The sequence below is a fragment of the Zeus faber genome (assembly GCF_960531495.2).
Source record: "Zeus faber genome assembly, chromosome: 1".
NCBI lineage: Eukaryota > Metazoa > Chordata > Actinopteri > Zeiformes > Zeidae > Zeus > Zeus faber.
Genome location: NC_137193.1, coordinates 18780824 through 18925002, shown reverse-complemented (window position 1 = coordinate 18925002; position 144179 = coordinate 18780824). Strand labels below are relative to the sequence as shown.

The 144179-nt window shown below is 42.9% G+C and overlaps 9 protein-coding genes across 11 annotated transcripts in view; 2 read left to right on the top strand and 7 right to left on the bottom strand.

The window, feature by feature from the left end:
• Nucleotides 1-9419: 9419 nt before the first annotated feature.
• On the bottom strand, nt 9420-15283 carry LOC307237253 (uncharacterized protein). The gene is made up of 2 exons (XM_080009953.1): nt 15160-15283; nt 9420-12426 (listed from the first exon to the last, which is right to left on the bottom strand). Exon 2 carries the CDS (start codon nt 12374-12376, stop codon nt 10979-10981), a length of 1398 nt encoding a protein of 465 aa, XP_079866079.1. The 5' UTR covers nt 12377-12426; nt 15160-15283; the 3' UTR covers nt 9420-10978.
• Nucleotides 15284-56253: 40970 nt separating this feature from the next.
• On the bottom strand, nt 56254-58179 carry LOC307228436 (trypsin-like; the record flags this gene model as incomplete). Its single annotated transcript, XM_079998089.1, has 5 exons — nt 56254-56403; nt 56963-57099; nt 57559-57812; nt 57892-58048; nt 58140-58179. 5 exons carry the CDS (start codon nt 58177-58179, stop codon nt 56254-56256), a joined length of 738 nt encoding a protein of 245 aa, XP_079854215.1.
• An 873-nt stretch (nt 58180-59052) lies between these two features.
• On the bottom strand, nt 59053-104376 carry LOC307239472 (histone-lysine N-methyltransferase 2B-like; the record flags this gene model as incomplete). The annotated part of the gene is made up of 34 exons (XM_080012856.1): nt 59053-60857; nt 61821-61950; nt 62088-62171; nt 62491-62601; nt 62718-62970; nt 63315-63440; nt 63748-63860; nt 67015-67137; nt 68142-70437; nt 70718-70879; nt 71593-71753; nt 73064-73142; nt 73317-73434; nt 73842-74000; nt 74137-74271; nt 75264-75331; nt 75741-75891; nt 77278-77385; nt 77930-78114; nt 78680-78790; nt 80026-80143; nt 80423-80515; nt 80848-80994; nt 81239-81352; nt 81661-81762; nt 84065-84174; nt 85927-86130; nt 86420-86481; nt 93093-93357; nt 93734-93890; nt 96481-96567; nt 96979-97148; nt 97468-98857; nt 104068-104376. The coding sequence occupies 34 exons, from the start codon at nt 104374-104376 to the stop codon at nt 60582-60584; spliced, it is 8277 nt and encodes a 2758-aa protein (XP_079868982.1). The 3' UTR covers nt 59053-60581.
• A 2137-nt stretch (nt 104377-106513) lies between these two features.
• On the bottom strand, nt 106514-109502 carry LOC307237944 (zinc finger protein 131-like). Of its 2 annotated transcripts, XM_080010753.1 has the most exons (5): nt 109444-109502; nt 108841-108967; nt 108198-108313; nt 107862-108005; nt 106514-107472 (listed from the first exon to the last, which is right to left on the bottom strand). In XM_080010753.1, exons 2-5 carry the CDS (start codon nt 108950-108952, stop codon nt 107014-107016), a joined length of 831 nt encoding a protein of 276 aa, XP_079866879.1. In that variant the 5' UTR covers nt 108953-108967; nt 109444-109502; the 3' UTR covers nt 106514-107013. The 2 variants fall into 2 exon arrangements, with proteins under 2 accessions (XP_079866879.1, XP_079866880.1); XM_080010754.1 differs by lacking the exon at nt 109444-109502 and having other exon boundaries at nt 108841-109130.
• Nucleotides 109503-110582: 1080 nt separating this feature from the next.
• LOC307237222 (NADH dehydrogenase [ubiquinone] flavoprotein 1, mitochondrial-like) lies at nt 110583-116312 on the bottom strand. The gene is made up of 11 exons (XM_080009909.1): nt 116180-116312; nt 115197-115306; nt 115029-115111; nt 114242-114412; nt 113572-113755; nt 113197-113386; nt 112252-112464; nt 111747-111913; nt 111556-111637; nt 111140-111285; nt 110583-110829 (listed from the first exon to the last, which is right to left on the bottom strand). The coding sequence occupies exons 1-11, from the start codon at nt 116265-116267 to the stop codon at nt 110752-110754; spliced, it is 1512 nt and encodes a 503-aa protein (XP_079866035.1). The 5' UTR covers nt 116268-116312; the 3' UTR covers nt 110583-110751.
• A 1119-nt stretch (nt 116313-117431) lies between these two features.
• naxe (NAD(P)HX epimerase) lies at nt 117432-121789 on the top strand. 2 transcript variants are annotated; one of them, XM_080009920.1, is made up of 7 exons: nt 117432-117519; nt 117842-118028; nt 118514-118622; nt 119032-119142; nt 119819-119929; nt 120044-120191; nt 120781-121789. In XM_080009920.1, exons 2-7 carry the CDS (start codon nt 117859-117861, stop codon nt 120978-120980), a joined length of 849 nt encoding a protein of 282 aa, XP_079866046.1. In that variant the 5' UTR covers nt 117432-117519; nt 117842-117858; the 3' UTR covers nt 120981-121789. The 2 variants fall into 2 exon arrangements, with proteins under 2 accessions (XP_079866046.1, XP_079866047.1); XM_080009921.1 differs by having other exon boundaries at nt 119819-119989; nt 120100-120191; nt 120781-120974.
• A 682-nt stretch (nt 121790-122471) lies between these two features.
• Nucleotides 122472-125979, bottom strand: scn1bb (sodium channel, voltage-gated, type I, beta b; the record flags this gene model as incomplete). The annotated part of the gene is made up of 5 exons (XM_080012465.1): nt 122472-122541; nt 123646-123787; nt 123992-124229; nt 125288-125454; nt 125931-125979. The coding sequence occupies 5 exons, from the start codon at nt 125977-125979 to the stop codon at nt 122472-122474; spliced, it is 666 nt and encodes a 221-aa protein (XP_079868591.1).
• Nucleotides 125980-128325: 2346 nt separating this feature from the next.
• zbtb22a (zinc finger and BTB domain containing 22a) lies at nt 128326-132867 on the top strand (the record flags this gene model as incomplete). The annotated part of the gene is made up of 3 exons (XM_080012344.1): nt 128326-128523; nt 128871-129639; nt 130039-132867. The coding sequence occupies 3 exons, from the start codon at nt 128326-128328 to the stop codon at nt 131151-131153; spliced, it is 2082 nt and encodes a 693-aa protein (XP_079868470.1). The 3' UTR covers nt 131154-132867.
• A 4916-nt stretch (nt 132868-137783) lies between these two features.
• mbpa (myelin basic protein a) overlaps nt 137784-144179 on the bottom strand; it is a 6829-nt gene continuing 433 nt past the window's right edge. Inside the window, exons 2-6 of the mRNA XM_080013425.1 lie at nt 142292-142387; nt 141815-141841; nt 141501-141521; nt 138759-138842; nt 137784-137965 (exon numbers count right to left, since the gene is read on the bottom strand). Of these exons, the coding sequence (XP_079869551.1) occupies nt 137915-137965; nt 138759-138842; nt 141501-141521; nt 141815-141841; nt 142292-142387 (279 nt within the window). The 3' untranslated portion in view covers nt 137784-137914. The remainder of the gene's footprint in view (nt 137966-138758; nt 138843-141500; nt 141522-141814; nt 141842-142291; nt 142388-144179) is intronic.

Below are 144179 nucleotides of genomic sequence, written 5' to 3'. Positions count from 1 at the left end.
GGAACAGCATAGCCTAGAGAAAAAGCTAACGTTGTACTGTTACAAAGGGTACAAAAATAAAATGGCCAGAAACCTATATCCTGACCCGGAGTATGAGGATGAACTGTCATGGACTGAAGTGAGACAAGACCCAGGTGAGAGAACCTAAGGACAACCTAGGGGCTCATCATTAGTCCAGCAGTTGCAGGAAAAGATAAAAAGCTTTGAAAAAAGAAAAAGCACTTTAATTGCAGGATATTTCACGTGATCTATAGCCCAATCCCAATGTCCAATATTAATAAAAGGAAAAACAGGCCAATTTATCCCATGGAGAATGCAAGACTTAGGTGGTGTGAAGGAAATCCTTCCGCAATGATCGGTGAGGTTAATCTGCCCGCTACAAGAAAACAACAACCGAGAATATTCAAGATATTTATTCTGCAGAATAAAGAGAGAGATTCAGTACTGCTACAAAGCAGCGCTCGGATCAATCTGATATCACAAAGAAAGACAGGAGGCTTTATACAGAAGAAACAGGGTGTGGTTTGGGTTAGAGGTCTCCGACGAGTCTGCCCCCCCCCCCCCCCAACTGTCTTCCTGGGTGCCCCCCCTTCCTAGAATGTAATTAACAGGTACTTGCAACCTTGACCTGGCAGAATGGGGGTTGCATGACAATGCAGTTCCCCAGGAGTGTCCCTCATTTCTATAGAAGGTAGACAGGCCAAGTGTGATCAGATTCTTTCATTTTGGAATTGACATTATAGGAGCAAAACATTTATTTTTACATAACTAAAAGGGGGGTTCCTGGGGGGACAGACACAAATGTTTTAAAACCCCCTTTTGGAGGTAGAGGTCTTTGCCCTCCTTCAAAATAGTTGATCGTAATCATTTTCCCCACACAGGGGCCTGATATTGACCTTACCCAACGTAAATGAGAGAGCAAGTAAGTGGATTGAAATATTTGAATAGCAGACAATGGAAAAGATAATCGCAGTGGAGACCGGAAAGCGCTGTTGGCCAGAGTACTGGGGGAGACCAGCATGAGTAGAGTATTAAGAAAAGGAGGTCTAGCAGAAGCTACGCAATAAGTGCTTTGGGATGGCACTTGCTATTGATGGATACAGACAACAACTGTGGGGAGCACTGAGGGAGGAGTATCTGACCCGAGTACATCCAAAAGCATTAAGTGACAGCCGCTGGGAGAGGCAGAGAACCCTGCCATTTATATCCAAAGGTCAAGAGATGGTGGATGGAGAGAGAAAATGACCCTGAAACGAATCGGATAATATCTGTACTCTTCAGGAACTCCATGCAAGAGACTTTGTGGGACTGACTTCATCTAGAAGCCACAAGGAATATTGGGATCATGTTATTCATGCTGTGGACAAGCACCGTCAGAGTGAGCAGAGACTGGAGGAAACAAGGCAAGGAGATACAGAGAAAACTGACACAGCTCCAACTGCAGGAGCTAACAAGGAAAGACAAGGACAAAAAGACAGTATAAGGCGTGGCAGCTGCAGTCGAGATGAACCCAATGACCCAATTGCCCTACTGCTGTTCGAGGCTGCCAAAGCAGCCTCGAACAGCAGTAGGACAATCCAGGCAATATTGACTATGTCTATGTCTATGTCTGAGGCTGTGGAAGAAGAAGAAGGTGTCTGCATGCAGGACAAGGCTAGTGTTTGAGAAAAACAAACGTGGATAAAGAGGGGTGCTGTGCACACCCCCACAGGGTTATGGAGAGCCGATGATTGGATGTTTTTGGCACCAACGGCGTTGTTAGGATTGCTCGTTGTTAGGATTGCTTATCACTAATGTGCATGGTTTTGACCATTGCGCAAGGGGGAAAGCAGTGAGAAAAAATAAGAAAAAAAGGTTTTGGGTCACCATACTTGCAAATGGTTGATAATCAACTTAATGAATGTGATATATGTGCAATAAACAACGTAAGAAAAACAGTCACTACCCCATTAGGCACATTCCCACACCTGAGGGACCATTCAGACAGCCGGTCTTCGACTACGTAGACATGATTAAGAAGGTAAATGGGAAAAGGTGCATGTTAGTAGTCATTGATAGATTCAGCAGATGGGTAGAAGCAGTTCCATCACAAGATCAGAGTGTGTCTACTGTGATCAAATTTTTGACGAGAGAAGTCATGCCGAGGTTTGAAATTCCGGCAGAGATTAGCTCAATGGCTCAGCGTTTATCCAGAAAACAGTAAAACAAGTGATACAGCAGCTGCATGTCAAACAAAGATTAGGTTGTGTGTACCATCTTCAGTCACAGAAAATATTGGAAGGGTGAATGGGATACCAAAGGCAAAAATAAACAACATTTGTGCAAGCACTAAATAGAATTGGGTAGATGCACTACCACTGGCATTAATGAGTTATCACATGCAAGCTAACAGAATGACAGATCACAACTCCGCATGAGATGCTAACGGTTTGGCCCATGCCTGTACCTGTGCTCCGAGGACCCTACAAAGGTCTACCGCTGGAACACTTGGAAATGGAACTAAAAGAATATATGAGGCAACTAAGTGCTATACATAGTGATATTCCAAAAGGAGAAACGTAGGGTTCCAGACCACGAGGAAGAGCCAGTAAGGGGGGGTGGAACCTGGTTTACCTGAGAGTCTTCAGGAGACGGTGGAACGAGCTAAGGAGGAAGGATCCCTACAAGGCGGTCAGGGCGACTCCAAGAGCCATTCAGGTAGAATGACGCAGCACCAGGGGCCTGATGGGGGGGGGCGAGGACCTGATGCGGGCGCGGAGCTGCCCGGCATGGTGGAGGCGCATGGTGGACCGCTGTGTGCCCGTGGCTGATTTCTGTATGTTGGCACCAGGTATGGGAGGTGAGGTGCTAGGGCATGGTCGGGTCCGGGGGGAGGGGATCCACGTGGTTTCTCCCTGGCCTGCTGCGCCCCTGCATTGATCTGGTGGCAATTCACCTATCTCTCCCAGTGCCAAAGCTCATACTCAGCACATACACCAATAGACCTAGGGCTTGCGGGAATCGCTGGGTTGCAAGCTATGTGGGTCGGGATGCGGCAGGCAGCTGCCATCTTGCCTGTCATGCCCCTGCCCCAGTGTGCTTCTCGTCCGTCCCAAAATTTTAATCCCACGCACTCAAACACTCAGGACGTTGAGGAAGGACACCTATATGATAAAGCACAAGGCAACGAGTGGTATGCGTGGCTGTCATATACAGCCCAGCAACATATTTCGGACTTGTGCTGAGCATGCATTCAAGGGGGACAAAACTCATTAAGGGTAGTTCCAGTCAAAGATACTTAGTGCCAGTGCCAGAGAAAAAAATAAAGCATGAGTCCAGGACGTGGTTCAGGTTCCGACTATACCTTATCCTCATAGTTGTGCTGTGAGGTAAATGATATACCTTAGCTCCACTGTATACTGGCGAGCTGCACACTCCAGTACTGCCCTCTCACCAGGAGCTCAGAAGCTTGTGCACAAAATGCTCACAAGGGAATGTGAGTACCTTGATGTAAGAATATCTAAGGATATTGCGGATAGGACGGTTCCACTGGAAAGATATTTAAAGGTTCTTGAAATACATGAGTGCTACTATCAGAGAGGTAACGTTAGCATGGGATAATTCATCAAATGTAATACAATAATGAATGTAGCTGACGGAGTCTCACATCCCAAGGGGAATCAGGATAAGAATGCTACTGTCAACACGCTGTTATACCCTGACCAACCATTGGCAGACATATTTTGGATGTGTGGTAGCGGATAATTGCACAGCACCTTACTAGCATTCTGTGCTGGGGTTTGTGCATGAGTACAGATACGCCAGTCCGTTACTCTGTTAGCGGATGATTGGGAGGTAGTAACGGCGCGCAGGAGAAAAACGGCGTATACTCCTGACCCTGATGTGAACATAGATAGTACAGGCCAGCCTAGGAGGATACGGAACAAATACAAGGAAAAGTGAGATTCGGCAGGAGCTGAAGGACTTTGAGGAATCCTTTCGTTTGTCCCTGGGTTGGGTACTTTTGCAAGTATTACACCGATTAAGAACACGGAATCGATCAATAATGTATACTACAACCAACAGAGGTTCATTTACCACACCAATGATGCCCTCTCCTCATTAGGGGAGCAGTTGCAGGCGACGACTTCAATGACATGGCAGAATAGGATAGCACTAGGACTATTTACTGGCAGAAAAGTTTATCCCGTTTATCCCTAATAACACTTCGCCTGATGTTTTTTTTTAATTTTAGCTATGGAAAAGCTGAAAAAGTTACACCTAGAGGTAATGGCTGCCGCAGGATTTGACGCTCACCGATAGGATTGGTTAGAGAGTAGGTTTGGCCAATAGGGAATTTAGCTGACCAAGATAGCAGTGATGGCAGGAATAGGATTTGTAATAGTTTGCATAATTTTCTGCTGTCTCATCCCATTATTAAGATCCATTGAGAAGACCAAGTGTAAAGTGAGTGCGAGGAACAACATCACCCGCAAGCTCACTGGAACAACCTGGGGTGTTAATCCACAGACTCTGAAAGCAACTGCACTGGCTCTCTGCTACTCAGCTGCCGAGTATGCCTGCCCAGTATGGGAGCGAGCTGCACATGCCAAGAAGTTGGACCCCGCCCTCAATGCTAGCTGCCGCCTTATCACTGGCTGCCTGAAACCAACACCTACAGACCGGCTATACATCCTGGCAGGCATAGCCCCACAGAGATACGACGAGAGCAGCAAGCAAGAAAGAGCGGCAACAACAGTCCAATGATCAAAGACATCCTCTCTTCGGCCATGTGCCAGCCAAAAGCCGCCTTAACTCCAGGAAAAGTTTCCCGAAGAGCGTAACACCTCTCAGAACACCGAGCGCAAGCAGTGAAAGAGTCACTCGGTGGGAGAAAGACTTGTTTCTCCCACCAGAAACAACAATGGAGCTAAAGGCAAGCGAGGCACTGCCCCCTGGAGCAGACACCAACTACGCAGTGTGGAAATGCCTTAACAGACTAAGATCTGGTGTGGGATGTGCAAAAGCCACTCTTGCCAAATGGGTTTACCTGAATGACGGGGACGCTGTGTGTGACTGTGGCACTGGACCACAGACCACGGAGCACCTCCTGATATGTCCCCTGCTGGAACAGCCCTGCACAGCATCGGACTTAGCAGAGTTTAATAAGAAGGGACAGCAATGTGTTCAGCTGTGGCTGAACCACATCTAGCCAAGCCTTGTAACTGACTGTTTTGTGGACACGACAAGAAGAATTAAGATCCTGTATGACCAAAATTATAGTTGACCAAGTTAGCATCCAGGCGGCTGTAGAGCAGACGATCATTATGCTCATCCAGTGGCTGGCCAACCTGGACATTATGTCACGCCGGAAGGAATGCCATGCAACAGCCACAGGGGACCACTCAACTACCCCTACAAGAACCCTGACTGCGTGTGGCCGTTTGGACCCGATGCGGAGGCCTCGTGCATAACAAATGCACAGATGGTCCACATGAAGAGTACTCTCCCTGCCTGATGAGGAATGTTTTCCTTACCCCTGACACCTTCTGCACCCCACAGCTCAAACTGATTTTGTGTTATGGACAGGTATGACCCTTGCACGCACTTCCACACTTACGTGGGCATGGCCCCACAAGTACACTACACTATGGATGGATTGCGACTATGGACTTACAGCAAAGGCTTCGGTATTGTTCTGTGGCCTGGTTCAACATGGACTCCTCTACATAAAGTTAACATTACCAAAATGATGTATCCTTATGTAGCCTTATGTTAATCTATGCATGATTGTATTAATATATTACCTTGCTATTATATTATTGATGTGTCACTATTGTCTGAACTTGAGAGGACCTGCTATATTAAGGTATTGTATTTGGTAATCCACACTATATACCACACTTTTTATACCACACTATAGGTGGTTTTTGCATAATTTTCAATCGTGAACTATATATAAGTGTTATGGGTATTCAGTTTTTTCTGATAACCAAATATGAACATTTTTTTTGATACATATAGTCATATGCACCCATGTAGTGAAACGCTGTAGGGTAAGTGGCCCCTGGGAACTTGCCTGAGGTGATGTTTACTCGCATGCTTGGCAATTGTTTTTTGTGGTGCTCTGTTAAGCACTTAAGGGGGGGATATATGGTAGGGAGACCTGCCTATATGGTGTAAGTTTAGATCTGCATGCCTATTATTTATGTTCAAACTGTCATGAAGGGAAACTTAATTGTGGCGCAAAGACAGCTGAGGAGACAGCTGCTGAGGCCCCTGGTAACATACGGTCAGCCACCAAAAACATGAGGTCAGCCACCATAAAAATAGACAAATGACCAAAAGAAGGAAGAATGGGAGCTTGGTTGAAAATAGTGATGGTGGGAAATACAGAAACAGGATCCCTCAGAGGCGGATCCTGAAAGGGGAGCCCCAAAAAAAGGCATGTGCATTGTACATTTTTGAAGAAATCATTTTTTCTGCAGAACTGCTCGGCCCTCATAGTACTTGCTTAAAGGTCTTTTTTAAGTTAGTTCCTTGGTTTCCTAATCTTTTTCTTAATTTGTTTGTTGTTTTTGCCATGACAATCCAGGTCCCTTCTCTTCCCCATCCATGTATTCTCCTCCTCCACATCTTTCCGTTCCTCCTGATCACCACTCATGTTGTCCTCACCTTGTCCTGGCATTCCAGGTCCAGCTGTGGGGTCGTTGGTTATAGCACTGGAAGAAACAGCTTCTTCCTTCAATTCTATGATCAAGGGACTTTTTTCAGACATTGTTACAATGTAAATTGTTAATTATTCTTGTCATTATAATTATTATTATTAAAAGCAATTGTAGCCAACGGATGGATCAAAACGACTCGGCACAATTCATATTGAATGTGCCTTTATTACACTTTCGCATTCCAGCTAAATAAAACAATTGTATCAAAATCCATAATTTCTTTGATCCACATTTTGTATTTCTCTGCTAAAAATAACTATTTTTGAGAGAATTGGGCTTAACGGTGTTTGGAATCCATGCTTTGCTGTCTTCTGCCAAAATGATGAACTTTTGACAGAATTAAATGATTGTCGTGAGAATTCAGAGCCAACGGCCTCCTCTGACTCTGGTTCCTTATTAACAGGAAGTCCTTCACAAAGCCAACTTTTTACGGAGAGGCTCGAGAAGAATAGGATCCGAACAAATGGTGGAACCTTTCATCCTGAGCGTCCAGGTGCATCACTCTGTTGCCACGTGACCGGGCTGCTGTGGGCAGAGCGTCACCGGAGAGTCCACGCGAGCAGATTGTGTGCCAATGCGGAAGTGTTTTAAACTGCAGTTCTAAGAGACTCCGCTCTGCAAAGTCCACCGAGTGTAACTGAACGGAAAAGGGAGCGTGGTTATAAAAACCATTGTTCTATTTCGTATAAGCTCCACCCTTTAAGGCAGCCTGCTCCCTGGTGGGGTTTTAAGAACCACCGCCCGGCTTGCACCTGGGCCAATCCGCCCCAGGAGGCGCTGAGGAAGCAAAGACGACGCCTTGAGAGCTGAAACTCAGTCTGTCGACTCAGCCACAGCTGTTATACATTCATCCCCCACACTGTGTGAGCCAGCGGCCATTGACCCTTCGGTTAATAGGTAGCGCCGATTCACAACACCAAAGCGGCAGTTTTCCCCCAGCCTGCCGGCCAAATCTCCCACACACGTCTCACTACAAGGAGATGTGTAGTTGGTGAACCCACGAGTGCCGTTATGCCTCGTGTGGACAGCGCACACAAGGCACTCCTGCATGCGCTCAGCATCTCCTCTTCTCACCCTTTGCTGTGTCAGAGCATGAGCGCCCCCCCAGCGTCACGTTGACGAGCACTCCCCCCTCCTAAACGGAAACTTGATGGTGTCGGTGTCCCCGCCGATCATGCGACCCCTCCCCGGCAGAGTTCAACTGACGATCCATGCATAACACACACTTGCGTTATGCAAGACCTCTGCTCAGCCCTTTCGGTTCGAGTTCCCCATGGGTCGCCCCGGAGAATATTCCAACACGGGCGGCAGCAGCTTGACTTGGCTCCAGGACAACCGCAGTGCATGAAATAAATACATGCCTGCTCTCAGAGCATTACTCTGAGTGGCAGCGTGTATGTATACTGGACAACTGGATGGACAGGCTGATCAGCAGAGGTTACACATTGCAGTTCGCCTACCCCCCTTCCCGGTTCCAAGAGATTTGGGAAACAGTCCTGTCATCCTAGGAACAGCGTCTCGCTCTCCAAATAGTTATGGGAACTCCTGTTGAAAAATGCAATTTCCAGAGTTCCCCAAGGAGAGGGAAATCAATGGTTTTATTCCCGCTATTTCATGGTTCCCAAAAAGGCAGGAAATGGAATGACGCCTACCGTTCGGTTATTCCCTGGCTCCACGCACCTTTTCCAGATGTGTAAAAACGGCTCTGCAGCCATTACACAGGATGGGGATAAGAGATATTTTTTCATTTGGATGACCTGCTCTTGCTGGCTCGCTCCCGGGCGGAAGTGGCGCTACGGACGAGGACACTGGCGACGCACATCTCGTGTCTGGGTTTCGCCATAAACTAGGAAAATAGCTCCCCTCTTCCCTCACACCTCGTTGTTTACCTGGGAATGGAAAATAAACTCGGCCAATGAGAGCGCGGCTCTCACAAAAGAGCGTTGAGGGACTGACAGCCCTTCTCCACCGTGTCATGCCCCACAGGGTGGTGATAGCTTTCTGTCAAGTGGCTGCTGGGCATGATGTCAGCGGGTCACGTGGTGACCCCCTGGGTCTGCTCCACATGAGACAGCCACACAGGTGGTTTATCGTCCTGCGCTTGGTCTAGTGCGCTAGCGGAGACGCGTGATCAGTTTCACAGTTGATCAATGTTAGTGAGTCGTCACTGGAGTAGGTATGGTTGTGCTTAAGGTACCAAACGGACCCAGTGAGGCATAGACTACGTCCTGCTCCACCTTTAACCTACTAGCGATAGCCTTGAAGGGCGGAGCTTATACTCATAGAATCTGGAGCTACAATAGGCAACTAACGTTCCATGAAGACGCGGGGTTTCGGCGACCAATGTGAAATGACCCAATGATGATCAAAGGACGTTCATGTGTGTTAACTTGGTTACATACAATAATGCAGAGCATCTGGTATGGAATCCCTTGTTGTGATAAGAAGCGGCCACTCCTTAAATACCTCAATCACTTCAGGTGCGATAGTAAAAGCCAAAGGTGAGACATGCTGCCGCAACGTTGCATAAACACCTGTAATAAACCAAAACCGAATTGAACAAATAAGATGGAACTAGTCTTGTACAGGGACCTGAAGGAACTGAATGCCTCCAACAAAATGTTGTGTCAAAGGCATTTGCAAAAACACACAACATGGAAATCTCTCCTCTCCCTCCTGCGATTAAAAATGGCACAACAACCCAAGTTGACTTATTAAAATGTTTAAAAAAGCAACACCATACCATGAAAAATAAAACAGCAAGACTAACATTTTATTTCAAGAGCATAATACTCACAAACGCTTGGCTCCCTGGTTCAGAACACACAAGACCAAAGTAATTCCACCCGATATGGAAGGCTAGATAGCTTAAATATTAGCTTAATCTTAAATTTCATTTGAATTCCAAAGCTGCAATTTCATCTCCAACTCTTGCAAGCACAATATGAAACTTGAAATGAGTATTGTTTAAATTGTCATATTGTATCTTAAAGTGTTGGAAATCAAAATGTAAGTGTAGAATCTTTTTAATTACTATTTAAACAAAGTAACACGTATGCTTCCATAACCTGAAGTGGTTTGACTTCACAAAGCCAAATTGGATTTCAACGGTAAAATGATGGCCTCATATCCAGGCAAACAACAGCAGGTTGGTAAAATGCTAAACATTGCTTCCATCAAATGAGCAAAACGGTGGTATATTATGGTGCCTCTCTTTTGGAACTGATCAAAAAACAGCAGTTCAACAGATTAATTGTTAGTTTTCAGAATGTATGTGTAGAACTCAATCATCTATTTTTTTTACGCAGGGAATTCAAAAGAAAGTAAATTTGTTTTGTGAGATCAAACCAATCAAAATTAAAAGTCATGACCGTCCAAGTTATAAAAAATGAATCTTCACAGCTACACAGAAACAAGTGAAACTGAAATGAGTACTTCAGATTTAAAAGACGACAAATCTAAAAAGTACATTGAGGCGGCCTCGAGGCCCATGTGTGACTGTGGGTCAACAGAGTGAAGCAGACTCACGTTGGCACTTGGTTCTGCCAAGGAATGCAATAAGGTGAGAAATCGATCTGCATGTATGGTACGTCATCAACCAGAGGAATGGTTTTCAAAAGTACATTCAAAGCTTTGGCAATTAAGGCAAAATAAAGACGACAATGAATGACATTGATCATATTATGTTACACCCCCCCCCCCCCCACACACACACCCAACAATAACGTCTCAACATGTACAACCACTTTTTAATGTCTTTTATTTTTTACCTATCTATGTATTCGATTTGACCCACTCCAAAAACCCTGACCCGAAGACAGCTGACATGACTCAACACTAAACTGCATTACAGTTGAAATAACTGAATTGAAACTGAAGGAATTAGCAATAATGTAAGCATGCTTGTTCGGTATCCCTAGTATCTATTACTATTATTTTACATTGGCATTGTTAGGATGACAGTAAGTACAGATGATTCCAAAATAAATGCAATGCCAGTTTCAGTGATGGAATTTAACACATAAAAAGCACATTTAAACAATATTATCGAGTTAGTCAGGAAAAAACAACTAAGAACTGCAGCATATCTACCCTCAGCAAGTGACAAAACGTTAAAAATATGCCTCTTTCATTAACTCTATTGTTTTCTATGTGTTTTTTTTACAGCAACCAACCTGATGTATTTCATGTTACTGCAACTTCTATGGTTGAACCTGACTCCATGCCATGCCTTGTGGGCCTACTGACCAACCATTATTACTGAAACAACTTTAATTTATTCCCCCAGAAATGTCATCAAGCGGCACAAAGGCTCCATCCTGATAATTGACCATTTCTTCAGAATCCACACCTTCCCCTTCGTGAATGTCCTCATCTTGCGTCTCTGCGTCTTCTCCTTCCAGGTGATGCTTTGTTGGGAGAGTGACCTCCATCTGAGTCTGAGAACCTTTTGGGCGTCCCCTTTTTCGTGGGGCCGCCTCTCCACCTTCGGCAGCACCCGGGGGACGCCCAGCCTTTCTAGGGGGTCTGCTCTGTGACACTGGTACACCCTTCAGCAAGTGAGCCCCTTTCTTTGACTCAGACTTTCGGGGGCGGCCTCTGCTTCTGTGGGGGGTTGGAGGAGCCCCCTCTGGGGGTTCAACTCGCGGGTATTTCCGCGGCCTTCCCAGCGGCTTCCATACTCTGGGTTTCTTCAAGGCCTCGGGTCTAGGTAAAGGGTGCTTCCTCGGTCGACCCCTTTTGGCTGGATCTTCTCCTGGTCGACCACGCTTCTTTCCTTTTCTGGCTGGAGCAATCCCTTCCGCGGAGGAACCCTTGAGCAAAGTGGTTTTATTGGGGGAGCCCTTTGGTCTACCCCTTCCCCTCTTAAAAGGCTGGGAACCATCTGAGCCTCCCTGCTTAGATGAACCACTCGCCTGCGTAGCACTTTGTCTAGGTCGTCCCCTCCCTCTGCGGAGGGGTTTGGTGCTTCCATCGGATGCATCTTCCTCCTGGCTGCTCCCTGCCCCCTCCCCGGACTCCCCCTCACTGCTTGCTTCTCTCTCTGTATACCTGACTTTCTTGTTGAGGGAGCCCTTGGGTCTTCCCCTTCTCCTTGGTGGTCTAGAGCTCTGATCATCCTCCTCTCCACTCACAGAACTTTCTGCCGTGCGCTTTAGAGAGGCGGTTCCTTTTGGCCTGCCCCTTCCGATTTTTGGTGTGTTGGGATCACCATTTGATAAATTCTCTTCCCATCTTTGTCTCTCAGCATTCTTTTTAAGGGTTTTCTTGTTGGGAGAACCTTTGGGCCTACCTCTCTTCCTGGGAGTTTGGTTGGCTCCAGAACCCTCTTCACTGCTGCTCTGCTTCTTGGAGCCCGATGATTTGGGCCTACCTCTGCCCCTTTGAGGTTGCACAGAGGCATCTGTGTTTTTATGCACAGTGTGCTTCTCGCCAGAGCCTTCCGATCTCCCTCTGCTCTTCCGTGGCTGTCCTTCAGAAAAGTCCGAACCAAACTCTGCCAGGCCAACATGAGTGACCCACACCTGCAGTTTCTTGGATCCCTTCGGCCTCCCCTGCGCTCTCTTGGCCGGCCCAGGGCTGCTGTTAGACATGTCTACTCCTGATTCCCCCCCACTGCTTCCAGCGTCTACCTGTCCTTCCTCTGCCACTGTCATTACCTTTTCCATACCTTTGCCTTCACCGTGGTTTTTTCTTTTGAAACTAAATGGGGTTGCGCCTGTAAACCACACATTAAAAGAGATGGTTAGAAAAATGTTCATACGTCAAAAGGAAAAAAGGTTTAAATCTCTCTTTCTCACACACACACACACACACACACATTGGTACCCTTCCAGCTCATTGAAACAATGCTTCATTCCTCCTGAAAAGTGACTGAAATTTCTCATGTATACCTGCATGCCTTTGGTATGTCAGAGCAAAGCAAAGGAACTATGAAGAGATAAATTATTGCTAAAGAGAGCAATTATATTTTTAAATGGCCAGGACAAATTTGTTGGTACCCTTAACCTAATATTTTGTTGCACAACCTTTGGAGGCAATCACTGTAATCAAGCGATTTCTGTAGCTCTCAATGAGACTTCTGTACCTGTCAACAGGTAGTTTTGCCCACTCTTCCTGAGCAAACTGAAGGGTGCCTTCTCCAGGCTGCAGGTTTCAGCTCTTTCCATAGATGTTCGATGGGATTCAAATCAGGGCTCATAGGAGGCCACTTCCGAATCGTCCACTGTTTTGTTCTTACCCATTCTTGGCCACTTTTAGTGGTGTCATTATCTTGTTGGGAAGACCCATGACCTGCGACTGAGACAGAGCTTTCTGACACTGGGCAGTTAGTTCCGCTCCAAAATGCCTTGATAGTCTTGAGATTTAATTCTGCCCTCCACAGATTCAAGGCACCTCATGACAGACGCAGCCCCAGAACATAACCGAGCCTCCTCGGTGTTTCACAAAAGGTATGGTGTTATTTTCTATGAAAGCTTCATTTTTTTCATCAGTGAACATTAAGCTGATGTGACTTGCCAAAAAGCTCCAGTTTTGACTCATCTTTCCAAAGGACATTCTCCCAGAAGCATTGTGGCTTGTCAAAATGAATTTTAGCAAATTCTAGTCGGGCTTCTTTATGTTTTTCTTTCAAAAGTGGAGTCGTCCCGGAGTCTTCCCACTGTCACTCAAAAAGCAACTGATGGTGCGATCAGACCCTGATGTACCTTGACCTTGGAGTTCAGCTTCTATCTCTTTGGAAGTCGTCCATGGTTCCTTTTTCTGCCATTCGCACTATCCTTCTGTTCAATCTGGGGTCGGTTTTCCTCTTGTGGCCGCATCCAGGGAGGTTGGCTACAGCCCCGTGGACCTTAAACTGCTTAATAATATTTGCAACTGTAGTCCCAGGAACATCCAGCGGCTTGGAGATGGTCTTATGGCCTTGACCTTCAACATGCTTGTCTATAATTTTCTTTCTGATCTCCGCAGACAGCTCTCTGCTTTGCTTTCTCTGGTCAATGTTCAATGTGCTGCGCGTGATGATGCCAAACAGAATGACTACTTTTCTCCATTTAAATAGGCTGAATGACTCATAGGATTGAAGACGTGTGATACCAATTTAAGAAAACAGTTTGAAATATCGCTATTATCCAAATGTTTGTTATTTTTTCCCGAAGGGGTACCAACAAATCTGTCCAGGCCATACAAGAATAGAATTGATCCCTTTAACAATAATTTCTCTCTTTTCATAGTTTCTTTGCTTTACTCTATGACATACCAAAAGCATGCAGGTATGCACGGAAAAAAATTGCTTTTAATTTCATCGCTTTTCAGGAGGAAGGAAGCATTGTTTCAATGAGCTGTAAGGGTACCAGATAAATGTGTCCATGTCTGCACACACACACACCTCTCACTTAACGACCGAGTTCCGTTCCTAGGACCAGGTTTTTAAGCGAATTGGTCGATAAGCGAGGGCCGCGTTGTTTCACGGTAAGGGGGCGTCGCCACTGCAAACTGAGAACAGTGATGAGATTAAATCTATACAGTGTATTAAGTATATATAGTGTATATAGTATATAAAGGGTGATGCACGATGACATGCCAAGATGGATGGATGCCGCTGTATTGTACGCAGGCGTACAAATACAGACTGGTCAGAGAGCTGGTCGTAATTCCGAACGGTCGTTAAACAGGTAGGTCTTTAAGTGAGGAGGACCTGTGGGTGTGTGTGTGAATACACACACACACACACACACACACACACACACACACACACACACATATATATATATATTTTTTTTTTTTTATTATATGTAAAATATAGTTGTGTAAGAAAAATGTCAATATATACAAAAAAATATTGACTGGAATTATAGAGATTAGTCAGAAAAATATTAATAAATCAACGAAAAAAGCTTTACTCAGATTATGTAAAAAAATGGCCATACACCAAGGAAAAAACATGAACACATGTGCATGCACGTAAATAAAGACTTATATTGATGGTTAAACAACAAAAAATGTAGAATAAATGATAAAAAATATTTAATAAATATATTTAATATAGTAAAATACACCTCTTTTCCACATGGGAATGCTGGTTATATGCTGAAAGTGAGCCGGTCTATTTCCTGGAACAGAACACTGTAATGGCGGGAGAGTGAGCGTTAACTCGCCGGATTGTTAGCTTTGCTAGCAAACCTTAAACATGTGCACAATTTCATAACCGCTGCGTGAATTTCCGTCTCCTCGATGGTACAATTTGAAGCCAACAGCGTTTAATGGAAATGTTTTATCTTACAGGTGCAACGCTCATTCAATATTAAAATAAACCCCATGACAAAACATCTGCTCAGTTTTCGGTTGAAATTGTGCTCCAGACAATAACCTACGCCAACATCTACGCCCGCGAAAAGAAAAAGTTAGCGGCCTGTAAATAACAAACATACTTTTAAGGGATCCTATATCTCACCTTAGAAATTTTCCCTGCCCGATTTTGTGTTATTTTTTCATTTATTTGATGTAATTTGCGCTGAAAATGCAATTTGTATCGTTGTTGTTGTTGTGATGGACGTTTAAACCGCGACCGCTCTGAGGCGTCCGCGGTGTTCTTCTTCGCCCAGATGATTACTTCCGGCAGACTGGAGGCTTGTCGGCGTGTTTCTGCCTCCGAGCGGCCAGTTGGGGAACGACACCCGAGCGACCACCAACCACGACCGAAGAAGATAAGAAACCTCTGTCGATCCACCCACAAATACGGAGGGAACAGTTACTACAAATTAAATCAATCAATCAATAATGAACTAAGCATGAAATTGTATACAATTAAATATTCAGTGAAAATACATTGAGTTAAATGTGCCATTTTGGTTTTGAATGTTCTGCGGAAGCGTTCTATAAGAAATGTTCACAATAATAATGCATTTCATTCTAATCTGAATCTGATACTCCCCCACATACACAACCCTCCTCTTCCACTCGTGGCAACCATCAGTCTAGGCCTGAATACATCACCCCCACGTCCGTCAGTCAGCACTTTGTTTCTCTGCTGAAAACTGTACAATATAATCATGTTGAGCGTTTGAAATACCGTGGGCCGAACTACTACTACTTCTAGACTGTGTGTATACGGGAACTCCTCAATAGCTATTCTGTTTCCTTCCCTCATCTTTTTTTTTAACTTTTTATGTCACCTTCATTTAACCAGATGAGTATAATTGAGATTTAAATCTCCTTTGCAAGACAGACACGGCCAAGAAGGCAGCATCAGAGAAGATACGTCAAGGTTACAAAGCAAGGACAATATGGAAAGAACGGTCAACGCTCAGATACAAAGGAACCTCTGGTAAAAGCATAAAAAAAAAAAAAAAAACGGAAGGAAAGAAACAGACACGCAAATGATTTAAATAAACCAAAAGCTCATGTCGCCATCTGGGTAAGTTAAAGTTATATGTACACAGAACGGATTTGTGTTCCTTTTGTAAATCGCCAATCACCGAATGAGTGACGGTCCGCAACATGTAAACGTTCTATATATTTGGGTATTTCTGTTCTGTAATTTTGGCAAGTTTTTTTTTAAGTTTCATAATTCCAATAAACGTGGCACAACAGGGAACCCCTGTTTTAGGCTGAGCAGTTCTTTAAATTGTGATGTGTGGCCCCTACGCTCCGTCATGAACCTGTCTCTCGGTTCAAACACGCGCCTGGTTGGTTTGTCCTCTTTTTTTTTTACTACCTGTGCAACCGAATAATAGGTCCGTGTTGCTTCGGAAGTTCTGGCGGTTAAACCGGAAAGCGTTTGTCCGTCTGAAATGCTTGGAAAAATTGTTCGGGTTTTTTTTTTTATTTTTTTTTTTAATCAATGGATATAAATTCAATCAGACAAAAACAAAAACAAACATAAATTTGTCAGTTTCAGGGAATTAGCATTTTTAAGTAATTAATGAATTGTAATTTTTCAGCCGTGTTCCACACCGCCCCCTGCTGACCCCTTTGCATATTACCGTTGCAATTGGTCCCAGATCTTTTTCCTAAACAGGGACCAGACCAAGCAGGGATTTCACTTCAGTGTACAGGGTTATATGTTCATGTTTTGGATCTTTACCACACACAATCTGTGGTTGTTTTACTAAGTTTGACATTGGTGCACATATTATATAATTCTCGAGCAACTCATAATCCCGAGTCAAGGAGAAGTCGTGCCAAAATCACAATTCATTTTTTCTCCCCCCATTATTTGACATTTAATTCCCCTCTCCACAGGAAGGCACTATTCCCCGCTGCAGAGGAAGAGTGGGGCAGGGGGTGGGGGTGGGGGTGGGGGACACATTAGAAAGGAACAGATTATGCAGTGGAGAGAGGATGGAGGGAGAGGTGCCGATCGACTGATGAGGTCAGCCTCATTTGGTCATACAATAATGCGAGGGATAGAATAAAAAAATATGCATATTTCCTCTGCATATCAACAGCGCATACGCGCTATATGTTTAAGAGGAGGGAGACAGGAAGGAACAGCGAGGGCCAGGGGTTGTCAGTGATTTTCAAAGAGCGAGGGGGAGCTGAAGGAGAATGGCAGACGTGGCCGGAGGAAAGGAGCGGAGCGGAGAGACAAACCCCTGAGACCGAGATGAACCCGCTGCCCGGGATCAGCGCGGCCCACCCTCCCCTCCCCTCCCCTCCCCTCCTCCACCCCCGCCCCAGTGTGCTTCGCCATGGTTACCAGACAGGGCTCCTGATGCAGCCGCTTAATGTGTTTTTCAGCGACAGGGGCGAGCTGGGTACTAATGTGTCTCCGTCTGCTTCCTTCACAATCAATGTCGACCGTCCTGGGATGAACGCGCGCGCGCGCGCGCACACACACACACACACACACACACACACACGCACGCACGCACGCACGCACACACACGCACACACACACACACACACACACACACAGAATGTCAGGTCAGGCTGCTGAGAAAAAGGGCCAGACTGTTTCGCTCCTTTCAAGGAATTTATAAAACGCATGGCACTTTGAATATCAAGTTAAAGACAAAAGAGTGTGTATGTTTTTCTCCTGGTTTCAAACGTGTTTCTGTACATTTCCATTGGAAATACAAATACCGATCTAGTCCTTTGTTCTTGTAGTTCTTTGAAAGATCGCTTCAATTAACAGCAGGTCATGTGACACAAGACAACTGATTGGATTTCATTTTATTTAATGGAAACAGTTTTGACGTTTAGTGTTTCATCAATTTCCACGGCATTTAGAGGCAAATCAACACCAGATAAAACTCCTGTTTCCCTGTTTCTTGAATAATTCAGGCCTCAGTGCTACAGACGAGCTTCGACCAAGAATAACACACCTTAGCTTTGAATAAAAAATAAATGGAGGAAAACATCTTATTTATTCCAACGACACACTTTAAATGTATACAACTGCAATATTCTTTCTCGTGGGTTTTCCACATCATCTTCGCACCTTCGGTGCCCTTTTCACCGAAGGACCATCAAAGCTTTCTCCTTTTCTCGGTTTATTTCTGATTTTCAGATCCCAGGTGCCATATTCATCGGGGTCACAACCTTTAACTGGCTTTTCGCTGAGCCCAGCTCGGGCCACAAAGCCAGTCACAAGGTGTTGCCCCCTCCATCTGACATCCAAAATATTCTCACAATCCCCTCTGGATAAATAGATGGAATGAATAAGCAAACTTCCAAGTATTTGCTTGAGAAGAAATTTGCCCTGAAGCTCGAAAAATCGAGCCTGACAGTTGGGTTTCTACGTATGACAATCTGAGAACGTGGAAAAGAGACATTTATCTGTGAATCTAGCATTTTTTATTTTGTCTTGGTATTTAACTCCGTCTCTGCTGTTTCCAGGTGAATCTGTATGTAACCTTGTTCCCAAGGGCCTCACCTGTGACCTTACATATCATCACAGGTTAAGGGTCTCAGGGACAACGATGCACACCAACGATGTGTTGCAGATCACCGGTCCATCCACCCTCCAATCGGAACGTCACAGAAGCAGAATCAGCAAAAACACATCAAACTTCTGCCATTACGGAGGAAACGGAGGAAAACATTTTCTTGAAGACGGTTCGTGCGCTATTCTACCATGACAAACTACCGCAGTTCCGGCTGTTGTTGACGCCAATGCGGTTCTGGAAGCTTCTTCTCGACGGGTCTCCTCCTCAGAAGCGCCGCACGAACCAGAGCGGATCACAACCTGCAGAGAAGGAACACGTAAGACTCAATCTTTCAAGAGGTACGCAGCATGTCGACCCTGCGATGTGTCCCTATCGACGGTCACTTCTACATCGGCGCTGTGAGGAATTTCCCCGCCCTCGTGCTCTCGCCAGCGCCTCTATCCCTCCATGTGTGGCGAGGCGCTGGAACAAGGTGCCCCCTGCTGGCAGACACCCAGACATAGCACTCACAAGACTCACTGGCTCATCGTAAAATTCAAAGTAAAAACTAACAACGGGGCGATCCACAAGCGACAAAGGCACATGGATCAGAGCGGCAAAAGGAGTGCGAGCGCTCGGCGACGCGTCTGCTCGCACCATCGGTGCAGATGCATGAAGCTCAGGCAGATGTTCCTTCAGACGCAGACGACACCGTCTTCTTCTGTTTCCTTCAGGCCTCGTGATCTCATTAGATTATGCAACCGCACCGTGACAAAGACACACAGCCTAACAGGAGCAATATTGATTCACTCCCCCGAAAAGAGGGAGAAAAAAAAAACAACAACCCCTGTCCCGCAAACCAGATGGAGACGACGGGCAAGCAGCTCAAACTACCGGTTTAGAGCCGAAGAGCTTGATTTGCATCTCATGTGAGAACAAAGTTTAAAAGCCGACGCAGGTGAACGCAACACAGAGACAAACACCGAAGCTAACAAAGGAACGGGGAGCGAGGAGCCTCCTGTGTTAGAAATGAGACTCCATCTCTGTCTGAGTCTTCTTTGTCCCCTCGCTTTGGAATATTTTCCTGTGTCCCAGTTTTGTGCGCCTCCGCCGCTCTCAACAGCAAGAGAGACAAAGAAGCGAGGAGGGAGGAAAAAAACGAAAAATACACACACTCTCTCACACACACACACACACACACACACACACACACACACACACACACACACACACACACACACAGAGGTTAGAGGGAAAAGGAAGATGGAAAGTGATGCAAAAAACCCAAAAGGCAGGATGGACACGATGTGGACATAAATTAGGGAAGATGGCGGTGATGGCAGGCGGTCAGTGATTTGTTTGCTGGACGGCTCAAGTCGCTCACAACTCACCATTCCCCGTTTGGCTGCTGTGGAACAGAACCTCACACACACACAGTCGTGCATGCAGACACATTCATCTCGGACCATGTGCATGCAAACATCGCATCACGAGTACACACACACACGCGCACGCACACACACGCACGCACACGCACGCACGCACACGCACGCACGCACGCACACGCACGCACGGACACACGCTCCGCAACGCGCTCGTCTGATGACTTATTGATCCTTTTTCCACCTGAAAAAAAGAGACTAACGAATCCGCCGTCAGAGACAATCCTGTGTTTTCAGAGCTCGGCCACCGCGCACCGCAGCAACCAGGAGGAAGAAAAACACGCCGCCAGTCCCTCCCTTCCTACTACCCCTGCATGTCTCGCTCCTCTCCAGCTCTCTCTCTCTCTCTCTCTCTCTCCCTCTCTCTCCTTCTTCCTCCTCGCCCCCTTCCAGCCCTCTCTCCGGCGCCGTCCTTGGCTCTGCTCGGCGGCTCGCTCTCTCTCTGCCAAGTCACATCACTAATTCTCCGGGCGATTAGCGTCCTAGCAGCCGGTGTCTGCGAGGCAGGTATGCCACACACACACACACACGCGCACGCACGGACGCGCGCACACACACACACACACGCGCGCGGAAAAAACACACAAACACCAGGACACACACACACACACACACACACACAGACAATTGCATTGATTCCATTATCTGGTGCTGTACCGACAACCCCCTACCACCACCCCCACCCACCCTAAACACCACCACCACCACCCCACCACGCACCCGGCAGCAGCAGCTCCATCTCTGACCCTCTCCCCTCATAAATCTGTGTCACCTACATACATCATACACACGTACGACACTTATGCAAGAGCGCGGTGGCTCTCGCTATCTCTCCCCCTTTCACACTCTCTCTTTCTGTGCCCCCTCCCCCCGAGTGTCTCTCTCTCTCTCCCCCACCACCCTCTCGTGCGCTCTCCCACTCTCTCTAACCCGTAAAATTTCTCCAGGCATGACGTTCCGTCTCGCCCATCATGCAGTCTATGCTCACGCCAGCACGTCTCTCTCTCTGTCTCTCTCTCTGTCTCTCTCTCTCCGTCAGCGGCTACATGTGCGGGTCTCCGTTACCGTGCGCGTCTTCGTACGCCGCTGTGCTCAGGCACCTGGCAGAGGAGATTGACTGTGTGTGTGTGTGTGTGTGTGTGTGTGTGTGTGTGTGTGTGTGTGTGTGTGTGTGTGTGTGTGTGTGTGTGTGTGTGTGTGTGTGTGTGTGTGTGTGTGTGCGTGCGTGCGTGCGTGCGTGGGTGCGTGCGTGTGTGTGTGTGTGCGTGTAGAGGCACAGAGGGAGGGTGCAGAGGAGGCGTAGTGGCAGCAGACAGCAACTCTGGATTTCACGCAGCACGAGGATCAAAGCCACAGCCCAAAAGGTGAATAACATCCTAGCCTGTCTGACCACAGAATTACTACTATTACTACCACTATTACTGCTACCACTACTACTACTACTACTACTCTATTTTTTATTAAAAGAAAAAGGAGAAAAGATAGCTGTGTCCTCCTCAGCATCGCTCTGAATTCAGTGTCCCATGGGGAGAGATAATTAAGTCACCTTGAAAGAACAGAAACCAAACTGACCATCTTGGAAAAGATCCTCGTTGTGACATTCACTTTTATATTTATATGCCTTATTGTCAAATGGAATTTGATTTAAAAAAAAAAAATCGGATTCATAAACTCAAGTATATGCTGTATATATCCACAGTTCTAAACAGCGACCTGTGCAAACAAACTGGGAAACGCCTGCGATCGAAGAATAAAAGATTTTTTTTTGACGACAATGCATAATAAAACCCCAACAAATATAAAACATGTAGAACAGTCGCAGGAACAGACTACGATTTTGAGAAATTAGGGCTTTTTCAATTGTGAGGGTTGTGTTTCTTGTTGAGCTGGGGGGGGGGGGGGGTGGGGGGGGGGGCGGTGCTCCTTTGTGTGTGTGAAGAAAAGAGCAGCGGCGAGCGCAGATTGCTGATATCTGCTCTTTTTCCCTCCTCATTGGAGCTCTGCAACGCAATGCGGATACTGGCTGTCTGAGCCACTCGCCAGACACACTGGGGGACTGGGGGAAGGGGGGGGGACAGGGGGCGATGCTGCTGGGCTGGAGGTTGGGGGTGGGGGATACGTGATGCCGGGAGATGGAGGCGGAGGAGGAGAGGAAGTTCACATACTGCCTGCACTTCTAGACATATTGATGCAGATTGTCCATACTGTATTGTCATCATGGTACATCATTGGATCTGTGTGTGTGTGTGTGTGTGTGTGTGTGTGCGTGCGTGCGTCGGTGAGAGGCACGAATGGTAAAGGTAATGACAAAAATATTTCCATATTTTTAAGGTGTGACAAAAATTGTGGCCCTATATACTCCTAACATCATGATGATTACATTTCCGATATTTTAATTGTGAAATGAAAGTGAACTGAACTGAACCAGCCGCGGGTTACCAGACGGAACAAAAGCACCTGTTTTCACCTAGACATCGGGGACAACGACCATGCTGTCTGCGGCGAAAAAATAATCAATTATGGATGCATCATGGAAGTCGTTTCAAGTAGGGACACGGTGACGTTGAACTTTTTTCCGGGACACAAAATCCTTAGTTGGAGCTCTCTCTCCTCCTGCCTCGCTGCTTGTTCCCTTGTCGCACTCTTCCGTGTGGCGTTCTCCAAACACATACATACATGTCCCGTGCACCAAATTCCAGACAAACACTGCACTGATGTCCGGATTATCTGGGCGGCACAACCAGATTCATATAATAATACGTTTATTAAGAGAATTGGCTGGCGTGGGGAGACGCAATGCATTTAGACAGTGACATCACTCCTTGATAGTGCAGTTGTCCTTAAGTGTAACTGGAGACGTCCTAGAGCTGGGAGACATATCGATATCATATAAATATTGTGGAATGAGACGAGCACGAGTCTGGTATTTTGGTTATGGTTATATCGTGACGTAGTCAAATCTTGTCTTAAAGGCTGTGTTGCAGTAAAGTAATTAAACCTCCTGAACTTCAGCGACCGTTCTAGATTGAAAGTGAGGAGCTACTCTTTATATTTATTTATACACAGCCATGTTTCCCCCCTCAAGTCTACAAATTGTAATTCAGTCTAATTGTTGAGTTCGGATCGCAATTGTCTCCTCCTTCCCTTTGTCTACGTCTCTCCTTAATAATCAGATATTTCATTTGTTGGGTGAACTCAGAGATCACGAGTTGAAATCAGGATTCACAGGATGAGTCTCCTCCTGTGTGCGGTGAGTCAGCTTTAGAACCCATGAACTGCCTCTTTCCTTCCCTCCGTTCATCTTCATACTCACCCCCCACCCCGAGTGGCAGCGGACCTCGGCGTTGGGACTGCAGTTTGGGCGACGCCGCAGGGAAAGCTAGAAGGTTGTACAGTTATCTCCATGCTGTTTATTATGCGAAACCATACAACCAACTACCTCACACTGCAGAGCACCGGAGCGGGGTCCCGTCCTCTTCTGGTCTTTCTCCCTCATTCTGTCCCTCTACACCACTGTCTCTGTACTTCATGAATGGGACCATTTATTCTTCTTTTTTTCTATCTGATTAAAGCATGAACAGTTTAGTGGTATTTTCTCTGAACTCTCTTAAAACTGTGTTTTCAGCAAAAAAACAAAAACAAAACAAAAAAACAATCCAGTATTGCAATTATTACAGTTACAGAGATGTAATGTAATGTCACTGACTAGCAATGTGGCAGTCAGTGAACCATGCGGTTTGTGTTTCTGTAAAGCTGTCTCCCTCTAGTGGGAGGAGGCTGAACGCCGACCCACCCCGCAGCCCGTCTCACCTCCCACCCCCACAAAGACGAGGCAGAACCTTTGCAGTGTCTGCACACAAAGGAAAGCACTTAACCTGCGGTTCCTCACTGTAGGCGTCTGTGTGACCCACTTGAGCAGCACAAGTGGAGATGCACACACTCCAGCTCTATTTAAGATGCTGCTTTAACGCACTGCCATTCTAAATAGGATACTCTTCAGTATAATCCTAGAAGCACATTTTGTTGCTATTCATTGTTGACTATAAAACAATTTATCGATCCTTTACATTTAATTACAATCCACACCTGTGAAACCTATGTGACTGGAAAATGCCTGTTTAAACTCATATTCAATGTGATACATCCACTGAAAATAAAGTCTCTTACGTTATACTGAAGGGTAATTCACACCTCAAATATTTGAACTGCATTATGCATATTTTGATACTATCATTGTTGACCTTGAAGTTTATTATTGTTTAATATGGACACCAAGGGCAGAATTTCTGTGGAAGTTTTAACAACCCTTAAGATAAAGACTGAATAAAGTCTGCATCCAACTGACAAGATGAGCCATAAGAGCAGTGTGAAAGGTAATTGCAAATTTCAAGGCTGAAACCACATGATAGTGCATAAAAAAAAAATCCTTTTTAAACTTTCACTTCACAAAAAGGTATATTCATGGTAATTTAGAAAATTTATTTTACGCTTCAGATATCCTTCAAATAAAGGATCTAATGGGTGAATAATTGGGTGCCAATTTAGAGAAACAGCACTTTCGAGTCATTCTCTGTCATTATACTCAATAAATAACGAGAGCGCATCCAGAAATGTGAAAAAGCTAACCAAGGTACAGTTCTCTCTACAATTTGCAGCAAATTGGCTGTTGTTAGCAGTCAATGGTGGTGTTTTGACACTGCTCCTGTGAGGCTCAAGGACTCATTGATTACTCCATTGCTGCTGCACAGATGAGTTGCTAGGCTCCCCACACTGCCTGGTCAGTGCACCAAAGACACAACCTTCAAGTCTGTGCAGGGCCGGGTGATAATTCAGTATCATCTTTCTGTGGCATGAAAGCTGCAATGAAATCAAGACCTTGACACGTTGTGCTACAAAATTGCACGCACTAAATGAATGATGATAACGTACATTTGAATACGTTATGAGGTCTAAAAAATTGGGAGTAATGTCGTGGTGTGATACATGGGATTCAAAATAAATTATGATATTTATGTGATATAGCGCTATATTAATGCTGTATGACTTTCTTCATGATTGTCCTGACGATAATAGATCCAGATAACTGAGTACTAACTATTAGAACTATTGTATTTTACACAGGTGATATATCTATTGGGTCATTGAATACATTTGAGGGATATTTCTCAACTTTTTATTTTCTTAATTATCAATAAAACATTAATGAAATACACCGAATGCAAAGTAGGAGACAAACCGTGTGAGCCTAAATAGAGACATAGCCAATCCTTTATACTTATTTTGGACAACTTCCAAATAGAAACCCATTCACCTCTGTTGTTTGTCCTTCTCCCCCCTGCCCCCTCTCTCTGTAACTCTCTTTCTCTCTCTCTGCCTCGCTTTTATTTGGCTTCTTTGGCCGTCGTCCCGCTGCTCTCGGTGCCTCTTATTTGTCCTTCATCGCCAGCCCTCAATATACTTCATAACTTTTTCTTCTTTTCTTTTCCCCCCTCCACCCCTTAATTCTTTCACCCCTTCAGCCCCTTGATTCCACTCCTCCCATTTTAAATCTCTCTAAGCGTCTCATTCGCAGTCGGATCACGCGTGAATGCGGCATGGTTGTGCCAATGCCAGCTCTTTGCCAGTCGGCCGGGGTGGGTGGGTGTGTGTATGTGTGTGTTGGTGTGCCAGTGGGGGTGTTTGGTCGTGTCTGGTCGATTGGAAGCCCCCAAAGTTTTTTGACGCAGGAGCAAAGTACGAGCGCCGCTTGGTTCAGGATCAGGCAAAAGATTTCGGAGGATTACTCTCACCCTCTGGAGTGGAGGAAAACAAATTAGTGCAGTTGAAATCTATCATATCTTGAGTGAATTCACAGAAAAGCACATATATTTCATGCCGAAGGAACAGCGGATCTTTAGCAACAGCTTTAGCTGTTCGTAGTTTAATGTCCGATTTATTCATAACTCATAACTGTGAAGAAATGTTTATGATCATAATATGTCAACAAAAAACTTCACAGCTGGCAAGTTAGTATTAATCCAACTGCGATCGATAAACAGCCTTGCATTGTTTTCATCAGTTTTGACATTGTTACCTTGTTTCCATGGCAACCATTAGGTAATTAGCAAGCACATAGTAATAAAATATAAATAGAAACGACCACCCACCATTTAAATATCTATTACTGGGAAGGGTTTTGGCAGAATCTCAACATTATCACACATTGTATTAAGAACCTTTTATTTTGTCTAACACAGCATCAGTTATTGTTGCAAGTACAGAGGGGATTACACTGATATCTCTTCAGCAAGTGTAGAAAAAATTCGGGGCTCAGGGTAAATGGAAATTAAATGGATTTAAATTCAGATTAGAAGGACAACCCAGTTGCTATGAATCAGGCCGTACGCAACATCTGCACATAATTCTGCCGTCAGACATATTGGCTTGAGAGCATTAAAATTTAACTCCAAATTACCATTGTGCGAATGCATTCTAGGGGGAAAAGTAGAGCATTTATTCAAATTGTAAAAATAATTTAATAAAAGGTGCTGCATTCAAACTAAGCTCTATTTAAAATACTGCCCTGATTTCACTGCTATCCTGAGGCAAATTCCTAGTTTAATCAAAGGAGCATGTTTTTAATTTGACAGTTTCAATTCATTGTTGTTTGAGATTCTGCACTGTCACACATTCTTTATATTTAAATATCAAAATTCATATACTGGTCAACCTCGTCAACAAAAGTTAAAGGGGACCTATTATACTCCTTTTCGAACAAGTTAATACACGTCTCTGAGGTCCCCAAAACATGTCTTTGAAGTTTTTTGCTGAAAATACCACTCAGGTTATGCATTCTAGCCATTCTAACATGCCTCAAAACCCCTAATGTTCCTGACGCACTGGTTCAGTATGTGTCACCTCCCTCCTGAGGCCCCTAGTTCTGTGAGCCAATGGGATTTGAGACTGGGTCGTGTTCCGCTGTATGAAGTACGTAAACATTCACTTATTTAACATTAGCAGTCCACCAAAATCCGTTTCTGAACAAAGTTGAGAAAAGAAATAAGCAATCCAGTTGCTGAATCTTCATTCATTCAATCTTCAATTTAAATGTTTGTTCCGACTTTCGTAAGGCAAGGGCACTAATGTACTGCCAGTTGCACTGCACGGGCTTTTTTTGTTTAATGCAATTAGGAAATGTCAGAAAATGAAATAAAATAAAATAAATAAAATACATGGTATTGTTTGGAAGAAACACAAAGCACAATTATTTTCTAAGTACTTACATTTCATTTGTCTGCAGTTTTGTCACATTGGTATGAATTCCTATTTATTTTAAAAGATTTGTGCTGATCTAATGAAGCCAACAGAGCAGTTACCATGCTTATGGAGTCCGGTGGCGGGTGGGTGGAGTTACGGAGATGCAGGGTGGTTCTAATTCTAATGAGGAAGTGGTCGCAAATCTGAACGGCTTTTTGAATCACATGTTTTATGAAATATGCAGCTCGCAAAAAACTGACTGGGCTGTCTTATTTCACAGTTTGTGTGTTAGTAGGCCCATCAGAGACCCAAATGTATGTGCACAAGCACTGAAAAAGTGACTTTTCCATAACAGATCCCCTTTAAGAAATGTATATAGTTCAACCTGAGTGCCAGGCTGAACAAAATGTCTACCACAATGACAACAGAGATAACAATGCTTTCATCCGATTTGCATATTATTGAACCAAAAAAATTAAGCTCCAAAAACTGGCCCAGATCTCTGTGACATGGGGCAACTTTTTAAAACAATCTCATTCTGCTTATGGAGTTTTTTTTGTTCCTCAAAATTAAATGACTAATTATGACCTTGGGTCTGTGAATGTTGATGTAAGATGGTTTTAATATTTAAACTAGGATGGCAACACATTTCTCATTGGTAGATGCTGTCATGGTCGAAATTAAGATAAAAAAACGGAAATATTTCAAGAATAATCTAAAGAATATAATTTTTGAAGCCAGTTACAAAAGTTGCTGTACTAACTTCTTTGTAATATGTAGGATTGACCAAGCAACACAATTTATAAATATATATTAATTTGAGTTTAGACTGTTATTATTTTATATAACATATATAATTATATATTGGGGGCCGTGTCTTAAGATCATCTGAAACACAACGCTGAGACACCGCTGTAATAAAATAAAAGGTTTGACTCAGATAGGCAAATATCATAACTATTACATCAACAAAACAGCAAAGGAGAATAGAGAGCTGCGTAATCTGCCCGGCAACAGGTTATGAATGTCATGAATGCCTTGAGCTCACAGCCCTCCCACAGAACGCCTCAACCAGAATGCAAGTTTAGGAGCAAGACATAATTCATCCAATGCCTCAAAAGTGTGGGTATTCCATTTCTAAGCAGTAAAGAGAACATTTCTGATCAACATAATACATTTTTTTTTAAAAAGAACTGTCGACTTGATATATTAATTCATTTGATTTGCTATTTTCATTGGCAAAATTACATTGGAAATGTTGTCCCTCTCTAAGCGCAGACATTTTTTACTTGATCAGAACCGATGCAGATTTGGGGCGTGAACCCTGGATGTGGTTTTAGATTCATTCGAGAGTCAAATTGAGTCTCCGGCCCCTTCCAAAACGGTGTCTGGCTGGCTGTTCTGAGAGCAGCGCTCCGGGCGAAGCCGCACTTCAGCCCAAAGACAAGTTGATTCAGGGACTGGATAAGTATCCGAGACTCACAGAGCATAAATTATTAGCTTTCTCAAGACGGAATGAGATGCCATGGCGCAGTCGCTCCCAAACGCCCCTTTTCTTTTTCCTTGTGCCTTATTTACAAAGGCAGAAAATGTTGCCATGGGAACACATTGCCAGGCAACTTCAATGGCTTGGCATGATGCCCAATGGTTGCTAGGGCACTGTAGTTAGTGGCTATTGGTTTGAGTGGACCGACTCCATAGAGTGAGAATGTGTGTGTGTGTGTGTGTGTGTGTGTGTGGTGTAGGTGTGTGTGCGTGTGTGTGTGTGTGTGTGTGTGTGTGTGGGTGTGTGAGTAGGACAGGTCGAGGACAGAGCAAGAAAACTATCAGAAAGTGTAATTTTGTGTGTAGCTTAACGGATGTGTGATAAATCCCATCCACACAAAAACATGAAGTACAAAGTTTCAAACATAAGATGCAAGGCGTCGCCATCTAATTCCATAACCAGAGGCTCAATATGTGATTATCCTAAACAGCATGCAACATTCCCTATGAAGTGGTTTATTTACGACCGGTCTGATTTGTGTTTTCAATTGAGAAGCATAAAATGTTTTAAATTAACAGATTGAATGTCTATATTTCTGTTTGTTTTATGTGTTACATGGACAGTACATGGGAAAACACACAATGCAGTGGGCGAGTTTCATAATCCAGAAAGGCAATTATTCTTAGGTCCAACATGCAAGAATGTTAAATAACAGACACAATGGTTTTCCTACGTGGTTTTAAATTTCAAAGTTGGACTATGTAAATGGGGAAAAAAAGAGTGGAAGTCATGTGTTTGTTGTAATAGCATTTTTTTTTGTCAGACTGTCTAGTTATTGCACTCTCTATCATTATTGAAAGAATGACTGTATAGAAAGAAATGTTGCCCAAATATTTACCTCATAACCGTTGTCCCGCGCTCTGGGGAGGTTCCAGAGTCGACCACAGCATTCCTGAAATATACAAAGCATTGTGCAGATTAACAACACAGTGAACTAAATGGAGCATTAATAAAGCAAAAAGGTCCAGTGAAAAAGAAAAAATGTATGTTCGTTCTTAACTTTTTTGCATTTAATTTACCTCTATTTAACACTAGGTTGGAGAAATTCAATAAAATATATCAGTTTCATTTTTTTGTGTTGAATTTTTAGGCCATACACTGAGAAAAGTATCCAATAATTGGTTGCAAGACTGAGAGCAGAGGAGTGATTTCTACACAAATAATGAAGCTGTTGGTCAAATCAAATTCCCACCCAACAGTTATGTTTAATTTGGAAATATGTAATATTGTGGAAGTTTGCGGTGCTCTAAATGTTGTTTTGTGGCAGCTTTAAATTTGTAACCAGATTACGTAAACCATCCAGACGTGGCTCAATCTGGGCTCCCATTCAGCAACAAAGCTGAATTAATTTATTTCCCCAAGAAAACAGCAAGTGGCCTTTGTATTGTGATTGGCACAATCACAACGTAAAGTAACAAGATAATTAAAGCATAATGGACCAGTCGCTAATCAAGGAATGAGCTTTCGCCTGCATCAAGGAAAAACTGCAAACACAATCACTTAAGACGTTGGAAAGCGTAAAACATCGTCTGCGGAGAATGAAGCGGATTAGCCGAGTGTGAATATTATTAGCATTGTGCCGTCAAAGAAATGAAGGTTTGGAACAAATAGACACGTGGAGGAGAGATGGTTAAAGACAACACTGATGAATAATACATAAGTAACGCTGGAGAATACAACCTGGCATCATAAATTAAACAGTAGCAACACAAACAAATGCAATAATTATGACACTGCAACCCAATGAGCCCACAGACTAGGGATGCGAGAGCGCATTTATTTGATTTGTTGTATTAATTTCACACCCGCTCATTAACCCACACGTAACATATGCATATATGGGTCTGTGTGTTTCGCCGGCGGTGCATCTTATCTAAACCCCCCCCACCCCACCCCAACCCCCACCCTGCTTTCCCACCACTCCGAAGCGATGCCGTCGCTGGAGACGTCGTCCTACTGCACACAGCGTCCTGAAAGGAGGCCAGAGGGCAGGACAAACAGTCTGGTGTCATGGCAACTCCATGCCACTGACCAAAGATTTGGGGTGGCTTTTGGGTGGGAGGGTGGATTTGTCCCCGTTTTTGCAATAAATCCATACATTCTAGATGAGATAAGATAAGACTATCAACTACTGGGGAGAATTAAGGGGAAAAAAAAATCTGTTTTCCACAAAGCACTATAAAGTTATCAACTGTGCATCTCCCTTTGTTCACACTAATGACGACAGGACAAAACCTCCTACGTCTCTACTATTACAGCGTTTCAGGGTTTGGACGCTGTGGCGAACCTGAGCCCTCATGTAAGCGTGTTTGCATGTGCGTTCAACTAAACACTGAATTCAGACGCAGTGTTTTTTAATGAGTTGCAGACTCTAAAGCACTATTAGCCCTTCTAGCGCGTAGAAAGGTGTCTGTGGCCATGGTTTGAATGCAGCCTGCGCACATCCTAAATGTGTGTGTGTGTGTGTATGTAGGTGTGTGTGTGTGTGTGTGTGTGTAGGTGTGTGTGCGTGTGCGTGTGTGTGATGTGTCTGTAGTTTGCGTGGGTCCTCGTGTTTGTTCAATGCGGCAGAGGGTGGAGTGGCAGATCAATAGGAAACAAATGAATTCAGATCAATATTAAGCCAGGGCTAGGGAGCGAAGGAGGAGAGAGGGAATGAGACAGAAAGCGAAGGAGTGGAGTGATGCATCAGAGAGGAGGAGGAGAGGAGGAAAAGGTGGGGTGGGTGTAGGGACAGAGGTCTGACATGTTACCAGTTGCACACAGGATAACTGTACAATGGGGAGAGACCAGTCATTTTTCCAGCTGAAACCTGGGGACTTTGAGGTCAGTGACAGCTAAAATGCATGGTTAAAGACAAACAACTGAAGAAAGAACGATAAAGAGGGAGAGAGAGAAGAGAGGAGAGAGAGAGATCAATAAATGATACCAGCAATGCACTGGAGAAATGTCTGGTATTCATGCATCACCTATAATATTCTGATTCAGCGGACAGAAGCAGTGAAATAAAAACACTTACTGTATCTCATGCAACTAGGCATATTGTCCTTAAATTTGTGTCATATTTAATATACTTTAATTTAATTTATTGGATTTATATCTTTAGATAGACAACCCTCCTTATTTTTCTGTCATCTATCTATCGCTACCATTTTAACTTTTGCACAGAACCCAGAGACAGCTAATTGAGTGATTATTAGAGAGAGCCACGTAATGGATGCAAGTTGCTCCTCCTTGACCTCTGACTTTGGAGCAGTGACATCTGGCGCTGTCTGGGAGAAATGGACACGCAGCAGCTGTGGGCAGTGTGACCTTTAACCCTTAAACTGCTACTCCCTGTCTGTCTACATAGTACATCAGCCCTCTCCAAAGGCGTCTCGGTGGACATGTTGGAAGCCCCCTTCAGGGGACTATGATGGGGGAACTCTGAGGACGACGCTTTAACTCCGCCTTTAGCCGCCATTCCTCTCTAGAAGTGAACTATAGACCTCTACACCCAAACCTGGAAGGACCTGGAAAGTAAGGATTCAGACAGCACCTTAAAGGGTGCTGTTGAAGTTTGGAAACATTAATGTCCTCTTGGGTTTTGTTGGATCTAAGGTTCTAAAAGTTTTAAATACTGATGTAAGGTTATTCATCTTTTATGCTCAAAATGCATTTATTTTATAGATGAAATAGGATTTTTTTTTTAGTTTTGGCCTAAAAAAAAACACGAAAAAAAAACGATCCACCTAACGGTCAGATTGGGTGTGGATGAAAATGTGTTACTCAAGATTTACTCCCTGTACTTGGATCACACATACACGGCGTTCCAAATTATTATGCAAATTGGACTTAAGTGTCATAAACATTTAATGTTTTGTTTTTCAATTTAACTCATGGATGGTATTGTGTCTCAGGGCTCTTTGGATCACTGAAATCAATCTACACCTGTGATAATTACTTTGCCATGTGAGCCCAATTAAAGGAAAACTACTTCAGAAGGTCGTTCCACATTATTAAGCAGGCCACAGGTTTCAAGCAATATGGGAAAGAAAAAGGATCTCTTTGCTGCCGAAAAGCCTCAAATAGTGCAATGCCTTGGACAAGGTATGAAAACATTAGATATTTCACAAAAACTTAAGCATGATCATCGTACTGTGAAGAGATTTGTGGCTGATTCAGAGCACAGACGGGTTCGTGCCGATAAAGGCATAATGAGGAAGGTTTCTGCCAGACAAATTCATGGGAATAAGAGAGCAGCTGCTAAAATGCCGTTACAAAGCAGCAAACAGGTATTTGAAGCTGCTGGTGCCTCTTGAGTCCCGCGAAGCTCAAGGTGTAGGATCCTCCAGAGACTTGCAGTTGTGCATAAACCTTCTATTCGGCCCCCCCCCCAACCAATGCTCACAAGCAGAAACGGTTGCAGTGGGCCCAGAAATACATGAAGACTAATTTTCAAACAGTCTTGTTTACTGATGAGTGCCGTGCAACCCTGGATGGTGTAGATGGATGGAGCAGTGGATGGTTGGTGGATGGCCACCATGTCCCAACAAGCTGCAACGTCAGCAAGGAGGTGGCGGAGTCATGTTTTGGGCTGGAATCATGGGGAGAGAGCTGGTAGGCCCCTTTAGGGTCCCTGAAGGTGTGAAAATGACCTCGGCAAAGTACATAGAGTTTGTGACTGAGCACTTTCTTCCATGGTACAAAAGAAGAACCGTGCCTTCCCTAGCAAAATCCTCTTCATGCCTGACAATGCACCATCTCATGCTGCAAAGAATACCTCTGTGTCCTTGGCTGCTATGGGCATAAAAGGAGAGAAACTCATGGTGTGGCCCCCATCCTCCCCTGACCTCAACCCTATTGAGAACCTTTGGAGCCTCAAGCAAAAGATCTATGAAGGTGGGAGGCAGTTTGCATCAAAACAGCAGCTCTGGGAGGCTGTTCTGACATCCTGCAAAGAAATTCAAGCAGAAACTCGCCAAAAACTCACAAGTTCAATGGATGCAAGAATTGTGAAGGTCATATCAAAGAAGGGGTCCTATGTTAACCTGTAACTTGGCCTGTTAAGATGTTTTTGATTGAAATAGCATTTGATCTCAGTAAATATGACCTCCTAATGCTGCAAATTCAACAAATGACCATTTTCAGTTCTTTACAACCTATAAAATGTTTTGAAACTCTGTTGTGCATAATAATTTTCATTTTGAATTTTTTATTTTTGAAAAAAATACTGTTATCATTGGGAGGTTTGTTCAATAACATTCGAATTATACCATAACGGTTGATGACTTAAAAATTATACTGACTGTCATTTGCATAGACTATTTAGGAAAATCTGAGAAAAATATAATTTGCATAATAATTTAGAATGCGGTGTAATAAGGTCCTCTCCTGACATATGACACAGCAATCAGCAAAGTCTAGACAGTCAGTATTCAGAGTATTACATTTCCTCCAGATCAGAATGTTATTCTAAGCCTCTCTAGGAGCATGTACACACTAGGTTTTGGCAGCAGTATCTTCTCCTTCTCAGGCATTTTATCGCCATCAGTATGTTGGAACTATCTGTGGTATTTCTACAAACAAAGCGTTTTTGCAAGAAATTACACATGACATTCTCTCCATTATCAACACAATGACTGTTAAGGGCTGGTGTACACCATTCCAAAGCTGTGATATGCGTCCGGGGTGTAAAACAATGTTTGACATTCCGGTGCCATACAAGTAGCTCCTAAAACCCATTTTGGGGCCAATGGAAGTTACTCAAAAACCTGAGAGAAACATGTGACTGTTGAGTGAGGGAATGAGCCAATGATCTTCACTTCCAGTTCAAGGCGCCTTAGTTGACTTGGGAGTGCTGTGTATAGTTGCCCAGTATTTTCTTAAATGTTCTTTGTGATATGTTTAAGCTGAAGTGGATAGTTTTGGCAACGGTTTTCCCCAGAATTAAAACAATTATACCTTGTGATATAGTTTGGATGGTGAGTGGGGAGACAGGAAACACCCATCAAAACATATATAAAATATATACAAAATACTTCAAAGTGCAATATCTGTAATATTATAGGATGATTTTGGTGTTTCTTTACAGGTGTATTGTTTATTTATTATACCAACAAAGCACTAATAATTTTAAGTCCATTTGAGTCATGAAGGTACTTTGCCTGACATCCTCAAGAAAAATGGTTTATGAAAATGTGTCAAGCTGTTTTTTTGAATGAAATTGGAATCAACAGGGCTTATTGTAACAATGTTACATAATAGTTATAAAATATTTGAAATAATTGATTGTGTATAACCTTATACTGTACTTTAATCTTACCCAATTAATAATTGTTAAATACTTGCTGTAGTGTTGGGTTGGTGTGGTTTGAGCAGCCACACCTTACCTGGATCTAGGTGACTTTGGTCAGAGTGGCTGCATACCTGTTGCTCGTTGGTTGGTCTAATGAGCAGCCGGTAAAATCGCCATCCCCACACACACTCGGGATAGTCATGACACATGTCTATCTGCTCATGGCTAATTCCAACTGGCCCACTCTCTACAATAAACTTGTGTTTACAACCCACGGCCTTCTGTGTCTCTGTGCCGGAGTGCCCTGAAAACGCCACTTGGGTGGCGTATGGTAGGAGAAGCTGCCACACTTGCATAGTAGCAAAGTCATACCCTAATGATAATGTAAAGGTTACAAGTCAACACAAATACAATAAAACGATGCAAAAAGGTAAAACCTTAAAACCCATAAGAAGGTGAAAATCGTGATTGCAAAAGCCCTCCAGCTTTTATTCTCTGTATTTGATCCAAACAGCCTGCCCTCGTAAAAATCACACATAAAATGTCTGTTACAGAGGCAGCAGTGCTGCTCGCTATGAATCATGACGCCTCACACTTTTCATGCAAGCCGATGGAGGATCGGGGGATTTGGTTTGGTCAATCCAACACATGTGTAAATAAAGTCCATGACAGACACCTGTGCAGTCGCTTCATTCGCGCTGTTATGGAGAACCCTGAACTCTCAATTTCACTTTCACCTTTACCAATTTTCCTCAGTGAGAACAGTTGTGAGGGTGGGTACAGATTAGGGAATGAGGGCTAGATGGAGGTATATTAGAAAGAGACAGCCAAATGTTATGTTTGTATTCGTGAGAAAGAGAGGAATAGATAAAGTGTAGGAAAAAGTGAAATGGTTAGATAAAGTAATAAGCTGCCACTCGTTTCATTTTTGCTTGTTGGTGTCAATTGCTGTTGCACTGTAAGAAGAGTTGATGCTTCGGCAACATACAGTACGTTCCCTTCCGATAACGCTAAATAAAAAAACATTGCCAAGGATAAGACTCAATTTACACACAAGCCAAGCACAACCTCCCACGTGTTAGGAAAAAAACTGGAGTGCTCAATACGGGTATGATACGTTAGATACATAATAGAGTTCTCCGGATTCTATGCAGTGTAGCACAAGTTACAATTGTTCCATTTATATGCCGACTCAGAGACGAGTTGTGGATTTATACAGCATTGGTTCATGATGTTGCAAAGTGAATGTGTTCTCAATGTAGCGCCAATTTTGAGTGAGTTTGTAAAGTTTGGACGACAACACGTATGAAACGTTCCCATTGTTGTTTTGGAAAAGAACTGGGAAACATTTTGCTTCAGTTGTTTCATCTGCCAATTATAGTACAGGGTTGTTCCCTTCTGCTGGTGCTACAGACAAAATGTCAAGTGCTGCTCTAATACTTGCTGTAGAATATCAACTGGTTGGAAACATATGTCCATAATCACTTAATATTTCATAAATTTTTTCATCTACCAAACTTAAATCTGCATTTTCAATATTATCAATGCACATAGATTAATTATTGTTGTTTGTGGTTTTTGGATCTTCTTCAATTTTGGAAAGAGGATTATTCCATTCATTGTTCAATTCTACATCCCTATACCACTTGTTATGTATTCTCAAAAGCTAAGCGAATGTCGACTTTTGACTATTTTTCAGCATTTGGAACAATGACAAAAACAAACTTTGTAATTATTTTACATAACAATATCAATAAATACATTTTATTTCATAAATATAACAAGTAAATGTTGGTTTTAATTGGTACTTCATTGTTTTGTTGCTGTTAATATCTACAATTGGAAAATTCAGTTTAATAGATAACTTTATATACTAACTGTCTATATTGAAATGCAGACAACATTTATGGAACTTTAACATTAATTTTTCATTAGAATTAGTACGAGAGAGCTTTCCATTTAAATCTGCAAAGTTTAGCTGTACGAAACTGTATATACATAATGTTTCTTTAAAACAACAGTTTATTTTTTACTTCAAACCAAACCTTGTCATTATTATAACTTACCTTGTTGTATGTAAGTACATATGCAGTCTCAGTGACAAAGTCCTGCCAACCTTGGGAAAATATTACCACAACAGTGGAACAGGGAGTCTCCGTGGCGTTTGAGTTAATGCAGCTAAATGACTCCATCAGTTATTCACAGCGTAGCCGTCTCCTAACGAGGCTCATCCCATCGTATACGAGCTTCTATGGCTAACTATATACTGTATACAAATTCATCTCATGAGGATATACCCCTCGAAATGCATCATCTTGTAAACATATGAACATGTTTACCAACTAGAGAGGCACCAAGTGCAATTTTCTTGGCCAATTTTTGAAAGTTGATTGAGATTCTGGCTGATTCCTACAATTGTATGTTCATAATAAAACATTGACTATTAAATATGTTTTACATTGTCGTCCGATCATTTTGAGCTTGCATCTGTGATCGGAGAAATCAAATTTTCTTATCATTTGGTCTCATTGGGTGTATCTGCTGTACGCCAGTGACAAATACATTGCGTGATCTCATCACGCTCACGTGATGGACAGCTGCAGATACTACCGCTGTGATTTTCAGTTACCACAATAGTGAGATTGCTGATTTTGAGTGTGTTCTTTATAGTTCATAATTCACGATGGAACAATAACAGAACATGGAACTGTCACTGAGTTACAATAAAATAAAACAGAACATAAACTGTCACCAAATTCCACTATAATGAAGCCTGTAATTTACCTCCTCACTTTTAGTAGGATACAACATATAACTTACATGGAAATGTCCGGTTCAAACATCAAATTAAACTCACAAATATAACTTCCTATTTATTATATTTATATGGTACTTGCCTTTCAAAATAAATTGCAATCATGACAAAAAAATTAAAAATTAAATAAATGGCCAACTCTTCTCACTCTCATTCATGGAAGTCCTCCTTCCCTCACAGTGTGCTAAACCAACTGAATCAAATCGAACAACTCATTTTACTGAGTGACTCGTAAGGAACAGAGTCTCAAAGAGTCAAACCTTTCGTCAAGAGCTGAGCTCGTGCACTAGGAACAACCAGAGCAGACACCCCGCCGGTACAGCGATAGATACGCAGTCTGCACAATGTTAGAATATTATCAGGCGATAGATACATAAATGATCGAATCTTCTTCGCTTACCTTGAAGTACCTCCAGCCAACATTTTCTTTCTTTCGCTCTCTGTTTTCAGCGTCAACTACGCAACTAGGTTACATTAGGTTGGTATCGGAGCATTTTTACGTGTACAAGGACATGAGCACACTATTGGGCGTGTAAAATTGACCGGCAGAGAAAGAGATATATCTGACATTCATCAGCCGCTGAAAACCGACCAATTCCGGACACCGGCCGATCGATGCATCTCATGTTTTATATGTTAACATTATGGTCACATTGTTGTGCGTTATTATTATCATTGTTCTCGTTGAAGATCTTATCGTGAAATTTATCACGGTGGTTTTATCGCCGAGCCCTACCATGAAATACGAAAAACGCTCTGATGTTTTGTGAGTTATTACCATTTCACGACTTTTATTTTTCCGACGCCTCACTGGATCCTGAACGCATCACTCAGTTACACATTTCGGTGGATTTGACTCGACATGGTCATGAGTTTTTGTGGATTACTTTTTTTTGTATTTTTCATAAATCTGGCAAAGTAATGGGGACCACGGAGATAATATATCAATTGAATAGATCTTCTGACATATACTGGGTAAGAAGGTGCATAAATACACACGTAAATCAATAGTAGGTAACTTCGAGCCACTCCAGAATGATGGTCTACACCGCACACGGTAGCAATGGACATTCTCAAGCTGAATCCGTACATTTATAGTAAATAATATGATGACGTCATGAAGCGTCTAACTGTTAATCTCATCTCGTTCATTTTATTTACGAATTGTAAAATAAATGTGTCAGTTAAGCAAGACCAGCTGAATATCTGCTCCGTATGTGAATAGATTTGGATGAAATTTCAACCATGATGTCCTTGTGACATACCAGTTCAAACGACACTTTTACCATGCTCATAGATTCTGTCATTGTTGTGCTCCAGATTCTTTTAGCCAGGTTGGACATATTTCGGCGTGAAATGCATTGGACAGCGTGTGGACTGTGATATCGATCACCGAATTTGGTCGGTTTTTCACTAAATTCTGCTCCGTATGTGGATCGATTTGGATAAAAGTTCTACCACAAGATGTTTGTGACATACCGGTTCAAACAGGACGTGAACCTTGTTTGTAGGTTCTGCCGATGTTGTGTTCCACATAGTTTTAGATTTCAAAATTCTGATAATTTTACCAGAACAATAACAGTAGGGTCTTACCGCCCTATGGGCTGGACCCCTAATAATAATAATAATAATAATAATAATAATAATAATAATAATAATAATACAATTATTATTATCAATTTCACATAATTTTTCATGTATTTATTTATTAAATAATTTCTTTAATTGTAATATACATGTCTTGTAATGCTTTGGCAATGTAAGAACTCTTGTCATGCCAATGAAACAAATTTGAATTTGAACTGAGACAGACGTACCTTAGGCAATGATGGAGAACTCCAACCAGACAGTCTGCTCGAGAGAGAAATGCAATGTCTCCAATTTTTTCCCCCTCTACTCTCCCTTTTTAAATCTCTCTCTCTCTCTCTCTCTCTCTCTCTCTCTCTCTCTCTCTCTCTCTCTCTCTCCCTACCCTCCCTCCTATCCTCCCCCCTACCCTCCCCCATCCCTCCCCCCCTCCCTGAGCAGTGTTCTATCCCTGCCTCTGCAGAGAGATCCCTGTCTCTAATACGCTTTGGCGTGTGTTACCCACGGGTCCCTGAGCGCCGATGCCACCACCCTAAAGCCGGGTCAGGGGGCGGGGGGCGGAGGCGGGGAGTGGCGCGCTGTCGTCTGTGACATCATCAGTCACTGCCATTACTCACGTCTCACCTCCCCTCACTGTCTGAAACTGCCAGGGCTTTGGGGGCTTAGTGGTAGGCGCAGGAAACACACACACACACACACACACACACACACACACACACACACACACACACACACACACACACACACACACACACACACACACACACACACACACACACACACACACACACACACGTTTAATTTAGACCTACATTAAAAATAGTATCAGAGAGTATTATTCCTTCACACTGTCATCGCAGTTTGGAGAATTTCACATCTGGAAATTGCTCAGCTGGTACAGTTAATGCAGTCTGTTGATGAGCGTTGAATATCACTAATTCAAATGGGACTGAGTATGAGTACTGAGCACAGGTTTTGAAGAACCCTTGTGTTTATTATCTTCAGTTGATTTTTTCCCTACTAAACAAAACTAGATGTAACATGAAACTTCCAAAAACAAAAGATGAAATGGGAACTCAATGCAACTATGTCACTATTCATTTTCTATCAGATTTAGATACCAGAGAATTTGTACAAGTAGCGTACCAGAGGAACAATATCAGATCACACCCGTACCAGTGTCATCCCATGTAGTCCTCATAATATTCCCTTTTATATTGCATACACATCTCAGAAGAACATGCAAACAAATCCATGAAAAAAAGTGTCTTGACCACTTCACTCCTGCATGAGGAAGAAACAGAGAACAGAGAGAGAAGTCTGCTTCCGTCCAGAGAAGCATGTCAGTGAGATTCAGACTGTGTCAAATTGCTGCGTACCTGCAGATCACCATCGGTTGTCAACCCCCCCGCAGCTGTTGGCCAATCGGGACGGGAGACTGTGATGATTTTATTCACTCAGGAAAACTCACAGCTTGCATGTGGAGAACACGGCTTATACTTTATACGTGATCCCCAGCACCAGGCACTGTGTGCATGGCACGGATACGAGGCACACAATGGCTGAATTCAGGCAGAGCGATATATACGTATAATATTGATATTGTGATATGATATCATAGATATGGTCTGGGATTTTGGTTAAGGTAATATTGCAACATTTTCTGAACTTTATAGACTATTTTAAGCTGCTTGGTCGAAATATCCGCATTACTAATCATTGTTTCTCTTGTGTGTAAATATATTATGAAAGCCCCATTAGCCATCGCCAAAATATGGTCAAATTATTGATATCGAGGTATCGGTCCAAAAATATTGTGATATTTCATTTTGTCAATATCGCCCAGCCCGAGTGTTCTTGTCTCTAAAATAACATGTCTGGCATGTTAGTTGAGGGGGATGATGTCATGTACCAAATAAATGTGAGGGAAAGACAGAGGGACAGCACAATAAAGAAAGAAAGATAAAGAGAGAGCGCGGGGGGTAGATAGGTGATAAGAAGGAAAGATAGAGAGGTGAAGGAAGGGAGAGGGCAGACATAACAATGACAAAAGAGTGCTGTTGCCACAATACAAGATGCCTAACATCGTGAATATTTGAAGTAAAACACGCAAAAAGATAAACCAGGAAGGACAAAGAAAGACGGAGCGAATAATCAGAGTGAAACTAACTAGGACAAGGGAGACTTCAGCAAGAGCGAAAGATAGATGGAGAAGGAGGGGGAGGCAAAAGAATGCTTCAGAGAGAGAGAGAGAGAGAGAGAGAGAGAGAGAGAGAGAAAGTGCCGAAAGAGGGAGCAGGAGGAGTGGAAAAGTGAGAATCAGAGAAAGAACGATAAAGAGAAACAGACAAGAGGGAGTGGGGGGGTGGGAGGGGGGGGGTTAGATGAAAAGTGGCAGACTGACAGAGGCCAAAGGAGAGGATACGGGCAAAGAGAGAAAGAGGCTGACATAGAGGGAAAGAGAGCCAATGAGGAGAGAGAGAGAGAGAAGGAGAGAGAGAGAGAAAAGGATACAGAGAGAGAGGGGCTAAAATAAGAGGCAGACTCTTGTCAGCGCTGTGACCTAGTCGCGCAGGACTGAGGAATTCTTCCCGTCTACCAGGACACATTCCTCCAGTCCTGTTAACCCGTGACATGCCGCCATGTTGGACTGAGCGGCTACGGACGAGCTGCTCAGTCCAACATGGCAGTGCGTGTCGGCAAAACTATTGTATTCAAACTATTACATTAAAGTATAATCTGCAACGTGTTTGAGATGCCAGCTAGATGCAGTTGTAATGGCGCATGTTCAGGGTGGTGAATTAAATGATGTGTAATCTAGGGCCACATTATATTATACTGTATATTGACAAAATCAAATATCAATTTTCTTTTTGCAAATACCACGATATTGATCATTTTATGATATTTTAGGATGGCTCTTGGTGCTTTCAAAATATATTTACACACAAGAAACATTTGAGAAACAGGCATTATTAATGTGGATATTATAACCATAAATTAGAACCGCTAGAACAGTCTAAGAGTTTAGTAAACTAAATGTATTCACTGTAATGCAGCCTTTCACTATATGACGATATTACGATAACCAACATCCCAGACGATATCTAGTCTCATATTGAGATATCGATGTTATAACGATATATCGCCCTCCTGTAGTCAGTACATTCTCCCAATATTTTAATTATCCTGAATGATCGGCTCAATTTGTGTGTTTGCTATCCTAAAAACCCTACAAACAGACCCCGACATATGCTATAATAACCGCACAACTGGCAATTGTTTGTGACTCAAAATGTGTGACTTTCATCTACGGAGGCTGTGTTTATTTAAAAAAATGTCAATGGATTGTTGGGCCGTAGTGTCTGTCAACGAAAAGCTTTGACTGGCAGGCGTTGGTGAATGGAGCCGGCACAGTCACTATCACACCTCCTCACGGTGACAGTGAAAATAGTCACACTAGTTTAACTGGAAGTGATAATGGTAATGAGGACAATAAGAGGAGCTTAGCAAAAAATACAAATAAACAAAAGGTGTTTATTAATATAGCCACATGTCCACTTTGATCTATTAGAGATGAAATATAGGAAACAAGTGGCTGGTAAATTGGAGGTGTGCACCAACCTGCTCAGTGAACAGATCTGCAAGATGGAACAGCGGTTCTCTAAGCTGCTCACAATAGTAATTGAACATGTTGAACACTTTGAAGCGTAATGAGCCTGAAACGTAAGGCACAGAAACAGACTCCATCCAGACAGCTTTATCGTGTGTGTGTGTGCGTGTGTACATATGTGTCTCGAAACACACACTGTGGATATCAGCACTAGAAGGAGTGTATTGTATGGCACAATGTAACTCCTATCCTGCTGCTGCTGAACTGGGGGCAGCGACATCAGCACAAAGACAAAAATGTAATGTGAAGCTTCTGCATCACAGGCTGCTCCTTATACACCCTGTCTGTCTGTCTGTCTGCCTCCCCCTCTCACCCCCTGACTATATGAGAGTCTGCCTTCTGTCTGTCTGTCTGCCTCTCCCTCTCTCACCCCCTGACTATATGACCGTCTTCTGTCTGTCTGTCTGTCTGCCTCCGCCTCTCTCACCCTGTCGGTCTGTTTGCCTCCCCCTCTCTCACCCCGACTATATGACCGTCTTCTGTCCGTCTGCCTCCCCCTCTCTCACCCCCTCTCTGTCTGCCTCTCCCTCTCTCACCCCCTCTCTGTCTGCCTCCCCCTCTCTCACCCACTGTCTGTCTGTCTTGTCTGCCTCCCCTTCACTCTCGTCCCCTGTCTGTCTGTCTGTCTGTCTGTCTGCCTCCCCCTCTCTCTCACGTGCATTCTGTCTGTCTATGACTGTCTTGTCTGCCTCTACCTCTCTCACCCCTTGTCTGTCTGTCTGACTGTCTGCTCTCCCTCTCTCTCACCCACTGTCTGTCTGACTGTATCTGTATCTCTCTAGCTGCCTCTACCTCTCTCCCTGTCTCTACCCCTGTCTGTCTGTCTATCTGTCTGTCTCCCCCTCTCTTCCTCTGTCTACCTTTCTTTCCCTCTGTTTGTCTCCTTCCCTCTGTTTGTCTGTCTCCCCATGTCCGTCTGGCTCTCTTTTCCTCTCCCTCTCTGTCTATCTCTTTCCCTCCCCCTGTCAGTCTGTCTGTCTTTCCCTCCCTACAATAGTATGTCTATCACCCCTCTCTTTTTCTGTCTGTCTCTCTTCCTGTCTCTCTTCCTCTCTCTCTCTCTGCCCTTTCTCTCTCTCTTTTAAACAATACCCGTGCTAATGATAGGGCCATGACCAGCAGATAACCCCTCCACTTGTTGCTTATTAAGTCACAGATGAGTGTGTGACTCCAAAATGACTCAACTGGGTGCAACGCTCACACAGTGAAAGGGAGTGAATACGACAGCATTCACTCCCTTCACTTTATGAGAGCCAAACGCCACCACAGACACATGTCTGCGAGGTGAATCACGGCGGAATGGGTCAGGGAGGGCTAATTCAATAATAACAGGGTGCGTCGATGTTTCAATCTGTCAAGAGGACTAAAATGGCAGATTGAGCTTTACTTTCAGAGAAAAAGGTGCAACCTTACCTTAATATGTTTCTGTCTTCAGTGTCAAAGTTCTGGTTTCACCTGAAAAATAAAAAAGAACAGCCTAAATTGTGTTTGATATATCAAAGCAAATATGAGGCTTGCATGATCCAGTATTGAACTGATATTAACTTATAAATTAATAGAGCCTAGATCCAACACTTTGTATTTTCACTCACATTCTCGTACCCACCGAGTATTTCTGTTAAAGTGATTCTAATATTTGTGTTGTATATTAGATTAGATTCGATTCAACTAGTTGTCGTTGCACAGAGTACAAGTACTGAGGCAACAAAATTAATTTCTCTGCTTTTTACCCATCCTAGTAACTGATGTATCTAGGAGCAGTGGGCTGTCATATAGCGGCGCCTGGGGAGGAGTTAGGGGGTTAAGTGTCTTGCTCAAGGACACATAAGCACGCTACTGGGAGGAGCCGGGGATCTAACTGATATATATATATGTATATATGTTTACTATAAATAGTTTTCTTCTTTATTTTTCCCCGTTTCAACATTAGTACTGTTTTACTACAATAGCAGGGATGCTGAAATACACAACGGTGGCATGCATGGGAATTCCTAAGCTAATGCATGCGTGGATGAACGTCATCAATTATAAATGAGAAACATCAGAGGTTCACAGTAAGGTGCTGGTGGAAAACCTCAAGAACGGTCCTAATCTGTAAACTGCTGTGTATTTCTGTCCATCATTGTATGATAGTAAAGAAGTATTTAGCTATTTTGTGCGTTTCTCTCAAAATGGTAACCAAAGTGAACGAGGGAAGTGATCATTAGCATCGAGTAGAAATCATACTACAGATTAGGAGAGAATACAATCCAATTAAATGATTATTATGCATGATATTAGCTGCACATCAGCATCTGATGAAATAGAAAATTTGCATAATTATCGATGCCCACACAAATTTTCAAGGTTCTAAGAAATTCAAAAGGAAATCTCTTAAGAGTCATTAAGCATTAAGCTCAGCTCCTATAGTGAGTGTTAGAATCCCACGGTGTGTGATCCCTTTCATTGCTAAATCTTATAGTGTGTGCACTGCTGGGATGGAAAAGGAAAAAGAGTCTTTAAATGTGTAATGCCGTACGGTGCTCGGATTCTAGACGCCTTTTGAAAGTCTTTTTTGTCTATGCTCTTCCTCATATTATTGTACCCATAGGCCAAGTGGCAGGCCATCAGGGCTGCTGGTATGCATGCTGTAGTGTCTCTTCCCCTTTAAGGCTCAGGTTTTAAGGCGTGTATTGACCCTGTCAGTGAGTTCATAGCATGAGCAGCAGACCCTTATAGTCTCTCCTCCCCTGCCTCTGATCACGAGCCCGCTGGGCTGCCGACACAGTTATGTAACATTACATAACGCCAGGTTCTGTCTGAGCAATATTTCATAACTTGGGGGTCCCAGCACACTGGCATTACTCTCCAGATCCCCCTTGGGAGCGTGGAATCAAAGGTGCCAACTCGGATCGATATTGTGGTAGTCAAAGCCGCTCGAAGGAGAATTCAAAAAACAAATCAGAGCAGTGGAGAGTGCAGTGAGCAGTGGGGGAGGGGGTATCTCTAGCCTTTCCTGTGTATATATCCCAACATCCCAGACGTTTAGCTCCAGCACATTTTTTCAGCATCAAAGACTTCTCCTTTGTTTCTTTGGGAAGCTGCAGTGGAGGTCACGGAAAGGTCGAGTCTGGGGCACCGCGAAACAAAAGCGATCTTTCCCTCCCCATAGGTTATTGCAGAATGCAGCAATGCTTTTCTACCCAATAAATGTCATATCAATGTGAATTAATCAAATCCCCCTGTGTGAAGACATTCTGCATACAGAACATTAGCAGCGAAGTAGGACAGTGATGCAACGGTCAGCGCTTTTTAATTACTTTGTTCAAATGCATGTGTTTATGCGCAGCGTAAGATTGAAACCATATGTACTGAGCATACAGTAAGCACTCGTGAGACTGCTACAGGACGCATCAGATACCATAATGCGCAAACAAAGATTATTTTCTGCATCTATATATACTATATAAAGTGAACATTTTTATTCTAAAAAATGATGTGTCTGTTTCCAGGTATTTTTTAACAATTATTGGTGTTCACTAGGATTTCAATACGTAGGCGTCATTCAGAGATTGGGAGTCAAACCATATAGACTTAAGAAAGGTGTAATAATACAGTGCACACTGTCCAAAGATACGCAAGTGTAAATCTTTTACATATAATACACAGAGACCACACAAAAAAACCCCAACGTATATCTCAGAGAAACACACGCCCGCACAGACGCCTGCATTACCCTCGCCATGATACCAGCGAACAATCGCAGATAAAGATAAAACTGATATGGATAAAAAAAGCGTAAATCTGATTACGGACAGAGATAACAGGAGGTTGTGTGAAAAGAAAACAGAGAGGTAGATTACACAGAAAGGAAAAATGAGAGGAAATAAATTCTATGGGATGTCATTGGCTGATAGCGTCCTCTCTTATTACCCATTTCCCATACTGGAAACAGCTCACAGCAGATGGACCGCAAATGGATAGTAAATCTGAGCCGTATCATATGGCCTTGTTTACTCTAACTCATAAGCGGCATTATGTTGACCGGACAGCTATTCAGTTATACAACATTGATGCTGTTACGCCTAGCTAGCGTGCCTTGACCTGGAACTTTACCGCATTAAACAAAGGCAAACTTGCCGAGAAACAGTAAACTTTGGTTTCGGAGCGACTCCACTTCCTCAGTCGACAAAAAACTTTGATGTAATAATCTTGATCTTTGATCTCCGACCGTGGGTTATGTTCTTATGGGCGGACAGACAGTGGAGGGATTCGGGTACCCGGATGCACGGATGGAAGATGGGCTGGAGAGGGCGAGAAGCGTGGGAGGAGGAGCGAATTATGGAAAAAGGGAGAGAAAGAGACGAGCGCTGAACTCTCACTGTTTTCGATTGGCCGTCCAACGGTACCTTAACGTCGCCCCAGCGTCGCAGCATCAAAACCATCAATATGAAACATGATCGTCCTGCTCCCACGCATGCGCACGCAGGCTGACCCACCACCACTGCCGGCTCGCTTAAGCCCATATCACATACTGTACGCACACACACACACACACACACACACACACACACACACACACACACACACACACACACACACCTCTTCCCTCCTATGTTAGCCTCCCATGTCTGGGCCCCTGAAACTGGATGTGCTGAATAGTCCCTTTCCAAAGCCCTCATCTAAATGTGACTGGAGGTAATCCTTCAAGGAGCAGCTCAGAGGACAACCCACAACCAAGAGGAGCCGAAGGGGGACAGACAGAACCAGTGAGACGGGAAGTGGGAGATAGGATAGACGGACAAATGGGGGGAGGGGGGGTAGACATTTGGAGTAAATATATATATATAAATATATAAAACAAAAAGAGTTGAAAGCTTAAATGACGGCAGGCGAGTGAGAGGAGGAGGAGGAAAGGCAGAAAGGGCGACTGCATGTACATATACTCACTGATGAAAGGGAGGGTGATCGAAGGAGTGATGAAAATTGCGGAAAAATTGGCAGAAAAAAAAGGCCAAAGGTAATGCAAAAGTCTGGGCCAGAGTTTGAAGAGGAGTCCAATTTCTTCCAGTTTGGCATTTTTCTTTTTTTTTTTCCTCTCTCTCTCTCTCTCTCTCTCTCTTCGCTCTTTCCCGCGATTTTGCCAATTCCAACCCGGCCGTCCCTCCTTCCCACTCTCTCCCCTACGGGTGCCTGTCTCCCTCCCATTTTCTCCCTGCTGGTGCCGGTACTCTGTCCTCTCCCTCTCTCTCTCTCTCTCTCTCTCTCTCTCTCTCTCTCTCTCTCTCTGAGCATGCTCTCCATTTTCCCCCTGATTCTTTTCCTCCTCTGCTGTCCCTTTCATCTCTACATTCAGTGGAAACTCGTTTTTGTTTTCTCCAACCACTGCTCCAGGTTGAGAGTAGAGATAAGCTCAAATAAAAATAAAAACTACTGGGAAAAAAAAAATGAAAAATCTGGAAACCGGCAACAATTCGAGTACTAAAAAAAAGGTTTGAGAGGAAGGGCTTGAATCGCACGCCGTTTATGGCATGCGAGTCCAATGCCGAGACTTTCCAGGACCGGGACCTGGGTTTTTTCGGGGGGCGACATGCAAAGAAGCGCCTGGGCCAAATGCCGCTTGCCGTGAGGGCTAAACCCCAAAAGAAAGCAGGGGAGCATGGAGGAAGGCAACAAAGAGCAAAGAGCCCCGAGCTGCTTGCGGTCTCTGGTGAAAGTATAGTAAGCGCGTGAGGGAAGCAGTCGGGTGTGTGCATGTCTGTGAAGAGGTGGGAGGGGACAGAAGGGAGAGCGAGCAAGGGGGAGAGAGAGAGAGAGAGAGAGATAGATCCAAGGGGGGGGGGGGGGGTAGAGGAGGAGTGTGTTGGTGGTGGAGAGGAACGGGGAGGGGGCTGGAATACATTTTTTCTTACACTCCCGGTATTCGATTTTTGTGCCTCCACACCCCCGCCCCCACCCACCCACCTTCACCCCAGCACCCTCATTCCAAGGCTAATACCTTCTCGGAGGGGGGGGGGGGGCTTTGTCCCCTGCCGTTCCTTTTCCTGGTTTCCTTTCTGCTCCGTCTCCCCTATCTTCAGCCTATTTTCTGCATGTGCACTTGAACTCTAAATCCTGTCTGCCCCCCTGCCCCCCCCCACCGCCCCCCACCACCCCTCTCTGTCTCTCTCTCTTGCTCCCCTTGACAGAGGCTTGAAATAGAGAGCGTGAGAGGGAAGGAAAAGGAGAACGAGGGGGACAAAAAAGGGGAGAGATGTTGAGAGGGGGGAGGGGAAGAAGCTTGGAAGGACTGATACAGAAAGCACAGGGTTGCTGTGTGTGTGTGTGTGTGTGTGTGTGTACCTTTGTACAGACTCATCTACATTTGTGCTCATGTTTTTTTGTACAGTACTGTTAAATCCAATTAATCCCCCAAAAATGGCTGCATTTCTTATTTTAAAGGTATACGAATTGTTGCTATTTAAAGCTTGAATGAAACATGGGGTTCAGAATAGTAGAGGAAAAAAGCTCTACGTTGATTTCCAGAACTGGGTTTTAAACATGCAATAACTTATTTTAATGCTCGTCACTCGACCAAACTATAATAGATGATTGAAAGTATTGATAGTGTTTTGTCTTGTCTACACAATGTTTAATGTATGTGCTGAGCTAAAGTAACTGTGGCCAGTTTGCCACAAACTGAATGATGTGCATTTTATGTGCACAGTACAAAGTGTTTAAAACGGTTTTACTCGCTCACAGAAACAAAGAGGAACCGGGAGAATTTATGTGTTTAAATCACTCCGGGGAGATTTAACTTGCAAATTGGCTGTATTTCTGACACTGAGGGTGTTCTAATTTTGATTTAGCACACGCGTCTCTGTTCTTCATTTAGTTTGTCTGTAAAAACACCGGTTCACTGATTAGTGCAGCATGTTTTTCAAGTTGTTTTTTTTACAGTGTGTTTAAACTACGGTGCCGACGGAACTGACACGGGACGAATTCTTAAAAGATGTGCAATTGGAAACAATGAAATGGTGTGATTTTTACAGCCCCCGCTCGTAACAAGGGTTCATAGTGTGGGTGCGCTACTTATTTTTTCTTTTAAGCATATGTTAGCAATTTCACCACAATTTGCCACAAGAATAAATGCCACAGCTCCTAAAAAAAAAAAAAGAGCCAGAACATTTGTTTAGAATGGACAGGGCATAACATTTTCATTATTTAAAAAAGGAGAAAATAGAGATGGGGGATCTGTGGTTTGAGATGTGAATAGAGGTGTCAAAGGGAGAAAGGGGCTGAATTCCCTGTCGTCGTGGTCGAGGAGCTGCCTCCGCAACCTTTGTTTATGGTGTGACTGAACTGACATCTTCTATTGTGAAAACCAGGATTTCTTCCTCACGACAACGTTCGGCACAAACAGGAACCTTGGCGAATATTTTGAAATCAACCAACAGCTGATAGGTGTGTGTGTGTGTGGGTGTACGGCAGAGGTGGGAGCAAGGTACATTGGAGCTACAGCAAAAATATTTTCATTATACAGTAACTGCTACGATATAGTCCCACGGCTGTCTATCACCGCCTACCAGCTGATCGCAATTATGTGAGTAGATGGTTAGATTCCACAATTATATGTTTTCATCCAAATTTAAGGGACATTTTTAGCCAAAGTCCAAAATTTTGTAGCAAATAAAATGTGAATTACATGCATTTGAAGCACATAAACTGGAATTTTTAGGTTCCCATTTTCAATGTCTATAACTCTTCTGCATATATATATATATATATATACGTGCGTGTGTGTGTGTGTGTGTGAAATACATGAAATGAACAAAGAAAAACAACTTAAATTGTTAAATTGTTAATCACAATTGTATGACTATTAATCGGCAACTGAACATGTCATGATTTCGATGGCCTGTTTTCTATATTATATATATTTTGCTTTTGCCATTTTTTTGACTGTTGTGCTTTTTTTTACGCTATGTTGTTTTTTTTACACTTCCATTTTTTTTCGAGTTTGAACTACAATGCAAAATCAAACCAAGACCAATTCCATTTATATAAAAATGAGCTTGCTGAATAAACGGATCCTGATTCTGCTTCTGCTTCTAATCAGCAGGACACGGTTGAAAAAGACAAGTTTGCCCTCAATCAGTCGTCCCTGGCAAAATACAAAAATCGAAATAAATGTTTTTTAAACAAAATGAGGACTTACGGCGCTAATCCCGCAAGGTGTCTCCACCCAGATCTGGAGGACCCAGACAGATGTTCCTGATGGAAGATGGCCTCCACAAGGCTGCTCCCTGCTGGCAGAAAAAGGAACCCCATCACCTACACTAAACAGGCCCGTTCAATTAAAGCAGCATCACTGCACGACGAACAAAAACCCCACCATAACAGCGGTTTAAATCAAGATAATTGTTTTTTATATTCTAATAATAACTAATATAAAGCAATTTAAAGTGAAACGTTTCCCTTCGTCCCGAGCATCTTCCCTGGGAAGCAGAATATCGGGAGTGTCGCTGAAAGTTGAACTAGTCTTGAAACAGCCATTTATTGTTAATAACTCACCTGGATTTCAGCTGAATTCATTACATGTATTTTGGATTTAATTAAGACGTCATTTCGTGGGCGGAGGTGAACGACGTCAACCAACTGACGTCTCTTAAAAAAGACAAAAAAAAAGGAAAAAAAAAAAAGGGGGGGGGACGACACTTCCGGTACATTCTTGCACGCGTGCGCATTAACAGGCACGTGTCAATCAAAAGCTTTTTAGAAATGTTTTTCATAAAAATATTTCGATATCATGTTGTGTTTTGGGATAGTATTGGGTTTATTTAAATAATGCATTTCACGTCTATATAATATTCTTCCACACTGAAAGTATATTATTTCTATATAAAGTGTGTTAAAAGTATTTTTCTACCCATTTGTGCTTTTTTAGTGAGTCAAGTTGAAGTGCATGACATCGGGGCCGTTGGATGCCGTCTCGTGGGCATGTCCCGGGTTCTTTTCAGCCCCGTGGCGGCCTCGGTTGCGCTGGCAAAGGATTTTAAGGCGGCGTCTGCGCAGAAGTGCCAGACCACGTACTGGTGCGCTTCGGCCCCGCACTCCTCTCCTTCCACGGTGGTCCTCTGCAGTCCATGGACAGCCACGACCCGGGAGGGGCAGTAGCCGAACATGTGGACCTTCGTGCGAAACTCCCGTCGCGTCGTTGTCCAGATGGTGGTCGCGAAAGCACAGGAAGCGAAGGTTGTCACGGTGGTCCTCCCTGACCAAGAAGCGATGGAAATGATTACACACTCGGGTGTAGGCAGTGGCAGGCGCAGCTTGCCGTCGACGGCTCCACCGCAAAGTCACTAGCCCTTATCCCAGTGGTCTCTTCTATCCCGTGGCATGTCCTCAAGGTATAAGGGGAGGCGTCCCCTTGAACATTGAGGATATCAACGAAGTCGGACTTGACCTGACCTGACACCTAGCATCACGTACATTCTCCTCTTTGTGTCTGAAAGCCCTTTAGGGTAAACAAGATATACCACGGAAGCCCATCCCACAGACCTCTGTGCTGCTCACCTCGCGCCGTGGCTCCCCGCCGTGTGCAGTGGCGCCTTGCTCCTCACTAGGTGTGGTGTATGACTTCTCTGCAGCCCAGGTCGTGGAACCGTCACGGAGAGCTGCGACTTGGCCATCGCTGCCGGACTTTATACAGTGGATGTCGGCTTTGCAGTCCTTGGCTTGATGGGTCGTCGAGGCGCAGCACCTGAAGCATACGATATGGAATGCTGCCTCAGTAACTCTTTCCTCTGTGCAAGCGGTTTCTTCCTTAAGGTCCTGCACATTCTGAGGGAGTGTGGCATTTTGTGGATGTGGCGCTGTTTGTCGGGGGTCCTCGTGGGGCTGTCCTTTACACTCCAGTACGGCGGCCTCTGCAACCTCAGTTTTGCTGACGGAAGTATGTCTTCTTCGTCTTCCAGAGCTTCGCTAGGGGTCCCTCCGGCCTGAGCGACGCGGCACTAGAATCCCAGAGGGGGAAACCGGGGCCCAAAACGCAGTTCCACTTGCCATACCACGAATGCCATGAGGAATGAGAAAGGTGGGTATGACGCGTTGTGCGTCTGTTTGTAGTCTGTGCCTTGGATCGTCCATGACTCTTGGAGGTTGTATGGGAGTTTCTTCGCAATGGGGCACATCTCTTTGGCTGAATCGAGGTAGCCAAGGCCAGCCAGGTGCCAATCACACTTGAGTGACTTGTCTCACATAGTAGGTCCGCGAGGTTCCTCAACTGCTCTAAGTCCCTATCCTGGATCCTCGGGAAGTTGTCTAGCATTGCAAAGAGTGACTGCTCGCTGACCTCCAGTGAGCCATAAATCTGATTCAACCATTGCCACGCCATGTCCAGGCCAGCTGTTGGGTAGTTGACGTATACTGCTCTGACCTTCTCGACATACTCCAGCACCTCCCCAGTGAGCCATCTGGAGAGTATGTTTAACTCCTCTCTGGGTTTGAGATTTAATTCTGCGTTGCAGAAGCTCTCCATGACAAATAGCTTTCCGGATGGTTGTTGAATGTCTTCACCCCCGATGACAAGAGGTCCTGGTGAGCCATGTAGATGCTGAGGTCGGCCGAGGGAGCCAGGCCATCGAGCCCTGCTTGGCCGAGGGGGTCATTGTCAACATAAGGGAAGCCCACGACCTGGGGTCCTCCGCTCCAGGGGTAGGTAAGAAGAGGTCCGCGGCTTAGGATCCTCCATACTGCCGGGCTCCGAGAGCTGGCAGGGGGTGGTAAGTGGTGGAGTCTGGAAGAGAGGGCCAGACGGCGTTGCGCGTTATGCATCGTGCTAAGGGTTTGTGGCCTGCAGAACATTCCTTGTATGCTTATTGGCTCGATCGTTGCTTTGGCCTCCGAAATGGACGTTGACATATTCCCTGGTGAGCTGCACCAACACCTCTGCTGGTGTGAGGAGGGGCCCGAGTGTTCTGGATGATGATGAAGATGAAGCCTCCTACTCACTTTCCTCTTCAAGAGCACAAGGGGCCATGGCACGGGGTGTGTAGCAGCTCCGAGTCCTTCTGCAGCCTCTGCCTCGCCTTCCTTTTCAAGGACCTTTAGTGTAGCCTGTAGTATCTCTCTTTTCTTTAATCTTCAATTATCAGACAACACACTACAACACACGCGCGCGCACACACACACACACACACACACACACACACACTTTTGGATGGTGGCCAGTGAAATGAGGCCTCTGCATTTAACCCATCCTGGCTTGTCCTTCCTCCGGGGGGGCAGCCAGGAGCAGTGGGCAGCGTTTGTCGAGGCGCCCGGGGACCTGGTATCACGTGTCCATCGCTGGTCAGACGATGATGTGGGTGGAGGAAGCCCCATGTGAGCACGGGGAGAACATGCAAACTCCACACAGAAAAGCTCCTATTTGGGAGATACTGTGCAGTGCAATGTGCCACCGTGCACAGTATGCATGCTTTCTTTAATTCCATATCCATTTTCATAAGGAATCTGTACGTGCGGAGGCTCTTTCATGGGCCTCTGCGGTAGCACTGACTCTAGACCTGCCGGACTATGCAGCGAGGTAAACACTCCCTCAAAAAGTACCCAGAGACAGGAGCTGACAATACAGTACTGGAACAGTACAGAAATTTAAAGATAAACGATGTCTTTATGCAAATAACCTGTTAATACGTTGTCATGGCTCCTACCCTGTATGCACACACCAACAACACATATAAAACGTACGGTTTCTGCTTTCTTAAGGGCAATCACAAGGCGGATGGGAGGAGTTAGTCCGAGTGTGTGGTGTAATCTGACTGCCTCCATGTCTGACCGCCTGCCTTTGTATGCCCTCGTTACGCTGTCACACTGTCATCACAATGCTATGATGTCACAATACTTAAGGGGGTCAGAACAAGTACTGTATACCCAAAGAAAAACTGTTTTATACTTTAATAATACTTGAAAAAAATAAAAATAAAAAATCAAAATAATGATAAAGAAAACAACCTGAACATGCAGGCGCGCACACACACACACACACACACAGTACTCTGTACTTTATTCAGTGTAATTAGTTACTCCACATTGGATTTTGTGCATGCAATCATCTCCATGAAACTCTGGATGAAATTACATATTAACTTAATCTTCATCTAATTTTAGTTGCCTGTGGGGTATTTATATGTATATAATATTTTATATAACCTAAAATATAATGTATCATGTGTATTGTATGACATTAGATATATTATATATCTTCTTCCTTCGGCTAAACCCGTTAGGGGTCGCCACAGCGGATCATCTGCCTCCAATACCTTCTGTTCTGCGCATCTTCCTCCCTTACACCAACCGCCCGCTGTTGGTGATTCTTTTTTTTTGGTTTGCAGTGGGTGAGGTCAGAGAAGGGGAAAATGGGGGAAATGTTATGTTGTGTTTATTTGAATGGTTATTTGATTCCTGCTTCTATTTTATCCCCCTCCGGCCCGCGTGGCCACAGTGAAGTATTCTCCGCGGCGGTGGCAGGGGCTGTGCGGGGCCACATTGCTTTATTCTCTTGCATTTTAATTTGCACTCAGGTTGAAAAACAACGAACGTCTCAGGGTCAGAGAGCTCTCCATAGAACGGTCGGCCAGGTGGGTGTTCCAGCAGCACGGCTCTCAGATTAATATAACTGTGCGGGGACCCTCACCTTCTCTCTCTCTCTCTCTCTACCTTCTCTTTACATCCTCTCTATCTGCCCCGCCCCGAAGACTCACACCACACACAGAAATCCATGGCACTCGTATTAAATCAATAACAACAACTGAAAAAGACACACCGTATAGATTTAAGTAATATTTGGAATTCAAGAAGCGGCATACAATGTCAATGTTTGCGGCCTTCCTTTGAGAGAGTATCACCTTGACAAATGTTTCTTTATAGACTTCATAAAAACAAAACCTCTAAAACCTCTTTTACTCATCACTGTTATTATTACTATCAATCACATTATACAAAACCTTCTGAAGTTCAAGGAGACTGTGTTGTCCATCCACATACATAGGAATAATGAATTACATCATTTAATTTCATGTTATTACCAAAGTATTCTTTCAAAATTGATCCATACGGTGGTTATGTGTGTGTGTGTGTGTTTAGTTGCTGCTCATGACGCTGCTGATCCAGCCGATGTAGCGGCACACACGGGCATGGACGCTGGGGTGTCCCCGCATGGCGCAGTCGTAGCCCCAGGACACCACGCCCTGCAGCTGCCCACCGCACACCAGGGGGCCGCCAGAGTCGCCCTGGACACACGGGGGGAGGAAAAGGAGGGTGGGAGCCATGTAAATGGGTTACTTTGATGGACTAAGCGGACGGTTTCGCCACGGACACACACTCGGCCTAATCTTGATCACACTTTTAATCTGGACTAACTGACAATGGCCTTTCTCAGTCATGGTTTAAAATAGTCTTAGACTTCTTGGTGGAAACAATCTGATTTCCAGGAGGAGGATTAGAACTAATATAGGTCTAACTGAAGGCTTAAATTACATTTTTGGATTATTGGATGTGGGCCTCCAGGTTGACCGGGTCGATCTGGACTAAAACCAGCACCATGACCAGACAGGAGGAGCCGACCAGTTCTTCATAACCTTAGTCTAGGACTTCCTTGTCTCCAACTAATTCATCTTAAACTAAGCAACGTCTCAGAAAGGCATTTCCATATATATATATTTTTTGTAATATGCATTATTGCCGCTCCCTTACCTACAGTTACAGACCAAAAAATATATATATATACATAATCACTTTGTACTTCTGAAAGAGCCTCGTGTCCCAGCGGGCTCAGCCCTGCTAACTCACCTGGCAGCTGCTGGCTCCTCCGTGCATGAAGCCGGAGCAGAGCATGTTCTCGGTGAACAGGTGGGGGTAGGCATTCCGACAGATCCTGTCATCAATAATCGGCTGCCTCAGGCACTGCAGCCTGTCAGGGTAGTTGTCTGGGAAGCGGGAGGAAAAATCAAAAAAGGCGGCACCACCCAAGCCAGCCAAAGAATGAGATTTACATTACTGAGTTTTTAGTTTTATAGGCATTATACGGGGAGCAAAGGCATTGTCATTATTAATATGGATCATAATTAGGTCCATCAATACAATATGAATAATAATAAAAATACTCCCTAATGTTACTTCGTCCTGTAGAAGGAAGAATTGAATTGTATCCATTAGGCCCAGGTTATTAAAGGTGTAGATCCACCATTCATAAATTGGGGAAGCATGTGTAATAATGATAATTAGAAAAGGTCTGTTTTCAAACATCTCTAGACACAGATCCTCATGCTTGTTAATCAATCCCAAACTGTGAGATCGAGGGCAGACTTTTATCTTATAAACTATCAACTGGGAAGGGAACTTTAGCATTCCTCCTTGCCCCCTCTCGGTCCCACACCAAAACCTACTTCCGTCGGTGACTGTGTTGCCCCAGCCGGACACCAGGCAGTTCTCGTCGGCCGCGGGGCAGCGGGAGGGCAGGGCCACGGCCTGGACGTAGCTGTTTTGCACGGCTGGGCGGCTCAGCTTGATCAGCATGATGTCGTTGTCCAGGTTGTAACTGTTGTAGTAGGGGTGTTTGATGAGCTTGGCCGAGTCGATCCACTGCTCGGTGCCTTCGTTGGAAGAAATGTCGTGCTCTCCCGGACGGACCTGGACACGACTGGTGGAAAGGGGGAGAGAGAACGTCAAAGGGGGTCATTGGTCTTTGGGAGGTTTCATTGACTGGCGCGGGTACTTACGACTTGTAGCAATGAGCTGCAGACACCACCCACTGGCTAGAGATAAGGGAGCCGCCACAGAAGTGGTATCCAGCGTTCAGAGACACCTGGTAGAGGACAGAGTGTTGAGGGCACTTGTACCCTCCGACAATCTGATCATCCTCGGCGGGCACGGCAACAGGCAAAAAGATTGATGAACAATGAGGTTAGAAAGTCGGTTTTAAATTAAATCATGGGGGAAAATCCGGAACATAGGCCTATTCTCTTACACGCAGTGCCAAGTAAAGCAAGGAAAACCAGGACCTTCATAGTGACTGAGTGACCAATGCTGGACTCACTGTGTTATATATTTTGGCTCTGCCCCCGTATCCAGACTAAATGATGCTATGGGAAAAGAGTCACATGGCTGAAGATAACAGCCAAGACCTTGGTTACAGTATACAGGGATAAAAGCCTTAGTTTGAGAATTATTTAAGTATTATTAAAAATATTCGATTTTAGGTAAAAAAAACAAAAAAAACAACCCAATCTAAATACTGTCGGAAGTCAGGCAGTAATGAATGCTATATTCAGACACAGTGCATCAACATTTTTGATAAAAGAGTGGCCTATGCCCATTTCTGGTTTGTTCCTCCTGTTTGTTAAAGAAACTTAAGAGAACCGTAAACCACACGATAACACGTTTGGGATACATAATGCCTGGGAAAAATGAACAGAAATGCAACCAGTTCACACATTGAAGATTGAACACTCATCAGTGAATGGTGTTAGATGCCACAGTAAGTGACAGACACTTCGACGAAGTTCATCATGAGGTGGGAAATATAAACTGACTGTAACTTGATAATTGTTCGGGCTAGTTATAATAGAAGTCAACCAACTCAAGTCTAATTTTGATGACTGATAAGATTTTCATCCAAAATTACGAATGTTTAGTTCTCAGCGCTCAGTCATCTGACATCCAACTGATAAGCACGCCACACTACTTTTTCACCAAAAATGCACATACATGAATACATTTCCTGCATCCCAACATCTCACTTAAGTGAGGGCACAAAGATCCATCGTACAAGTGGTTAGATACGGCAGAACATGAGCTCACACAAAATTCTAGTTTTTACTGGCCAACAATTTATTTACTACTATTTATTATTCCAGGTAAATAAAATTAAATAAAGAAGATTGAACTTGCCAAGAGTTTTTATTGGGCAAAAACATTATAAATTAAAAAAAGAACATGTAGAAAATGTTATCCAGATTTTAAAACTGTGTATACAACTATGTACAGGCCAGGGCAGCATGAGAGCCCGTATGGTGGCAAAAGCAATGCATGTCACATGGAGTTGTGAACTCAAGTAATAGGTAAATAACACAACAACAAAACAAAACATCTGCTGCTTCAAGGTCTCTGACGACGGGTCCTTCTTATAAGCCTGGCCAGCGAGGTGTTGAGGGTGGTGTTCAAGTTGAAGAGTGTGTTCAGAATTCAAAATATTGTCAGAGTGTAGTTTACATGAAGGTCAAAGACCAAATTCACTTAAAAGCTGTGTCTTGAAAGCCTTTGCCTACAAGGGCAATCTGGATCGTTGAACAGGAGGGAACTACCAACTACTGGCAAAGTAGCTTAATACCTCTCTCAATTTGTAACAACACAACATATTTATGTTAAGCATGTTGAATATTCGTTTATTGTTCCAATATACAAAAACTAAAAAAAGGACTTGTAAGAGAGTCCACTGAGTGCCATGACCATGTTGATTTTCCACCCTGTGCTATCGAACTCCCTCACAAACCTTCAAAAAACATGAACAGCACAAATGAACAAAAACAAGCAGGATTAAAAACAAAAACACCACAACTGGTTTGAAGCGCGTCTGCAAGACAAATAAAAACATGGCTTTACAATGGTGACTAAAAGGGGAAGCTTGATAAACGCGCTATTTAAAACCCTTAATGAAATAAACCTTTAGTATGAATCTCATAATCCGCCTCAATTTCATGTATATATAGAAGAAAAAAAAAACAGCTCCTGCTTTGCAACATTGTGCAGACTGTTAAAGACTAGTATTTAAACATTGCTGCGCTAAAACGTACAGGAGGGGGCTTGGAAAAATAAAAAAAAGTATTTACAGCAGTTATAGAATAGAACTTGGGAGAGTAAGGTGCTAAATTAATATTCTCATGCTACTCCATCGAAAGCTTCCATTTACAGAGACACTTTCTCTGGCGTAAAATATAATCCCTCTCGACAAAAGAGCAAACTGAGGACAAATGTATGTTCTCACAGCTTGCAGGAATCGCAGCATTTAATATCCATCTGCAGAGCACATCGGTGCCTCAGTTCCAGCATTTGCAACAGATTCAAAAAGACGAAAAAGCGAATTTTGGTCTATGAGACGGTCTACGATGGGAGAAGTGGAAAGTTACTGCAGCGTCATTCAACAATCCAGACTTCATTAAAGACTGAGAAGTCCAGTAGTTCAAGCGATTAAATCATGGAAATACTGTTCAACCCCGAGAATCGACAAATGGCTCTGGTTTGGTTTCCGGGAAGACAGCAGTTGTGAAGAATTCGAGGACAGGACGAGAAAAGCTAAGCTATTGAGGGGGGAAAAAAAGTGTAGAGTAGCTTCAATAGACCGGTTCCACTTCCATCACTCCATTCAAGTCTAATATGTGGAATTCAAGTAGTCCAAAACAAGGTGGCGGCGCTAGTTGAGGAAGCGGCGGCATCGCCGGGTGCCGCAGTTGCAGTGCAGCTTGCTGCTTTCGTCCTCGATGGGGAACTTGTAGTCGTAGGTCAGCTCCTCACCGCGGTAGATCTTCCTCAGAGCGAAGATGACGATGTGCTTGTGGCCGTCGACGTTGATCACCCGCGAGTAGCAGTTGGGTTCGCAAGAGTGGTTGATGAAGCGCGCGGCGTTGCCGTGCATCGTGGCGTCCACCACGTCGAAGTCATCGATGCGGAACATGTAGCAGCCGATGCCCTGGCGGAGCGGGGCGAAGAGGTTTCGGGTTAGTTCACGGAAACCCAAGGGATTAAGAACTTTTAACACCACATTTAGTGGTGAGAGGAAAAAAAATGACCCATTCTAGAACAGATATTTTAAAATACAACACATCCTGATGAGTTTTTGAGCCGCAAGCCATTGTAATCAATTGGCAACATTCATGCTTTTGGTTTTACAACTACGTACAGTAGACACGTTTATCACATAATCCACAATTATTTGAGCTGACAGCGATGCTTTTGAAAAATTGATTTACAGTTCGAGAGAATGAGGCCTTCCCTTTTGTTAAACATAACTGTTTAACTGTTTAATCACCCACAGATACCCTAGTTTAGATTAAATTAGTCATTGCAAGGCGTACAAGTACTGAGGCAACAAAATGCAATCCTCTGCATTTTACCCATCCTTGTAACTGACGTATCGAGGAGCAGTGGGCTGCCACACATCAGCACGCTACCAGGAGCAGCCGGGGATCGAACCGGCAGTCTTCCGATTACTAGACAACCTGTTCTACCTCCTGAGCCACTGTCCCGTAGTTTGTGTCAATCCTAAAGTCGGGGTGGGAAACTTCTGAGCCACGGGCCCATCATGGCCCACCCCGTAACATCACAGGGCCTGAAAAAGTAGTCAGTCGCTTTTTGTTCGTTGGTTTCCATATTTAACAACAATTTGTGAAACAGAATGATAAAACCTTGCCTTGGAAAACAAAAGCAAAAAAATTGACCTTTTGTTTCTTGGTATTTTATAGTAATCGTTTTCCCAGCCCCTTCCTAGGACCTGGAGTGTTGCATGCATTCTAGCATCGCAACAAAGGGCTTTTAAAGTCTTGTTTATATGCATTTAATAGAGGATGAACCTGTGACCTTGCAATTCCTTCAATCATCACCTCCTCTGAAAACACCCCGACAGTAACAATGACATGTTAGTTGGTCGTCTAACCTTGCTGTCATAGTATTTCTCCCGCTTATCAGTCAGGACAGATCGAATGACGGTGCCGGCGTATTCTATCACCATCTCCCCGGCCTCCATGTTCCTCTTGCAGAACAGGCCACGACCGTGGATTGCGGATCTAGGACAATTAGAATTAGTACAGATTGGAAAAAGTTTTTTGCAGGAAAAGATATGCAGCCTTAAGAGAGGAATACAGTATAAAAAAAACAAACATCAAATTAACATTAGTTTGTCCAAGTCCTTCGTGGAGGGTACCTGTAGACCCCAACTGCTTCCTTTGAGGTTTTCTCAAGGTGTCTGAAGCGCATGGCCATGGGAAGCTCCGTGCTGGTGGCTCGCCTGTTGGAGGGAGAAAGAAACAGTTAGACATCATGGACAGTACAAGGCTAATAGCTGTCCTCATGGTTGGACTTGGCGTGTTAAATGTGAAGACAGATAGCTTTGTGAGGGATTCTGTCTAAAGCCGTGATTCTCAAATAGTGGGTCCTGATTAAAACTTGGGTGGGGGACCATTTTGTATACGTCCACCTTGTCAAAGTTTAATTCAATTATTTTCCTGTTATCATTAAGACCTTGTTGCATTGTATTGTATTAATGTCTGGATAAAACTGAATTTTGGTGACAAAATACAGACAATAACGCAGTCTTTAACTCTAACCTTGAAGATTTTAGTGGGAAATCATCATCTTCTTCATCACAGGGGGCCGACATGTCAGGGAGCTGTCTGTGCTGTGATGCCAGGAAGTTGAAAATGTCGAAGGTAGACTTCCTGTGTGGCGCAGAAATAAAGTGATATTCCACATATCACAGCTACTTGAAAAGTGGCAATTACACTTAAAAAAATATTGAGAACAATAAATAACATAAGAGGCTGTGTGTCTGTACCGGGTGCAGACTTCAGCGCGGGCGCAGCCGCTGGGGTTGAGGGGCAGCTCCTCCTCCACCACTTCGCAGCGGTGGAAACGGAAGCGATGCTTCTTGCAGCTCACGGCGCCCTGCAGCTGCTCCACTAGGAAGATGACGGCGTCGTGCACGACGCCCAGGACCCGCGGTCCACTCATCACGCCCAGCGGCAGCTGCTTCAGGTGGAAGCCGGCACGTGCCTCCAGGACGCCTTCAACCACCGCGTGCCAGGCGACTGAAGGAGAGGAATAATGTGTCAGCATTCTGCCCAGCGTTGAACTAGGTGAGGCTGCCCACCAAGGGGTGTTCTTGGGTCACTTTTTATCGGAATCCAAAGTTCATTAAAAACTCGAGATTGCACTGTGCTTAATAGGCTAGCGATGCTGTACACAGCATGTGAGACAGTATGAGGAAAAAAAAAAAAAAAAAAAGTTTGTTTGAGTTTCTACATTTCATTTGCCAATTCCCAACAGGGCTAAAATATAACAAGTAGCAAAACAAGTTCAAGTAAATGGTGAAATAACAAATGTGAAACTACAACAGGAAAACGATTAGAAAGTAGATGGAATTTGTCCATACCCTCTATGCTGTCCGCCTTCACACTAAAGCCATCGTCGCTGGTGATTTCAAATCGCAGGTGGGGCTGGTTCATGTACTTCCTTTTTTCTTGTTTGGGAGGAGAGATCTCCTCTTCTGAGCTAAAACCTGAAGATAATAAAAACAATACCCTATCATGAATATGTTTGGTTGAACATATCACAGAAAACAATTCTCTGCAAACTAAGTCGTTTTTATTCGATCAGGCAGTTAGCACTACAGTGGGTGGTTAGTATGGATCTTGTGATAATGTACATGGAAATTTGAAGAAGGAAAACTTGGATACATAGTAGATTTAATCCCACGTAATGATAAATTATATTTTCACTGATTTTATGCAACTCAAAATCATACTGATATGCTTAACAGAACAGAACAGGACATTTGTCCTTCTCTTTAATATTGAGTGGCTGACCTGAATAAGGGCCCCATTCCGAGAGGTCTCCGTGGCGAGCGCTGAGCCACACATGACTTTTATCCTGGAGGTCTCTGGAGAGCGGATCCGCAGTTGCTGAGGTCTGCTGAGGTCTGAGTCAAGGAGAACGGAGAGAGTGAGATTTGAAAATGTGAGTTTAAGGTGAAAATTGATGCCATGATTTCATGAGTTCTTGTTAGACTGAATATAAACTAATATATGCTACTTGCTGTATTGTGTTCTACCAGGCCTTGTATAGTAATGTAATTGTTTCTAGTTATTAGGGATGGACCGATTAGGATTAAACATGACCAAATCAGATTGCCGTTTTTTCCCCAAGCAAATGGGCCGATTCCGATATAAATCTTTTGTTTTTTTTCTTTAAAGCAACTGACAATAAATAAAGAAAGAATAGCTGAATAACATAATATTTTCTCTTTAACAGGCTGAACTGGCCTTAAACGAAAACAATATCTGTAGCCATGTGAAATTAGAGGCAATGTTGTGTTTAATTAGTAACCCCAGATGAAAATACCCTATTACATGTTATACTCAACCACCAATACTCAAGATATATGAATAAAGAATATATTTTAAAAATGTATGCCATAAAACCAAAAACGAAGCAATAAAATAACAGAAATAAATAGATTTTCTGCAAAATCAGGCCTAAACAGAATACCAGCAAAACACAGCTCAAGCAAAGAAATTGGCCACAGACATCGAAAAAACAGGATTGTGAACGGTTCGTAACGCTGAAAGGGGCAGAACATGTAACAGGAGAAGGGTGCTTGTCGGACATAAAGAAGCACAAAGGGTCCAGTTGTTCAGTCGGTTCAGCGGAGCCTACTCAAAGTTTATTGATGTCTTTGACTCTTTGATATACAATTCACTTTTTCGCATCAGAACCTGTCCGGTTCCAGTGTTTTTTCCTTCTACGTTTTTTGAGGCCAGAACAGATAGAAACGTCGTCCAGAGATCCAGACTTTTTACTGGCCCAGGTTTGAACCTTTTTTAGTTGCAGCAACAACTGCTTATTAAGCACAACAAGAAAAAGAAAGATGCTACACACATTTAGCATTATAACATATATATATAAATATAAATTACATATATATATAAATTATATTGTATGCATTAAAGTAGGGGTATACCGATTTATTGGCCAATATTCGCCTTGTTGACTGCCATCAGAAAATAGATGACATTTACTGATGGCAGTGGCCGAAGTTTATCTGTTGTGTTGGCAGGGCCGACTTTTCCTATAAGCAACATAGGCCGTCGCCTGGGGGGGGGGGGGGGGGGGGGGGATCTGGGCGTAATTCGCGCACCTTTCTCCCTCTGACAGTACCAATAGTACCGAAGGTGCCGAAACAAGCACCGTATGTGATGGGGACACAGGAACGTACGACAGCAAAACAAAACAAGTCTGACCAGATGTTGCTCTGGTGATGTACAAAGACTGCAATAAAATAAATTCAACTAAATATTTTGTGTCTGTTATTATATATAAGAATTTATACAAGTAATAACCTGGAGATGCAACTTTTATCACCGGACCAACCGTGTCACCACCTTGTCAAAATCCTCCATCTGCTTCCTCACTATAGCACCAAACAGCCTCCATGCAATTAGTAAATAGACATAAACAACTTTTATATCAATCCACGGTTTTTATTTAAGCCATTTAATTGTAATATTCCAGAGAAAGCGTCATCTACCGGCTCCTTAAAATCCGGCAGCTGCAGCAGACTAGTGTTGGGTCGTTCCATGAACAATCCGATTATTTTGAACGGCTCTATTGTAGGACAAAGGGAACCGAGTCTCGCTGGGTGATGAGCAGTTATCTTTTGCCAAGTTTTACAGACAGATTTGTCGTACAATTTGCAAATGTTTCCTCCTCCCTCGCCGGGAGGTGCCCTGGCTGAGAAGGAGCGCACACACCTGGCTTTAATTTGCAGTTTGTCAATCGGTGGTTTTAAATAAAGAGGCAGACAGACACTGGATTTTACTTGTACAAGGGTCAGGTCAGAGATGTGCGCTCGTGCAGCTCTCCGAGTCTAACTGTTTATTTTCAGGGAGTCAGAATACATGGTCAGTTTGGCGCCACAGATTTATAGGTATTCCAGACAAGAAATTCTTGACAAACTAAGGACAATGAGGTTCTGTTCTTGCTCTTGCAGATGCATCAATGGGAGGAGACCGAAAAGACTATACTCCCACTTATATGGTTCGGAAAACCATGGTAAAATAAGAAATATGTGACTGAGGACAAATGAGGTTGTGTACTTCATTATGCGTGTGCATATATGTTTATGTGATGACATAGACTTAGATAAGATTATTACAGGTTCAGGCGGTATTACTTTGATAAAACTGAGGTTTAATTTCAAGTTATTTTACTATTATTTGTGCGAAAAAATGACTGTTCTATACATGTTCTGCACAAGAATAACTAACTATATTACTTGTTTTATTTCTTTTTTATTGAGAAACATCGTTCTTTTGAATGGCTCTCAGAAACGAACAGAGCTTTAAGATCCGGTTTTAATTGTGTTTACATTTACGTTTAATTACATTTAATTTATGTTCCTTAAAGAATTTAATTTATGTTCCTTTTTTTTGGCCATGCAAGTACTGAAAAATTATTCTCATTGAATACATAGTTGTATAGCAGGCTAAAAAGGGTTATTTTTAACAAAATTAATCTGTCATATGAAAGGTTATATTGAAGGTTGTTTCATAAATTTGTGATACTGAATTTGTGCTCATTCAAAGACACTGTGATGAAGGGCTAAAAGACTTAAGAGACTCAACAGTTATTTTTTATAATGAAGATTTCTTTGTTTCCCTTGCACAAATGGGGGAATAAATTACAACAAAAACAAAATAAACAAACAACAAACAAAAAAATCAAGGGTATCAGCCCAGAATTTCACATTCGGTGCATCCCTAATTTCAAGATTTAAAGCAACAGACAGAATGATCTGACTATAGCCTTGTTTTGGGAAATAATTCCAATGTAGCTTGTGTGCATGGAGCGTAGCGGTGTAACTAGGGGAGTGCAGACCACACTGGGTGACAGGGCAGTGACACCAGAATTACTATAAAATGTCCATAAAAATTTTGTGCAGTGTTTCAGCAGAAATGTATCATTATTTATAAAAATGTTTCACGCATATGTCAACATACAGACTCTCGGTGGGAAATCATACTACTATTTGAATGCATTAAATAACACACCATTTTCCATGCCAGCCAACCAACCTTATGTGTCTTGGAGATTCTTGAGTGCCGTTCTTTGGCTTCTCAGCCTTTTCAGGAACCTTTTCCCGGTCAAGGTGAAGAACCTCCTTCATTGTTGGAGCCTTCATCCTCACTTTGTTAGCTCTGTGAGAACAAAGCAAAATGTCTCTATTTTCAACAACTGGTCATGTTTCCAAGCTGTTAAAGCTACAATCAGTTATACAGTGGTACCTCTACTTACGACTGTAATTTGTTCTATAAGAACGGTCGTATGTTAAAACACTTGTATGTCGAAGCAAATTTTTCCCATATGAATTATGAAATCATGAAGGGTGAAAATAAACAAAATACACAGCACAAACACAGTAAATATAAATAAAAAATAAAAAATCGATAAGCCACGAAATACGTGCACACACGATGTAGGTCTCCCGCTGACTGACTGCTGACCAGCCGCCAACTGCAAATTTCCAAATGTTGTTGATCAATGCCAGTCTAGTGCCACTGCTACACTAGGAAGGCTGAGAGGCCTTGTGGAAGAGGAATAGTCACGTTTAGCTAGTTGCTGTTGTTTCAACTGCTTCCCATGTTACTGATTATGCCTTTAAGTCAGCTGTGAGGATGTGAACAGTGAACAAAAAAATTATATGAATGAATACCTTTGCGCTCAGGAAGCACTGGACTGTTTATAAAATTTAAATGAGGAGTATTAAAGCATCAGACATTGGTTTGCATTTTCAGCGTAATGTACCCTTTTGTATAGAAGTAGGGAAATCAGAATCAAATGGCTTCTAATTTTCTTTGATCTATACCTGATCTAAGGACTTCTCTCCTCCCATGACTCCGCAGACTGTGCTGCTCTGCTGTGTGCACACAAAGCCACTTTCACTTTCGTAGAAGTATTGATAACACGTTTAGAATTTTACCAATCTTTTTTTTAAATCTGATGAACACTGGCGCTGATATGGGAAAAATAAATTTTTTTTTTAAAGTCAGGTTTCATTTCTCTCTTAAAAAAACAAAACAAAAAAAAACGACGGTGGAAGGGGTGGGCATGTAATGTCATTGGTGTACGCCCAAACACCACGTAACACCGAAAACACCGTGGCAACCCTAGTAAGTGTGTATATTTCACCACCACCTCATACCTGCTGTCAGTCAGGCTGTCCAGTACACTTGGCGGCGTGACGTCCCTCACAAAATCTGTCCTGCACCTCTTTCTGCCAGGGCGATCTGAAACAGACGACACCCGCTTGATGCGCACCTGGGTGTGCGACAAGGCGGACGTGTCGGCATCAGGTTCCCTGAGGTGAACGGCAGGTGGTGCTGAGACAGTGACGGGTGGTGTTAAGGACTGTGGGTCCTGGATTGGCGACGGACTCAGAATTGTGGGCACTAACCGCTGAGCTGTCCCAAGTATGATGGGTTGAATTCTTGACTCTGCTCTGTGACTTGCCATGGCCTGCTCGATAATAGCTTGGGCTGTGCCTGCCTGGATGTTGGGTGAGACGGGCGTCAGAGCGGCCGCATCATTCACCGTCACCGCGGTCACAATGACCCTAGCGCTAGGGAGTGCTGCGTGGTTGCTCGCAGGAGTGACGCTGTTGGCAGGGAAACTGGAACGAGGCTTTATTATCACACGGGGGACAGAGCGCTGCAGGGCGTTGCCGCTGTGAAGCATCTTGGCGATCTGGCTTATTCTGTTATAGGCGGGTGAGTTCTGACTGAGCGACTGATAAGTGTTGGATCGGGGGTCTTTGAGCAGAATTTGCCCTTGGCGGTTGACCAGCAGGACTTGAGGGGGTGGGGGTGAGGCCAAGGTGGAAGCACCAGCCTGCTCTGGGATCAACAACGTCTGAGTTCCTGGTTTAGAGTTGTCAAGGCGGATGGCGATGGTTCTTCCCCTTGTCGCTCCGGGTTGGATGGGTAAAGAGTTCAGGCCGTTGATCACGATAGGGGAAGTGACCGTCCGTGGCAAAGAACTGCTAACAGCAGCAGGAGCCGAGACTGTGCTTTTAGATTGCAGGGGTCGAGAGGGAAGAGGTTGATTGAGTTTCAGTTTGTTCTGCTGGGGAACACAAGGTTTGGGAGAAAAGCGTTTCAGGTTTGCTGCGGGGATACAGATTTTTTTGACAAATACAGCTCTGGCCTGTGCCATGGGAGCCGTTTTGGTTTTAGGTTCTGGTGAATAGTCTGGGTCATGCAAGTCGTCTTTATATCCCTCGACCGACTCATTCGTAGAATTGCTATCCTCGGAATGGTGGTCTGTGTTGTTGGCTAGATACACAACAGAACCGTCATCAGCAGACACAAAATGACCAGACGTCGGATCCAAAAGAACCTCTTTATCCGATGGCACAGTTTCAGAGTCCATCTGATCTGCTTTGTGAACCTGATGGGCATCGGAGTGCCCTGCTGCAACAACGAGGGGTTGTGATGGTTCTTTTATAGGCTCTGGCTCGCATGTTGACGTTGGTTCTTTGTCCGGTGAAGGTTTGCGTGTAGTGAACACAGACTCCAGTCTCTTGAGAGAAATTGACAGTTTTTTCGTGGTTATATTCTGGTCAGAAGCCAATAGTCTGTTATCTCTGACTTTGGAATCAGTGTCCACCGCCTCACTTCCTTCACTGTCTGAGCCTCCGTCTGCCCCATCTAACTGTGGGATGGACTGCGACGGGAGTGGCTGAGGCAGACTCGTCTGGTCGGAAATCTTCGACTGCTCACAGATCACCACGGTGCGGGAAAACCTCAAATAGGGGCTGGTGTCTTCATCTGCAGAGCAGACCCCCTGACCGTCCACTTGTGGTTCCTCCCTTTGCAACTCACCCTCAGCCTCCCCTTGGACTCCATGTGCGCCACACGGAAGTGCCACGTTCTCTGATAGGAGGGCCTCGTCAAAATCCAGCTTAGTGTTCAGCATAGACGCCATGGCTACCTCTGCGTCGTCGTCGAACACAGTGTAGGGCAACTCCTGGGCCATGAGATGGGCTACTTCCTCTTCCAGGTTATCGGGGGCTAAGGAGACGCCATTGGAGGTGGCTACTGCTGCATCTTCTGCCTCAGAGGACGCCAGGAGGTCCAGGGGGACTTCCGCAGACACCGGTGTGGTTATTTTGAAGAATGATCTGTCCTTGGGGGAGTGGTGCAAGGCGCCCTGCCTTGGTGAGAGCCCCGTAGAGAACGCACAGGGAGAAGTGGGCGACAAGCCCCAGGTTGGGGACGTGGAGCTCCGCCTTTGCCTCGATAGAGGCGGCGATCGGGGAGGTGAGCCGAACAGGGCCGTTCGGGAGTTTGAGGTGCCGGATCGGACCTTCGCTGGGAGGGGCGGGTCGCTCTCTGTAGGGGATGAGCTGCAGCGGCTCCTGGATGATGGCCTGCGAGGCCGACGGGTGTCTTCCAGGTCCCTCAGGGTCAGGATTGGGTGAGACTTTGGATGAGAAGACCCTGAATGGAGCAAGAGTCAAACAACTTGTTCAGATTAAAAGTCAGAAAACGATCTCCATCAAATCATGCGTCATGGTATTCAACAAGATTACACCTTAGCAAAGAAGTCCTGGAAAAACTGTCAACCCCTCACAACTTCTAATTAATGTGGCCACTAAATTTGTGTCGCTACAATAAATTAAAATGTAACAGCGAACTCACGTTCTTGTACTTTCCCAGAAAGTATGGGGACATGCAGGTTAATCCTGCCTTATCAACTGTTTTTATTAAAGGTGTTAACCTGGAGACGGTAGAGGTCGTGATGATCCGCCTGCTGGTTTCCGTGTCTGAGTGTAACCAGGAGTTTTGGCTCCAGACGTATGGTCCAGTTTAGAGTTTGGTGACGGGGTATTTGATTTGATCTCTATTGGTGAGGCACTCAAAGGTTCAGGAGATTCAATGTCTGAGGTAAAAAGTAAATAAACAAGACAAAACCGTCATTGTGTATTCGACATTCCACAAACGCCAGTGCAGACAGACACATTTCACAGTTCTTGTGAAATAACAAAACAGAATATTAATAAATGATCTGGTCTTTTCATTTAAATGACAAGGTGTGGTTCTCTGTTTGCTCAATACATGTATTTGACAATACCTGCATTTATTAATGATAGTGATGTAACGCTACAAAAAAAACTCTTTAAGTTCAGGATTTGTGCGTTTTTGGTCCCGTGGGTAAAAAAAACAACCCAAAAAAAAACAAAAAAACATATTGCTAATTTTCACTAAGTTCCATGATCACAATTTAATGTTGTTTCAATTCACAACTCTTTGCCCATTGTTACCCACTGGGAAGCCATTATGTTCCAGAAGACTATAACAGTAAGAGGACATCTCCCAGCTCTAGTTTCTGGTGTGCGTCACTGAACTGATGAGACCAGCTCACGAGGGCAGCTAAGGAAATCGAGAGGCATGCTGCACATATGGAAAAAACAATTCTTTAAGTGTTTGGTACCCATGATCCTGTGTCAATACATGCATGGTTTACTCAACTATTAGTTCAATTATCCATACTTATGACTTAAGTACACAATGTGCTGAGGACCTTACCTTTGCTGTAATAGAGCAGAAATAGAACTAAAAGAATGGAAAAATATCTGCAAAGTGTCTGCTTACCCATGTGGTGGTTGGGACTGTGGATTATAGTTTGGTTCTCATCTTTATCCCACCTGGGATCTCGTTCTTCCCCCGGGAGGGGAGTGCTCACTTCCGTAACCTTGCAGGTGTACTTGCAGCGCCTGCGAGGGTCCACCGTGCTCCAGTACAACCGGGAACATCTGGACAATGGTGGAGGTGGAATGGGTTGTTATTAAAGGAGAAAAACTGAAAAAATTCAACAGGAGTGTAAGAAACATGGGTTAAGATTAACAAAATGTTTAAAAGTAGCTTTCTATTTTAAAGAAAACATTTGGTATTTTTTTTTATTTTTATTTTATTTTTTTTACTTTTTGGGTTACTTGAGGACCACGTTTGCCGCATTGTAGGCTTGGGTGATCGTGCAAAATTCCAATTTCTGGGGGGCAGCGATCAGCAGAGGGGCACCTGCCCCCTTGCTGCCCCATGGCCTTTTAATCTGGGGCGTTTTTTTTTTTTTCAAGCGTGGATGGGCACGGAGGTAGCCGATTGCCAGTGGTAATTCGACAGCTCTGAGCGGAGAGGGGTAGAGCCTACGCCCTCTGTCTCCCTCCCTCTCCGCTCAAGTTTCAGAACATGGAAAACTGCAGTTACACCGTTTCAATGCTCGGATTTTTCCTGCCGGATAAAAAAATATATTTAAAAAATGGTCTGTCAATGTCAATTGCGATCAATGGAGTCGATCACCGATAGACGATTTAATCGTTAATCTACCCAAACCTACCGCATTGTACTACATATTAGGCCTGGGCAACATACCAATATAATATTGATATTGTGATATGAGACTAGATATGATCTGGGATTTTGGTTATTGTTATATTGTATATGATATTAGTTTACACACCTCTATTAACTAACTATCTCTACAGCCCTAAATCAAATGTGCAACAATAACAGTGAATTAAAGCTTTTCTTAGTAGCTATAAGTAGAAAAGCGCACGATAAAAAGGAGATAGCGTTAAGATTGTTGACAAGCTACCTCATTTACAAGACAAAATACTAGCTATTGGGTAGCTACACGTCTTTTGTAAGGATCAACAGAAATCTGGGGTGAAAACATTTTCGGGAGTTTTTAAATCATGCAGTAATGTAATTGCCTTGTTAATGAAAGAATAGTCTGCAGATCCTTGAGGAAGAGCATTTATTTATGTTTGAGGGGCAGCGTTTATATATGTTTGAAATCCAGCACCACACGGAGCAGTTCAGCTCTCCCCTATCTTTATGTAATTCTTTAGAGAGACTCATTCTGATTTGACTCAGGGCGCAAGAGCCTCTCAAGTGTCTCTCGTTTGCAGCTGCAGGTTTTAGCAGAGAGCTAAAACGACCAGGGGGGTGGGTGCTCTGTTACCGTCATCAGCGCGACTCCACGATTCCGAGGCGTCTTTTGTAAAAGAAACCCGAAAATTTTTTGCAAAGATAAGGACACCCGCTGTAAAATGAAGGCACTTACTGATAGCCGACAGGATACAGTATCCTCCCATTTGACGAAAGCTCAGACAGTACACCAAGTTTCTGGATCTGGAGAGAGCCTGGAGAGATGGGAGGAGATTAAATGGGTCTCGGAGCAGTAAAAAAGAGTGATGAGTGATAGTAAAATGTCATCCCTTTAAAGGATACACATACTCTGTATAAAGGTATATATGTTCGCATATGTGTATATATGTTCGGCTCAAATGCAAACCAGACAACACTGACATGCCTACCTATGGTCATATTTATAGACTCTGGCTCGAGGCCCATGAGGAACTTCCTCTTTAGTGTGATGCCCTCGAAGTCCACGTAGACCCTCCGAGGAACTTCAAAGCCCTTCCCCGACACCATCTGGCAATCGACACGAGGGGGGTGGGGTGTAAATCATACGCCATTGTGCTACACAGCAAATTCACACGTGTGAGGGAGGAAGTTGGTTGCGACAAAGACAACCATGAAATCCAATTTATCGTAATACACAAACATTTGTTTATTTTTTACATTTTCTGAACTTCATAGACTATTCTAGCTGTTTTTACCAATGCATCTAGCTGCTTTTCATACTACTAATGATTGTTCCTGAAATATTAATCCCCCAAATGTCATGAAATGATCGCAACCAAAGTATAGGTCAAAACTTATTGTGAGAGTCGATTTGGTCAATGTTGCCGTTGCCCCCTATTGAGTTCCAATGCGGTAATTGTTTAAGTGTTAAAAATGAACAAGGATTTATAAAGAAATACAAACCGCCGCCGTACCTTCTCACTGACAAGGTCTCTGTGCTTGCAGCAGTACACTTTCCTGTCCAGCTGGAACACACAGTTCTGAGCACGAGCACACATGAAGTGGAAGTTACGCTGGCAAGTGGAGAGACAACATCCCACCGTGGCTCCTGATTGGCTGCAGCGGTCGCACCGCTGGAGCAGGGTAGCAAGGAGTGGGAAGAACGAATCAGCCAATTAAAATCAATGGTCTGTGTTTTAGGTATGAGGACATGGGTAAGGTAATCTTCACGTTGTAGCAAGATCCCCTTCCTGACAGTCATTTCCTTACCAGGTGGCGCCCTCGTGAGACGGCAGTGTGCACTTGCAGAAGAGCGCTGTTATCCTCGTACACCTCTGCAGACCACATGCAGCAGTTCACATGGGCCCACTCATTCTGCCCCAAGTACAACAGCCGGCCTTCATCCTGTACGAATGAGTGTAAGGGGAAATCGGTGATTTCTTCAATTTTAACCGTAACCAATGTTACTCACAATGATATTGAAGTTGGTGTAACTACTTTTTATGTTCCACACTCCAATTACTGCGTTGTGGTTGTATGCCTCTGCCAAAACGGTTTCAAGGTGGGCGCCCATGATTAGTGTCACCAATTCAGTATCTGACCAAATGTGAACTATGGTCACAATCTCCCCTTCTGTTCATGAGTTATGGCATTGAATAATGGCCAGAAAAGTGTTTTCGCAAAACATTATGTCACAGTGATGTTGACCTTTTGGATATAAAATGTTCTCACTTCATCATTTTAGCCTATTAGAAATGTGTGTGAAATTTTGTCAAAATTTGCGTATTAATTCTTAAGTTATGGCCAAAAACATGTTTTGTGAGTTCACAGTGAGCGTTGACCACCAAATTTTAATCAGTTCATCCTTGAGTCCAAGTGGACGTTTGTGCCAGATGTAATGAAATTCTCTCCAGGCGTTCCTGAGATATCGCGCTCACCAGAATGGGACGGACAGGGACAGTCATGACGTCACAGTGTCTTTGACTTTTTGAACCACCAAAATCTAATCAGTTCATCCTTAAGTCCAAATGAACGTTTGCAGCAAATTTGAAAAAAATCCCTCAAGGCGTTCCTGAGATGTCACGTCCACGAAAATGGGACGGACATACAGACAACCCGAAAAGATTATGCCTCCGGCCACGGCCATTGCCGGCGCTGAGGCATAAAAAAAGGGAGTAAAAGTTTTTATAGTTGCTTTTTATTTTTATGTATGTTAAAGTGGGATAGAAACTCCGACTGCTGAGGGGGCATACATTTGCTGATATGCCTTTCTGGACACAGCACAAGATTTATTTTCAAATTTTCTACCAAAACAAAACTAAAGAAAAACAGTGAAGAAAATGTTACTTGAGCAGAGTATGATTTAATCCAGTGACATTCAGATCTGTGATACTCACATTGGGGTCAGAGTCTCCAAAACGCTGGCACAGGGCACACTGCCTCTTGTCGTTGATCCCGGTAGAGCCTAAATCCCCCCCCATTACGGCACATGGCCAGTAGAAAAAATGATTAGAACTAAGGATTATACGACATTTGAGATAAATTTGCCTCAAAAGACAGAAGAAAACAAATGACATTGTCATTTATCAGAATTAATATCATTCTATGTATAGAAAAAAAAGGCTACAATAAATAAAACTGGAAATAATGTAATTAAGTAACACTTAAAAAGTCATGTTGGTATCAAATAATTTATTGCTGTGATCTAAGGCTGCCTCAGACTAAAACAAATCTTGTTCAATCAAGAGTTATGACTTGTCAAATTTTTTATGTCATTCTTCCTCCCATACACTATAAAGTACTTTTCATAAGTCGGGTTTGTCTGAGGTGCTTTGATAAAATAATTAGTTTGCACAACAGGACCGTTTCCATACCGTGTGAATTGAGAGAGAAGCTGTGGACTGCTTCAGGGTGGTTGGTGACAGGAGGGGGCTCAGAGCTCCCTTCCTGTGACTCCTCGGAGTGCTGGTGTGTCCTCTCCCGCCACTGTGCGTAGCTGTGTTCCTTTGATGGGGGCAGGATGGCCTGAGGGAGCATGCAGCTGTGCCAGCAGGAGGAGAGAGACGAAAGGGAAGTAAGTGCATGAAAGGAAGAGAATTGTCCTACTGTACTCCTCTTACAGTTGAAATATTTCATGCCGAGCTGATTCATCAAACATAAGCAATTGTCTGCCGTAGTATTAGCATGCACATGCTGTGAAAGTTGTCGCGGTGATTTTGTCTCCAAATGTCACCAAATAGTGACACTGAGTTTTGCGCTGCGGTGACAGAGCCATAGATGTTTTCTCCGGAGGAGGCACTTAAATAAAAAAATAGTGGATTGTTATAAATGTTTTTAATTATTATTTTTAATTCATTATTATTAATTGCATGGAGGCGGTTTGGTGCTTGTAGTGAGGAAGCCGATGGAGGATATGGACACGGTGGTCTCGCGTGGCGCGGTTGTTCTGGTGATAAAGTTGCGGCTCCAAGTTATTACTTACATAATAATATAATGAAATACGTATAATAAAGGTAGGGCTTCTATTGCCAGTGGAAACAAGGTGATCAGCCGTTGATCACTCAGTTAACAGATCATTGATCACTCTCAGTAAAGATATCCGGCGATCTCGATAGATGCGTTCTCTCCCGGAGCCGCATAACAATATCCATAAAGAGAAGTAATCTATTGTCAAACCTGCTTGGAGATTAATATGAATGCTTTATAGTCAGATTGTCATAAGTTAACCAACTGTATACAACAGAGTAAATTTATCCTAGACTTAAACACACACAAAATTATTATTGGTAGTAAATCTTTTTTTTTTTTTTACATTATATATTGTGTAATATTGAAAATGTACTCCTTTTATACTAATGGTGGTTATAAATGTCACTTACATGTAGTTAAAGTTTGGCAACATCATTTCATCAGGACTCTAACGCATGGTCAGAGACTGTTCTAAATTCTCTTCGAAAATGAGAACAAATTCAAGCAAGAACATATTGTTGAATCCCAAATTTTTCTTAAACCGTACATACTCAGGATATAAGCACAAACTGGTGCACAAATAAGGCCCATTGAGATGACGACAAGCTCCTCATATTTAACTTTTGTAGTAGGTGAGGTTAAAATTTACCTGGGGAATTCTTTGGACAGTGGGACCAACATTTTCAGATTGCTTACACGGAACCAAGTGAAGACCCGCTTCATCAACTGGAAAACATATATATATATTTTTTTTTAAACCCCAGTCAGAACAATTCTTATCGTGGTACAACAGGACAAAAAAAGTTTCTTAAATAAGGAAATTTTTTTTTTTACATGACATCAACTCTAAACCTTTGTCATTTGTTCTACACAAAGTCAAGACAAATTTTCTGCAGCCCTTCTGTAGCCCTCTATTCTGATCGGTAGCAGAGATGAACATACCTTGAGGTAGTGTTCCTTGGCCTGAGTGGTGGCTTTCGTCTCCTCGGGATGCTCTTCCTGCTTCAACGACTTTCTCATCACAGCTGCAACATCTGTATGGAACTCTTTCTGCAAAGGTTCAACGATAAAAAGGAGCAATCAGATGGATCGCGAACATATAATGCAGGGTTGTCGAAATGGTTGACCCTTGGAGGGTCAACATTTCAACTTAATGGTTGGGATGGAGCCTAACTGAATTGTGCGTTGCAAACATCGCATTGTGAAACAAGGTGCAAAACAAATTTCAAGTAATACAAAACAGCTAATACAAGTTTCAAGCGCACAGTTTTTAAAATACAGCTGCATTAAAATACATTGGCAATGTATTTGTCAAACTTTCACTTCCGGCTCCAGTCAGGCTTGGTATAGCATGCCGATACTTACTACTGAGGTATAGCATCCCTTTTCAAATTTCTTGCCCACGGCATCAAGATCACAGACTTCTTGTTCAATGTTCAAACTGCACCCTTCCTCACACTGCAAGACAGAAACATGTTCTCTTAAGATATTTCACTCTGGAACAGACATATACATTTAAGTGGATACAGAATTACTTTGCCCTCTGCAAAAGGGGGAATAAATACTGCAGGAATGGTGTATAGGCCCATTTTACCTGTGTACAGGTGATGAGGTGCTGAGTGGTGCTGGATGAGAGGAGGCCAGCCAGCACCTCCTCAATCTGAACCTTCAGCCTCCCCTGTAGCTCCTCATTCCAGTGGCTTTGTTTATTTTGGCTGCAGGGAGTGCAGGTAAACACCACACCCCCAACTTCACTGAAGAAAAGCCCAAGTTGCTCCTCTGGAAGGACAATGTTCAAATAAAAACATGTTATAGACACACCTTTAATTAGGGCTGGGCAATAGGGAAGAAATGAGCACAGATGTCAGAAAAAGCAACATCAATATATGTTATGATATCCGTTACTAGTTGTACAAAGGATAACATCAACTTTAATAAATTTGTACTAGTATACTTACTTACTAGAATAATTAGCTATTTTAATTCAAATTTAATATTTAAAAATATGTTAAATAAAATAAATAATGGTACAGTATTATTAAAATGTGTGCAAGAATATACGCAAAATATAAATCTGTAGCATAATCTATTGAAATATTTTGAAACCAAAAGGTACCTCATTTTGTTAAATTGGGTGTTGCCATGCATAGCATTGCCATGAATATAGTGAACCTAACTCAACTTTAAATATTATTTTTAACTGAAACAGTAAGTCCTATTTTATATATATATATATATATATATATATATATATATATATATATATATATATATATATATATATATATATATATATATATATATATATATATATATATATATATAATTTTTGAGTTTTGCTTACCAGAGAATTTTTCACATTTTGGGTGCACAAGATGGCTGCATTTGGAACACTGAAGCATCTGCTTGTCTGGTTTGTCATTGTAGCACTTGTGACAGACAGTACAGAAGTTCCCTGTTGTGAGTAAAGATCAATTGTGAGTTCATTCATATAACTGAGCCATTGCTTCAATATCCAGAAAGCTTAAAAATAAGGCAACGTTAAACACAATTCAATACACAGGCTGGGGGTATCAAACTAATGATACAGAAAAGGAAATGTCTTTCAAAAAGGGAACAATTCCTAGGAAAACTAATGCCCAAGTAGTTAAGTACCATTTAGGCTTGGGCCGACATTCGATTATGTCGAATATTGCGATATTATCGAATGTCAAATATATTTTCACAGTATCCAAATACCCCCCTCCCCGCCCGTCCATCTGTCCATCCACGGGGAGCGACGGATGAAGCAGCAGAGAGCACGGACAAAGCTCATTCATTGCGCGCACAGTGAGGATGTATGTGGACGTATGCGCACAACAGCAAGGAAGCAGATGGAGGATTTGGACGTGGTCCGGTGATTAAGTTGTGGCTCCAGGTTATTACTTGCATTACTAAAACTATATTATAAAAAAATGTTTAATAATTGTTACACGTCTCAAGCTTTGACCATGAGACTCACGCATCTCAACCAGTTCACTATTTTTAAAGCTTATCGTGTGTAATCACCAGGTATCGTGACATTTCACTGCATTTATGTATGACCGTATGTATTGTGACAAATAATCTCGTGAACTTGAACACGCTTACACCTCGTATTTCTTAAACTGAGAATCCCAAAATAAGTAAAATTGCCTTTTTTTTTAATTTATTCTGCTATTCAAGGAATGTCTTTCCTCACTCACATTTGCTTGGTGCCTGTAACTGTTCATGTGGTCAATGGGAGGTCCTATCCGCAAGCACGTTATGTGCACGTTATGAACAACTGTGTGTTATATGTTCTCCGTCATCCGACATAAAGGTTGACCATTTCTCAGAAGAAAACAAATAGAGGGTTTTTATTGTAGATGTATTTACTGTAATTGAATGAAACCGAATAAAGCCGTGGGCAATGGGAACACTTTCTCCATCACTGTCACCATGTGTCACGATATTTGGGCGCGACTGCATCACAATATCAAATTTTGGATATCGCCCAAGCCTAGTAGCATGATATCTTATAACCATAGAAACTGTCTCATGCTTATACTTCAATGCCAGTAGAGCTTTTTCTCATGTGAGTTATTGAAGGAGAATATTAGCAAGTTCAGTTAAATCTTCAAACACTAACATTATGTGATGTATAAGCAGACGGCTGCTGTCTTCACTTACCTTTGTTGTGAAGAACCGTGCAGTCAGGACAGAGGTCCTGCTCGTGGTTCCATGCCATGTCCCAGGTCTTACCAGGCGTCACACCACAGCTTTTACACCGGATACACACCATGCAAACCTAAACATGGACAGCAGCGCCACACAGTTAGACAGGACACTATGGTGATATAAAAAATATGCATGCACACATTCATTACACATCCTTGTCTTTTGCATCTACCAATTATTGTCAGTGTTTTGGCATTTTGGCAGCCTTTTAGAAAGACTAACAGAATGTTAATGACATGAGCAGATATAGCCACTTGCGTACTATTCATGCATGGTTAGCGCACTCTCAAATTGGCAGATTTTATTTCTACGGTTTCCATAGCAACCAGAGTCCGCATGGAGCACTTACCCAGGGTGTGCTGCAGTTCACAGGTTTGGCGTAAGTTGGACCCAGACATGAAGGATGGTAGGAATTCTGGCACCTCCTGCATTGTAACACAGGCTAGATGGACAAACAAACATGGAACATTAAAATAACAGTTAAAACACACACACACACACACACACACACACACACACACACACACACACACACACACACACACACACACACACACACACACACACACACACACACACACACACACACACACACACACACACACACACCTATTTGACATTTAAAGGGTAGGAAAAATCTGTTTATATTTCTTAAATGATATTTAATACTTTGAGATTTATAATTAAGTATATATCATATTAAATAACGAAAAATACATAACATCAGATAAATATCAATATCTATATGTGATGGGGAACTGGGTGGCAGCTTACCTTGGTGTGCTTGCTTTTGCGGCCACACACGTGGCAAAACTTGCAGCGCCTACAGCACCAGTTCTCCTTATTCTCCTTCTGGGGGCGCTCCTCTGGCAAAAGGCAGAAGCTATGGAAGGGCTCACAGCAGATCTGGCAGAATATCATCTATGAGAGAGTGGGTAGAGCGCAAAAGCAGAGGCCATCAGTTAAGTCTAACAAGCCTCAAACAAACAGTCTGGTCTAGTTGGTCTAATGGTCTAGTCTATATTGTTCTGTAAAAGCAATGGACAATACTCTATCAGACAACGTTTAGGATTCAGAATTGGCTAAATCTGTTCATCTCTTACTATCTCTGCCTGGTTTCCAAATTTTCTGTACTTTTCAGCCCTGTGCAAGAACCCTAAGTTACCTCATGATGACCTTGGCTGGCACAAAGCAGACAGATGGGCTGAGGTGTTACTGGAACGGAGGTGAGGACGCTTAGACCACCCATAAGCCACACATTCTGGATGGCACAGTCCTCCTAAAAAAGAAAAAGAAAAATAAATAATTAAATATATATATGTTTAAACAAAAATAAAGTATAAACAAATGCAAAATTATAAGGTTGTTAAGATGTTTCTTTAACAAGGTGAGGGCACTTTACTTCTGTGGTGTTCAATTGTGTGCTATGGAAGATGTTTTCAGGTATTTATTCCAACCAAGAACTACATTGGCTCATTTTGTTGCGTAACCTCCTTTAACCAAAGTTAGGGAAGCAATAACTGAAACCAGCTGATTGAGTGTTGATGGGAATTAAATCCTGTTTTTTTTCCATTTGCAACAACTTACCTTAAAATCTACACGGATCTTATGCGTGGTCTGCAATAGGCCCTTTTGGGGAAGTCCATTACTAAACCCCGCCAGCGTGTTCAGAGGTAAACACTCAGGATTCTGGGAATGAAGCAGAAAGCACGGGTCAGTTCCGCGACTGTGCTGAGGCATTTTCTCTTTAACGGAACTCTCCTCTTCTCCAGGCGCTTCGACATTAGGCTCTTTCTGTGAGCCCTTCTTATGTTTGCGTAATTTTGTGTCCAAGTCAGGAGCCTCATGGTGTACTTGATGAACTCTATGCTCCTTCATGCCTGTATCACCTTTACGCCTCTGTGCCGCAACATCCCAGCTCTGCAGCAAAGACTCCGGCAGTCGGTGCAAGCACAACTGCAGATGTGGCTTTGTTTGAGGCTTGGGCGATGGCAGAGCTGCATGCACTACAGCCTGGGGAGATGGTGGCAGAGAGGGTGAAACTGGGGACTCTGGCAACTGCAGAGCCAGTGGTTTCACAGGTTTGGGCAATGTTGGAGTTGGAGGTATTCTAGACTGCGGTGGAAGTGGACTAGAGGGCTGTGTTGCAGCCTGGGAAGGTTTTTGAGGAGTCTGTTGGGCCAGTTTTGCAGAGGACCGGGTCGGTGAGCGTGATTTGTCCCGACACAGTGCTACCAATACGGGCGAGGATAGAGCCGACTGCACCACAGAATCAGGCAGACGGTGTAAATGAATTTGTAACTGCTGCGGTCGCAGTGGCAGCAATGGGCTCCTGGGTAGGCTGGATTCTTGTAAAGATTCTCTGGGCTCCTCCCCTTCCGTTTTCTCCTGTTCCTGTGGAGGAGGGGACTGCCTAAGCCAAACAGCAAGATATGTTCCATAGCTACACACTAGAAGTCACATGCAGAGGTGGCAACCAGGGTCAGAAATATCTTTTGAAAGCAAAAGGGATCTTAAAATAATATACATTCAGAAAAATTATTAAAAAGAAAAAAATTATATAGAAATTGGATGAAGAGTAGCCTTCAGAATGCCAAAATACAAAAGGGACTACACAGAAAACCAAACATTAGATAGAAGAGTTAGATGGGTATTTAAATACCAATGCAGGCTCACATTACTGAATACAGTCTATTTAGCAAGTGGAAGCCCTGCCTGAAGATGTGGAATATCTAAAGCTCCGGTTAATGTGGCACATATGTTGTGGCACACAGCCTTCTGAGACAGCAATTCCAAACCATAAAACATCTATAAAAATACAGTTCCTTCTCTATAACTATACAGATAAACAATGTGCACCATACACTCCTCAAAATGTTACTCATTAGTGTGTGCGTTGAGTATCTCCAATATAGATGCCAAGTACATGACAGAGGCACTGTTTGATTTTCCTTGCTTTACTTTTCTTCATTAAGCCAAACGAGGGATCTCTGATCTTTCCGATTTTGTGGAAAAATATTTAATTCTTACCCATTGGGGACATTTATAACGATTGGCACATGTGGTGGAGTTGATCAGGGTGCTGTATTAATTTTCAGCCTCAATATCCAGGTAAAAACATTAACTGATATTTAAAAAGTAACATGGGACTGACTGAAAATGACAACTGGCAAAATCCTTCTGCAAATATTTCATTTGAATTCAGGATTTGTTTTAAGGATGACGTCAGGTTTTAGGAAAATTTACGTGAGCAAATCCATGTCTGAAATCATCGTGACTCTAAAACCTAACGCAGCCCTAGACTTAACCAGTTAATTTTTTTGTTTGCCCCAAAAGCTTCTTACATCTCGAGAGGTCATGAAAGTGTGATTAATACACCCATACATGTGATGCACACACATAATTGGTAAATAATTGTTGCAGTGTGTGACACAAAACCAACAAATTCAAAAGTGAAAGTTGTGGAGGTTGCAGTTAATAACACAAATTCTTCAGCATTCCATTATGAAAGCAGTTTTCATTTTGTATTCGGGGTCAATGTGAAATGGAAAATGTTGTACTTAATGCCAGGCATGTTACAAGGCCATGAAAAATAAAAATAGAATTAAAAACAAAATCATTACAAAAAAAAAATATGAAAGATGAATTTGCTCATTTTGCTGAAGTATGTTTAAAAACAGGAGAATATGCTTTGGTGCAGTTAGGTACAGACTTGAAAATATTATGTGGGGTTTGTTGTAAACTGCTTGGAATAACAGACAAATGACGGTAATTCCATTCCAGGCAATTGACAATTTGGAAACGTTTGCCTCATTTATCTCCATCATGTTCTTATAAAACCTCTGGAACATCACTTGTACATGGATCCAAGCCTCATAAGTGTAGCACCGCTAACAACCCAATGGAAGTATTTGTATTGATTAGTGAGACAGAACTCCTGGTTAGGTGGTAGAGTGAGGTTGAGCAGAGGAGTCGGTCAGATGGTTTTTACCTTGATAGTTCTGGCTCTGCCCCCGGGACCCTTGGGGCCAGGTCGCCGGTACTTCACCGTCTCACCGGGAAGGTCCCATGGGACTGATAGGCTATATTGAGAAGCAGGATCTACAAAAGAAAGGGAAACTATTTAGTAAATGAAAGCCTAATCCCAACACATCCTGGGATACTGTCATATCACTGGTTTGAGGTGAAAACTTTGTTCCAAATATCTTTTGTTAAAGGATAGGATTGCTAATATTCAACCCTATGTCAAAAACATCTTATTTATTTACAAACTTCATCCTGTTGGACTGCATTTAAGCACACTAAGAAACTGCAGCAAAGTGTTACATTTGTCAATAGTAGAGTACTCAATGAGGATGTGCTATGAACAGTAAAGGATGGGAAAATACAAACTTTATCCTGAAATGTACTACAGCTTGGCAAACAAAGAACAACTATGCGCTAGGGATGTTAATAATTAACCGTTAACCTACAATGAGAATTTTGACGATTAACACTAAGAGATATATACATATACACACACACACACACACACACACACACACATATACATACATACACTTTTTAAGTAATGAAAAAGTTTGTTGCATGGTAAAAGAAAAATAGGCTATACAATCTCTTTCTTAAGTACAACTCATGGGGGCGACACGTGCTGCGGATGATTACTGCATTAACCTAGTCACATGATGTCACAGCTGGGTTCAGCTCATTACCGTCATCACCGCAAAAAAATAATAAATAAATAAACAAACAAACAAATATATACGATATATGTTTTTGCTGGTGATTATGGTGCAGTTTAGTTATCATCATTCATATCAACAGGCTCAATCAGCTCTCCGCGATCTGGGCGCACAGTCGTGTTCGGTTGTAAAAATATATTTATGATACCCCTTATTTATAATTTGTTAAGTCCAATAAAGAAAAGACTAATTCATTTTTTTCTTCGGGGGACAGTGCCCAAATGTTTGATCACAGTTAATGATCGGTTCACAAATTATTTTTTTTATATATTAAAAAAAAAAAAAAAAAAAGTGCAATCCCTGATGTGCCATGTGTCAAGATATGTGCAATACACTTAGTATTTTATATTGTTTATAGTGTGTACCTTGATATGCTCTCTACTTTCTGCTTTCCCCTTTTTGCTGCTGGAATGACGTAAATTTCTCTGTTGTGGGACTAAAAGGTTTAGCTTATCTTATCTTTTACAAAAGCCGGCCACGGTCAGAAAAAAATAAAATAAATCTAAATTAGCATCCTTACTATGCGCCGGTGTCCATTTTAAAACTCAGAAGAAAAACAAGATCAGCATAAAGCATGATACTGTAAATAACGATTATAAACAAAACTACAATTATAGTAATAACCATAGGGGATACATGCCCTCTAATCAACAGTAGGGGTGCGAATCACAGCGTAACTCACGATACTATCAAAATATATTGCCCACGATAACGATGGTATCACGATACGGCGATAGTCAATACATTGCAACGCAATTCATCGAGGATGCATCACGATATCTGTGTAATTGAAGAAAAAAAAATACCCCTAAAAGGCAAAAAGCAGGAATTATGTATTTGTTCACTGCATTGTGTTGTCATTTATCTGACTATTATTTGATTTTCTAGGCAAAGCACACTGGCGGAGAAGATATTTTATTTATATACTGGAAGTAGTTCCAATGAAACTAGGAGAATTTGATCAGTCAGGTCTTAAAAATTGATTGATTTGTTAAGACCAGTTTTTTCCCCGGATTTATTTTTTCAGAAGAAAATGTGGCGATAAGGACTTAGCACTAGTCAAGCAAGGAAGGACTTCATTGCTTCAATAGCTGCTAAAAGCCTTGGTTACCCTTGTTGGCAGGGCCCTCTTTGTGGTCAGACTCCTCTTCAGACTCGGATCTCAGCAGGCTGCTGTAGGAGCGCGGGGTTAGGTTCCGCCGCGACTGTCTCCTGTCTCCGGACATGGCTGCGGTCCCTCCCTCCTCTGTCACTGTCCCTTGCCAGTCCCCGTCCTCATCGCTTGATAGACCGATCGAAGACCGCCTCGCCTGAACTGGGAAAAGTAGAGTCCGATGATAAATTATTATCAACAAAAAAATAAATAAAAAAATCAATCATTTAAAGTGATTTAATTTTTTGATTTGCGGGGAACAATATATTTATGCTGGTTTGGACAGTTTTTGCGCATTTTAAATGATTGAGAATTGTTCTTGTTTTAACCATGAATCAGAATAGGAATTTGTCAGAGGAAAATGACAGTCACAAGGCTAAAACTGAATAAGCTGATAGTACGAAATACAGCTTGATGTTAAAAAAACAAAAAACAAACAAAAAAAACATACGTTTCAATGGTTTGATGAATCGATGTACTTTGCCCTTCTCAATCCGGTCACACTTCCTGTATCTGATGGCAGAAAAAACAAAAATGGTTATGTCAAATAAGGCTTGATGGTTATTGCAACATAGAAAAAAGCTGGAATAATAGAACTGCTTTCTGACAGTAAACGGTATGACAGAATATAAGCTTTTACTGACAAATTTTGTGTGCCCTTTATTTTTTATTTTATTTATTTATTAATTTTTTTTAAATTGGAAAAATGCAGCAATACTCCAATTATTTTCCGTTTTGAAGAAAAGGTGAATTTAGTTGATGACATAAGCTTGGCGAATAAGCTATTTTTTTTAAGGCAGCTCATAGTTGTTTGGGAGTAAGGCTTGTTAGCCGTTTAATGTTTCTCAATTTCAAAGCTTGAATACTTGTGAAAATTAGGGCTGGGCCAGTTATTCCATAATTGGGCGATTGACGGTCATCAACACACGACGCAAAAAAAAAAAAAAAAAAAAGTCAAAATTGCCAGTTGTTAAAGGGGCAAAACTCACCTTTTCAGTGCTTGTGCACAAACTGTGAAATAAGAAAACCCAGTCAGATTTTTGTGAGCAGTCTGTTTCAGAAAACATGTCCTAAAACGAGCCATTCAGCTTTGCTGCCCTGATTGATGGGAGGGAGGGAGTAATTAGAACCGCCCTCCATCTGAGTAACTCCACCCACCGCTGGATCGCGACCGGAGCAGCTGGCATCGAAGCTAAGAGCTAAGCATGGAAAGTGCTCTGTTGTTGGCTTGCAGACCAGCACAAATCTTTTATAAGAAAGAGGAATTAATACCAACTGTCTGCAACAAAACTGCAGACGATGGATATGTAATTATTTTTTGTGTGTTTCTGTGTGTCCACGGTCAGCGTTTCTACAAACAAAACAGTAGATGGAATTATTTTATTTTCCGACATTTCTGTAATTGAATGAAACAAAAAAGCCCCAGGCCCCGCCGTATCCTGTGGCGCTGCACGCTGCTCCAGAAAATCGGAACAAAACTTTAAATGAGGCCTTGTAGATCTAATATGAGTGAAGATTCAGCAACTGGATTGCTTATTTCTTGCCTTAAATTTGTTGAGAAACAGATTTTAGTGGACTGATAAGGTGAAATCAGTCAATGTTTATGGAGTAAAACAACGGAATGCGAAAGTGAAGCTCAAACCCAATTGGCTCACAGAACCCGACACTTGTGCGCAAACCCCATTGGTTCACAGAACTCGGGAGGGTGGCTCCTCCAACTTAAAAAACACGTCGGGAACACAATGGTTTCAAAGGCATGTTTGGAATGGCTTAATCTGAGTGGTATTTTCAGCAAAAAACTTCAAAAACATGTTTAAGGGACCTCAGAGACCTATATTAACTTGTGTAAAAGGGAGGATAATAGGTCCTCTTTAATGTTTATCTAAAATGTATGAAATAATCTACCTTCCCTATAAATACACATAAATAATTTAATGTATGCTTAATTAAACACCACACAATCCAGGTCTCAACACTAACTTTTAAAAGTGGTTGCCAGGCTGGCAACCATACATCAGCTTCTGTTTGCCGAAACTAAAAATATGGTTGCCCCTTTTAGTCACCTATTTTAAGGAATTAAGATTCTGCATTTGCAACTCTCCATTTAAAAGTAGTGCTCTGCTAGTTGAGGTCTGAGCCATGCTCATTATTAATGCTGTCCGTCTATAAAGATAAGAACTGATTCTTGTACTGGAACGGCTATATGTTGACAAATTTGACTAAATTTACAAGAAAAACTACGAAAACAGATTCAGAAATTTCCTGTGTATTTTAGTTTCCTAAATACACAATATAGTTTCAGTTAGTATACGTTCTTTTAGTTTTAACTAAAGTGTTTTTTTCACACCTAGGTTTTAGTTTTTGGTTTAGTTTAAGTTAACTATACAAACATGCAAACACATCTATGGTGAAAAAGACCCGAAACATACTTATGGTGGTAGCCAACGTTTTTTCCGGGTACCATGAACGCATCACGACAGTATTACAGTTTTCAGAGTACGTGAACACAGCATCGCTTTGGAGCGCTTTCAACTGGAGTGGACCCGTCGTTCTCTCGGGCGGATAAAAAAATAAAATAAAAAATGCTAAAATGGGTCGCCGCGCTCCTTACCATGCTCCTCCACTAATCTGGGAGGGGTTTTGGCAACATTGCAAAGCAGAAGGGTCGCGCTGTGTAGACCGCATAGCGGTAGCTCCGTGAGACAAGCAACCAAGAGACGACAGACTGGGGGAGCTGATGCGGTGTTCAATGTAAACTCGGAAAATTGTGCTACGTTTCAGAGAACCCGGAAAACTGTAATACATACCAAACATGACTAAACTGGACCCCCATGTATTGGTGCCTGAAGCTATTTTTATTATTACATAGTCTACTGCCACAAGGAGATTAAAAACAATGCTTGCCTTTAAAACAACCACCTATGTTTGCCTATAAACCAGAACTTCTCATTGTTATAACTCACCGTGTTGTCTGTGGGAATAGAGTTGCACTCTCAGTGACGGAAAGGTGACCGTTTGGTGCCGTATCGGGCAATGATGACGTAGTGACGGAAATGTAACTGTTTGATGCCGCGTGGGGGCAACAATGACGTAATGACGTAATGACGCCATGACACGGTGACGGAATTCTGTGATTGATAGTTTTCTGGGTCCTAGTTTTCTGATACGTTGCAAGTCCATGAAACGCATAATGGACTCTTACAGTTTGTATGTTACAAAAGTAAGGAGGGACACAACAGCAGAATGCATTTATTTACAAAAAGAGCAAAAAAGATAAAACATCACACGAAAAGCCGCGCCGACGTCAAGCAGGTAAGACGAAAGTAAAGCTTAAGAACCTTGACGTATCGGCGATGCACGAACGTTCTGCTGCTTACGATTCAATTTCACCGGTTTTTCACAAATTCCTGCTCCAGATGTGAAAAGATATGGATCACACTTGAACCACGAGATGTCTGAGACGCCCCAGTTCTAACGAGAGCTCAACCATGCCCGTGGGTCCAGCAGTTGTCATGGGCCACACTTTTTGTCTGCCAAGGAGTAGAATAATAAATATAGCTGTAGGCAGCAATACACGGGGGTCCAGTTTTGTTGTGTTAGGTACGTATAACAGTTTTACAGGTTCTCTTAAACGCAGCACGATTTTCCACGTTTACATTGAACGCTGCATTGGCCCGCATTGCAGGACCTTAGCTTATCGCCGATAATCGGGATAATCAGGTCTGGACATTTATCTGAAATCTGTCCGTGCAGCCTGTACTCCTAATAATAATAATAAATCCTAATAATAGCCTAATACAGGTACTCCTCACCTAACTACTGAGTACCGTTCCTAGGACCAGGTCGTTGAGCGAATAACACGGGTCGTCGATAAGCGACGACCCGTGTTATTTCAAGGTAAGGGGGCGTGGCCATTGCGAACGCTAGTGTAGTGAATACTGACAGACTGCGGGAACGAGACTGAGAGCGGTGATGAGATGAGATGTATAAAGTAAAAATATATTGTATATAGTATATATGGTGTATAGAGTATATATATTGTTTATAGTATATAAAGGGTGATGTGCGATGAGATGCTTGATACCGAGACGCCAAGCACACAGTGCGCACGCCGCAGTATTGTACGCAGCGCACAATACAGACTGGTCAGAGAGCCGGCCGTAAGTACGAACGGTCGTTTAACAGGTAGGTCGTTAAGTGAGGAGTACCTGTAATAATTAAAACAATAACTAGGCTACTACAACTACTAATAAATATAGCTGCAGGCCGCAATATACAGAATCCAGTATCAACACCAATTAAAAATGGTGGAGTTCCAATGGAACGTAGCATCAGTTTATGTTGTCGCTCCTTCTTACATCAGCACTACTACTGTTTACAGCATTAGACGGGTTACAATTTGCAGAGTTTCCATTGAACGCAGCATCGGCTGACGTAATGATGCAAGTTTTCCTGAGTCTGGTGACACGCAGAATTACTACTAGAAGCCAATACACTTGTTGCATGTTATTACTTTATCCTAAAAGTTAGAACGTGGCTGTCTGCGACCTGTAATCGGTGTCTTTGTGGAAGGAAATCGCTCCGTGTGGACGTTCCCAACAACACGGTTCCATTCAAACTGACTAAACACAGCATGTCCCTCAGAGACATTTCATTACATTTTTAAACTTTTGGGACTAAAATAAAATGGACACGATTCTGACCCATTGCTCTGGGGCTGCAAGCAACCTCCATGTGTGCTGACAAACACGGAATATGTTTTCGACTCCTTCAGTTGTGTCTTATGACTGGCTCGAATGTCGTAGCATAAGGAGGGACACAGCACCAGGTTACATGCTAACAGAATGCGTTTATATTTACAAAAAGGGCAAAAGAGATGAAATATCCAACGAAAAGCCCCGCTGACGTCAAGCAGGTAAGGCCACACACGCACACGCACACACACACACACACACACACACACACACACACACACACACACACACACACACAGAGTCTACACTACGTAGCTAGCACGGTGTGAATGTGGGTTCGTAGCCACAACCTACACATATATAGCAAATTGGATGATGATGTCATAAAGCATCATACTCCACAAACTCCACAAACTCGACGTTTTAGAATCTTGGCATGTGGGCGATGCGAACTTCCGGCTACTTCCGGTCAAATTTCATAGGTTTTTCACTAATTCCTGCTCCAAATGTGGATTGATATGGATGAAGCTTGACCAATGAGCTGTCTCAGTCCCACGTCCCAGTTCTAACGAGACCTCAAACACGTCCGTCGGTCCAGACACTTTCAGCCGAAAATGCCAAGGAGGAAAATAATAACAAAAATCCTAACAATAACAATAGGGTTCCAGCCCCCAGGGCTGGACACCTAATAATAAGAATTTGCATAATAATGCATCCGAATAGGTCTTTAACACCGTTGGAAACGTAGCTACACCCTCCTGCTCGCACTTCAAACCAGAGGTGAATATGCTGGGGTGAATATGCTGGTCTTTTTGCCACTGAACCTCGTCAAAGTCAACCGAAAATCAAAGAGGCCAGACATTTTACTTTATTGTTTGTTTGCTTGCTTATTCAGCTATTTAACAGGGCCAAGTAGAATAAATGTATTTATAGAACACTACCATACTTAAATTTTATATTGTTTCACATTAATATCAGAGAACGTTAAGAAAGCCTATTTAATTTTATTTGACTTAAAGGTACAATATGTAACTTCTGCCGCTAGGTGTCTCTCAATCAAAACAATAACAAACAAGATGGAGTCTGATGATGTCAGAAGTAGCATGGGATCATGGGAATTGTAGTCTTCATTTGTCACGCGCACGCTTTACGGGGACTGTTTCCGTGACATAACGCGCAGCAAACAAAAAAAAAAAAAATCGTGCTCTATGAACAATAGTTAGTAGAGAAATACAAACAATAATGGAGCGGAAAAAAGTTAACAAAAAAAAAAAAAAAAAAGTTACATCAAGATCTCTGATGTCACTCACATCTGGTGCTCTCCATGTTGCCCTGGAAGTTATAGATGAGGTAAAGGGCATAGAGGCCATGACAAGCGACCTAATGAAGCGGTCCGTTACCAACATTAAAGTTACATTAAAATTACGGATGCCTCTGGGTTCGAAAATTGTTGGAAACAATTGGGATAATGTAAGTATACAACTCAACAAAATATATAACAAAGTCGTAGGTGTAGTTGTTTTTTCGTCATTTTAATGCGGAATACTCAATACCCGATGATGCAGTCGTATAGAGTGTGCGAAGTTTGATGAACATAATGCGGAACCAAATTTGCACAAATAAGAGTTCCACTCGGAAACCTTGTGCTGCGGAACCAAATTTCCCACGCGCCCACCCGGAAGCCGTTAGCAACATGCTAAGCTTGGATCAAGCTGATTGGCGTCTGACTGAGTCAGTTACACTTTGGCGAGTGCAAATTAGTCTGACACATGGGAGCTAGAAGACCCGCCTTCTTTTAAATCAGCCGTGTGGGAACATTTTGGGTTCGCAGTGAACTACGACAGTAATGGAGAGGGAGTGGTGGATCGGACGAGGACGGTGTGCCGCAGTTGTTCAACAGTTGTAGGGTATTGTATGTGTGCGTAAAAATAAATTGAAACACTCCTCCTAATGCACAAGTTTTATTTTTATTATTCTACCGTATATTGACATTTAAAAGTATAGACCCCAAATATAAGACGATCCCACTTTTTCAGATGTATTTCCAGGAAAAAAAAACGTCTTATACTTGGGTCAATATGGTACTTTAACAAAATTTAAGATTTTGGACAACTCATGATCGCTCCCTCAGTGAATTAAGTATTACAGGTAAGTATTGCAGATAAGTACTATATATTTGGTGCAGGTCAGAGCCAAGTATGATGCATTCAATATCATGAATTCAAATGTAACACTATTTAATGACTTTAAAGGCCTTACCTTTGTCAAATATAAGGCCTGAATTTACAACAATATAAGGACCTGCAGATACCCTGATATTTCTGACCAGGGGCTTTAAAACCAAAGCAGACTATTGCACGGTGACAAAGTTGATTAGCAATTCATCACTTTACCAAAGAGGCTACCACAATCGGGTTGTGCACAACTCACATGCAACACTGTCGCTTGGTGTTGGGCCCCCCAAACTTTGGCTTGTCGAGGCAGTTGATGCAGGTGCCGCAGTCTTCCTCCACCTGACAGCCCTTGCAGCCTCCACAGCGCCGAGATCGAACACCCCCAGGGGTGTACTGAGTCAGGAATTTCCCTTTCTTAATTTTGTGTCCCCTCCTTTTCCTCGTCCTCCGAATCCGAATGTGTTCCGGGGGGGCCACCCGCTGAGCAACTTCCTGATCAGAAACATCATCGTCTGCAACATCTGTCAGTGTGAGACAAAGGAGTTGATACAGAGATTAAGAAAAGGGGAACACAAAAGGTGTAAACTGTGAATAATACAGTTAAACATATTCAAAGATAGCATTTTTTTTTTTTTTTTTTTTTTTTTTAAATCAAAATCAATTTAATTTGAATCACACAAAGTGTATAGTGTATCTCCTGCATATCCGGATAAGTAACCAATAACCAATAAATGTAAATGTACATGAAGAGAAAGGTAGTCAAAAGGACGGTGATAATCTGAATACAGCAGATAGTATCAACAATTAATATATTACATATTTGAAATTCTAACATTAAAGAAAGCAATTGAGGCTCGCCAGACTGAACAAAACAAAAAGGCTGTAACTTGAGCATACCTTGTCCTACAGGGGAGGGCGCGATGCCCTTCCTCTCATGGAGCGGCAGCGCACTGAGTCTGGGGATGTCGTCGGGCACCATGGCGCGCGGCTGCCCCAGGGCCACCGCGGCCGCACGGCAGACATGCTTGATCCTCGGACCGCCCAGCGCCTGCTCCTGCGTCCGCAAAACACAAAGACATTTTTACTCAGTTTACAGGGACAAATCATTCCGCTGTAGTGGCGTAACGGAACGCAGATGATCCGTGGTCCGTACGGATTACCGACCGCACGTGAACCGCGGATCGATGCAAAATTCAATCATCATAGTGAGATAGTTTTACTGACGCTGTTACTTTTTAAAGTAATCAAACTCCTTGAATGCGGAAGCAAAGTTGCAGTGAAAAGAAGACAGACGAGGCGGACGCATGCTGTGTTGTACTCTGGAGCGCAATGAAATGAGCGTCCAATTTTAAGCTTCGAAATCACAATCAGGTTTCGCCATTCTCCACGTAATTTTATGAGTATTATTGTCCGACATGAATGTGCTCTCAAATGTAACGTTATCTAAAAATAAACTGTGTATTGTATCGCTGAAGTGAAGCTTGGGAGGGGGGGGCGGCAAAAGCCCGAGCCGCAGGAGCCAGAGCTCAGCTGGAGCGCAGGGTGTGTGTTCTAACAATTTAAAGAAAAAATGTGCTCCGATTCAATAGAATCTGTAATATTTTACCATTTCTCCACTTGAGGACAGAACAGAGACCGGCAGCTTGTGAGAAGTGCCGCTATGCACCAGTACTCGCTCCATGGGGTACAGTGGCACAGTGATTTGTACTGCTGCCTCACAACAAGGTCTTGGGTTCGCCCGATTAGGGGCCTTTTTAGTGGAGTTTGCATGTTCTCTCCGTGCTCACATGGGGTTTCCTTCTTGCAACATCAGTAAGGAGCCCCACCAAAAACATCCAGAACATCATGGTCTGACCAGCAATGGACATTTGTAATTGGTCCCCGGGCGTCACTGTGGGCTGCCCACTGATCCTGGCTGCCCCCCCGGAGGAAGGACAAGCCAGGATGGGATAAAAGCAGAGAACTCATTTCACCGGCCACCATTTGAAGTGTGTGTGTGTGTGTGTGTGTGTGTGTGTGTGTGTGTGTGTGTGTGTGTGTGTGTGTGTGTGTGTGTGTGTGTGTGTGCTGGTCAGGGTCGCCGCATGAGTGCATGTGTTGTGGTGTGGGTGCCATGTGACAAATACAGATTCTTCTTCTTCATAAGGGTAGTTAATGTTATTGATATGATTTGGATTGTGATTTCAAAGATAAGATAATAATATTGAGCCTAACATGATGCTGTGATGTGATGAGTAGAATTAGGAAAAAAGTCTGATTAGAAAAGAACGTACAGAACGCACATGAACGCAGCGGGCGGAGAAGAGACACTTGCACTTTGGGAAATGTTTGTCTCTCTTATGTGATCGGATGATCCTGCTCACGGAAAAGAACCGGCTCTTACAACTTCCAAGCATTTGTTTTATCTATGAAATTGTATGAAATATTTTGTTTACATTTATTCCACTACAAAAAACATTATTTATGTTGATTTAATGTGCCTGGACTCAAAGTCACTAAGTGGGAAACAAGTGTTTTCTTTACAAATCAAAACTCGATAGGGTTAGGGCTGAAAAAAAATACATATGTTTAAAATCGAAAAATTGAATTGAATCGTGTATTGAGAGACCAACACTTCTCTACAACAACGACTGTACCTCGCTAAATTCTGAACCGATTTTCATGAAATTTCGTTTGTTATAACTATGAGAAATTGAACATGATGCTGTTACTGGAATTAAATTCAGTTACTGGGGGCAGATCAAATCATATTTTTCTCACTCAATACCATGGTTAAAGGTAGAAGGTATCATGCGTGCCTCATACTGCACTTTCATTTAACAATTCAGTATTGAAATATTACATATGTTAAGAATTTATTTAAACATTGGACATCTTAAATAGTGTTTTCATTTAAGACCATGGGCAAAAGTTCCTGTAAGTGTTTTACAGACTAAATGCAAAACAAAATTATATATTTGTCTGCCTTTTTTTTTAAAATTTTTTTTTATTGTTTTGCTGATCCGATCTGTGAGTCAAAACCGTGATACGATCCGACCCGTGAGTTTTGTGATCCGTTACACCTCTATTCTGCTGTGATTAGGGCTGTAACGGCATGAATTCTTTCTCACTACGGTGAAAAGCAACGTCAAGCCGCAGTATTGTGGTTTGCCGGCGGCACATCTCTCGACACTTTTTTTGTCAGTCAGTGTGCATTACAATAACAGGGCAAAACACATAGCTTATAAAAATGCACAGGGACAACATTTCAATGAGGAATTATGAATATATTTTCATAGGTGTGAATCGTTTAACACAGCTCTCCGTGTGCCCCGATTGTGGAGAGCCGTGCCCCGTTCATATTCGCATTGAGTCGGGTAACCGCGGGATTCCAGTTACCTTCATAGCCCTAGCTGTGATAGATCGAAATAAAATCTTTCAGGGTTTACATTACAAAAAAAAACAAAAAAAAAAAAACCTTTAAAAGTTCAATATGAAAAAAAAAAAAAAAAAGTGAATTCTTAATAGACGCTGAAGGAAGGCTGAATGACAAAGAATTTAGTCAACTGATACAAAGCACATATACTGTACATGAAACGATAATGACACATGGCTAACAAAAGATTTTGTGGGAAGTAAAATTAAACAAATTTGAAAGACATTACCTGAGGACTGGCATCACTGATCGATGAGTCTGTTCTCCTCCTCCTCTGTCTTCCACCGGCCACCATTCCCAATTCTCTTGAGCCCAACTATTTTTCCAAACGGGTGAGAGAAGAAAAGTACAGTAGAACATAACATTGTCAACTAAACCTTAGGAATTTAGCTCAATTAACTGCAATCACACACAGGCCAGAGAAGAGAATGACCTTAATAGTTGGCAATACGTGATGTATTTTATTTTCCATGTATTTGTATATATTTATTTTTACTTGATTTAAGAATTTTGCTTTAGTGTTTAACATAAAGAACACAGATTGTAACATCTGTGCACTCTCACTATCTGTCTCGCCCACACACCCACCAGATTTTTTTACAAGATGGAAAGAAATGACTCATCACTGAGACAACAATAGCAACAGCAACTATGTGAATTGGTATCAGTGTTTTAAAATTGTGCCAACTTGTGTGGGAACCTGTTCGGGTTGGTAATGGATTTTCACCTGCGACAGCTTGAGCTGCTTTTGCTGGTCGATCTTTATCAGCTGGACCTTGGCTCTTTTCAGTAGGTGAAGCATTCTCTTATTGGCTCCAGTGAGGCCGACCCGGATCGGACCACCGACCTCTGATGATCCGCTAATGTCTTCAACTAGGGGTTTGTCTCCGTCCACTGCTTTGGACATTCAAAAACAAAACATTTGAAATGCAGGAAGATTTCTATCATTGAAAGAAGGAGCGCCCGGCATACCAAGAAAGGAACAAAGCTCTGTGGTATTTCTTGTGATAAAACACTTTCTGACATTTTCAATACGACTTTCAAAGCTTTGAAATCCATCATTTAATTTTCAATGCATTCTAAAATTGCCTAGTCATCCCTGTTATTTTATTTAAGGCAAAGTACAAAGTATTTATTGTATATAATTATGAATTATGCGCACACAATGTGAAATCTATAATTTAAAATGGACAAAATGCCTCAGAATGGTTCTTACTTTTATCTTCTGTACTCGCTGATCCTTCGGCTGCGGTCTCCACTGAAGTGGTGCGGGCGGACGCAGCAGCAGCGCGTTTCACCAGGATGGCCAGTTTCCGCACTACACCGGGCGAGTCCATCTCCTCCATTTTTAGCTCTGATCTCCGTCGTTTTCTGTCTGGAGGGGTCACGCACCCATCACCTCCTTCAGTACTCTGCAGGGCGTGAGAGCCTTTCTTTTCTGCCAATTTAGAGGTCAGCTTTTTAAGGTTTTTGTAGACCTCCAGGTGGCTAGAGCCTGAACTGAGCTTTGAGACGGTGCCCTTTGGCGAGGTTGGGCAACCAGCTACAGGCGTTGACTCTTTGGAACCCTTTGGTAAAGCTAGGATTTCTTCGTCCATGAACCTCTTTGGGGCTTTAATGATCCGGGAAGACCGAGCACTTACTAAAGGAGCAGAGCTGGTGGCACTCGGCTGGACCTGTTCAGAGGACGAACCTTGTTCAATCCCTGATTGATCAATTGTTTGACTCTGCGACTGCTGGTCCTCTCCTTCTGGCTTTGGCACAGCTGGAATAAGCTCTGGTACGTAGGTGTAAAATACATGTCTAATACGAATGCGACGCACTTTCGGAAAGTGTGTCCGGCTCCCTCCCATGTCCGGCTTCTTCCTATATCCAAAGAGAGACTTGCGTGAATGTCTTTTTTTGGGAGGTGCTTTTTTCTTTGGGGAACCTTCTGCACTGCCCTCAATTTGCGTTGCTGCCTCCTGTTCACTTTGAGAATTTGACAGGGCGATTCGTTCAGATGTGCCACGGGAACCTTTACTTTGCTTATGTTGTGAGCCATTTATGCTTTTTGCAGACCTCCTCCGCTGGGGTTGGTCTGCCTTAGAGTGTTTAGACACCGCAGTAGTCCTCCTCAGCCTGGACGTCTTCTCTTTACCCTTGACAACTGTAAGGGTGCACACTAGCTTATCCTGTTTGGCGCCACCAGCCGAAGTGGAAGCTCTCGTGGTTTGATCTTGTGTGCCGACTGTTCTTTCTAGCGTTCGGTCCACTTGTGACCGTCTAGTAGTCTGTGTACCTGAGGCATGCCGTCCAGCAGTTCTGGTGCGTGGAGTGGAATTAAACCGCTTTGCAGGCAGTTGAATGGCTATCCTACTGATTCGTGTGTCTTTCGCTGGACTATGTTTAACACCCTGGTCGTCTTGAGGGAGCCTCTGTACAATTTTCCCAATCAAAGACGATTTAGGGTTGCGGGGTACAATTTTTCCAATAAGCGGCTTGACTCGCGGAGAAAGGTCCGGGGCTGGGGGAGGCTTCCTTTGGCTGGGTGACGACTTTGGAGAACTGCCTGGAACTTTTTGTAAACGAGCCTTTGCGGTCCCAAAACCAGCGAAATCTTCCTCCTGGGAAAAAAAAAGCCAAAACAGCAATTATCTTTAAAGGGATTATCATACTCCGTTTAAAAGGTCAGACATTATTAAAACCATAGTGGAATTAGCGACTTGATTATTACACATTTCCCAAATATGAGTGTAGTGTAAATTAGTATTGTAGTGGGATGTTAGCATGCATTTAAAAACACTGGTTGTCTTGGTTGCCTCATCGATATCTCGTTGTGTTGAGAATGATTGGGTTGGGCAGATAAGGTTTCCATGGGCGCGGAAAGATTAAACACCACTGCACAATGGTCACCCACTTGCATTTCAATCTTTGTTTAAGTCTGTTGAGTTTATCATTATTTTGAAATATACACCTGAATGGTGAACTGTGATTATCCCTCCAAAAACTGGGGAAAGGAGAGTAAATCCCTCTCTCTCATAAGTGCTGCAGTGTTGCATCAACATACAAATTTTACAAGTACAACAGTTCTCAGCTTGTGTTTATCATTTAATAAAGACATTAAATCATATCTTCTATGAATCCCATCATCAAAAGTGAAGACATCTGTGCACTTTCACCATTTTAATAATCATCACCCTCACTCTCCAGTTCAAGTAAAGCTCAGGGGCAAATGTGATGCACACTGATACCTTAGCTACACCGCACTTGCGTCTATCTTTAAACCAATAAAGACAATGAATACATTTTAAAATGTGAAAACTAAGGAGAAAGTGGGTTTGTTTCACAGCACTAACGGAGGAGCGCAGTGCCCTCCAGCGTAGAGTGAGTCATGCAGCCATGTTACAGTACTCTCTAAAAGTAATGCATCAGTCCATGCTGACTGTGATGTTAGGGCAATAAAGAATCTGCAAGGGTTTTTTGGACTTTAACTTTTTCCACGCCTCATCTGGGTCTTCATAGTTCTCTTCATAAAGCACAGACCGTAACTGCCAATACAGAATCCCATTCCCTACATTTAAAAATTGGCCAAAACAAGTTCCAATCGGATCAGTCACTTTTACTGAACAGTATAGGGTTAAACTGTTAGTTTGGGGCTATTGGGGGGAAAAAAAAGTATCTACACATTATCCTCTTTTTTTCCAACTAGAGACATGAAACATGCATTAAAAAAAACTAGAAAATACAGTTCCTTTCTTAAATATTTATATATAACTTGTATCAGACACAGACATCTGTTAGCAATATGGGTGCATTTCCACTGAAAATGAGGTTGGATCTATACCATTGATGGGCAATGAAAGAATAAAAAATGTATTTCAGTAGTTTTTCCTCATATCGTTAATATTATTCTATCATATCTATTATGGCTGAAAGATTTGGGAAAAGAATTTTATGAGATTTTTTTAGAGCAATATTGTGATTTAGTATGCGATTTTTCTTATCTTCTGTATTATTCACTTGACACAAGCAATAAATCATTCTATAGTATGACCAACACAAAAATGGACACGGACAACATATAAACTGCTCTTCCCTGTAGGCCAGGCCTACATGTTATGGTGAATTGAGATGAATTGATAAATATAACATATCTTTATTTAACAATTGAATTGTAAAAAGAAAAACCTTCAATCACAGTAGAATATTGACTGATTGATTTAGCATCAAGCCTTGTAATTGTTCCAATCTGAAAATTAACATTCGAAAAATATAGTGTTTCAACAGAAATTAATTTTTTATAAAAATGTTGCACGCATACTCCACATACAGCTCTGTGAGCTCGGGGACAGCTTTACGCTCACTAAATACATTTAAAAAAGGTTAAAAACAAACAGACACATTATTCTGGAAGAGGCTGCGTTCGGATTCTACAGGTGTTCTGAGCTCTGCTAGCAGCAGAATTCTCCCCAAATACAATTTGAATTAGTGCTGGGTGGATCATTTAGATAAAAAGTTCTGCGGACCTGTCAATTTCCGCACTCTGCAAGGCGCAATGGAAAGCCAATTCCTTTGGAAAATCTTAAACTGCCCAATCACGTTTGTCGAAATGGAACTAGGCATAGAACTATTTATTTAGACCTATTTGGTATATTTATATTTTGTTGATTTGATCAAAATGTTATTTTAGTGAAATGTTAATTAAGGTGGCTGCACTTATTACTTATTATTCATGAAAGGAAATTACTTGATTTCAAGTAGTAATATTCGTAACTTATTTATTTTAAAAATGGCCTTAACTGGGACTGATGATAAAAAAAATTCAAGATTCAAGAGGTTTATTTGTAAATCGACATGCCTTCATGATTTCATTCTCTATATAGCCTGCTCATCAATTGATTTTAAGCTCAATAAACACAGACAATGTTTTACTGGAATCTTTCCCATTTGTCCCTGGAAATTTAAATTTTCCAGGACATGTTGTTCGGCACAATTTTTATTCTAAGGGAAACTCTGCGAAAGGCACTTGTTTCGTTCCATTAAGAGAAGCAAAATAAAATAAAAACACACTGTTCTGGCACGCCCATCTCTGGCATGTGCATCATCGGAGAGGGAGACAGGTGCGTGTCCCCGATTGCTTCATTAATCCTTCAGCCCTAATATCTATATAGGTATTATTTCTATATTAATATTTTTCCCTCAAATATAATGAACTTGATAGTTCAATGAACATATTATGAACCAAACAGTTATAGCAGGATTTCAGATATAGCAGATTTCTCTCATTTCTAAAGGCAATGAGCAAATGGTAACCCAAAACCGAATTCATTTGGTTGACTGAAATAAACTGTTCCCACTGGCCGAATGATTATATGTCCATATGGAAAGAACCTCACCCCACGCCCAGACTACAGGGATGACAGAAACACTCCCCATACCCATGGAAAAGAAGACACTGCATAAGTGGTGAACAAATAACCAATTGGGAGCAGGAGAGGAAGTAAAAGCTTTGTGAATATGCATGTATATGTATGTTTATAGAAATATGTGTTAAAGATGCCAGAAAAGACAGGTAACAACACAAACAATAGACCTACTACGAGTAGTTCAACTCAATCACCTTCCAAAGCCATTAGCGGCTCAATAATCTGCCCATCAAAAGTGAAATGTGAATTAAAATATGTAAAAAAAAATGCACATGTGCAAGAATGTTCACTTTGTTATTTAACAATAAAAGGCAGGAATCTGTCTGTCCTTCCTTCGATTATCTCGACAACCGTTCATCCAATCGACTTCACACTTGGCGGGTGTATTGCTGGGGACCCAAGGACGTGCAGTGTCAAATTTGGTGCAACTTGGACACAGGACATGTGTAATATTGATAAACTGTGAATAAACAGCAAATCGTGAGCCAGCGGGGGGGGCTTCGGGGCTCTGTGACTGAGTCACAAAGGCTATCTTTCCCTGGTTGACTCCAACTGGCAGCTTTGTCCTTCATTATGGAACACAGGACTGAATCGTTAGCATTTTGTTAAACTGCCATTCAAATGTCTGAGAAAATCTTACATTTTGACCTGGCAAAAACTAGTACTGTAGAAAGAGAATAATCTCTGGCTCCCTCAACCAACAACTACAGTGTTAGTACATAGCAATAAATGTATTTCATTTGATAAAATCTAGACTTTTATATATAAAAGGATTTATATATCTGAATCGTGATATTATTTTTATTGTGGTGGCATTTTCTCAGAACCACTTAAAGTGTAGAACACAAACCTTCACCTTCACAGTACATTTACTTTATACATTTAGTATAATATCCACACTGGGACAACATGTCACATAAACATAAAGTTACAGATTTTCGTACATGAGAAGTCAGTAGATGTAGGAAGTAGATGTGAAAGCGAACCAGTACTAAATTCCAAAACCGTTCCAAAATTCCTCCAATATTCACCCCTTCCATTCATTAATATTCACCCCTCGGATGTGGCTCATAAGCTGATCTCAATCTAAATGTACCTGATAACTGGGAATCGGCTTGCCAACCTGCATTTCTGTTCATTCCGCATCCAAACAAAAGACAAAAATGTCATACTACTGCCACAGTGATAAGCAGATAAAAAAGGTGTGACATTGCCACTGGAAGGAATGAATTGATGAAATTTGAAATGAAATTCTAATTCCATCTTCTGTTCATCTTCATCGAATTGGGCACTCGCTTTAACACTAAACCACCTATCATTATTCTAGTTATAGATGATCAATATTAGTTTATTATCAACCGATGTAGCCACCGATGTAACACGTTACAACTCTCGCTTAATTTTGGGGACAACCCCTGCACTTTTCTGTGGGTGGAATTCACAAATGTCAGCACACGACCGCTGTATACGAGGCTCATTCAAACAACCTTAGTCTGCCAGGCCTACCACAGCTGTAACCAAAGAGAACACACTCCCGCTCCTAGAGGCGAAGGTGGATCAGACGCACTCAGGTATGCTCGGCGACAGTAAGAGTTTCAAAACAGAGCAGTCAGCTGACAGCTGCGGCGTGGGTGAACGACGATTTACATGTGGTGGCGACGACTTGACTTGGACCAAGACACACGAACAGCCTTTAGAAACGGTTCGGGAATCGGGGGGTGGGGGGGTGGGATCTCACGGCGACCCAATAAATAAACTTGTGTCCATCGCCATTAACGTTTGCTGCCGCCAATTTTTTTCCGCCTCGAGTCTCGCAAACAAACTGCTGGACAGTGTGGACGAACCGCGGGTCTGGACACCTCCCAAGAGTGGTGCACGTTCATAGACTGGTAAATATAAAATGGTAGGAGCTTGTTTTTAAGAATCATTTATCCGGGCAACCACACTGGCCCCGACAGATGGACAACTAGGGCGCCGGTGTGGTATAGCCTGTCAGCACACAATCCCAGCATTGTGCATAGGTTTGCGGACTAGCACACTGTACATACTTAGACATATTTCACAGATATACATATATTTCAGGCTATATATTTTCGCTTTTTTGTCTTTACGTGTTTCGATCGATGTATGTATTCTTCTATATTATTTCGGGTTTCGATTATAGCACTTTATTAATTATTTGTGATTACTCTGCCTACTTTGTTTTGCACAGCCTTTGGAGTTTAACCTTTTAGCATTTGTCCGCACGGTGCTTGTGTGATGTATGTCCCAAATGGAGAACACCGGCTAGCAGTTCACCTTCCCTGCCCAAAATAAATACTGGGACTGTTTGGGGGGGGGTTTGTACCAGGGCGAACACATGCTCTATCCTCAATGTAACGCAAAAAGGCAACATTTATCTTACGAACCTCTTCACTCCCGCTCGACTCGAACCCCACATCTCCCTGGCGTCTGCGCTTCTCGGTCACCCCGAGAAGACGCAGCAGCGACGGGTCCTCGCTCAACGCGAGTCCGATGTTTATGGGCCTCGGCCCTCCGGCGGCTATCTCCCCCGCGTCCAAGCTCAACCTTCCGCGTTGGGGACGTTTCTCCGAACGAAGGTGGCTACGAGCTGCACTTGGTCGGCCTGGAAAACGAGCCCGGGCCTGGGACTGGGCCGGGTTGTTGGAACCCGCAACGCAAGCGGGAGATGTTAATCCGCCTCCCGATGCCGCCATTATTCCCCACGACAACAAGCACAGTGCACGGGCTGAGCCTGTAGCGCTGTGAGGCAAGATGGAAAGGCGCGAGGTGGGCAGGAAGCACCGGTGCACCATGGGAAAGCGAGTTCTTTTTGGTTTTGGTTTTTTTTATGCTCCGTTAAAACAACCACTTCTATCTATCTATCTATCTATCTATCTATCTATCTATCTATCTATCTATCTACCTATCTGTTTTATTTTTTTTATTTTCTTTCATTATTTTAAATAATTGTTAAGAGGTCAGTTTGTTACTGTTTAGAATGAACTGCTTAGAATGTAATTACTCGTTCTTTGTTTTAATGTACTGTTTTCTAATAAGATCACATTATACAATATATTACATTATATTTTATATTACACACAATATATTCGTATAGAACAGTGATATTATATATATATATATATATATATAACTTTCTAATTATATATAACTAACTATCCATATATTTGTATTACAGGCAATAATACTGGCAGTCTGAAAATGGCAACTTTCAAATAAAAAATAAACAAGCGTTTCATGTGTAATGGGAGTGATGCGAACACAACGCATCCCTCAATGTAAAGATGCACTGCACACCAGACGCTGCTTCGTGAGCTGTACGCTGAAATGAACGACTGCTCTCCAATGAAACGCCCCAATCCTGGCCACGACATTCGCGTGGAATTACGAACGTGACAAATCGTTGTCTCTGATCGTAAATGTGGCCCGGAGGGAGGGAGGGAGGCCGCTCGGGTCCCTCAACCCTCCGCCCCCTGCGTTTTGAGTGACACCCGCTTCAAAGCGTTCGAAGGGGTGTTACGAAACGCCCTGTGACGCACTTCCGGTCGTCCCCTGGCGTCATTTCCTGTTTACTTGGCGCGCCACACAGCAGCTGGCGCTATCAGTTGGCGTGTCATAAATTGGGTGTTTTCTAAAAAAAAAATAATAATAATAATAATAAAAATAGAAATCGGCTTCTCATTTAATTTTTTTTTTTTGACAATTGGAGATAATTGTAATTTGACAATTTAAAATAACAATATATTTTCCGAATGTTAAAATCATCGTCAAAGCCGCAGTGTAGTCGGTGCAGTCAGTTTCTAGTTCATCTTAAAGTTGTAGAACTTTTTGCCAGTCTGTTTCAAACTAACCAGGTCCTCACCATCACCCGCCTTTAATATGAATCGTTAGTCCGTCCTCACTCTCAGTCGTGCTTTGGCAGCGTCGCATTCTTCTGGTGAAAAACTCAGTTTATCAGCTTCTTGTTTTGCTCTGTAGCAAATCATTTTAGTTAGATATTGTACTTGCCGCAGCTACAAGTGCAATAAATACCTAAAACATGCACGTTTGCAATGCCTGCGTGAAACTATCACATTTGGCCCGGCGAGTTAATTTAGACGTTTTGATTTATAATCTGGCATACATTTATATTCAAGGGGTTGCTCTCCGCGCAACAATGTTTTGGCAAGGGTTGGGCGGATCTAAGGTATTGATTGATACTTCCGATACGTCTCGCTGTGAAGATCGATTCTAGCGTCAATAGGATCGATACCAAAAAAAGGGATGTTTCTCTCTCCAATACAAGTCCGTTTGATTTTTTTTATTCTACGTATAATTCTATGCGTGGTGTACGGGAGATCATTTCTTCACAGCGCAAAGTTTCGTGAACGCCCACGTGCAAGTTCCTATTTGACAATTGGAGTCCCGCGTTGCCCCAGCATCGGTATCAATATCGGCGATCTGGCCCTAGTATTATCCAATCGAAACCACATTTTGCGGTATCGCCCACGACTAGTTTTGGCATTGCAATGCATGGTGGGTCATTCCTCATTTTTAAGCCTGCACTTAATTTCCTTCAGTATAGAGAGAGAATCGAAGTATGTACTGTATATGTATGTGACGAACAAACCTCTTGAATCTAGACGGGCAGGAGCTACTACAAGGGTTAGACAACTTACAGTGGCTCTCTGTCATAAATTTAAAAAAATAACAAAAAAAAAACAGAAACCAGACCCATTTTTGGAATCCCTTCCTCACCCACATTCCTGACATGCTTCCTGGCATTTTTCAATCTTGTGTAGTGGGTGGAGTGAGGCTCAAACCAGGGGATGAAATAACTCTTTAAGCTCTCAATGGACATTTAATTTCATTTTGTTCTTTTAAAGAAACCTTTAGGTAACATATAAATATTCCACTCCAGTGCAATGCATAGTTGATTTTTTTTCTGAAGTCACTTAAAACATTGTAAATTGGATTCATATCTTTATCCACTTTAATTTGTCATTTAACATTAATGGACAGCAAGTTAAACAACAGGGGTTCTTTAATTCTAATCTAACAGCATCCATTTTGAAATGAAAGTATTTGAAATAAACAACCTTTTTCTGTATTTGCCAACACCCTTAATCAAATATAAGCGCTGTGTAGACTTTTGATTTAAAGTTTATGTTGAGGGAAGTAGATTTTTCAATATTCTGATATGACTTTGATGGTCTGTGAAATAAGAGTCCCTGTATCTCGATGATGCCCTTATTTTCATGGTGAGACATTATGTTGCTCTCCCATCCAAAGCGCTTCCCACCGGTGGGGCAGCTGTGACAGTTAGAGGTTGGAAGCCCTGCACACCCAGCTGCTCACCGATGCTTTTTCTTCTTGTGCTCCCTGAGCGCTCCAACAGAAGAGAATAAAAGATCACAATTCTCTGCCGAACAAGGAATACTTAGTTGAGTCTCCGCCTGCTGCCGTTCAGGAGGGTGTCCCGTTTGCTTTGTTCGCTTTGAGCAAGACTCCTCATTTCCTCTGTTGTCCACTGCCACACCTTCACATGGAACGCGCTTTGTTTCGTCACTGGTCGACTCTCCAGCGGCTGCTCTCTTGAGTGGACCACCGCATTCTTTGAGATCAGTGGCGTGGACCACCTGGTGTCTAATAACCGCTTCTTCTGAGGAAAATCGACGTCTGCACTTGCCACAACGATGGGGGTGCAAGGAGATACGATGCGTGTGAAGCTGCGAAAGGCTCCGAAAGGGCGTGCTGCAGATACTGCAGCGAAACAGCTGCTCTGTGCAACCCTGACGCAGGTGATGTGTCAGCTGTATGACAAAAAAAAAAAAAAAAAAGAAAGTGAAAGACTCAGATTCTCAAACATTTAATATTCAAATCACACAGTAAAATATATATACAGTGTATCAGCATAGGGCAATGGAGACTAACACGCGGCCCGTGGACCCCAGCGGTGCGGCCTCACAACGGATGATGAACTTAATATTTATTCAAAATGAATGAATTAAAAAACATTAATCTTTATTTAACTGAAAATAATTACATTAAGTCTTACATTAAGCTTTTGTTAGCAGATTTTCTTCACATTGGTCAAATATGCTTAAGCTTTTGTAACATTTTGGGATACTTGCGCTAGCAGTTGGTCTGGCCATCACTGGCACAGGGTAACTGTCTGCATTCCAGGCGACAATGCTCTCACCTCAGAGAAGTTTTCAAAGCGTTCCTTGCAGTGGGCGCACTGAAAGGGCTTCTCCTCTAAAATGTGGGAGCGTTGGTGTTTACTCAGCTCTTCGGAAAATGGGAAGCTTCGCTCACACACGAAGCAGGTGAACACTGTATCAGTCTGCAGAACAACAGAACTGTTTTTGTTGTATACATTGCAATTATACATGTAAATGCGGACTGCAATATATATTTTAACATTTGTGCTTTTATGTTAGATTGTAATTCAATGCAATTTGTATTAAAATCACATGCATAATAACATTTTGATCAATCCCAGTCTGTCTTTTTTTGTTGGTGATATTTTTATCACCTGCTGCAGTTCTTGCTTGTACTCCTCCGCATGATGTTTTCTCATGTGCCTCACTTTGGCCTTGGAATTAGAGAAGGTGATGAGGCACGGGTAACACTTCAGAGCGTCGGGTTTAACTGGGTGGACAGAGGATGCTCCGTTAGGCTACACATCAGAAATAAGGATCAGAATCTGTTTATTCGGCGAAGTACATTTTCATATAGGAGAGGTTTGTCACGGTAAGAGTTGATGTGTCATTGTGCAAACAGCTGAAAAAAAAAAAAAAAGTACAAAAAAAAAACAAAACCGCTGAAAAATATACAAAATGTGTTCTTTGCAGTATAAATGAAAAAGCTGTGGCAGGGGCTAAGTGGCTGCATGGTTGACAGCAGTGGCTGTGCGTATGAATATGAATATAGGCGGGATATTCTGTACAGAATGAATATACTGTACACAGTATGCATACGTGTATGAATAAATATGTATACAAAAACGCAGGTATGGGTTACGACGGTATGGACAATGTGTGAGCTGGTCTAAGCGGCTGCAGTGTGACTCCATTTATTAACGTGGTTGTAATGATGACGACGACGATGATGACGATAACAATAATAATAAGCCCCTGTGAAGAAGCTGTGGGGTGTCAGTTGACAGGTGAGCTCACTGGGCTGCAGAGCGGGGACCTCAGCCGCTTTGGAGCCAGTCACCGCTGGAGTGGCCATCATGTCACTCCCCACGATCACCTGCTCCACGTTCAGCAGCTCCACGTCGTTCATGTTGAGAGGGAGACGCTGACACAACGACACAGAGGAAGCGCGCGGTTATAACGGCATCGCTATTGTAAACAATGCGAACGCGGTCTCCCGAGGGGGGGGGGGGCAGCTGAGGGTCCGGGGGGGGGGGGGGGGTGGGGGGTGTTGGGAGAGAGAGGGAGGGAGAGAGCGCAGCGTCCGGCGTCGAACGAGCAAAGAGGAGCAAACGGGTCGAAGTGAGAGAGACGCTTTCAAGAAAAAAAAAAAAACAAAAAAAACAAAGACAGGAAAAAAAAAGATCAAATTGGAATTCGGGACAGATCGACTGACGCGCGGCCCGACGGGGACGCGGCGCGCCGCGAGACACACGCTCCGAGCGCCCGCCCGCCCGCGAGGGGAAACGGACGCGGTCCACGAAGCGCCGCGAGTTCGGCGAAGCGACGCGCACGGTGGAAATGTAATTTCAACGCGCCCGATTCGTAGACAATTAAAAGAAAACAAAGCAGCTTCATTACCCGCAGATGTCCGCTTTAACCAGAATGCTGCCCATAGGCTCGGCCCGCGTCACGTGACGAGGGGGGGGGGGGTGTCCCGGCCTTGCTGCGTTCCGATGAGCGAGGAACTCGGGAAAAAAAATAAAAATAAATAATAATAATAATAATAATAAAAAAATCTCCGCGGAAAAAGTGCAAAAGCAAACGGCCGTTTAAATCGGAATTCCGCTGTCGGGGAAGACCGCGAGGCAGCGCTGACCTCTCTTTTCACGGTGAACAAATGTTTCTTTTTTTTTTTTTTTTTTTTGTTATTCGAAAGTACGTCTAACGTCGGTCCAAACGAATCGCGATCCGAACATTGTTGGTTTTAACGTTGAAACGCGTGTCGTTGCTTGCCGAACAAATACTAATGTGCGACAGAGCGCCGCTCAGCTCGAAGTGGGGACTACCGCTTCGGAATGGCCCGAGTTACGAGTTCCGACGGAACGCAGCAGAATACCGCCGTCCTACTTTTCACTTAATTGCGAAACAGAATACTTACAACCAATCAGCAGGTTCGGATAATTAAACCATAAAAATACAAATTGTAAAAACTAAATGTGAAGAAGAAGAATTACAAACTGCAATAGGTTAGTCTAACGACCGATCCTTTATTTACCGTATCCACATTATTTAAATTATGTACAAAAATATCCAACCACACATTTCAATTTTTACCCGTTCCTTACTTGCTGCCTTGTGGCTTTATTATCTCAGTTTGGAACACTCTCTCTCTCTCTCTCTCTCGTTGTAAGCGAGGAGGGACGGATTGGGACTACTTTGTACTTTATCGTTGGATCAGACGAGCACCGCCGGGTTTTGCCACTAATGGAAGACCTTACTCACAGTGCAGAAATATACAAACAAAATACCAACTGCAATTGACCACAGGGACTCCTCCTCCGTGAACTGCTTATTAAGTATGTGTCCAACGTGCAGTATTAAATGCTTTGTCATGTGCAAATTCTGTTTGAATATCCCGCAAAAAAATTGGAATTGTGCTCGTATGGAAAATTTCTTTTTAAAACACAACAGTAATGAACCACCTTGACAAAACCCATTATTTGTATCACCATTCCAATGTATGAGTTGACACATATATACAACAGCTACAATCTATATCTGATCGAGGATTTATAGAACTTTATTGGTGAGTTCAAACAAGGCAGACAGAGGAAGGCAAGAAATTCACAATAGGGTGCTAAAAAGCACATTCTTGTTTTTAAATAATGTTCCGACAACAGGAAATGGGGAAGGGCATATGTGGCCAAGAAAGAGTGTAAGACGTCCTCAAGCCCTGGCCTGCTGCTTCTGCTCAAAGTCGGTGATTCGACTCTCCATCACGGGTCTGAAGTGCCTGATTAGTCCCTGAAAAGACAATACAGAATGGATTACAGGTGTCATACACATGCTATGAATCCAAATTCAAATAAAACATCAGAAACCAAGTCAGGCTCTCTGATAGGGGTAGAGACTACGTGATACATATCAAATGTCTGTGGAATGAAAATATTTTAAGCCCATAAAAAAACCTCTATATAACCTAATTTCATTTACTCCGATTTTAGTTTTCGTCATTGCATCACATGACATGAAAAATACATACAATAAAACAGTACATTTGTATATTGCTATAACTCACTTTGTGTAACTGTTGAAAGTCTCAGTTTGTGCTTACCTGCACTGGCCAAGCAGCACCATCACCCAGGGCACAGATGGTGTGTCCTTCAATCTGCTTACTGATCTCCCAAATCATGTCAATCTCTGATGGTCGTGCATCACCACTCACAAAGCGCCACATCATCTTGTTCATCCAGTCCACTCCTAAAAGAAAAAAACAAATAAATAAATAAAAAAATCAGGATGGAAGGTAGAAGGCAGGGAATACAGGTGGTTGTTATGGCATCCAGAATTTTCCGCTAGTATTACAGAAATGGCAACTATTGCACAATAGCACTATTACCACTGCTCCAGAAAATGGAGACTAAAACTAACAGTAAATTTGCTTCTACTTAATTATACAAAGTCTAAAGTCATAATGAGCGACGGTTGTTATTTTTATATTATATTATATTATATTATTGAGATCCTTACCCTCTCTACAAGGTGTGCATTGGCCACAGCTCTCGTGCTTGTAGAATTCAATCAGGCGAGCGATGGCCCTGATGATATCTGTCTGCAAGGACAATTAATTTCAGATCAGTGAAGTGAACATTGCAGAGCTGGAGTGCTGTCTGCTAAAAGTGGGATTTTTATGAGGTATTTTATGCGGCGTATTAACTTACAGATTTGTCCATGACAATTATAGCAGCTGTGCCCAGGCCAGTCTGAGCTTGAATGAGGCCGTCAAAGTCCATTAGCACCTCCTGACATACTTTCTTGGGGATGAGGGGAGTTGAGGAGCCACCAGGGATGATGGCCAGCAGGTTGTCCCAACCACCACGCACACCACCTGAGAGATGGATGCTCAAGTTATTAAACTTTAAAAAACAACAACAATGTAATCTGTGTTTACATCGACAATAATAAACCAAGATTTCACCAAGTAGAGAAGGCTATACAAAAGTACAGTTATTGTGAAACAGAGGCATGTCCACTCAAATGAATGCTGCCGTATTTGGTATTTGGTTTTTACATCAGACCTTCAACCAGAACATTTTGTAAAACAAGTGAGGTGAACTCCATTGAACAATAATGATTTACTCACATTTGCATACATACGAGACCAGTACAGATTTACAATGTATTGCTCAGTCTGATTAGATGCAATTCAACTTTCAGGGCCCGTACCTGCGTGCCTCTCGATGAGGTCTTTCAGTGGAATCGACATCTCCTCCTCCACTGTGCAGGGAGTGTTGACATGGCCGGAGATGTTGAAGAGCTTGGTGCCCGAGTTCCTCTCTCGGCCAAAGCCCAGAAACCATGAACCCCCACGACGGCAAATGGTAGGCGCCACAGATACAGTTTCCACATTGGCAACAGTCGTTGGGCAACCAAATACACCTGTAAGACAGCAGCCATGTTTAAGTGACACATGATCAGATTTACTTTTATTTGCAGAGAGTTATGAGGATTCACTGTATAAATGCTAGCGAGCACCTTGTGTCGATTCACACATTTTAGTATTTTTAGAGCTTACAGAGCTTATTGTGCGTAATCACCAGGTGTCATGACATTTCACTGCATATATGTATGACCGTATATATATGTATGTGACAAATAATTTCTTGAACTTGACTTGACCATGAACTAGTAGATGCCAGAATACAGGAGTTATTAACTGCTGACAATACTTTATGAAAGCAGACAAAATGTACAAGTTCAAAGACAAATAATTGTTCAGCATTGGTGAAGTTGTTAGCAGTTAGAACTACTATTTTCATGTCCTAGGGCCAGACATATTAGTAACACCTATGTGTGATGTGTGCCAGAGTGAACTATCCATCAGTTCAAGATTCAAGAGGTTTATTCGTCACATACATATACATACTTTCATACATATATGCAGTGAAATGTATTGCAACGCACCCGGTGATTATACACAATATGTCCTAGACGTCCCTGTGTCTGCAATTGTTCTGAAAATCACTACCAATATTATCAGTTGTCAGGGATCAGCCAGAGGGTATTCAACTTTGTTTTCTGGTTTGTTTCTGTGATGCTGACATTTTTGCATAGTAATAACCATTCATAAATCTCTTTCTTTGTTTCTAGTAGACTGCCTAAGAAACTCACCAACATCAGCTGGGAATGGAGGCTTCAGCCGGGGCTTGCCCTGCTTGCCTTCCAGGGACTCGATCAGAGCCGTCTCTTCTCCACAGATGTAGGCTCCGGCCCCACGCATCACAAACACATCAAAGTCGTAACCGGAGCCACAGGCATTCCTGCCGATCAGCCCAGCAGCATAGGCCTCATTGATTGCCACCTAAAGTCAAAAGGTGCAAGAATTTTGGTGATATGAGCCAACGTGCCGCTCATTTTAATAACAACTGAAATCAGCAGTTTGTAACATCTAGAAACTGCTGAGAATTGTTATTTCCCATTTCAATTTTGAAATACTTGGTGCAGAAACCGAAAGGTCAATCTTGTGGTTTGTTTTGTCATTCTCACCTGCAGGTTGGAGGACTCATTGTAGAACTCTCCCCTGATGTAGATGTAGGCAGCACGGGCACGCATGGCGCTCCCCGCCACCAGGCAGCCCTCAACCAGCTTGTGGGGATCATGACGCATGATCTCCCTGTCTTTGCAGGTGCCAGGTTCCCCCTCATCAGCGTTCACCACCAGATACTTTGGCCTGAACAACATAAATAGATAAGAAAACACCAATGAAATGATTTTGCTTTACTTGCTACATATGCAAATAGATCAAACAGATAGCTAAAGCCAATATAGATCTGCCAGTTAAATTTATATAGCAAATGGACTGCATTTACACAGTAAAGTGCTTTTCTAGTCTTGCGACCACTCAAAGCGATTTACAGTACACACATTCTCAGCCTCACATTCACACACACATTCATATAACAATCGCTGCGGCAGCCGTGCAAGGCGCACACCTGCTCAATGAGAGTGGCTAAGGTTTCAGTGTCTTGTTCAAGGCACTTTGCATGCTACCAGGAGGAGCCCGGGATCGAACCAGGAATCCTCTGATTACTGGGCGACCCGCTCCACCGTCACCCCTCAAATGTAATCCCCAAATAATGGTTGGTGTGAATTTCTCATGTCAGATAAACAAGACAACACAGAAAAGAAAACCACTGTGGTGTGCTTCATCGCTGACCTCCCATCGCTGGGCTTGTTCATAAAGCTCCACTTCATCCCAGTGGGAAACCCGGCTCCTCCTCTCCCCCGCAGTCCCGAAACCTTGATCTCATTGAGGATCCAGTCCACCCCTTTCAGCAGGATTTCCTTAGTCTTGTACCAGTCCCCACGCTTCATTGCCCCCTTCAGTCTGACAGACACAGAAGTGGTTAGTGTTTTAAAATTCATACATACACCCAAAAGAAAATCCTATAAGTGAATGCTGACATTGTGTCGTGTGATATGAATCTATTTTGATTGCTATTATAATAATCGTTTCATTCAAATTCTGTACAGCTGAACTTAAAAGCTTTGAGCCTAGCCAATATTTTTGTTAAAACACAAAGAGAAGGCCGGAACTAATGTATCTGTATAAAGTATATTTAGCTGATGGTGACTTTTTGCCATTACTCCATTTGTCTGAACACTAAATTTTCCACATAGCCCTGACCATAACAATGACAGATGTTTATCACAAGATACCTAAACTTAAATACATTTTGAAATAGAGTAATAAGTTTACCAAGCAGTCTTCGTTTAATAATGGGCCTGTTGCTCATTATTAAATGAAGACTGCTTGGTAGATACAGGCATTAAAGTTGTGAACCACAAAAAAACATTTTATAGGAAACTAAGCATACATCTTCTACCAACTGTCAATAGACCCCTGTGTTGCATAACTTTTAACTTTTGTTATTCTCCAAATAAAGTGTATTGCAATTAAAAATTTTTTTTTTTTTTTTTTTTTTTTTTTTTTTTTTTAATACCTCCAATCATGACGCCCATAGAGGTTTGTAAAAATCCTGTCCTGGTCAGCCAGGGGCCCAAACGTTGTCTTCTTAGGTGCCTCCTTGAATAAAGAGGAAAAATACGACCATTATTTTCCATTCTAAATAAGGTATGGTTAAGGTAAAACAGAGGACCTCTTATCTTACCTGTGCTGTGCTGTTGAATCGGGTGAGTGCAGTGACTCCGCTTTGACTGAGGGCAGCAGGGGCCCGAGTCACTCCACTCACCACTGCCCGGGACAGGGACAGCATCCTTACTGTGGAGAATGCACATTCACAACAGATGAGCCCAATTTACTAATGGTGCTGTACTGATAATCAGGTTTTGCCACTTTCTTCCAAAAAACAATTTTCCATTTCCAGGACCCGTATTCATTTATTCTTCTTTGCTTTTATACAACGTATTTTAGTGCCTTGTGCAAAACACTTTTGAATTTACCTTGTATCTGAAACGTGCTGTACAAGTCTATTGATGCACAAAGAGGAGCGTGTGGCACATTGAATATAACTGTTCTCAGAAACAAATAACTACATGTACACTTGCACCACAACATTGTCAACGTGTCCCATGATGCGTGGGAACCCTGATGAGCTTTGTTCGTGTGTTTGTTTGTTTTTATGCAAGCACCAAAAACTCTTATTGCTCGCCCTTTGAGTATACAAAACCAAATTCTGTGACATGAATGTCGACGGTTAGTGACTATCAAGTGTCTAAACAGAAGGCATAAAGCAAACTCAGGTAATAACACAGAAGGGAAAACACCTTGTGTAACCGTGTTACGTAGCAGCCGTTATGTCACATTCTGTTCACGCAGCTTAAAATGAGGTGACGTTCTCAAACCCACCAGTTCATCTTCTTACTAATGTCGGCCAACATTCCCACTCCTATATACCCCCAGAGACAAACCGTTTTCACGTGAATGGAGAGCGAAGGGACACCATGACCTCCATGCTAGCTGAGCTAGGCTAATTTAGCTTCAGACTTTAACCTATGTGTCGAGCAAAGTGCATGCGGTGAACTCACCGAGGCATGCCGGTCACAAATAGCCACATCACAATTTAAAAAAATAATAATAATGTTTAATTGTACTTCTATGACAATGAAATGCAAAAGCATTGTTCCTTATTACCTTCAGAGTATCCAGAGTTTATGAAACGCAAACCGGAAGCAAGTGGCTTGCCGACTTCCGCTGCAGCGCCGCCTGCTGAGCGGATCATGTACAAAGTCCATGCGCCGGTGCATGGTTCACAGCCCCGAACGCATCTGATTTCGGCTGCGGTGGAGGAAGAACTCACTCAGACTTGAGTACAAAAATATATATATTCCCACATTGACCATATACGCTTATTATTAAGTACGTGTTCCCTGTGTTAGAAATAAAAGTACTCGTCATATACAGTTCCCCGATAAAACTAAGTCTATTTCATCATACAGCACAGAGGGGCGCTGTCGTTGTCTTTCTGAACATGAGTGAACGCGTATCCTGACACAGTTGAACAAAAACCGTGTAGGTGGTGGCGTGTCGCAGTTATTTACAACGATAATATCGTAGAAGCTATCGGGGATGAATCCATGGATCCATCAGTGGAATCTAAACAGGGACTACGCATCGATGAGCAGTTCGATAGATTTGGTCCCTGTTTTTTTACACACACACACACACACACAAGACACACAAGACACACACACACACACACACGCATATATTTATTTATTTATATATTCCCTGTTTTAGCGCACAACTCATTTAAATGTGTTACAAATGTAGTACAGTAACCTGTATAGATATCTGCTTTGAAACGAAGTGGAGTAAAGTAGTAGTAGCAGCAGTAGTAGTAGTAGTAGTAGTAGTAGTAGTAGTCCATGGTCTTAGAATAGAATACCAAGGCTTTCATCCAATGATGTTCAAGTTCAAGTTCAAGATGTTCAAGATGTTCAATAGCTAAATCTGTAGCAGATTTTGGGCCTTTTAGGCCATTTAATTGTGGATATGATTGGGTATGTCATTTTAGGTAATTAAAAAAGGCCTAGAGTTTGAGGGGTTAATTGAGTGAATATAGTCCATGAATAAAGTTTTGAGTAATAAATAACAAATAGTTTTTGTTTTGACTGCAGTGTGCAGTTTGTTCACCGACCAGTGACAAATGTACTGATAAGGCACTTTGGGCGTTTGGGACAAAACCATCTGCTAAAGAATAATAATAATAATAATAATAATAATAATAGTAGTAGTAGTAACAGTAAAATTATAATAATAATAATTCATATTATTCTGATAATAAAGACAAAGAAAACAAACACAATTAATTTAATTTAAAAAGTAAATATTACACTCATCACAATGACGTCATGTAAATTGGTTTTCATGCCGTTGGCTGTGAACCGGATGTAGAACCTTTACTCTGAAAGCGGGGCTTTTACTGCGAAGCAACGTCAATCCGGGAAATACTAACGATTCCAACACCGAAGGTAAACACAGTAATGTTCTGCTACTTGACTGTGCATGTTTCTGGGTGAAGAAATGAGCCAAATTCATAGGAGAGTATGTGCAGTTTTGCAGCCGTTATCGCTGAAAGCTAACGTGCGGTGAGCGTCGCCACTAGATGCCGTTACAGTAGTTCAATGATGTCAACGACTATTGACCTTAGTTGGGTTGTGTGTTTGTTTTGCCAGCTAACGTGCAGATCCACGCTTTTAGCAGTTTGCTCACCTACCTGCATTGCCCCATCATATCTGTGGATGCACCATAAATTCATTTCCTTTTTTTTCAAATGTGATCTCTCTTTTCCAGGTGTTGCACCCGTCCGGATGCTGAGTGCGCGCGCTCTGGTGGGGATCGGGCTCCTGGTGACGTCACGGGCCACCGCGGTGTTCGCCCAGCAGGGGGCGTGTCCTCTGACCTCAGCCCCTAAAGGCCACAGGGAGGGCGTCATTAACAGGCGTTCTTCGACGATGGCTCAACCCATCAAATACCTGGGGTAACAAAGCAACAACTCTGCGCTCTTTACGTCGGGGGGGGGGGGGTCAACTTGTTTGTTTGTGTTTATTTGCGTGCATGTCTAGTCTCATGTGTGAATTGTGTCCAGGAAGGCTGTCACAGTCATTACATTTTTGTTGTTAATTCCCCTATAAATACTTGTGATTGGCACTTGGATTGTCTTTAACCACTATAATAGTGTAATAATACACACCCACCCTCAGAAGGAAAGCCATGAATATTGGAACATAAAAATTTGGGTAGGCAGTTCATTTCCCTCAACCGCACTGATGAAAACATTGTATTGATCGTGACATTTCTAACATTGACTCAAAATTCCCACACAATAAGATGGAAACATCCGACTGGAGAATCTAAAGATCTCGCAAAAGTGAATGCGATCACGTCGATGAATTGCGACCTGACGGTTAAGTAGGAATTGTGACAGCTCTGGCATGAGGTCGCTCCTCTCCTCGTCTCCACCAGGCAGGAGGAGGCCCAGCACATCGACGAGGAGCTGTTCAGCGAGTACGGCTTCAGCGTGGACCAGCTGATGGAGCTGGCGGGGCTCAGCTGTGCCACAGCCGTCACCAGGGTGAGAGCGTGCGCTCCTGTTTACCTATACATTCATTCATTCATTCTTCTGCTGACAATGCGTGGAGTCTGCTGGCTCTTTGTCAGGTCCAACTAGCTGCAGTTTATATTCAGGTTTTTTTTTTTGTTTTGTTTTGTTTTTTTGGTCTATTGTTGTTAGATTGTTCAGTCGGAAAACGGTTATCGCTGAGGGGTGATTACGAAGCCGTCATAGAAACAAGAAAGAATATTACAATGGAAAAAATAAATTACATGAACAATTAAGTGAGTTTGTGGAAATCAACTGGAAAAATGCTTCAGTCCTTCCAAGCTGCTTTCCATGCCTGTTGTTCTAAACAGAGAAAATGTTTCTCCTTAATTCTTGTCAATTGCCGTAGTTTCAATAGTGAATTAATGTAAATGTGCTCCAGGCTTATCCAGTCAGCTCTCTGATCAAGGCCACTCCATCGGTGCTCGTCATTTGTGGACCAGGAAACAACGGAGGCGACGGTTTGGTTTGTGCCAGACATCTTAAACTCTTTGTGAGTATTGCCTGCAGTTAATTATCATTGTTCTTTTTTATTTTCAAAACATTGATTTTTTTGACCTGATATGGTGCTTGTATTAACTCGGAATGCTATGAGACAACTGTAACTTTTTAAATTATTATTTTCGTCAATCATTAATCTACTTGATCTTTTGCAGATTTGATTATTCTATATATAGAACTAAATTACCTGGTGAGATAAGGTAATAAAGTACAAGATGATGGCCAATGCTCACCACAAGTTATCTGAACTCAAACATCGAAATTGCTCTATATAATGAATAACTGACATTTTATTTGACCAGTTTTCTGTCAATTGATTAATCCCAAACCCTACTAGTGACGCAGCATTAATCCAGTGACTGGTATGAATCTGTTTCTACTGTATATTATTGCATTTTCTTCTATATATTGAGCCTGGACTATGGATTCAATGGACTATGGATTCATTTATTATTTAGACAGAGCCTAACCCACAATCTTTATTCTGCTTCCTACAGGAAAATAGTTTGACATAAGGTTTTTACCCACTTGATTCACATTTTGATTTATATTTGCACTTTGATATTGGATTTGGTTGCATCCTTTGATTATCTGATGAAGAGACACAAAAAATGTAGATCGCCGTTTTTTTACCCTATAGACCCGGGTCTGTCTTCTGTCTCTAACAGGGATATGAGCCAAGCTTACTTTACCCAAAAAGGCCCAACAAACCATTGTTCCAGGGCCTGACCAAGCAGTGCGAGAAAATGGAGATTCCATTTCTGACCGAGATGCCTGAGGTCTGGTGCTTAATCAGTTATTTGTTTTCTTGGGCGAAATTAAGTTCTTCCATATGGATGGTGGGTATGAGCCCATGTTGTTAAGCAAATGCTTTGATCGAAATGTCTGTGCAGTCTAAGGTGATCGATGAGGCATACAACCTTGTGATCGACGCCGTATTTGGCTTCAGCTTCAAGGGCGCTGTGAGGGAGCCCTTCGGTTCCATCCTGGACGCACTGAAGAACTCCACCGTGCCCATAGCGAGCATCGACATCCCCTCCGGTGGGTTTACACTTACATTTCAAACATTTTTTTTTTTGGCAGATTGGTCATTCAACTCATTTTAGACTTTTAAGAAACGCTTTACTGTTGAGAAACTTAACACTCTGCTTCACCTCCTCACTGTGCTTAAATGCAGTTCAACTGGGAAAACGTTAAAGAGTTTATAAAAACCTTGAATGTCCCTTTTTCGAAAATTGGAATCTCACTTTATTAACTCCCCTGCAATTCCGAAAATCAACTCTTTTGGCTACATCCGCAGACGAGAGGATGGAAACAGGAAGCTGCATTGCTTCCTACTGGCAACCTACTGTAGGCAACACTACGCTTTGGATGTACTGTGGCAATTGTGAATTGAAATTTTTAAATAAAATGTCATATTACTGTTATTCAAAAACATGATCAATATTCCAATTCCAAAATTGCAATATTCCAGTTCTCAAAAAGGAGATGTAATTTATTTGACCAATAATTTAACAAGGCCTGGGTTGCAGAATACTGAGCCTATCCTTTAAATACAAAATGTAAATATCCTATTAGTAGTAAAACATTATTTAAAATGGACTGAAATGATATATGAACCGTTCTGCAGGTTGGGACGTGGAGCAGGGAAGTCTGGATGGCCTCCAGCCTGACATGCTCATCTCTCTCACCGCACCCAAGAAGTCAGCCGCGCTTTTCAGGGGGCGCTACCACTACCTGGGGGGCCGCTTTGTGCCCCCAGCCCTGGAGAAAAAATACCAACTTAATTTGCCGGAATACCCCGGCACAGACTGCGTGCTAAAGCTGTAACTGAGTCAAATAGATAGCAATTAGATATTTGGAGTTTTTGAGTATGATTTCATCATGGATATGGTCAAATAGACTGGATTTCTGATGAGATTAAGATTTCTTTGGGGATTTAGAGAGAGGTTTTACCTCAAAATCTGGGTTGTGGTGTGTTGACTGTTATGTCAGTGAGCTTGCCCATAAAGCCGGTTTGTAAATCTGTATTAAATGCTTTTCATCAGGGATGCTCTGGCTTTTCAACGGGGAGCGTTTTGCTACACGGGGGCGATTATCACCACTAAGCCGACTCCAGCTCTAGCTGCCTCTCACTGAGTTCATATTGCCATTAAAAAAAAAAAAGAAAAAACGATGGCGTAGGGATGTTATTTATTCCACCTTTTGCACAGCTGCTGTACAACACTCCTAAATAACCATAAAACTACCATCTGTTCCAAAAAATAAGCAGCTATACAGATGGTTGTTAATGCGGTAGTAAAATGACTCCTCCATCCTATTATCTTATTTTTTTATTGTTACATCTTCAGATTTAATTGAGTGTACAGCTAGCAAGACTTTTAAACTGGAAAGAGTCTATTGTCATCTATCACATATGTCAGTAATAACCTTCAGTACAGGGTATTTGTGCATCATATGATTCACACATTGCAAAGTGATGATAGATTAGTAAAAAAAACGTTGTTTTACAATCAATTCCAGCCTCTCTTGTAGCACTATGTATAGTCCTAATTACATGTAGTACTATGTACGTACCCATACACAAAGAAATACTGTACGTATATACTTTGGACACTGATGCTTGTTGATGCATAATGATTTAGAATAAAAGTGCAGTACATGCTCTCATGTGTATCGTGGTTATATACAGTGCTGGTACCATGCGTGCTCTGCAGTTCATATCCATGTGTGACCCGAGTCACAGGTAAAGTTAGTAGGGGCTCAGAGGAAAGCATAATTTGGGATTTCTCCATGCAGTTCCAAGAGGTGAAAAATGGTGTGGCTCGTCAAGGGATGCAACCTGGGAAAGAATAAAAGAATACAAAATAATTATCTTTCAAACCTCAATATATAACAGTCAATAGTCATAAATATGAAAATAGAAACAATTATGTGTACAGTACAAAATGTCATGTCCCTTTTGAATTAAAAACCATTGCATGTTTTGTATCCAGTAATTACTAGATGCTCTGTAAAGAAGATTCTTTTTATTTTAAGGATTTAGGTAACCTATCTCTTGAAAAAAAAATCTCTAAAATTTGTTTTAAGAATGTGTAAATGAAGAGGTGGAGATATCATTTTGTACTGTGCTGGTGCGATGGAACGATTTTATACTGCAGAGTAACTACTTGAGCAAAATATCCCAAAATGGAACAAAAGCCAATAATTAGCCAATTAAGTAATGTGTAAGTAATGTGATAAAAGAAAATCAGAAATAAAGGCTTCATTTAAGAAAAGACATTTCCACCATTAAACAACATTGCAGCAGTCCTACCTGTGTTATTCTCCAACCTGCACGCCCGCACAGTTGTCTTTACTCTCTGACGCTATCGCTAAATACTCAGCGTTTCTGAAACGGGAACGTGAAAACGATCAGATTCAGCACCATCTGAGATTTTGGCAAAACCAGAAAGACATAATAGTGGAAAAATATGTGAGGAAAAAAAATGTTTTTGAATCCAATAAATGGAGAGATAAAGGAAGGACAGGCAAACAGACAGATTTGGACTCACGGGAGGGAGGTTTTGGTTTTGACTAAGCAGGTGATGGACGGGAGACGAAAACACGACATGACAGAAGGAGGACGCGTGAGATGTCAAGACAACGGGACAGCAGTGAGATCACATGGACAGAGTGGAAACAGAGAGAAAGGCTCACAGGGAGGAAGGGGGGGGGGGGGGCAGACGATGGACCGAAAATGAGGAGACGAGTCGACAGAGGAGATGAAACTGAGCAAGCGATTTAACACCAGGACACAAACACACACGGGCAGCATTCAAAATGTCCACACTCTGTAAAACACATCTGTGTGTGTACGATTTGGGACAATATGTGGTCGAAATCATTTTAAACACAATATACAGTATGTCCTTCACAACCGAAGAAAATGTAGAATTACTAGATATGATATATTACGTAATCATATACTACATACACAATTTCCTGCTTTCACACTTTGACTGTTGATACAGAGGTTTATTGGTTTATTTTTAGATTTATTGCCTGTTGTATAGAGCCATATTTTTTCTGGATCAATTTGACTATTTTATTACTCAATTGTCATTGCCTATTAAGTCTAATGTTTAAGAACATCTCTTGTGGAAATTAAATTGGCACAAACATACCATTTCTACAGGTGGATATGATAACGCATCTATCGAAAACAGAAACAGGAATCCCACTGCTCCTACAATCATTTTAATTCTAATTAAATCAACCTCAACACACAATGAAATGAATATGTGAGCGATTCAGACACATGCGTTGACACGTTGACTGACGGTGAACATCCAGGCAGCTCAACGCATATTATTATAATACTGTCAGTTAGAATCAACAATATGCTTTGTCCCAAACCAGACCCACAGATGAGTTGTATAAGCAGCTGCGTGCGTGTGTGTGTGTGTGTGTGTGCGCGCGCGTGCTCGTGTGCGTGTGTGTCATAAATATTTACGCGGCTTCTCGTAACGCTTCCTCCCCTGCGGCTGCGATCTTTCTGTAGCAGTAAATCATCTCGATGAGGAGCCAGAGCTGCAGGCCGATGATGGTCACGTACATCATCACCTCGGACACGATGGAGGCCGTCCCTCTGGTCGCTGCGCCGGGGACGGCCAGAGGAGAGGGGGAGGAGGCGGAAGAGGAGAGTGAGAAAAATGGAATATATTTAGCATGAAATTGGTTCCGTGTTTGCTCTAGATATAATTTCAGAGGAAAGGAAGGAAATCATGGCCTCCAATGTGAGCAAACGATCTCTGCATCACACAAAAAAAAAGCGGCGTCCCGGCCAGTTCCGATATTACCTTTAGCCACCACGGTGAGGTGCACCACCTTGCTGACGATGGTCTCGTACTCGTGGTAGTCGTAGATGAGGGTGCGGTGGAAGAAGCAGCGGTACGTCCCAGAGTCGTTGAAGGTGACGTTAAAAATGGAGATGGAGGCGTCCTGGATGTCCTTGCTCCGCTTGCTGCCGCTCCATTCCAGGCGTTCCTCGAAGCGATCGTCCTTAACGCTGGGTCCATCCTCATCGTAGTTGTATATCTGACGGCGCGGTGACACTGACGTTATTCACAGAGTACGCAGGTGGATAGATAAAGGCAACAACACACATATACACCACAAGGTACTATGAGTGTTTTTAGCAGAGAAAACTATGTAGGGGTTTCCTGAACTGGGATTATCTTCTTCTGAAATGGGTGGATATCTTGTTTGGGACTAAAGCCTTTAAATCCCTCCGTTATATATATATTTTATTTTTTATTTTTACATATTTGTGTTGCGCAATGCTCCATACAGCCGCACAGGCATCCAGAGCGGATGTGTTCAAGGTCAATGAAGCCGCGCTGTCCCGATGTCTGAGAACTAAAACGCTGCTATTGATTCTGTTCCACCCGTGTGCTGACCTCGGCACTGTGTGATGCCACGTGACGGAGGATGTTCCGAGGTCCACGATGTACAGGAGAGACTGTCTCGCACTGGGACCTGCTTGCCTGTGATATGGGTTTAACGCTTTGCCTTTAAAGGAGCGGGTTAGGCTTTTGTGAAGTTTATCCATGTTTTATTTTTAGCACATAGGAAGGTTCCAGTCTTTTCTCCAAACTGGGTGCTCCATCGCTCCATCATGAGCTCAATGCAAGTTCACGGGGGACAAATCTGCAATCTGCATTCAGCGCAAAAACTCACCCCACTTTACAGGCAAAGCTGACACGATGCCACAAGATAACATGATGAGATCAGCGATTTTGCAAATTTGAGTGGTTATTATTATTATTTTGACTTGGCTTTCATTGCTAAATTCACTGTTTGCTGGCACTATTTTCATTTTTGTGCCAAAGTGTTTTTACTGGTGTTACACTCAAATGGGTGACCTGCCAAATTGTATGATTCTATTTTCCCCGTACATCTAAAAGATTTGTGTACACCAAGATGAGAAGACAGTAGTTCGCAATACAAACATTGATGAGGTCACAAACCGCACTTCCAGTTTGGAGATAAGGCTGGACCCTCAACCTAGCAATTACATGAGGGGTGAGTATAAAACAGGGATAAACAAAAAAAAATCAAAACTATTCCGTTGCCTGCAGTGGATTCGTACTCACATGTACAAAGTCAGTGTCTCCTTTGGCCCTGAAGTACCAGTTGATCTTGGCGGATCCTTCCACTTCACTGCGCTTCTTGCAGGAGATGCAGCCCAGTTTGAAGCCCCTGCCGGCCACCGCCTCGGTGTCCGAGTCCACCTCTGCACACGCCCCATGGCACTGGTACACTGTGCGCAGGAGAAAGAGGGATAGAGAATAATAACAATGTTCGTCCATGCTTTATCAGTTCAGTAGAGCACCGATTAGATTTAGCAGCTGTGGAAGAAGTACTCAAGATTCAAGATTCAAGATTCAAGATTCAGACCTTTTACTTTGGAGTTAAAGTACAAATAGCCCTGAACACAAAATGAGCTCGCAATCTCCAAAACTCAATATACTTAAATAAAGATAAAGGGTAAATAAAGATACCCGAAAAATGAACTTAAGTACAGTATTAAAGTACTTATACTCTGTTCCTGAATGTCTGACTCTGATGCTCTACTTGCTCTTACTGAAGGGTTATTATGATATATATAGCACTACTACGGACAAATATAAGGTACTTTATATGTTCTGCAGTAATATAATAAATAGGCCTATATACAGTATGTGCTATATATTTCAAACATCCCCACCAGTTTGAACCCCCAAGGAGTCAACTCACCAAAAATGCTGCACAGCAGGGACAGGAGAAGTAGTAGAGCAGCTCCCATGTCTCCAGATGTAAAAATGTCACTGATGTATGAGATGCAGAGTCTCAAAAATAGATCAGATTTTAACACGATCTCTGGCGTTTATGGGGACTCTAGGGTCTGTAGGTGGCCTTTGGTCTATGACCGTTTGGTTTTTTTTTGTTGTAATTATTATTTTAAAATGTATATTAAACTGATTAATCGAATTGGTTTTAATCTCTAGTATTATGTGCGCCTATTCAAAAAAATGTAAGTCACCCTGGACTATTAAAGTGCAATCTCATACGACCAGCAGCTTATATGCAGTCACAGAGAGCATGCGTTTTAAAGTGCTATATGCATATACAGGCCTGAATCTATACTGTAGGTGCTAACTGCTCTGCGTGTGCTGTGTGTGGCTCAGATCAGCGTTTACAACGTTTATTGTGGCTCCGCGCTTATTGCTGTTTTTAAAACGTACGAGGCGGATGAGATCCAACAATGATCGCGTCGTTTCGTATCGCCGCTTTATTCATCGAAACATCACAGTGATCCCGAGTCTACGAGCTCGACGCCCCGGACGATCTGCTCCCCGAGGCGGCGATATAAGACGCACGGACGCCCGCTCTGCAGAGAAATGGAGAATTCAACGAAATCACCCGACGTCACCTGTTCGGTTTTTTGGGTTTTTTTTTTTTTTTTAAGCTTGGTGAAATGACCGGAATCTGCAGGAAATCACCGTGTGTAGCATGTAAATCAACCCTGTCAGCGCTGAAGTTTCACATGGCGGGCCTAATAAGCAGATGCATGTTTTGGTTAAAGCACGCCTTTCCATCGATATGGACAATAGGACAATATCGCAGGAAAATATGATGATGCTGATGATGATGATGATGATAATAATAATAATAATAATAATAATAATAATAATAATAATAATAGCAGATCAGCTGATATCAAAGCCTACTGTCCCGGTGCTGCCCCATCCACAGATAAAAGGCCTCGTCTCTCCTGGAATAAAAGCACCACCTTGTCCGCAGCTGCGGGTGGATGCAGGAGCGTGGATCTCTTATCTCGCTCGGCTCGTGCGCGCGTCCAAGATCAAAGAGCGCGATCCAACCTCCGCCCCCGCCTCCCCCCCCCCTACACCACACACACACACACACACCCTCCCTCCCCCCCAAAAAAGAGAGAACACCACCCACCCCCCCCCCCCCCTCTGTCAGAACGAGGCCATGCGACCGTCGACGTCCCCCTCCCGATCTCAACCCGTCAGGGAAAAATCCTCCTGGCGGCGCCGTGGACCCATCGGGATGCTGCGGACCCACTGCGGTAAAACGCGCGCGTCGCCCGTGACGGAGGTGGGTACACCCGCGGAGCCCCCGCTGCGTGGGGTTAGGGATGATCTGCGGGGTTTTTGTTTTGTTTTGTTTTTGTTTTTTGTTTTTTTTTTTTTGGGGGGGGGGGGGGGGGGCTGGGGCTTAAAAACCCGAGAGGCGTCGTGCACGATCGGCCGGCCTGAGGTCGGTGTTTTGAATGTTGAAGCCGCTCTCCTCCGTCCGTCCTCCCCCTTTAACGGAGCGTCGCGAAGCTGGTGAGGAGGAGGAGGAGGAGGAGGAGGGGGCGGGGTGACTGCGCCTCCACGCTAACAACAAATGTCGTTCAGAATCCAGATAAAACACGCCACACCGCCACAATGACACCAGTGGGCGAGGAATTGCAATTGTGAGGAATTTCCAATGCCGCCATGGTTCCATAGTGGCCCCGGTTCATTCAACGCGTACGTCCAGTTTGGTCTCGGTTGTGTTTACACCCAGTATGCGTGTGTGAGACAGCGTCCATCGTCAGCTAGCATTAGCACCGCAGGTAAGCTCTTCCTTTGGCTCTCTGACGCCTATCTTTACACTAAACGAAGGGCGGCATTTAGTGCACGATATTTAAACACGGCCACGTTTAAAAAATTTCGCAAATTGGCAGTTATATTTCAAACTACTGCACTGCTAGTACGACGTTTCAGCTGGAAAGCTAACTAAGCTAAAGCTATCTTAGCCAATCTAATGTAATTGCTTTAGGCCAAACCTGGACCTAGATATGCCTTGTTTACTACGCAGTTTGTACTCTGCTTCAGCGGTTGAATTTAGGAAATGCCTGCCTCTGTTTTATGATAAATATGTTTCTGCTGGTATGCAAGGTTATAGTACCATGTAAACTCTATAGTATACTGAAATAACTAGCAGGTGTACCTGGACCATGTCTGTATACCAACTGTAGCACAGCCATGCAGACTGATCACCTTTTTTTTGTACAAGAATTGAATAGCATGTTAACAGATGAAAGTAACGTGCTGTACTTGACTTTGCTTTATCTCCACAGTACAGCTAGGGCATCATGGAGCAGAGCTCCAGCGCCCCGGCCGGCCTCATCGTCCAGGTGTGCTTCCCCGGGGCCCGGGCAGCCGTGTTGGACAACCTGAACCGGCAGCGGGAGGAGGGCAGGCTGTGCGACCTCTCCATCCAGGTCCAGGGTCAGGTGTTCAGGGCGCACCGCTGCGTGCTGGCCGCCTGCTCGCCATACTTCCATGACCAGGTGTGTGCAAGATACACATTGTTCCCTCAGGATGCGGCACATTGTCAACCATCTCACAGTCTGCTTGTCTTGTTATCAACCAGCACCGTTTAACTTATTGTCTGTTCACAAATCTTATCCAATTGAGCGCAGCCAATTTTAAAATGATCAAATTTTGGCAACTGTTTTCGCAGCCTTGGCAACCAAAAGCTGATGCATGATCCACTCTTAAATATTAGACTCAGTCCTTCAAAACATTATATAACATAACATAACGGTGTATCTCGTTCAAATGTTTATACTGCGCCAATGTCCTATTCTTTCCCATTGTGCACAGTTGTTTTAAGCTCTGTGCTCCACCTCAACAGGTGTTGCTCAAGAACGTCACAACCGTGTCCTTGCCCTCCGTCATGGACCCTCTGGCCTTTGAGAGCGTCTTGAGTTCGGCCTACACGGGCCAGCTGAGCATCGTGCACGACGACATCGTCAACTACGTCACCGTGGCCAGCTTTCTGCAGATGTGGCACATTGTGGACAAGTGCACAGAGATCCTGAAGAGGCACCGGCCGCCGGCGGAGGGCGGCCCCGGGGAGGCCCCCGTGCCCCACCCCGGCTCCTCCTCCCGGCAGCAGTCCCCCAGCAGCACCGAGTGCTTGTACATGGAGAGGGAGGGAAGGAGAAAGGAGAACAAGCACGACGCGCTGCCTCCGCTGGCCACCTGGAGGAGGCCGCAGCAGTTTTCCAGATGGGGCCGAGCAAAGCCCTCGCCCGTCCCCCACCTAGCGGACTCTCAACTGGACTCGTTCCCCGGCTGCGGGGAGAGCGACTACTCCTCCTGCGAGGAGGTGTGGGTGTCCGGCAACACCAAGACGAACCCTTTAGTCCACGACGGACAAGTCCACTACGGCCGACACCACGGGGGGTTTCCCAGTGGCGAGGCCTTAAGACAGAGAGCCAGAGCTCACCAGAGGGGTACAGCTCCAAATCTAGAAAGAGTTGACAGGAATAGGGAATGTGTGGAAAGTAACACTCTTGAGAAAAGAAGGAGTGAGAAAGGAGGGATAGAGGTTGATGAAGGGATAGGAGTAGGAGAAGAAGTGGCGGAAAAACGGGGAGAATACGCAACGTTACATGCTGGTAAGGAAATGTCCTGTCTATACCGTATGTCTGTCTTCTCTCTCTGCTGCATTATATCTATCAGAGTTCAAACGTGTCCTTGAAAACCTGGGATTTTGCAAGGTAGTTTATTTAGTCACAGAAAAGTCATGGTATATGATAAGATTGCCACAATATCCCGGATAATTTTTATTCAATGTTCAAAGTTGTTTTGTGGAACAATAATTATTTTAGAATTAATATTTATACAATACCATGGCATTGAACCCTATGGCAAGTTCTGATACAGGTCCTGGAAAAGTCCTGGATAATAATTTCTTAAAAAGAGTGGGAACACTGATCAATACATGCTTTTAGTAGTAATAGAGATCTGCGTAAAAGTTGTTTCACTCACCGGTTATTTGCTTTCTTCCTCCCCAGGCAACTTCCACTCATGTATAAATGGAGGTGAAGGGGCTGAACTGTCCGAGGGCAAAGGAAGTGCACAGGAAGTGAAGGACCGGGAGCAGACGGAACCCGGTGGAGGAACTCCGGCCTCAGACCTGCTCACAGTCCACGCTTGTGGCTCAGACCCAGGACTCTGTGTCCCATCCACTCGGGCACCATGGCACCCTGGCCCCTGGTCCCAGCCGGAGCCGAAGCCCCAGAACGAGGGCGACGGCTTCTTAAAAGACGAGGGGAAGGACGAGCAGCAGGCGGCGGGGGTGGTGGACTTCGGGCGTCTCGGGGAGGAGGGCGAAGCCTTCAGCAGAGAGACGTATGATGAGATCGAAGATGGCACCGGGCAGGTCTCCCAGCGGCCACTCATCCCTAATTCTCCCGACCGCAGCGAGTTTGCGGTGGCGGGCTCCGAGGCGAACTGGCCCTCCACCAACGTGGGACAGGGCGATTCAGTGACACCCACCTCCAGCCGCCGCCTGTCTCCTTCCTCTGCTTCATTCCCGCCTCCCACTTCCTCCTCTTCACCCCCGACCCCTTCATCCTCATCCTCGCTGTCACTCGCCGGGACCCCCTACACGGGCAAAGTGCATTTCTGCCACTGCGGCAAGGCCTACACCCTCAAGAGCATGCGGGACCGCCATGTCAAGATGCAGCACCTCAACCTGCGGCCGTTCAGCTGCCCTGTGTGTGCCAAGTCCTTCAAGATGAAGCACCACCTGACCAAGCACCTGAAGACGCACGGCGGGTTGCGGCCCTACGAGTGCGGCCTGTGTGGGAAGAAGGTGATTTGGAGGGAGAGCTTCTTGAGGCACCAGGCACGATGCGAACGGCTCGCTACCAACGGCAACAGCGCTAGCATTCCGGCGACAGGCACGGACACAAACAGCAGCTATGGCTTTGGATTCGAGGAGGGCGGGGCTTTTCTTGCCACGGTGGGGCAGGTCAAGGTGGAGGAAATGGACTTTCACGGGCAGATGGAAGGTGGGATCGGAGGCCTGTTGGGGAGTGTTTCTGGAATGGTGGATGAACTAAGAACTCATTCAAGAAATCTGAATCAAGTTTTGAAAGAGGAGGCGGCGGAGAGTTTCAGCTGAAAATGAGCACTGCTGCAATGCGGAACTCAAAGGATGTGTTTGCTGTTTTTTAGCCTAGGCCTTAATAAATTGTTGGTTTCATTTATAACTGTTCATAGCAGAACCTCACTGAACTTCTAATTATGAGAAACGTACCACTCTGCTGCAGTTTCTCACTCTGCTTAAGGGCAGTCCAATAGTGCAACTGCCTTAAAAAAAAGAAAAGTTAAATCTCCTTTTCAAAAGCAGTTAACTCACAATATCAGCATTGGCAAACATGATAAAATGCATAGTTGCCAACCATTTTTTATATAGCATATAAAGGCTGTCCTCTATGTTATGCTACAGACTTGAGGAGTTTCACTATCACAATGAGAAGCTGCAGCAGAGTGGTAAGTGTATCAATAGTAAATTGTTTGGCCACTTTGTGCTATGAACAGTGATAAGTAATCGGAGCCAGCATTTTAAGAAGTACTGGTTTGAAACGAACCCATCATTTAAAGCACTTCGATTTTACTTAAGGTAAACTATACAGGATTCCATCCCTTACTTATGTATTAGAACACCATTTTTAATGTTTACCCTGAAGGCCCTTGCACATAGGACGCTGTGCATGCAAAATCCCTGCTGGTCAAATAGAAACAAGTGAAGCAGACAGGAAGTGCAATCTGGAGGAGAAACTGATTTTAGCAGTGTCCAAATTCCCCAAGCTTTATAACCACCCTTTCATGGAAACAGGATTCTTACCAAGTGGGCAGACCAGGGGTGTTTAAATTCAGTGTAGTTTAGTGAAATATGACCAATGGCCAATAAATATTACCTACAAGATATGATCATGACTATTCCCTGTGTCCCGATGTCATTAAACTAACATCTGGTTGTGTGAAGACACTTCATGTGACTGTGTTTTTGCTCGAACAATATTATAACAAATATAAAACAAATATATTATATACAGTCCATCCAAAATTATAATAATAATAATATACCTGAAACACTATTCTTTCATCCCCCCCTTCATGGACGGTCTATGTGAAAGCCGGAGCTCTGCGTCTGCACTACATCCAGCAGTGAGGGCAGCGCACACCGTGTCCTATGTGAAAACTGGCATTGGCACTGTTGATATAAAAATAAATATCTCCCCCTCCAGCTCCTCGGCCTCCGCAACACATTTCGAGACCAGAACACAAGCATTCTGGGCGCTTTTAACGGCTGTTCTGTGATGTCTTTGTTGTACTGAAGACAAAACCAAAGCCGGCGTGACTGGCTTCACTTGAAACACTCAGTGAAACCAAAGCATTCAAAGCAGGTTTTACTGTCAGATGTAGGTAAACACAAGTACAATAAAGCCCAAAAAAAAAAAGTCGACCTAAAACATAAAAAACCTGGTTCTCAATCTCTAGCAACAATTCAAAGTGGTGATTCAAAGTAATGATTGCTTGGTGTATACTTCAGGCGGCAGGAATTAATTTGACGCATACCCGAACAGCAGCAGGATTGCTGCACAGTGTGCCTTTAAGTAAAGATTAATTACATTTAAATCAGTGATTTATATTGATAACAGACACATTGCATTTACTTCTGTGGGAACAGTTGTAATTTCGGGAAGCTTTTATTATTTTCATTCCCTTTTAACAGTTGTGTTTGACCGTCTTGAGTACGATTGGTATTTTGAACAGGATTGGGAATCTATCCTAGGTTTTGTTGGGGTTATAATGACATTTGTATTTACATGTACAATCTATGGAGCAGTGACGTGAATGTACTTATTGAATAAATTAAAAAGCATATTTTGCACAAATATCGATTAAACATGGCTTTCATCTACAGTGAGGAAAACACCATCTAAAGCATTTTTACACAAACCGATCAGCCACAACATTAAAACCACCGCTAATATTGTGTAGCCCCCCCTAACGCTGCAAAAAAAGCTCTGACCCGTCGAGGCATGAACCCCACAAGACCTCCGAAGGTGTCCTGTGGTACCCGGCGCCAAGACGTAAGCAGTAGATACTTTAAGTCCTGTAAGTTGCGAATTTGGGCCCCCATGGATCAGACTTGTTGTTCCAGCACATCCCACAGATGCTTGACCGGATTGAGATTTGGGGAATTTGGAGGCCAAGTCAACACCTTGAACTCTGTCATGTTCTTTAAACCATTCCTGAATATTTTTTGCAGCGTGCCAGGGTGCATTATCCTGCTGAAAGAGGCCACGACAATCAGGGAATAACGTTGCCATGGAGGGGTGTAATTGGTCTGCAACAACGTTTAGGTAGGTGGTACGTGTCAAAGTAACATCCACATGAATGCCCAAGGTTTCCCAGCAGAACATTGTCCAGAGCATCACACTCCCTCCATCGGCCTCATAGTGCATATGCAGAAGGCTGTGATGCACTGTGTGTTCTGACACCTTTCTATCACAGCAGCATTAACTTTCTTGTAGCAATTTGTGCTACAGTTGCTCTTCTGTGGGATCAGACCAAACGGCCTAGCCTTCCCTCCCCACCCGCATCAGTGAGCCCCTGGGCGCCCATGACCCTTGTGGTGGACCAAGGGGCGTGGTCAAGCACAGGCTGCAGACGACAGCACGGTTCCCCCAAGCTACCTCTATTTGGGGCTCCCTAAACCCCTGGGAGTTTAAGGAGGGAGAAGAGTCTTTCTTGCCTTGGTGTGCCAACATAAGTTTTATAATGCAGAGGAACAAGAAGCTTGCAGGCCAGAAGTATAAATAATAATACTCTTTATAATAATAATAATAATAATAATAATAATAATGATGGTAGTGGTGGTGGTGGTATCGAGCGCTGGAGGAATGGCGTTCAGCTCTGGCTCATGGTTGGCCGATGAGCCCGTATGCCAATCCCCCCCACAAGACAAACAAACATTAAGAAATCTCCCGGCGCTGATTGGTCTGATTCAAGGCAGCCTTGCGGCCGCGGGAAGGGGGATCGTGGTTTCGTCTGCAACCAGTGCTTGACCACGCCGTTTGGTCGCCACAACCCTGTTGCCGGTTCACCAGTTGTCCTTCCTTGGACCACGTTTGGTAGGTACTTACCACTGCATACCACATACACCCCACAAGACCTGTTGTTTTGGAGATGCTCTGTCCCAGTCGTCTATCCATCACAATTTGGCCCTTGTCAAAGTCACTCAGATCCTTACGCTTTCCCATTTTTCCTGCTTCCAACACATTAACTTCAAGAACTGACCGTTCACTTGCTGCCTAGTATATCACACCCCTTGACAGGTGTCACTGGAACAAAATGAGCAATGTTATTCACTTCACCTGTCAGTGGTTTTAATGTTGTGGCTGATCAGTGTGTGTGGGTGTGTGTACTGAATATACAGTATATATATATATATATATATATATATATATATATATATATATATTTATAGTGTGTGTGTGTGTGTGTGTGTGTGTGTGTGTGTGTGTGTACACAGTAAATGACTATTGTGATGGATGAAACGTCCACTGCTAAACAGAACTCTTGAGAAACACAAGAGGTCTCTCTTGCCTAACGCTACAGAACCTTTTCACAGGAAACAAAAGACTTCCATCAGGGCAGCGACAGGAGGAAGCTTCTGGCAGGAATCATACCGTAATGGGGGTGGGTGGGAGGTTAATTGGCTGCATTTTGATGTATTCAGGGTGTATTGGAACAGCGGTTTCTATAGATTTCCACTTCAAAAGGAGGAGATAAGGATGTAGCCAGCAAGGAGCACCTCGCAGTAAGGTACAAATTTGATATTGGATTTAGAACACAATGCAGATGAAGACGGAGGAGACTTTAAATGGAATTACACCGTATGGTGAAAAATGATATAAGCTGGTGAACGTATTGAAATCTTATAAAGGGCACGGCATTTAGGGCCACTAGAGGAATTCTTCTTGGAGTGCCACCCTTGACCTTTTCAGTCATGCCCTCCTAATGGTAGAGCTTCTTTAGTCTGACCAGCGATGGACACTCGTCACCAGGTCCCCGGGCGCATCCACGACTGCTGCCCACTGCTCATTTCACGGCCTCATTTCACCGGCCACCATCCAAAAGCATGTGCATGTGTGTGTGTGTGTGTGTGTGTGCATGTGTTGCAGTGTGGTGTGTTGTGTAATAATTAAAGATTCTTTTTTTTCTTCTTCTTCTTCTTCCTCTTCTGCTTCTCAGAGAGCTTATAAGAACCACCGGGGAAGATTGTAGGTGTATTTTTAGTCTTTGATCTAAATACTAAAATGTGTCAAGCAAGGCAGACAAAATGACCTTTCTCCCTTTCATGATCGTACAATGGAAGCCACCGAACCAATTATCTCTGGATGACTGGATGTAGAGGAGGAGGTGGGGGAGGTGGGAGGGTACAGGAGCAAACCTCCTTGAAAACTTCTTTCACAGCTATATTTCTCATCATGTGATTGTTAATTTTAATTTAAGTATTCACAAGGGACTCTAATCAGAAGTCATTTCTGAAAACCCTATTTTCCTTGTGGGGAAAATGCGCCGCATGGAATAATGTCAGGCCTATTTCAATATTAAGATCATTGTTTGGAGATGGGCGACGGGGCCTTTGGGGATAAAGCGAGGCCAGAGGGCTTTTGGACCACGATCTGGGGCAAGATCGTGGAAACGGTATGAAAAAGGCTGCTGTTTATTTTCGTCAAATAGCTGCAAAAAGAATGGTGAAGAGTTGAATGACGTTTTATTGTCTACAAAACAAAAAACAGTGGAATGGGCCTCTCCACTTATCGTCAAGTGGTAAACTTTGTGTAAAAGCTTTGTGAGCAATAGAAAATGACAACTATAGTTTTGCCAGGTATTTATGGTTAAAGTGCTTGGATTTTAAGGGTGTATTCCCCCCCAAAAAAGTAAGATTTAAAAGCAATTTGAATGCTACCACCCAAGTGTAGGAGCTCCCTAAGCAGAGTCACCTGAACAAACCATGGTTTGTATTAATGCCTAGATCTGCAGGCCGACCATCGGGTAACTATCGAGTAATAGTTCCACTGGCAGGAAGGCAGAAGCTCACTAGAACTCACTAGATATCAATTGGAATAATGTTTCATATTTATCACCACTATAACTATAAAACTATAAAACCAACTATAAAAGCAAATTTAATTATCTTGAAAACGCTTTTTTTTTTAAATAATTTACAAAGTAGTGTACAATTTCTCATATTGATGAGCATACGATGAACAAAGACCGGATTTTTTTTATTTGTTGTCGTCTCTTCGCTCTCTGGGCGACTTTCCCCCTAACCGACGCAGAATGTATGAAAAAGGTGTCGCAATAAAAATGGGAAATTTCCTTTTATTCCAGTGTTTCAATCAATGCGGTCTCAAAGTCTTACTTAGTTATAGCCGCAATTAAGACACCCAAATGACAAAATATCGAATTGTTTGAGACGTTCAAACTTTCACCGCTGATCAAACTGAGCAAGAACAGTTGTTGTATTTTTTACAGGTTGAGAAAGACAAAAACTATCAGAGCATCACAAAACGTCTCAGGAAACATCAGCTTCGGGATTTATTTTATTGATTCCTCCATTGCGGTGACCGTACACAAAGCCAATGTACAAACCAGAGAAGTGATTTAATTAATCATAGCACAAAAATAAAGCAGGAAAAAAAATAAATCATCGTGCACAAAATCTGCAAGTGAAATGCAGTCCCTCACAACCCGAGACGTGAAATCAACCAATACCAACCTGCAGTTGCTGCTTTGACCTCTGATCAACTTACCATCTGACCTTCAATTAAAACAAGCCTTTTTTTCTAACCCCTCCTCAAAAGAATGAGGATGTCATTAAAACGTCAAACTAACACAACTTAAAATCAACAAACTCATTAGTGGGAGAAGTTTTGATGGATGGAATTACTTCCTCATTCATGTAACAGTGCACTCAGGAAGGGCAATTTACTCTTTTCACTTTGACATAGACTTTTCAAGAATAATAATTTACACGATTTGTTAAAAACACTGAAGCTGCGCTCACGTTTATTTTAGATCAAGCAATATTAGCCACAGTTATTATTTTTTTTGTGTGATTTCCAGTTGCATTTTCATTTGCATTGCACAACAACATACTTTGCGTTCGTGCAAAACAGCAACGTTGGCAAACACCCTGTCGAGGTGTGAACACGGGCACAAACAAATGAAATAAACTCACTAACTCGTCCGTTTGTTAGTGGTGTTTCTAAAAAAACAAAACAAAACAAAAAAGAAAAGAAGCAGCGAGAAAACATCCATGGAGAGAAATTGAGAGAACAGGGGACAGATAGAAAAAAACAATGACGCAAACTCGCACAGCGGACAGAACGCTCGGACGGAGAGCCCCCGAAAGGAGCCAGAGGCCAAAAGCTTCATTGACAACAGAAGACGTGGCTTGAGTGTTTCAACACATTTCGAAAGCCGTACAAGGTTAGGTAGAAAGGACGAGGGAGGACGCAGAAAAACTAACCCCTTAGAAGAAAGACTGACAGAACGAGGGAGGACGTAGAAAACGAAAACCTCTAAGGAGGAGGATTAACAGGGGGGTTGCCATGGTTACTGTTGCCACCACATCGTCACTTCTCCCCCTCTGGTGAGCGTGGTCTCAGGAGCCTTGACGTCGCTCTACCAACATCACATCACGTCACCTCAATAATACACGAGTCTGCTGTTAGTGGGTTATCGGCTACGGTGGTCCGCGAGGTCTCCGCACGCAGGCCTCCCTTCCGTCCTCGGTCTTGGTCTTGGTCTCTGGTCCCCGTCCCCGGTGGATGGGGCTCTTGGTCCTCGGCAGAGAGCTCAGAAGATGGTGCTCCAGCGTTTAGGGGGTGCGCGGGGCTTGGTTTCTCCCTGAGAGAGACACAAGGAGGAGGGGGAGGGAGGAGAGTGGGTCGATGTTGGTCTCCCCCGACCAAGACGAGGATTGTTGCCGTTTTCAGGGAAAACCACGTTGCTGACCACGTCGATCTCGATTGTCACGAACTTCACATGTATTGGGATTTGGAATGAGGAGGACTGAGGTAGATACCACGGCAAGATGCACAGATATAACCCAACGTAAAAGAAAGTACTGATTGAATTCTGGGAGATAAAGTGTTTTTGTGGCGTTATACGATGATGAAGTATGAGGATGTACTGTAGATGATTGTTAGTGTGGATGGGGGTTTGCTGTGAGAAAATACTGAGAATGAATGACCAAGGAACGAAACACAGGAAGGGGAGAGGCTTTGTATTTGTTCCCCCCCCCCCATTTGTAGCTATTTAATTGCATTGTAAGGTATTTGGTTTATTTTATATTAAAAATAAATTTTAGATAAAATATCTGATGCAGACTCCCTGCAACTCCTTTGATGATCCAAAGGGGGCCATGGACCCCTCACCTCTACCTTAAGGCATTTCGCACGTTGTTTAAAACTAAAACAAAATAATACAAAATGGGAACTAAATAAGCCCATGATCCGTCATTGCAGTTATGGTCTCCACACACACAAAGCTACTCACTGATCTCTGATGAAAGCATCACTGTAGCGTTTAGGCAAAGAACAAAAACATGAACAACGGCCGTCAGGTGGGTCCTTCACGCGGCACAAAGAGTCATTTTGGGATTTCTGGGAACTGGAAAGCGGTGGTCAGGTGAGCTCACCAGGTTGAAGATCCTGGACAGCGTGCTTTGGTCCCTGCGACGCCGGAGCGGCGACCTCGTGCTCTCGGCGCGCGGCGAGGAAGCCTGGAACAAGATGGTTTGTAAGAAACAGGACGGACCTAAAGACCGGGGACCGGCAGCCACGACGCTGCTTCCTCGCTGTACCGACAACTTGAAAGGTATGAGTAAGGAACAACTTTGAGGTTAGGTGTACTCTAAGTATTGTAAGTCAGTGGTTCCCAGCCTGGGGTGCCCGACCCCATCGTGGGTCACCAGAGATCTCAACGGGATTGCAAGGCCTTGGACAATTTGAGGCATGTCTCCTCCTAGTGAAATATTGGTTCAAATGTCCACAAGTTTCTGTTCAAACATAAAATGTTACATAACCCATTACTTTATGTTTTAAAATATTATTACACTGCTCTGTTATTAATAACCTTTTCCACTGGTAACCGCTTCTCTGCCTGGTTTTGTATCCCTCGTATCGCGTCGCCTACACACTGACACTATCTAGTGGCGCCATTTGGTGACGCTTCATAGAAACTACAATAAAATCTTGAGATTGATAACAATATCGATATAGAGACATCAATAATCGAATCCCCAATGTCCCATTCAGCTAGTCTACTTTCACGATTAATAAAAATGTCAAATTTAACATTAATAAGAGTGAATAGGTTGGCCTCACTAGTTATGAAATAGTTTGAAATCAATATTCCATCTCAGTGTATTAATTTACTTGGTAAGTAGTCGTATAATAAGCGGGATAATGTGCAGCCAGTTGGTCATTATTGCAAAATAACCCTTCAGGGTGATAGAAGTCCTGATATCCCTATCGGGGGTTATTTATGTGATAATGCCAGACTGGCTGTACATTATCCCTAACCTGTATGCCCTGAACACATTGTTCTCTCTATCATGAAAGGAAAACCGGTTAGTCATCTTTGTAATATCATCTTAAACAGAATGGAGGAAACTGGTGACTCTATTCTGCATGAGAGATCTGCTACCATGAGCTAGAAAGAGAACGAAGCAGGTACGGAGGATAAAAAAATAATAAAACAAAAATGTGAAAGGACCAGATTCATTCAATGCTAATATAATAACCCATAATAGGACCTTTGGGGAGAGAAATGGATTTGGAACACATGCTGCAGTTCACAATGGTCAGACGGAGGACATTAGAGCATGAAAGAACACAATTCAACACTCCCAGATGAGAGCATCAGGACGTTTTGGGACAAGGAGAGGATTAGTGAGTTGCGGTGGACGCCAGGCAGAAGAAACAGAAGAACAAGGAGGTGATGCAGGCCAAGCAGGGTTGGGAAATATCCCTAAAACACCATATCATGGTATCAAATATCATATTGTGACATTTTTCATATCATGATTGTGTATATATATATAAAATATATGAAAACAACATTTTTGTTGTTTAATGTATCACTATTGCATCTTTAAATACAACACACAATAATAAGATGTTTATAAATTTTTTTCTGGAAAATTGCCCGGCCCTAGACCAAGCCTGCATCTGAAATGGCATACTACATACTACATACTATATACCACATGCTACATACTACATACTACATACTACATACTACAGACTACATACTATATACTACATACTACATACTTTATACTACGTACTACATACTACACATACAGCATCCTGGTACCATTTAAAGCATAATGTGGTTTCAGACATATTTAAAACATTCACATACTAATTTAGTGTGCTACATAGTATGATAGTACACCACTTCCGCACAGTTCACTGTCCCTGAGAGAAGGTTTTTACCGGCTGCAGCTCATAAAAAGCCGTTCAGTTTCAAAGTCATCCAGAAGCAGAGAGTCGCTCTGGATGGAAGCAGAAATAAAACATCAGAAATAAAAAGAGTTTGTATGAATGAATGAATGAATGAATGAATGAATGAATGAATGAATGGATGGATGGATGGATGGATGAATGGATGCATGAATGGATGGATAAATACATTTATTAGGGTAAGGGTATGTCGTTGCATGTTGCTGCTGATATCGTCTCAATTTTGGGTAATGATATATATTGTTTATATAGGGGTTCATGCTCAGTGAAACCTGAAAAAATACATTATCATTGCATTTTACCACTGGCTTAGATATTATAACAGATACCAGTTTAGATACCAGTTCTATCCAGATATCTATCTTATATTTTAGATTCTACACCAGTGATTCTCAAACATATTTCATGTCAAGGACCCTTGATTTCATACATATTATGCCGCTGTTTCATTTTGTTTCTGGTATCCAAATCGAAGAACATTTTATTATTAGGTATGATTTAGTGTTAATTCTCTAGTAAGGTAGATAACAGTGAAGCTGCGATCTATTCAGTCATTATTGAAATGATGGTTTAACTTGTTGAACTATTTATAATTTTTCTGGGGACCCCCTGGAGCCGCTAGAAGGATGCCTGGAGGGTCTCCGGACCACAAGTTGAGAACCACTGTGCTAATACTGGTTATTTACCAGCTTAGAACCAAAAAAACAGACCCTGTGGTGCGAGCATTCTGCTTTTATGAGGAATCGAGCAGCAATAAATGGAACAAATGAAGTTTGAGTGTGTTGGTGTGGAGTGTGTGGCTGGGTTAGGGGGAAGATGCAGACACCACACGAAGGCTCGACAGGGGTGTGTGTTATTCTACACAGAGAAGGAGTGTTGTTGGGTCGGAGGGTGAGGGGTGAAGGACGTACCAGGCCCAGGACGTCCCTCCACTGCACATGAAAGAGAAACAGACAGGACGGTGAAGAAACTTTTTGGGGGTTGGGGGTGGGGGGCGGCTCTGCTGAGAATGCAGCTCCGACCCCTCTGAAAGTTGTTCACTACAGTAAGCACGGAAATCACATTAGAGTGAGCTCTGTGGTCTGAGTGTGAGTGTGCACCTGCCTGATGGCTGGAGGAAGAAACATTGAATGAGAGAACCATGAATGTGCTCATTTGGGTAAAACACACTGAAAGTGCGATGTGGAAAAAAAGTGCAGATGAGGAGACTTGTGCGAATACTCACCGTTGATTTAGGACGAGGGGAGGAAACCTGCACAGAACAAAACGAGTAAACAGTGGCAGTGGGACCGTTCAGAGGAGACGGAGACTTACTCTGCAATCCTGGGAATTTGAGCATTTCTTTGATTAGAAGCTTCCTGATTCAAATTTCATTGCTGTGTAAATGGGGGAGTCACGTCGCGTTGTAATCAGGATCTTCCTAAATATGGAAATGACTCAGCTGGGCGTCAGGCACTGTTACACTGGAGTGAGCTGATGATGGAGAAGTGATCTCAAAAGGTTTTGGAGTATAAAGCCACAGTAGACTCAAGTAATACCCCCCAACCAATTTAGAGTATACTTTGTTTTTGATCAGTTTGGTGAATTACAATGGAACATATGGATGTTAATGCACGCAATCACAGAACAGCTGCATCATTTAGAGTTTAATAATGTTGTATAATGTTATAATAGTTGAGGGGCGACGTGGCGCCATACTCACAATGCTCCTGAAGAATTGCAGAACAGCGTTTTCGTTGCCGCGGCGACGAGCGGAGGGCTGCTGTGGCGATGAAGCCAGGTGACCCCGGAACGACCCCTGGAGGGCCGAGCAGAGGAAAAAATGCAGTAAACCATATCTCATATATATGCATCAAACAGTCAGGTTGAAAAGCCCCATCCAGCATCCAGCTCTTCACCAAAAAAGCTGAATCCACCATGATGTCATGCTGCAAAACATCAGTAATGTTCTAATCAGTTATTAAACTTTAGTTACTGAACTGCTTGTAATCTAAAACAAAAGCTGCTTGATGAATAATTCTTGAAAAGTAATCCAAATTGTTTAAGGAAGTTGCAATAAAATGTTGCAGTACTGTCATAATCCATAATATAGTCATATTTAAGGTCATTTTTATGTCCAGTTTCACAAAAATGAATTATTGATGAAAAAGGAAATGATAAAATAATAAAAACCATTATTTTAATAACAATCATTTGAATAATCTGGAGGGCTGTAGATGAATAATAATGAACTGAGCAGAACTGGAGCCACAGTTCACCACGTTCCTAAATCCTGATTCATGGTATCGATCTGTTATGTTTTGTCTGGCTAGGCACTCCAGTGGCCATTCATACGTGTTAGCCAGCTCAAAACAACATTTAGAAAAGGCCTATGTTAATGCAATAATCCACTGAACTTTCGATTATCGCAGTGTTACACTCTATGAAAAATTAAGGACATGAAAAATGCCCAATGTAATTCACCAAACTGTTGAACTGTTGAACGTATTACAGATTCACCTCTAGGTGGCATCTTGATAATTCTTCCAAATAGAGTCCATTCTTATATGCCGAATCAAAGCAGTGATGGTGGACAGTGTGGGTTTAGATGCAGTAGGCTCACAGCACCTACAGAGGTCCACGCCCCAAACACCCCTATGCTGCATGACCTATCAGCACTTTAAGAACCCTCTCTCACCGCGTACTTTCAGCTGCCTTAAAAGTACGAGGGTTGTTTCATATCTGTTTTATTTTCCTCATATTTGAAGCCCCTGTCCGGCTGCCAGCAAGTGTTGTAAAATCCAAACCCAGATTCCTTTCGCTTTTTTGTGAATGTATGTCAACCATACCTGCAGTCAAGAGAGATTATATAAAGTCGTAACAGCATGGATTTTATTTGAACAAGAAACCTTAGATTTTCTTAAATCGGTTTCGGCAACTTTTAGATCTTATCGGCAACACATTATGTACAAAGAAATTCCACTCTGTACTGAATTTTTGTATTTAGGCCTGCTCTACTTCTTATTTTATTCAACCCTTGTTATTAATGTCTTGCCAACATAGTTTGAAATTGTTATGCACCCAGATCAAAATAATAATACTTTTTACTTGTATTGATCAGGGAAAGGCGGTTGTAGAGCTTCACCAAGGCCCGGTTTCTCACCTCTTACCCTACAACTCCTGGCTTCCTCCCGGAGAAGACCTGCATCTTGAAACTAGCAACCATCAAACCTTCACAGTCGAATCAAATCACCACACTCACGTCTCCAGGCCACATGACAAGTTTAACTTTTTCAATTAATTCTCAGGGCACTTGAACTGCAGCCGGGATGGAGGTGTTGAGCCCAGAAGAGTGGAAGATTTCAGTGAATATTTTTTGCATTCCAACCCAAGGATCTTCTCCATACGTTCAGGTTGGTCTTTATTTTAGGTTTCAAGTTGCACGATCTGTGGGTTGGAATGAGGAATATTCGCTAAAAACTGTCTTTGTATTCTAATCTTTGGGTTCAGAAAAGGCGTTGATTTTGAAGGCGTGGGGAAGAAAGGGGTCCAGAATCGTATGTTCTTATAATGCAATTTTTTTACAGCCTTGCAAACCTGATGAACCTTTT

Bases quoted from the DNA above. Each gene is read 5' to 3' on its own strand.
- LOC307237222 (XM_080009909.1), bottom strand. From the start codon at position 116,267: ATGATCCGCTCAGCAGGCGGCGCTGCAGCGGAAGTCGGCAAGCCACTT. The intron at 114,413-115,028 runs GTATTAAAAAAA...TGTGTCTGTCAG, and splicing joins TATGGGCGTCATGATTGGAG to ACTGAAGGGGGCAATGAAGC. The intron at 112,465-113,196 runs GTGAGTTTCTTA...GCTGTCTTACAG, and splicing joins TCCATTCCCAGCTGATGTTG to GTGTATTTGGTTGCCCAACG.
- LOC307237253 (XM_080009953.1), bottom strand. From the start codon at position 12,376: ATGGAAAAGGTAATGACAGTGGCAGAGGAAGGACAGGTAGACGCTGGA.
- naxe (XM_080009920.1), top strand. From the start codon at position 117,859: ATGCTGAGTGCGCGCGCTCTGGTGGGGATCGGGCTCCTGGTGACGTCA. The intron at 119,930-120,043 runs GTCTGGTGCTTA...ATGTCTGTGCAG, and splicing joins TTCTGACCGAGATGCCTGAG to TCTAAGGTGATCGATGAGGC. The intron at 120,192-120,780 runs GTGGGTTTACAC...ACCGTTCTGCAG, and splicing joins GAGCATCGACATCCCCTCCG to GTTGGGACGTGGAGCAGGGA.
- LOC307237944 (XM_080010753.1), bottom strand. From the start codon at position 108,952: ATGAACGACGTGGAGCTGCTGAACGTGGAGCAGGTGATCGTGGGGAGT. The intron at 108,314-108,840 runs GTGAGCTCACCT...CTGTCCACCCAG, and splicing joins GGTCCCCGCTCTGCAGCCCA to TTAAACCCGACGCTCTGAAG. The intron at 107,473-107,861 runs GTGAGAGCATTG...TTTGTCATACAG, and splicing joins GCTTTGAAAACTTCTCTGAG to CTGACACATCACCTGCGTCA.